This window comes from Serinus canaria, chromosome 20, assembly GCF_022539315.1.
Source record: "Serinus canaria isolate serCan28SL12 chromosome 20, serCan2020, whole genome shotgun sequence".
Lineage (NCBI taxonomy): Eukaryota > Metazoa > Chordata > Aves > Passeriformes > Fringillidae > Serinus > Serinus canaria.
The window spans coordinates 1,564,728-1,706,209 of NC_066333.1; the positions used below are offsets into that span (position 1 = coordinate 1,564,728).

General features: G+C 45.6%; 5 protein-coding genes across 6 annotated transcripts in view; 3 read left to right on the forward strand and 2 right to left on the reverse strand.

Annotated features, from left to right (window-relative positions):
- The first annotated feature begins 14,664 nt into the window (after positions 1–14,664).
- LOC103823654 (ubiquinol-cytochrome-c reductase complex assembly factor 1) lies at positions 14,665–61,230 on the forward strand. Of its 2 annotated transcripts, none has more exons than XM_050982070.1 (10): positions 14,665–14,720; positions 18,839–18,943; positions 20,234–20,338; positions 25,567–25,674; positions 27,966–28,038; positions 33,452–33,509; positions 39,355–39,463; positions 55,485–55,577; positions 56,947–57,060; positions 60,060–61,230. In XM_050982070.1, exons 1-10 carry the CDS (start codon positions 14,697–14,699, stop codon positions 60,192–60,194), a joined length of 924 nt encoding a protein of 307 aa, XP_050838027.1. In that variant the 5' UTR covers positions 14,665–14,696; the 3' UTR covers positions 60,195–61,230. The 2 variants fall into 2 exon arrangements, with proteins under 2 accessions (XP_050838027.1, XP_009097014.1); XM_009098766.4 differs by having other exon boundaries at positions 55,500–55,577.
- A 7,537-nt stretch (positions 61,231–68,767) lies between these two features.
- Positions 68,768–91,843, forward strand: FAM83C (family with sequence similarity 83 member C). The gene is made up of 4 exons (XM_009098767.4): positions 68,768–69,641; positions 76,530–76,697; positions 80,955–81,079; positions 90,486–91,843. The coding sequence occupies exons 1-4, from the start codon at positions 69,087–69,089 to the stop codon at positions 91,414–91,416; spliced, it is 1,779 nt and encodes a 592-aa protein (XP_009097015.2). The 5' UTR covers positions 68,768–69,086; the 3' UTR covers positions 91,417–91,843.
- An 894-nt stretch (positions 91,844–92,737) lies between these two features.
- Positions 92,738–99,371, forward strand: EIF6 (eukaryotic translation initiation factor 6). Its single transcript, XM_009098768.4, has 6 exons — positions 92,738–93,120; positions 93,195–93,280; positions 94,005–94,180; positions 95,406–95,582; positions 96,724–96,905; positions 98,036–99,371. The coding sequence occupies exons 1-6, from the start codon at positions 93,014–93,016 to the stop codon at positions 98,043–98,045; spliced, it is 738 nt and encodes a 245-aa protein (XP_009097016.1). The 5' UTR covers positions 92,738–93,013; the 3' UTR covers positions 98,046–99,371.
- A 143-nt stretch (positions 99,372–99,514) lies between these two features.
- LOC103823657 (matrix metalloproteinase-24) lies at positions 99,515–121,200 on the reverse strand. The gene is made up of 5 exons (XM_030231933.2): positions 120,874–121,200; positions 108,406–108,620; positions 106,944–107,082; positions 105,784–106,050; positions 99,515–104,437 (listed from the first exon to the last, which is right to left on the reverse strand). Exons 1-5 carry the CDS (start codon positions 120,953–120,955, stop codon positions 104,100–104,102), a joined length of 1,041 nt encoding a protein of 346 aa, XP_030087793.2. The 5' UTR covers positions 120,956–121,200; the 3' UTR covers positions 99,515–104,099.
- Positions 121,201–126,846: 5,646 nt separating this feature from the next.
- LOC127060295 (matrix metalloproteinase-24-like) overlaps positions 126,847–141,482 on the reverse strand; it is a 28,208-nt gene continuing 13,572 nt past the window's right edge. Inside the window, exons 4-7 of the mRNA XM_050982069.1 lie at positions 139,877–140,181; positions 129,210–129,761; positions 128,745–128,861; positions 126,847–127,242 (exon numbers count right to left, since the gene is read on the reverse strand). Of these exons, the coding sequence (XP_050838026.1) occupies positions 129,754–129,761; positions 139,877–140,181 (313 nt within the window). The 3' untranslated portion in view covers positions 126,847–127,242; positions 128,745–128,861; positions 129,210–129,753. The remainder of the gene's footprint in view (positions 127,243–128,744; positions 128,862–129,209; positions 129,762–139,876; positions 140,182–141,482) is intronic.

A 141,482-nucleotide genomic window follows, 5' to 3' on the forward strand; every position in this document is an offset into this window, starting at 1 on the left:
GCAGGTTCCTAAATGGCTAAGGGTGATCAGTTTAAAATAGCAAATACTGCCTATTTAAATGCATTTGAAGCAAATCTAAGCTAAGAAAAGTTAACTCCTGGGATTAGGACTGCCTGCACAGGGCAGTTTGCTTCAGTACACCTGGATTCATCAAGTGCTGTAACAACTGTGGTGGACAGGAGCACTGATGTTAGACATGAGGCATGATAGTTTGGAAATCTGAGGAGGAAAATTCCTGTCCAGTTCACACTGCAGAGCTGGTGACCAGCCTGAGAGTCCTGGTGAGGCTGGTCATGATAGAAACTTTCTAAAACCTAATAGGTATAATCCTCTCTGAGGTTCTTTCTTGCTGTCCTTTTCTGAGGTTTTCAATGCATGAATAAAGCAAGATAAAAGCTCAGGTAAATGGTATTTAAATTGACTATGTATCAGCATCTAAATGGGAAAATATGCCATGGTTTTGCAATTATCCCAAAGCATACAGTATGATCTGAGGAAAAAAAGAAAATAAATACTGTCAAACTGAAGTCTTAACAAACACCCTTTGGTAATCATTCAGAAGCCTACATTCTGCTTGGTAGGAGTAATACCTAGAAAGAAAAATAAAAAAACAAACTACCAGTAGGTCTGTAATATCAGTTTAAACAAATTTGAAACTACAGACAGTAAAATGCTGGAATCAGAATGGATTATTTCTGCTTCAAAAATGGCTTTGGCCAAACCAGAAGCAGTTTAAGCCCAAATGTCTGGGTTAGGAGGTTCCATGACATTCAGTTTGTTTGGCTGGTCTCTCACATCTGGTGACATCCAGAAGGGACAGCCCTGGCACTGCTCAAGTTTGGTTCACCTCAAAGTGAGGAGTTTATAATCATAGGCATAGGAATAAGGTGGTTTTTTTCACTTTTAGGTCTTAATTGGAGCATTCTTGGTTGATACCATTAGCTATAAACCAATATTGTGATGTCCAGAGTGTCCTTTTGCATTTCCATTGTGAAATTGTCCGATAAGTCTGGAAATTGCAGTTCTACACTATTTTGTTCTGGAATGCTCGACTGACTTTGCCCATGGTGCAAATGTGTACTAGCCTATAGATGCTTTATTGGTACATTGCTGGAGGCATTGGAATCCCCTGGCACAAACTTCTGCTTTCACACAAATTGTTGCCAATCTGGTCAAGACCTTACATGGCAATCTGCAGTTTCAGTTACCTGGCATGTGGACACAAACAGGCATTGAAACTTCCCAAGGTACATGAATGGCATGGATGAGCACAAAAGAAAGACCCAGGCAGGGTTCACTCAATCTTCATTCCCCTCCAACCCAGGGGTTTAGGAATAAGGCACACCCTGGAGCTGACACTCGGCACAGAAACTGGAGAGAAACAGGGAACCTGACATTGGCCAAGGAAGTGGTAGAGTCATCCATCCCTGGAAGCTCAGCAAACAAACAGATGTGATGTTTGCTGATGTGGTTCAGTGGAAGTCTTTTCCAACCTGAGTGATTCTGTGATTCTATGACTGCAGGCACTACTTTGATTCTGTGATTCTATGAGTTTGGCACTACTTTCTTTAGCCAGGTCATTATATAATGTGCAAAGATAGACACCCTAAATTATTGTTAGGGCTTTCTTCCCATGGGTGAGTTGGTGTGAGCAACTGGATGGCAGAAATCTGAGCTGTAGAGCAATACAGGTTAAAAGTTTAGCTTTCCACCTTTATGATGGCAGGTTTCACTCTCTCACTGAGAATGCCTCATTTGTATTTACTTTTTAGGGTCATTATCTGTCCCACGAGAGTCTTTGTGAAGGTCCAAATTTCAAATAAACAGTACACTATAAGACAGGTATGTGTGGATAATTTTTGTTGTATTTGGCTAAAATATGGGTACTAAGCTCAATAGGTAAACATAAAAGTATGCCATTGAAAACAATGCATTCCCATTAGTGTTTGAATATGTGCCTAAACTCCGTGTACACTTTTACATGGTTATGTCATTTCCTGTGTAAAATGGGCTTGTTTATACAGCAGCCATATGAAAGATGCAGGAACCCACTATGTGGGCTATTTGAAGCTTTCTTTAAGAAACATTAAAACCCCTTGACCCTTGTATAATAAAAGGTGTTAAAAGATACTGCTTTTATAACATCTTAGCCAAGACTAATAAGAATGTACAAAGCAAACAATATTTTTTTTTACTCCATAGTCCTGGTCAATCGTGTTATTTTATGGATTTACTATTGCTGTTGGGTAGTAAAATGATATTTAAAAATAAAATTGCAGGAGATTTCATTGCTTCTCAAGAAATCCAGTAAACAATAATCATAAGATTTTTTGAAAAACAGTAAATACAGAGCAGTAAATGCACTTTGCTCAGTACCCAGAATAGCCCATTTATTCTGTCATTCCGAGTTCATGGATGTCCCTGTTTGCCTGGTTGTTTTTTTTTTTTTTTTCAGAACTAGTTTCAACTTTCTGCAGTGATTTGGCCAGCTGAAGTAATGCAAAAGGATTCAGTTTCCCCTGATGTCATTTTGAAGGGCACAGCTGTCAAGAAAAAATGACTTAGTCAACAATAACAGTGATTAATTGGCTGACCCTCTGCTAGGGGACAGAAAATGTTCTTTTCCCTGTTTTTTTTTGCTCTTAGAATCTATTTGATACAATATCTGAAGCCATAATTCGCCATCCAGGAATCCAGGGTGAGCAGCCTCTGTCCATCATACTGCCAGAGAAATGCCATTAAACTAATTAAATTGAAGTAAAATGAAGGTATTGCTTCTGCACATCCAGTTTCCATCTGCCTGTTTTTACATATTGATTGTGGCATAAAGTCAGAAATAAGGCTTTAACTGATAAAACCAGAGACATTTCAGTTTGTTCCTGCAAATGCCTTGAAAACATTAGTCTTTCTCCAGAAATTTTAGAAGAGAAGCACAACATGGGTCCTCCCCATGCTGAGAAAGGGGGATGGATACCTTCCCTACAGCTCTCTTTTCTGTAAAGGTGAAACAAGGCTCATAAACTTCAGATGGCAAAGAAGTCATTAACTCTAGGGCTGGTGATCGGGTTACAGGAACCCAGCTAGAGAGGATTTAAGGGCTGGAGGCGGTGAGGGGAGAAGCAGGAGGAGGTGCTCTAAGGGAATGTGGCTGGGGGAGAGAACCTGGGGATAAGTGGCTCTGGGGGGATGCAGACAGGCAGCCCCCACAGCAGGGGCTGAGACTGGGTGAAAGACTGAATATTCAGGTGGGCAAACGCAGGAGGAACTGCAGAGTGGATGCACCTCCAAGTGTGCAGGAGCTGGGTGGGTGGCAGTGCTGCTGGGGGAATGTACACATCCAGGTGACAAACACCAGGACAAGAGGATGCAGACTCAAGGTGTGCCAGGGGAGGTTCAGGTTGACCACCAGGAAGAATTCCTTCACAGAAAGAGTTGTCAAAGCATTGGCAGGGGCTGCCCAGGGAGGTGGTGGAGTCACCATCACTGGAGGTGTTGAAGAAACATCTGGATGTGACACTCAGTGCTTTGATTTAGTTGACAAGGTAGGGATCAGTCAAAGATTGGACTCAATGGTCTCAGAGGTCTTTTCCAACCAAAATGATTCTATGATTCTCTCTATGTGCCTACCAGGTAAAAAGCCCCTTATTCTGAGGGCTTGGTGAAAGTAATTCTTTGTTAGCATTTGCCTGTCCTTCCCATGCTAGTGGCTTCTAGAGCTTTCCTGAAAGCTCCAGGCCAGAAGCTGCTGAAGGCTTAGACCAAGAGTGGGCTGCTGGATCATGGAATCACACAATCATTACGGTTGGGGAAAGACCCCCAAGATCATGGAGTCCAACCCCTGACCCAGCGTTGCCAGGTTTACCACTAACCCATGTCTCCAGGTGCCACATCCACACATTTTTGAGCACCTCCAGGGACGGTGACTCCACCACTGCCATGGGCAGCCTGTTCAATGACTGACCACCCCTCCTATGAAAAAACTGACCTCAAAATCCAACCCAAACCTTCCCTGGCATAACTTGAGGATGTTTTCTCTTGTCCTGTCACTTGTTCCATGGGTGAAGAGACCAACCCCCACCTGGCTACAATTTCCTTCCCTCCTGAGTCTCCTTTTCTCCAGGCTGAACCCACCCCAGCTCTCTCAGCTTCTTGTCATCACACATGTGCTCCAGACCCTTCCCCAGCTCCACTGCCCTTCCCTGGACATGCTCCAGGCCCTCAATGTCTTTCTTGTCATGAGGAACCCAGAACTAGTCCCAGGATTTGAGGTGAAGCCTCACCAGTGCCCAGCACTGGAGAATGATCCCTGCCCTGGTCCTGCTGGCCACACCTTTGCTGGTACAATATTGTGGAAGCTCAGCAGAGGCAAATAACTTCTGACAGTGGCATTGAACAGACAGAAACAGCAGTAACTTTCCCACAACACTGACTGTGGCCACGTGTGCTGTGGTGGGAGTTCAAACTCACAGGGGTTAGAAACCTGAGTCTGGAGAATGAGGGACTTTCATTTATGAGACCTCAGGTGGATCACAGATGTCATAGCTGGGCCCCAGGCAGAAGCAGTGTGTCTCCTCCTAGGACATGCAGCCTGGGGTTTAAAGGTAGCTCTGGACTTTACAAAGTGCTTAACTTTGGCATTTTTGTGCTTTTCTCAGCAGCCCTTGGCTCCAGCAGCTGATTCAGAGCACTAAAGTAAGCAGCTTTCCCAAGAGCACGAGGGCAGAGCCAGGCCCTGGGAGAGTGAGCTGAAGTGTCTGTGCCAGGCAGGAGCTGGTGAGTGACACGAGGCACAGTGTCCCAAATGAGCCTCCTGGCTGGGGACAGTGGGTGGTGTTTGGGTCCCTCTGTCCTGCTGGAATTCAGCTGCAGGCACGAGAGGATCATACTGTGCAGGAGAAAAAGGGAGTGGAGAGAGGCTCCTATTAAACACAAGAGTTCCTGGGTTTGTTGGGAGGTTTTTTAACTGCCAAGGTGATGAGAGCTTGGGCCCAGTTCCTTTTCCCTGCTGCATTTCTGCCTACCTGGAGGCACCAGGAGGGGGAACTCTCCATGTCTCCCACTGCTACTGGGAAAGTCACATTCCTGCCTGCGCCCCACAAGCATGAAGCTGTTCAGATTGCAGAGCAGGGCTGAGACAGACACCTACCCCTTACACCCCCTGGAGAATAGCTGATATGATCTCAAAGAAGGAACTAAAGTACATGCTTCCACATTTAACTGATTATTTTACTTCCTGTGTTGTTAGGTAAACAGCTGGTTACAGCAGCCTGGTGGTTCAGGAGCATTGTGAAAACAGCTGCTGGATTAGTCAAGAGACTGGCAACAAACACTGAGTGTGAGGAAGAGAGAGGAGAGAAAGAAAGGACTTGAGCAACTGGCAGGAACATAATAATGTTTGCTCAGTAAGCTCCAGAAAATATAAGATGGAATCTTCCAGTGGCACAGAAACTTTAAACACAAATTGATTCTTTGGAATTCTAGAAAAATAACCTGCTCTTTATCTCAAAACACAGTGGGGCTATCTGTCTCTCAAAACATTATATTTTTGGTAAGAGAAAAAGCCATAAGGAATAATTCATTTCTTGCAACAGTAATGAAATATTCCCCATGCCAGTAAGATAAGAAAGTGATGAGGGGCATGTGCTGGCATTGTCAGAGTTTTAAAACATTTAACCTGCACCAGTAAGCCTACTGATTTTTAATAAATCTTGGGATTTTGAGGAAATTCCAGAGGTTTGGGAGTCTCAAGAGAAAAGGAACTTAGTTCAGTATTTTAAAGGGTGACTGTTCTGAACTGGCAATCATAATCAAATTATGGGGCTGTTGATACTGACTGAATCTAAAAATGTTGCTGAAGAATGGCAATTTAATTTTCAGGTGATAAGGGCAAGAAGAACATTGAGGATCATTTGGCCTGATGAGCTCTGCTTACTCCATGTAAAAAAATACTTCTGAGTCCCTGAAGTGTCAGCTCAGTTTTTACAGCAATCAGGGAAGCAAATACAACTTTAGGAATGACTGAGGGGGAAACAGAGAATAAATGAGAAGACAATATGCAGCCACTGCAAACAACTCTGAAACACTTTGGGATACAAAAGAGCTGGAGAAGGGCAGTAAGAAGGGCAGGAAGTATGGAACAGCTTCTGTGAGAGAAGAAATGAGACTGGAGCCCTTCAGTGAAAGGTATCTGGGGCAAGAAGGAAAAGTGGTGAGGACTAATAATGTGAACTGGGAGCAAGTTTTCTCCCAAAAAAGAACCACAGTACACCAAATGATAGTGGCTCAGGACAGGCTTGAAGCAAGCAGAAAGACACTGATTCCCTCAGCCTAGCCCAGCTGCAGAAGTCCTGAGCACACCCTGGTTGGGATGCTAAATTTTGTATATGTTTGGGAAAAAAAAAAAAAAAGGAAGAAAAATCCATGAAAAGCTGCTGACCATGAGTCCATGGGACTTTCTGAGCCCCTGGAAGCTGAAAATTCAAAAGCTCTGCCAAGAAAACCTTGCTGCTTATTTGTCCTGTCTTCATTTTCTTTGTAGGGATCTGCTGTTCCCTGTAGAAGATGAGCTCCATGGACCCATGGTCTAACTTGGCAAAACCATTCTTCCACATGAAGCCCAAAACTCGGAGTAAACTGGTACAATGGGACATAGTGGCTCAAACCAGTGGGACTTGCCAGGGGCTGGCCACTGTCCTGTTAGAGGAGCATGGCTGTCTGATCTCTCTTTTCCCATCTATTTTTTTAAATACCCTATATTTAGAGTTCCATGGAATGAAATGACGCTATGCAGTAGCTGGGTATTACATATTTGGAAAGAGAGACCCAGGATTGATTTAAAGACCGAAAGTTTTAAAAAGCTCACCACATTCAGCTCTAAGCTAATTCTGGGAATATTAGCACTTCATTTTTTAATAAGCAGCTATTTCTACTTACTGTCCAGTTTCCACTTTGAATTACTGAATTGGCTTCTTTGTCTGCTGTATGAAAAAACTTACTCCCATGGGCATTGTTCTACCTGTGCAGGCTGTGATGAATGTTTTTCTCTTATTTTCTGTGGAAGAGATCGATTGACTTTGTTCTGCTTTTGCTATGCACCTTCGTTAGAGGACTTTTTTTTTTTTTTCTTGGGTTTTTTTCCTTTAGGCTGTCACTTCTCCAAATACTTTTAGTATGTAAACACCAGAACTCATTTAATGTTGCAGTAACAGTCTCATCAACACCACAGAGGCACTACTAACTTTCTACTTTTGCTGGATTTTGACCTTTACAGTCTGGGGTTTAGCTTTCCCTCTCAGTCCCAGCATCACATTAGGAGTTCAGAATCAGCTTTCTATTATGACCAACCCTGCCTTTCCAGAATCACTGCTTTCTAATGAAAAGCTTTCCATTTTATAAGTTCTTGCCTCAGAGTTGAAAATCCTTGTTTACAGCTGAGTTAAAAAACAGTTCAGTGCCACTAAAAAGTCTCTGCTTGACATGATTTATGTAATTCCTATTATTCATTATTAAGTTAAAGTTCCTTTTGCTTTTTAGGGTGAGGTGTTGGGACAAGTGAGCCTGTCAGTGCCAGGCTCCAGAGTAGAGCTCAAGGTCCCAGGCTGGAGGGTTTGCCACCATTCCACGCCTCCAGGAGGAGTGAGCTCCTCAAGAAGCCATAGAAGAAGGATGCAGGCAGCAATCTGTACTTCTGGAATTGTGAGGTGCTGGGCTTCAAGAGCTGGGCAGGGGACTGACAAACCCTCTGCTGCTCACACATATTCACTAAAACACTTTGTCCCAGGACATTCTCCAGACAACCCAAGGATGTGAAAATCAAGATGTGCTCTCTTTGGCATGGATTTAAAGTTGTCTTGAAAGCTGCTCTGGACCAGCTGCCTGATTCCTACACATTTTGTTCTGCCCTCAGCCCTGGGAAGCACACGCTCTCAGATTGCTGGAGGAGGTTTGCACCTCTTGCTGTGAGTCCACAGGGCACCTCTGTAACCTGCTTGTAGCCACTTATTCCTGGCAGAGGGCATGTGCCATGCCAGAGTTCTCACCAATGCCATGTTCCCCCAGCACAGTGCCAGCTGACTTGAGGTTTAAATTCTGGAAACTGGGTGGTAGGTTTGGGTTTTTTTTTTTTCCAGTGGTGCCCAGTGCAGCCAGTACAGACAGCCCCGAGCAGCCTTTGCTCCCCTGGCCCAGGAGGAGCTGTTCAGGCACCCCAAGGGCTCCTGGGCTGCTCTGGCTCACCAGCCTCCAAGAAGCTGTAGGAGTGCACTGCTTGACACAGCCCCTCTAATGAGTCTGGGCTTTTCCTTGTTTTTCTGGGATACAGGCAGTCCACTGGCACCGCACGAGCCATCCTGTAACTCAGTCCCTCAAGATTCTTTGGAGCAGCAGGAGCCTCTCCCTGCCACTGCATGCCCTGTTCACAGCATGGGGCTCTTGTTGAGAGCCATGTGAAGGGAGGGAAGAAGGAAAGACTGCTGGAAGGTGGTGGGATGAGGGATGGTGGAGACATTTCTCAGTTAGAATTGCTCAGTCTTTGCTAGGAAGGACTGACAGTCTCTGGTAAATTATCCCAGATAGCAAGACCTTGCCCTGTATTATATGGTTTTCATCACAAACATAAAAGTACTTGGTATAAAACAGAAGGTCAGGAAGGTTTAAGACATGGTATATGAGAAAACATTTTCCAGATTTCAGCTTCCTCCAAGGTAATATGCAAGTGTAATTAAAACAGAACCTGGAAATATAGAGTACAGTACCCTATTGAAAGTGTGTTGTATGAGCTGAACTCCCTTCATTGATAGTTTTCCAAAACACACAGCTGCAATAATCTTTATCCAGGAGAAGGGAATAAATTAAGTCTGAACACCTCTGCATATAGTACAGTACAGTGTATAGCCCTGCACCCCATATAACCTCGGAGAGGTAATGGAAAGCTGAAGGAGGCGCAAGTGGAAAACCTCTCTGACCAGCAAACACTTTCTTCTGAAAGCAGACAGATGGGAAGAAAAGCTCATGAAACAGAGGCAGCTTAAGTACTGGGATGTCTCATTTCTGCTCAAGTCGTTGAGGCTCTGCAGTGGCAGGGTGCCAAAGCACACTCCAAAGCACACAGATTTGACAGGTGGGGAGGGGAACGTCCTGGGCTTGCCCAGCAAACAGGGAGTATTGATGGCTGGCTAACGTGAACAAATAGGAGTTTATCATATTTAACAGTAGCAGCAGCCATTAGGATATAAAAGCCTGGAAAAAGTAACCAGGTCCTATTTCTACTCCTCCTGAACAGTTCAGCCATGGAATTCAGGTTGTGCTTGCCAGGCTTCACCAAATGCAGTGAGGTGCAGCACTGAGCAGCCTGTTCTGCTTCATGTCTGCTTTTCCTCCTGCAGCACTGGTGCAGAAGAGGGGTAACTCCCTTCTGGAGACCAGAGCAAGGACTGCTTTGCACCTCTAGCCAAGGAATTCCAGATCAGGGAATTGATCTCCATACTTGCCAAACCTTTTAAGGTCCAGAGTGAATTGTAAGCATTGTGTTTTTATTGAAAAATACATCTCAATTTCATATTTTAAATAGCACTTTCCCTGAGAAATGGCAATAGAAAAATGTATGTACAGTGACACCCCAAACTGAGTCTTATGGGGAGGACTAATCACCTTTATGTGGCTAAAATATAATTTTCTTCCATTAAAAGTCCCTTTTCAGCTTTTAACATATTCCTAAGGGTGGACTTGGTGTCAAAGCATTCAGATTTACTCCATATGAAAAGGAGAAAAAAATTGCAAGAGCAAAGTATGACAAATTTGTTTATAAACTACCAGTTCAAGCTTAGAAAAGCCCTTTTCCTTCAGCAACAGCCAGAGACAGAAATCCAGTGAATCCGGGTTTCCCCTGTGGTCAGATGGCCCCTCACCACTGTGCTGGAACTCAGAGTTCTGCTAAGAGCAGACACATCCAGGAAAGCTCTGGAAGAAGTCAATCCACATATACCAGTGCTCCAAGGTGTACGTTATCACTGATCTGCACTTCCAGTCCTAAAGGAGTGCAAGAGACAGGAGGCAGTGCCAGGTGCGCACTGGCTTAGGTGGTACGTACAGAACAACCTTTCAGAACCTGGAGCACCAGGACAGACACTCACGTAGCTGTGGGGGCCAGCTGGCACTCCTGCACTATTGGCACAGAACCAGAGTTAATAAGACCTGCTGGATTTGAACTGAGTTTTTATTGGGTTTCTCTTTATCATGATCTCCAGAGTGTGCTGGAATACCCATATGGTTTATTTTCCTCCTTGTTAGCTAGAATGTCCCAGCCCTGCTTGTCCCAGGCAACATGGACAGATCCTCTTTCCTCACATGACCATGTGATTCCTTTGACTTTACTCCTGCAGAAGCAGGAGCAGGTGGTAAAGAAGGAAAATGAATATAATTTAAAATCTTTACTTAGACAGGAATTTCAGAACGAGCAGAGGAAAGACTAAAGTTGAAAGATTTGTACTTCTGCCCTGATCTAAAGCTCTGTTTGTTTTTCAGAAGGAGGGAGCTCCCCACAGCAAATGTAGGGCTAACAATTACCTTATCAAGTTGATTTTGATTCTTGTGTCCAAGAAGAGAAAAATACAAGATGCTGTTACAGGACTTTATTTCAAGGTGGTCAGTTAACCTGAATATTTAAAATTTTAAAATATAAAAGCACAGGCCTGCATAAAAAGGATCAGTCGGCTTTTCTGTGTGAAAACAGGAAGAGCATATGCTATGTGAACATTAAAAAAAAATGTGCGCCGATGGGGAATGAGGAGGACAGGAAGATCAAATATTTAAATGTCTTTGTTTCAAAGTTATTTATCATTCCTTGTTAATTTGGACAAAAAGGAAAGAGAGTTGTAGTAATAACCACTGAATCAGTGTGGGAGAGGTTAAAGAGAAGACAGGATTGAGGCCAAATCAGGAGGCCCATTAAACAGAATGTATTAATAAAATAATTATTAATATAAATAATAAGAAATTTATTTTATAATTAATTATATACATTAAGCATCATTCTGATGCTTAATGTATATAATTAATGTATATCCTTTCTGATCCTTCTTTCCTGTTTCTAATGTATATCCTTTCTGATCCTTCTTTCCTGTTCAGCCACATGAACACCTGAGGCCATTGATGTTCCCCAACATTTTTCAGGAAACACATAACAAGAAGTTTCTCAGTCTCTTTAGTGGCCTCAGGTGACAATCTCCCAGGAAGAGGGAATCTTTCACATAGAAGATTCATTATCTTGGATGTAAAACCCACACAGCTGTGGAGCTGCCCACTGAGCAGAGCTGAGTGGAGGAGCTTGAGGACAACAAAAATGTGTGTAAAGGGGAATAAATTGCCAGTGTTCTGACTGAGGGAATCCCTTCAGAACTGAAACTCAGGTCCACAGCAAAGTTTTCTGGGTTCATGTCCCATCAGAGGCTGTTCTGTTCCCTCAGGGAGCTGTGTTCAGACAGACTGACAGGGAAAGGGCTTGATGCTACATCAGGCAGTGACAGGCAGAGGAATGTTAGGTGGGACAGTAACTTCCTCCAACTGAAGTGTGTCAGAATCTTTCTGTGCATCATTAGGTCACACTAATACTAACCCAGGTAAGTGTCAATATTTATCAGACACAGCTCCAAGTTGGAAAGTGTCCACTGTGGTGGACAGACCATGTTACATCACTGAGAGACACGGCTGGTGGCAAGAGCCTTTTCTCTGCATGACTACACACTTTAGGGCCTCTTGAGCATCGTCATTTCTAATGGCTGTAACTCATTAATGGCAAAGAGGGTTGAGAAAATGTAATCACTCCTCTCTATTGCCTTCCCACAAAAAAACTGCTGTTAACAATGGTATTTAATATTGAGTCTAATGCACGAAGGGCAGCTAAGCAAATATAAAACAACAAAATGAAATGTAACATTTCCCCTACAGAGATCCCACAATCTCTTGCATTGTTCAACATCCTGCCTTGTGTCAGAACAACTTTTTCACTAAACAGCTTGTCAGACACAGTTAAACCCCCTTCAGCAGATAGCTGTGGGGAGGCAGAACATCTTGGGAAAGACCAGCTAGCTACAAGCACAGGGATCTGGGATGCCTGTGGATAAGAAGTCCAGAGGGGTGATTCCATTGGCCCCCTGAGGCCTGATATTTAAGAACATATGAAAGATTTCTAAGGACTACTGTGAAGTTTCAGGGCCATTAAACAGCTGCTACTGCCCTCTTGAGAAGCTGACATCCCAGTTAACGTGCTGGGAAAGAGAGGAGGAGAATGTTATAGTTCCCTGAGCCCTCCGAGCCAGCGCTGCAGCCGGCCACGCAGCCTCACTCCCTGCCCCAGCTGCTGCTGCTCACATCTGCACCAGCACTGGCGTTTGTGAGGTGATGTGGATATGATCCAGATTCAGCCTAACCTGGCAAAACAAGCCAGCTCGCTTCACCCCGTTGGGTCACTGCTCAGGCTCACTCTGTGTCCTCGTGAAAGCTGGTGCCAGCAGCAGCCAGGAGCAGGGAACACGCGACAGGGATGGCTCTTGGCAGGGAATATGCAGCAGGGACAGGCAGGATGGCTCCTGGCAGCAAGCTGCTGGCTCTGGGGGACTCTGGGTGAGGGACTCTGCCATGTTTTCCTGGTGACACGAGTGCAGGCTTACACTGATACTTGGGGCAGCCAGGATGGCCTCACCAACTTCAGCCACGGGAGGTACCGCTGCTTCCATGCTGCTCTCCCTGCTGCCCCAGGGCAGAGCCACTGTCCCCCAGGACATGGCTGACAGCAGTGGGCAGGCATGGATCTGCCACCTCTGCCCCTTCCAAACCAAACCCCAGCACAGACCTGGAGCCTCCCATGCTGTTGCAAAAATGTGGAATATGTCAAGATTGTCTTAAGTCAGGATATTCTTTGGTGTAAGGTCTTTGTATACTTTCAAGCCTAATGATCAAGGAAGGAGACCCCATCAGTGGAACAGGGAGTAGGAGCATCCCCTGGATGCTCCCATGGACATCCTGTAACTAACAAGCTTTAAGGACATTGTAAATCAAGATGTTGATGTATGTCTATGTCTACATTGCTAACCTGGAAAAATACCCAAGGTCCATGTATCCCATAGGTGAACTATGTTCATTGTAATACCTACATCATGCCTACAGTTCAAAAAGGCTCCTGGGTTATGTAACTGTATGGAAACTACTTACTGTTCCTAATAGAGGGGCTGTACTTGGGAAGTTACTAACTCTGAATTTCCATGTCTAAAAAATGCTGTGCAAATTCTGCTAGGGTGTGCTGGATTTGTTGAATATCACCAAGCTCCCAGGCTTGCACAACTCTGAAATAAATAATTTTGCTGACCTTTATTTCCTTTGGGAAGATGATCATATGCAGCACCAAGAACAGGACTAGGTGCTTCCTTTCTCAAGGAAAGGCGGTGTCATTTGCATGCAGATCCCAGTTTGGCATCAGGAACTCAGCTCCAAGGCTGAACACATCCAGGGATTGCTACATCACAGCAGGTTCCAAGAAAGAAAGGTCTTGCTGGCCTTTACCTCCTGTTGGGCAGCCCATTGTCTGCACCTGGAACACTGGGGCTACTGGCACTCCTTCCCATGGAAAAGCACAGTCATTTTCTATTCAGGGGTCCATCACCAAAATTTACAATACCACCTCCAATACTGAATACATCCAAAGATTGCTCACACACAAAAGGTGCCAAAGACATCAAAGTCTTGCTGGCCTTTACCACCACTAGGCAGATGATGACCTGCAGCACCAAGAGGAGGAACGGGTGTTTCCCTTCCCAAGGAAAGGTGCTTTGATTCACTTTCTGGACCAGACCTCTGCAATTTGGTTGCAAAATTTGCTCCAAAGCTGAATGAATCCAGGGATTGCTCCTACACAAGATGTGAGAGGTCAGAAAGCTGTTGCTAGGCTTTACTGTTGAGAAATCAATCTGGTCCGGGTAACTTGGCCTGCAAACTACAGATTGAAATGTGGATTGAGCTCTGGGTGGGAGCCATGAGCTGCCAGCTCTGGTTAACAAAGGGCACAAAGACAGGTCCGGTTGATGACACTGAGAAATATAGCAGGAGCCAGGGAAGTGGATGGACACAGAGCGGGGGACAGGGACAGGAGCCAAAGACTCACAAGGAAGAGCTGAGACTTTGCTGTGCTCAGACTGTGAAGGCATAACAGCCCAGGGGCTTAAAGTGCCTCCCTGGAGGCACCGCCTCGAGCTGTCTCCATGTTCCTTGGCCACAAATAAATTGTTTTGTGGAATGGTACATGTGAGACTCTGCTTTGGGAAACCTGGTCTGACTGTGAGAGTGGGGAATGCAGGGACACCCTTCGGCTCATTTGAGCCTCCAATTGTGGAGGGGCTTCGGTTCCAGCAGTGAAAGTGTCTGACCTTTGGCAGCGTGACTGCCAGGGCGCTACAGAATGGTCAGAATGGGAAGCTTCCTTAACATTTACCTCCCATAGGTAGCTTATAACCTGTGATTTAAATAGGAGGGAAAGGTGCTCTCCTTCCCAAGGAAACACAATTACATAATTATTCTCTCGAGCGTGCCACCATCGGCTTGTTTCACGCCGGGGAAGGCTCCCGAGTGGCCCGCCTCACGCCGCCACTCGCCCGGCGCTTCCCGCGGAAGGGGCCGGGCCCCGCCGGCGGAAGCGGCGCCGGGCACTCATGGCGGCGCTGGCGCGGGCCCTGGTGAGTGAAGGGAGGAGGGAGGGGAGGAAGGAGGGGAGAGAGCTCTGGTGCTGAGGGGGCGAGCGGCGTGTGGAGCCGGGGCTGTCCCCGCGCCGCCCCTGTGGCGGCCTCCCCCCGCAGCCCGAGGTGTGTCAGCGGGGGCTGCTCCCGCTTCCCGCCCTGTGGCCTCGCACTCGATGTCTGGGGAAGGAGCGGGGCGAGCTTTGCCCGCAGAGTTTGTGTTTGCTGAAGGGCTTGTGAGGGGTTGGAGCGTGTTTAGGGAAGGGAACGGAGCTGGAGAAGGGGCTGGAGCACCAGGAGTGGCTGAGGGAGCTTGGCGGGCTCAGCTGCAGAAAAGGAGGCTCAGGGGGCACCTTCTGGTTCTGCACAGCTCCCTGACAGGAGGGAGCAGACAGGAGCGGTTCGGGCTCTGCTCCCAGGGAACAAGGATGAGAGAAAACGGCTTCAGATTGTACCGGAGGAGGTTCAGCTTGGACATCAGGAGGAATTTCTTCAGTGAAAGGGTGGTCAGGCATTGGAAGGGGCTGCCCAGGCAGGTGGTGGAGTCACCATCCCTGGAGGTGTTTAAGGGACTCTGTGCCATGGTCTAGTTGACATGATGGTGTTGCAGTCATAAGTGGAACTCAATGATCTCAGAGGTCTTTTCCGTCTTAATTGAACCTGTGATTCTGTTGTGTAAGGGTTTGGGCTCCTGGTGGAAGCTGGACACACATGCCCACCAGTGGGACTCCTTGGCTGGGCTCAGCGTGTGCCCTAAGGGGTGGGCGTTGCCCTTATGGGACCTTCCCTCTCATTCTGGAGCTGTCTGATAGCGAGGGTAGTGTAAAGATTCCAATTCTTGTGTTGCTGCTCAGGCACTGGCACCACTACAGGGCAGTGGTGGAGATACCATTCCTGGAAGTGTTCAAACACCATGTGGATATGGCACTTGGTGACATGGTTTAGTAATGGTTGGACTTGATCACCTTAGAGAGTTTTTCCAGCCCTAGTGGTTCTGTGGTTCAGATTGGAAGTGTTTGGGTTCCTGTGGAAGTGTGGGTTTCCGATGACTCCACTTCTTTCTTCTTTCCCATTCATTTGTGTGCATTTTTTCTTTATGTTAGCCTTTGAAGCATCTGTGGCAGAGTTCCTCTTTTTAGCATATTGTTTAGAACACGGAATATTGTACCTGGGTATGATCTTATATCACCACACAGGGTGGCCAGTACTGTTAGGTGGGGACAGATGTCCCAGGAACAGGAAAAGTATGGAGGCAATATCCACTTATGAAACCAGTCCCCCAGGTACTCTGAGTGGATGGCTCAGGGTGTGGTTTCCTCAGTCATGCTCTTTCCAAACTCAAGATGAGAGCAGCCAAGCACAAACCTGCCTGGAGCAGCTCAAATGCAGTGACCTTGGGTTCCTGCTTTCTCTTCCCACCCCTGCCCTTTCTTGGTGCTTTATCCTTGCTCTGTTCCTTGCCTTTTTCTCGGCCCTCCATGATCCAAGTGCTGGAGCAGCAGAACAGTGACAGCAGGTTGTGCAGTTTGAAAGCATTAAAGAGACAATGGTCAGCAGGCAGGGTGGGGGGAGCCAGGCAGGAAGGGAGCAGGGAGAGCAGAAGGGAAGCAGTGAGGCACCAGGAGGGCTCAGCTGTTTGTGGAGCTGCAACACCAGGGCAGGGTTTGCAATGAAAGTTGCTTCCAAGGAGAAGAATTTGCCTCCTGGGCTTACCTGTCCCTGGGCAGCTCCTCAGCCAGCTGGTGCTGGCATTCATGTGGCAAAGTAAGCTGATTTGATTTTTCAGCCAGACCAGATAGGTTTCTCTTTGGACAGGAGATGATGTAGTTAACTGCCATTTTTGTGATCTGAAGTATGCTCAGCTTCAGCTCAAGAACTGCTCATCCCTGGCATTTCTCAGCATGTGTTTCTGCATTAGAATTTATTGGTTTCCTAATTGTATGAAAGCAAGTCTTAAAACTTTCTGTATTTCTTCCTTCTACTGGATATAAGGAAAATTTGGTTTTTGTCTGACTTTGAGCTCCTGGTGTATGATATAGCCCTGACATTTCAGCTCTGCTCCTTAATAGTGGCATTATGATAAATCTGGCTTTTGCCCAAGATACCTTGATAAATAGCTTGCCTACTACCTAAGACTTTCCAAAAGGTTGCCGAGAGGATTTAGAAGACTAGTGATATTCTTTCATCTCTGTCTTGACAAGGCAACTGTCTGCAGACTATTCCTGAGTAATCCTGTTCACTTTAGGCTTGGTACATTTTCTTTCAGCCCAGGGGAGAAGCAAAAGAAGCACTTATAATTTGAAAGGAAAGCTATGTTCTGCAGAGTGATGCTGGCTTAGAGAGAATTCCTTAGCTCCTCATATTCCCTGCTATCTCCTGGTGTCTGTTTTCTTTACTACTGGGTTGTTTATTACATCTCAGCTTTTAAATGTGCTTATGCTTATTTTTTGTTTTCATATGTCTCTGTCCAGTTTTGTTGCATTTGTGCTTTTCAGGAGTTCCAGACCTCTGGATGTTCAAGCTCTAAGCCGTAACGTGAGCATGTTAGTGAGAAAAAGCCTCAAAAAAGTTCTGTCAGATCCTTGGAATCTTGTTGTAATTGTTCACAAAAAAAAAAAAAAAAAGGTTACTTCTTTCTCACTGAAGTGTTTGTTAAACTGTTTGGGTCAGAACACTAGATTATCTCAAGAAGTACTTTGTGGGACTCAGCTGTAATGGTTTTTTGGATAGAAATGTAGCATTTTCATCATTTCACTTGCTGATGGTGATGTTAGTCCAAAGATCAGAAGCCTGAGTAGTATTGCTGCAGTAGAAGTGGGAATGTGTAGTAGCAGTGGACACTAACCACATTTGTCATGGGACAGCATCTCTCCCTTTGCAGTGTTTAAAACCCCAAATCAGTTCCCTTAATGGGTTTGAGGTGCAGCTCTGGAGTTGAGGGGCAGCCTGCGAGGCCCATGGCCACGCCTCGGGGACAGCGGTGGCAGGTCATAGGAAGGGGACAGGAACCCGGGATGCTTTGTGTTGGTTCCTCTTGTTTCTGGGCAGATCTGCTGCTCTTGTGGTTGTCCTTTCACTGAGCACCCCCAGGGACAGGCTGACTGCCCACCCCACCAGATGTTAATACAAATTGATAAGATTTCTCTGAAGTCTTCATTTCTCAAAACTAAATCTCTGCTCATATATTGGGTGCTTCAGTCTCTTAATCATCTTTGTGGCCAACCAAAAATGAAGCCATTTTTGTTAGAAAATGGCATCTCCATACATTATTTCCAGTGTTAATGTAGTGTATGTATGAAGGAGGCAAATATTGTACAAACTTGAATATTGCAGAAGCTGAAAGGTGCAAAGAAGGTACAGGCAAAAAAAGCTCCACCTCTTCTTTGTATTGCTGACATTTCATGACAGAAAATAATGATCTTCACTGAAATTTATGGGGACAATATGTGCTTTTGGAATTCGAAAATTCTTAGCTGTGCCTGAGTAAAGTAAGAGAAAGATGCATAAAAGCTGAGTTGGATGAGGGCTTTTTTAGAGCTTAGTCAGTCAGCTGAAGAATGCTTCTTAAGCATTTCAATTTATTGCATAGACAGAGAAGTTGTGGTGTGGTTTTATGATGTAGACAGCCCACCATTTCCTTCCATTCATCTGTTTCTGCCATCAGACTTGGGTTGGATACTTGTACTGAAAGGTAAAATATTTTCATAATCAAAATTTATATTTTTGTCAAGCACAAGTTGGGAGTTGAGTCTGAGGATTGTTAGAATCATGGAATATCCTGAGATGGAAGGGACCCACAAGGATCACTGAGTCCAATGCCCAGCGCTGCACAGACACCCCAACAGCCCCACCCTGTGTCTGAGAGCGTTGTCCAAATGCTCCTGGAGCTCTGGCAGCCTTGGGGCCTTGCCCATTCTCTGGGAAGCCTGGGCAGTGCCAGCACCCTCTGGGGAAGAACCTTTCCGTGGTACACAAACTAAACCCTTCCCCCTGCTCTCCTGACACAACTCCATGTTGTTTTTGTCATATGAATGAATAAACCTGTGAGAGCAGAGGGACAGTTACACTATTAATGCACATCTGTGTCTTTTCCTTCATTGCTCCTCTCCTCGTTGCAGAGCTGCCAGGCTGCAGTGACCCAGTGGACAGCAGGGTGCCGTGGGTTGCTGCAGACCCCTGCAGTCCCGGGCCCCTGGAGGTGGATGCTCTGCAGTGTTTTTGAGGTAAGAGATGTTCAAGTGTCTGAAAAATGGAATGATCCTAAATTACCAAGAAAAAGTAAGGGTTTTTCAATAAAGAGGCTTCCAAAAGTGATGTCTTCACTGCGTATTGTGGAAATACCAAGGCAACTCCAGAGCTCTCTGCTGCTGCAAGAGTGAGCTCCCACTCTTGTTACATGTCCAGGTGTGTCTTTTAATAGATCCAAATTATCTATCCTGAGAATATTAAATGCAGAAGTCCAAATGGAGGTATTACTTTTTCAAACACTGGCTATTACAAGCCAGTTATGTTTGCATGCTGTTTATTTTAGGGAGCACTTTATTTTATAGAGCATCTCCACTGTACAGTGACCTTGGACTTCCTAGTACTGATGGATGTTTACCTTGCACGGCACATTTAGTGTTGTTCCAGTGGAGGCTTTGCAGTTTGGCTCACTGTTGTGGGACAGCCAGCATAGTGCCAGAGTGTGTCTGTCCAGAGTAAATCAACTAGAGCATCAAGTAATAGCAGTTAATGATAAAGGGATGAAAAATGTGTAGAAAATGGGAATAGATGCTACTATTAAAGCACCAGTTTGCACCAGTAACATGTGATGTTGGGACTAGAGGTGGAAATGAGCAGTTGTGAAATTATTAATGAAGTTGGGCTTACTCTACATTCAGTGAACACTGAATGCTGCTCTGAACAGCATATTAACTCTGTCTGATCTAATTGATAAGTAAGGTACTGCTAAGTTGGGTGTGCTTGGAGACTGTGAGAGTGTTCAGTGTGCAGCTTCTTTCCTGGGGAGCCCACTTGCTCCTACTTGAGAGTTTTCTTTGTTGTGCACTATGTCTGTGATTGAAGTCATCAGGGCTGTAGTGGTAGCTTTTACACTGCAATTTGTATTTCTCAAGTCTTGGCCACAAAGACAATTAAACAGGCTATAAAGTTGTAGATAAAAATAGCTGCTTGTCTGCTAAGTCAGAAAAAACAATTATTCTTTATTAAGAGACAAACTCCATAATTAGAAGTAGTGTGAGAGCCAAAGCAGAGAGGCTGTGGCTTTTGAGTACAATGTTCTGCCAGTCCATTCCATCAGTACATTTATAGAACACTGGAAAATGCGGTTTGGAGCATTAAGCATAGACAGCATTTTGTTTGTAACAGTTGCTATAAGAAATTTGTGCTATTTGTGATGTGGAGTTTTTCAGGATTAGCCAGAATTAATTGACTTGGAAGAAACTACAGGTGCTTGATGCAAAGTCAGTGGTCTCTTAATTCTTTTTCTTTTCTTTTGTTATTTCTGCTAGAGGCACAAGGCTGGCACCTTCCAACTCTCTAAATTCTGCAGTGGATTGATTCAAGCCAATGGAGCCATCACACAGCAGAACAGATCCTTTTACAATACAACTAAGGTGAGAAGAGTTGGGAAGTTTTATTGTTGGAGGACATGTGCTAGGGATTCTACAGAGACACTTCTCAGAACACATAGGAGATGATTGAACCTTTCTCTAAGATGTTTTAGTGTAATGTGAACAGTGGGTCTGGTAATTGGAGAAGGAATTCTGTTCCTTTCCAGAAAATGAAGGCCTGACGTAGGAAGGTGCAGTTACAATTGGGTAATCAGGGTGAAGGTTCACTGACAAAGCTGAGGGCTTCCTTCCAGTCAGGAAAGAAATTAAGTCAAGGTGTTGGGGGCACGTGTTCCTTCCACACATATTAGAAGTGACAAGATGTTTCCTTATTCTTTAGTTTGGGAATAATGTGTGGTGACAATTTTGCTGTCTTCTAAATGCTGAAAATTGTCATGCAGTCTACTAATAACAGCTAATTATTGTGTAATAATTTACTGTTCATGTGTACTGTTTTGTTAATCTGTGGTCTGTGTGTCTTGTACATGCATTGTCTCTTGTGTTGGAGTAGAAGTTTTCTGAGGCATGAATCAACTCCAAAAGATCAGGTCACCACTTAAACTAAGGGTGTTATCATCTCTCAACTAATAAATATCCTGATATCTTGTTAATCCAGTGTGAAGAAAATGGCAACACGGAACACATGCACAAAAGTGAGATGACAGAAGGAAAAAGAGTTAGGGACTTGTGGCAGGCACAGGGCCAGCCACGGTTCCATGGAGGAATATTTAGAGATAAGAATTTGCTGAGTCATAGGAATTGAACCAGAAGTCTTCACTCTGGTCCTCCAGGCCTGCTTATCTTTCTGTGACCCCATAGGCTTGTTTCCCTAACCCTTACAATTGGTCAGTTTCCAAGCCCCCCTAACCCTATAAAAGGGGCTGTCTTGGCCCATTTTGTTAGAAGAGCTGCATTCAGACCCTTCGTGAATCCCTCAGAATAAACCGTCGTGGAAAAGCCGAAGCCTCTTCTCATCTCTCTCGTCTGCTCTTCTAAAAGCCACGACCAGCCAGAGCCCCTTGGCAAGCTAAGAGCTGAAACCATAAAAGAGCTGATATCAGAGCTGACAGTCACTGAGCTTGCTAAGGGGCCACAGCTGTGCGGTAGGGCTGAGGTATCCGGCCTTAAGGCTACTTGCCTGGGGCACTCTGACCTTACAGGGATTCAGCTATCCAGCTAAGAAGCTAGCCCCTGTGGCTTCATTTTTACAGGGACTGATGGGTAAAACTTCCATGAAAATAATAATCTCAGTTTGCTATCTAGCTAATAGTGCATTTTGCTGGTGTGGAGTTAGAGGTGCCTACTAAGAAGGATTTTAAATTGGTTCTTTTGACATGGATAGAAAAAATGAAGTAAAACCAGAAGTGTGCAAGGGAAGAGCCCCTGCCTGGTCTTTGCATTTAGTTCTCAACTAGGGTTTTTTCCTTCTTATAGTCAATTTTTCAGTGTTTTTCAGCTGTTAACATAAACCAAACGTTTTGTAGACAGGGACTGAAGCATATACAAAGGGATTGCACAGTTTATCATGGCCAGAGCTAAAGTTGTTATCCAGACTCCCAAAGATGCAGCATGCCCCTAATCCCCACTCCTGCCTGCACTGCTCTGAGTCCTGCACAGGCAGCCCTTACAGAGCAGATCTGGGAGAGCAGTGGGTGACAAGACAGTACCTCAAGCAAACTAGGAGTGCCATGAAGATCTTCAAGGCAGGACTCAAGATTTGTTTTGATGTATTGGAAAGGGCAAGGGGAGGGGTACAGGGGCTGAAAGATGGATGGGGAAACTTCCCAGTTAAAATAGCTATGGTGTAAGAAGGCAGGCAGGATTTATTACCAGAGAGGAAGCAGTTTACAACACTGTAGGTTTGAGGTGGGTTTTTGGACTGCAACTTCATTATTTTGAATAGAGAAGTACTTACTCATCTTTGAAATGTGAACTTGACTGTGCAGTCCTGGTGGGAAAGTGGTTTGGAATTAATGGTGAGGTCCAGATGTTTCAGTTTATGTTTGGTGTCAAAATTAAAATGATTGTTTGCTTTAAGCACTGCCTTTCAGGTATTGAGCAGGAAAGGCACCCTGAGGTAGCCTTATGTCCTTTGCACAGTGTCTTCATGAACTTGTTTTCAGTGAGTTATAAAACACATTTTTGAAGTTCTCTCTCTCTCTCTCTCTCTGTGTTGTGGTTTTAGCCCAGCTGGCAACTAAGCATCTCACAGTTTCTCTCTTCCTCACCCCAGTATTTCCTAGATGTGATTTTACAGATTGCTTATAGGATTGTTTAATTGCATTTGGCTGCAGTCCTGGCATTGACAGGATGAGCTTCAGGCCTTTGTCCATAGGTTGAACCAAACACTCTCTGCTTAAATCCTTTCACCATCTCTTGAGCTAGTCCAGGCTGCCTTGCAGAAGAAAGAAGCAGGCAACATGGCATTTCCTAGAGGAACCTGTTTGTTGGTTAGCCATTGGTTTAGTAATGAGCTAACAGCAGGTGAATTGAGGTAATTTTGGTTTTTAACTTTCTCTGCATACTGAAAAACCTGTACAGAGGGAGACTTCATATTCTTTATGGATAAGAGGCATGTAGTGAAGTTCTGCCTGGGTTCATGAGAGGGTCAGTGGGATTTGAATTCCTGTGGAGGAGATGAATGTTGATTTAGTGAGCGTGGTAATGGTTATTGGACACAAGCTCTGCCTTGAGGAGTTCCTATCTTTGCCTGGCTGGAGGGGGATTATGGAGTTATGATAGAAGGTTAGGAGCCATTTGCAGTGTGGCAGGGAGTATTGTACTGTGTAATCCTGAAGAGAAGGTACTAAAAACTGGTTTAAATACCCATGTACGTGTCAGGGGAATCACTGGGTCCATCACGTGTGGCACAGGGTGGGATGTGCCTCTGCAGACACTGGTAAGAGAGGACCTGGTGAACAGGTTTAATGACCAGCATTCAGAGGAGGAGCTGAGTATCACAGGAGCTCCTGGGCAGTGTTACACTGCCTGGGAGGTTGACAGATATGAAAATGGTGCTGGGTGTGTTTCTCCCCATTTACCTGAACTCTGGGCATGGCAGGGTTCAAGGCATTGGCTGCCATCCATGGACAGTACACAAGTGCAGAGTGTTTTTTCTCAAATGCTCAGGCTTGTGGGTGGATCTACACAGGGATGGATTCTGTCTCAGAGCTATAATTTTTGTCACCTTTACAGTTAGTTTTTAATTAATTATAGCAATTTGTGCAGGGTATGGATGTGTATTTAAATCTGTATCTTAATGTGTATTTTTTTACCATTCATGCCATTTCAAAAACTACTATATTAGCGCTAGGGAGTTTATAAAGAATGATCAGAAAGGAAAAAAGGTTTCAAAATAAGAATAGCCTGTTTTAGGACCCTTCTAAACTAAGAGATGTATATATGATACTGGCCTATAAAAGTTACTGAAAAGTGGGATAAGAAATGGTTGTTTGCAGGTTCTTATGGGAAAATTTGGAGCATCCAAGGATCATAGAATACTTTGGGTTGGAAGGGACTTTTAAAGGTCAACTAGTCCCAATTACAAGGTTGAATTTTAAAAAGGCACAAGGGATTTTTTTTTAACATGATTAAACTGAAACCCAACATACCACAGCGTTCTGTTACTGAGGTTAAATAGTTTCAAACACTGAGATACTGAAGGTGTAGCCAGTTGGAGCTGACGAAAAAATGATTAGGTACATTTTCTTGTGCAGGATTGTCTGTCAGAAACTGAGCAGGTACATCCCAGAAGGCTGGGGGGGTGCGTGCTGTATTTCTCTGCTTTTGTGTCATCCCCAGGAGTCTGTTCCTGATCCTTGCTGGAGCTGGCATCCTGGTCTCATTACTCAGGTTATAATGGCTCTCAGCTGTATTTCCTCAAATCATATCTAGGAGGTTCATGTGCAATAGATAGGTTAAAAGTAATTTGTTGACAGCAAAAAGTCCATACTGCATACTTAGTTAATGGAAATTATTTGCTGGGGTACCAGTGGTGATTACAGCTGGCTGATGGCTGCTGCTGGGGCAGAATGCCATTAAGTTTTCTTACCAGTTGTGCTGCTTTGGGCTGGGGGAGAGTAAATTTTCTTCCTGGTAGCTGGTATGGGCTGTGGTTTAGATTTATGCTGGACACAGCCCTGATATCCCAGGCATGTTTGAGTTACTGGGCAGGGCTGACACAAGGCTGAGGCCTTTCCTGCTCCTCAACCCACAGTGGAGTAGCTAGGGGTGCCCAAGGAATTGCAGGGACACAGCAGGGACACAGTGGAGACAGCTGATCCCAGCTGACCCCAGGGACAGTCCAGTCTGTCCAGCATCATTGTCACATATAAAGTTTGGGGAGAAGGAGGAAGTGGGGGACATTGGTGTGATGTTACTCTGATGGAGCCCAGCTGCCCTGGGAAAGTGGTGGATGAATTCCTCCTTTGGCTTTGCTTGTGTCCCTGGCTTTTGTTTTACTGCCCTTATCTCAGTTTTCTCACTTTCACCCTCCCAGTTCTCTCCCCTATCCCCACCTGTCCACTGGGCTAAAGCCACAGCATCAGCCCAGGCCTGTTTAAGGTGTGTACTGAGTTTGGAAGAGAATATTTGTCGTCTTGTTTGCAGACACTGCAAATCATTGCTGACTAAGTACTTTGCTGATGTGGATTTTCTGCAAGTACTCTGTAGATTAACTGTAAGGGGAATAAGAGTCTGGGGGAGCTCTTTGGGAAGAATGGTGGGTTCACGTCTCTTCATTGGTTTTAAAACAGAGCTGATTGGTTTGTATAATGTATAATTACTGTAGAATGCCTGTGAGAGGAAGAGAAGGAATGTGAAAGGTTAGCTTTATTACTCTGTTTATGTTATTTGCTCATTTTATCTGCAAAAGACTTAGTAAAGTCTTTTGTAAAGTAAAGACAAGTAAAGACACCTAGAATGAATATGGGAGTTTAGGATAGGAGCCATATTTTGGAAAGCTGCTTTCTGTAAGTGATTGAATGTGAGCTTCCAATGGGATGTTGTTATCACAATGGTTATGGAGTGTTTGTATTCATAAACAGAGGAATGGCACATATGAAAACCAGTAGAATATTTTCAGAGGAGACCTAAACAGTGTTTTGTTTTGTTGAACGAAGAAAGCAGGCAATAAATCTCTAAAATTCTCTGTTAAATTTGTAACTTTGCTAACTAAAATGTGTCAGATTTTAAGTGCTGAGACTGAAATATGTGTTATTTCAATTTTACAGCATCTTTCTGCAAAAGATTACTTGCTGCCATCTGACGAAAAAGTGAGTCCTTTTACAAGGATAATGGAAGCAATGGGGTTCACAGGACCACTCAAGTACAGCAGATGGGTAAGGCAGTAATTTAATAATTCTTTTGTTTGTTTCATAGTTCTAAAAAGCAGGCCAAAAGCACTCCACCTTTTTTTTTTTCTTATGATAGGAACAGTACTTAATGGATACGTTTTAATGTAAATTCCTGTTTTCTGATGTATTAATAATCCAGATCTTGAACCTCCATTATGTATTGCCATCGTTGACATATGCAATAATACTGTATTTGGTAGAGTTTAAATCCTTCTTGAATTTCTTCAGATATTTGATTTTCACTTCATTTGTGCACCAAAGAACAGAGTAAGAGCCTTACCAGGAGGGTCTGCTGAGCAGGCAGTGGTGAGATTGTGGTTGCTGCTCCAATCACTGTTCAGTGGTAGCTTACTGGGGCAGAGTCACAGATAGATAGGTCCTGCTCTTTCTCCTTTTCTTTTTAAATAGCCCTTTCATACAAAAGTTGTTAACATTGACTAAATGAGAGCAGCTCTGTGAGAGATGCTCTTGGTTCCTTATGTAGAAGAAAAAAGATGAAATTTCATAATTTCTTTTCTCTGAACTAAGGAGGAATACAAAAGAAAGAGAGGAGAAGGTGGCTTGAAAGAAGAACTGAGCTCAGTTGTGTTGAAATGAAAACCAGTTATTTGAATAAAAAGATTAAGAATAATGGAAGTTTTAAGGTGCTTTGAATAGCTGCAAGGCAGAGTGCACCTCTTCAGAGACTGATCTGAAACTGTTGCTGATTGCATGCTGCTCCTCAGAAAGTGTAAAGCAAAGATAAATGACTTGTAACAGGCTTAGTTATTATGGTTAAAATCAGTTGCTTTAATCAGGTGATGCTAAACCTCTTGAGAGTGTAGTTTCTCTCCCATGTGCTTGTGTACATATTGTTGTAATAAAGATTCTTGTTAGCTCTAAGTGTTGATTTCAGAGTTCTCCTTAATTGCTGCTCTTTACTGCCTGCTTTTGGCTGGGGATCCTGGGTTGGGAGAGAGTTATTTTGTGGTTAGGGCCCAAGAGACCTGAGTTCATTTTTGGCCTTGCCTGTGCTCTCTAGGAGATCTTTGGGAAGTTTCTTAATATTTCTCTTGCTTTTTTCTGTTTTATTCTCCCTTCCCCCATGCTTCTTCTACACCCTAAAACTTCCATGATTAAATTTCATCAGTTTCTCCTTTGTTACCTGCATTATTTAAGGGCTGGATTGTGGGGACTGTTTTTTACAGTATGTTTTTAATGTCTTGTAATGCCTGCTCTGGGGCAGTGACTTTCACCAGGGAGATTTCTACTCACAGGCCAGGCAGTGTTTCCTTTAAAAGGGAAACTTTCAGAACTCCTGTAAGCAATGCAAATCATTTTACTTCAAGAAGTTTAGATGTATGTTTGATTTTTGACAGAAGCCTGAGATTACTGAATAAGAAAAATAATGAGCTCCTGTGTTTTCTCAGCAATCAGTTGCAACTTCTTTATTTTCCTTTTGGCTGGAGGAGACACAAGTAATTACTTTGGTGATTTGAACTGCCATTTAGCAGGCAGGGTGCTCATCCCTGCAGTATGGTGAATGCTGAGATGATCACTGATATAAGTCATTAGAAAAAAAAAACCAAAAAACCAAGCCAGAGCAATCCAAACCTAATCCCATTTCTCTTTAAGATTTTTGCTATTAGTTGTTGTGCTCTTTGAAGCTTCAGCACATGTGTGTGTTTTGGATGATGCACTGGAGGTGTTTTGAGTGCAGTGGCAGGCTGGGAACAAGCATAAAATACCTCATATTGTCCATCATTTGGGATTCCTTTCTCACTTTTATAATCAGTCAAGTGTCACTTTTCTAGGAAAAAAAAAAAGCTATTTTTAGGACATGTCTGGATGTGACTTCTTTAATATTTAAAACTTAAATTACACAAAACACTCTTAGTGGTATACATCACTTAAATTTATTGGAGGAAACCAGGAGTTCTGAATTGGTATCTTCAGAGACTCTGTAAGGAAAGCCATTCAATTTATATTTTCTGTAATTATATCAAGTATTTTAACACACTAGATTTGGAAGGATATTCAGGAAGACATTTAATAAATTTTTTTCCTTCAAGGCAAAATGAATTATACTCATGCCATTACTGGCAGATCAAATAGTTTAATGTGCTCCTGAAAATCTCAAGTGATGAGATTTGATTCTGATGGTGATTCTCAGAAGAAGTGTTCTCGCAAATGGCACTGTGGGACAAAGGGACAGTGTTCAGTGTTCAGGGACAAAGCCAGCAGTGTTTCCCAGCTCGGTGATGAATGTTCAGGTGTTGTCTCTTCCTTTTGTTCAGAAGCTGAAGGTGGCGGCGCTGCGCATGTACGCGTGCTGCGTGGAGAAAACTGACTTCGAGGAGTTCTTCAACAGTAAGTGCTGCACTGAGCCTGTGTGCCTGCTGCCCTGGGAGGGGAACACACAGTGGAGTCATGTCACTGGCTCTTTTTGTGATGATACATGCAACAAAAAAAAGACTTGGCAGACCTTACCATGCCATAGTCAGCTGAAAGGGGACTGTACTGCGGCATTCCCTTAAGCTCTGGAGTGACAGGGGTACAAGGGCAGACCCTGGAGTCTGGCATTGTTACATTTTCCCTGCTGCAGTGGGGAACAGGAACAGGAGTGGGATGGGAAGAACTCAGAGTATCCTGGACTTCAAGGGATATTGCCATTTTTTATTACCAGGGGTGGGATAAACTAAGAATTCAAATATCCCTTCCCTTTTTATGGTGGTCAGATGGTCTCTGTGTCCTACCCTGTGCCACCCCCAATATAACTGGGATGCAGGTAAGGGAATCACCTCCATCCACTAATGCACAGCTTTTTTACAATACAAGGTCAATGAGATCACAAGGATCCTCCGTCATGGATGGGGCAGGTTTGGGTACAACTTAAGAGACTTTCTACATTTTTTACTGACCCTGACAGCATTAGATCAGGACACAACTCTTGACTGGGTAGAGAGTATGACTAGAACACTCTATATAGTCTATCTGTCTATCTCTATCTCTATATATAAATAAATATAACTAGAGCATACATAGAATAAGTCCCTCCTATAAGTATATAGGTAAATTAGTGGCTTGGATTTGGATGATTTTTTTGATGTTGTACACAGTGTTTTTTAACTATCAGCTAAAAAATCTGTTGCAGCTTTGAATAGTTTCAAATCTGGCTGGTGAAGGGGGAAGATGTACTTTGAGACTTTTGTAAGCTGCAATAGTATTTTTTTCTTAAGTGAATTATTTCCCGTGTCAGTGTGATTTAGCTGGTAGTAAACCCATTAGCTGGATCTGGCCTGGATTCCTGAGCTACCAGATGCTTTCTTATGGCACAGGTTGGGGCTGCTGCCTCATGCTGAAGGGACACCTTCATCCAGTGCAGAGCTTAGTGAGGGTGGTTTGTTACATGGTGTTGCTACTGCAAAATTTTCAAGTGTTTTTCAGAAGATTTTCCAAACCTGTGATGTGGTTTTGGTGGTTGCAGGAGTGAGAGAACTCTGTGAGCAGTAGGATTCATTACTAGGGATCAAAACTTGAGAAGCTCATTTTGCCTGTGCACACCCTCTCCCACCTGAGTGCCCTCCCAGGTTTGCTCAGCTAGGGTCTTCTCTATTTGTGGTATTTACCTCTCAGACAAGGCCTTTGCTGTCTTTAACTGGTGTTTCACTATCCCTGTTTAATTGTACAAAGATCTATAAGTGTTGCCCTAGCTTAAAATTTAAAGGAATTTCTAAATTTGTCTGTGGAAGAAAAACTGGCACAGATTTTCAGGTTCAATACAGAGTAAAATAGCTTCAGTTGTGTTTTTGATATTGTTTTCTGTTTTTTCAAGATAGTAAGACATATTTAAAGAGTAGGATATGTTTGCATGGACTTGGGACAGTTGTTGCCTAAGGAGCAAGGGAGTTTTCTGAGACTGATGGAGTGCATGATGCACCTGTTGGTGGTATAAGAACACCTGTGGTGTGGGGGGGTCAGTGCTTGTGATTCCAAAGAAATCATTGTTTTCATATCACAACGGTAAAAGAAGTTTATTTTCCTTCTGTCACATAGAAATTAAGGTGTTTTGGGGGATTAGCTCAAAAATTTAACAAGCTTGTGATCCATGTTAAAAAGTAGTTCCCCTATAACAAGGGGTGTGGGATGGGCTGGAAGCTTTTAACAGGATTTTGCCATGGAGAAGCTTTAGGCTGTGGTTCCATGGGCAGCTGAGTTGAAGTAGCAGCCAAAGGGCGAAGTCTCACATCTCCATCTTCCTTTGCCCTGTTCTGGACTGCACAGCTGTGTCCTTGATGAATGTTCAGGTCACTGAAGGAGAACAGCCCAGTTTACTGACGTCCTGGTTTGCTGTACTGGTGAGCTAAAGTGGCACATGGAGGGGTCTGGTGAAGAGAAGCTGTGGCACAAAGCAGGTGCTAGGGAGTGCATAATTGAGAGGGGAACACGGCATGGAGCAGGATACCCAACTTTCACTCGAGTTTACCGTGTCTGCATCAAACTGTGTCACTCGGGAACTGGTTTTTTCCTCTTGTGACTAAAGATGGACGTTGCTTAAGCCCATTGCTCACTCCTGAAGGAGCAGCCTGGGGGACTGGTAGGAAGAGAGGCAAGTACCTGTGAACTGTGCTGTGGTGCTGCAGCAGCAGAGCAGTGCCCCAGCCCATGCTCCGTGGGTGCTGTTCCTCTCCCGATGCCCATGGGAAGCCCCAGGGCAGGACGGTGCTGTCTGAGCCATGTGCTGACCTGGGCTGTGTTTGTGCTCTGATGCCCTTATGGCTCTAGCTGGAGGGTGTTGATATCAGGTGAACTGCTCAGAGTCAGCTTTGCTCTCTGGAGAGCTTATTAGCTCCTTCCTGGCCATGTGTGAGCCCTATTAACCTGCTGAGCTGACCTGGGAAACCTGCAGCCTTTCATGTGTGAAACCACTCGTGGGCTCGTTAACCTGAGTGAGCAGAACCAGTTCTGCACAGAGCCCTTCTCAGTGTTTTCTGGATGTGCTTGTGTGGTGTGGTTGTGTTGTAGCATAAGGAACAACTGCACTGCGACCTTCTGGAACTTGGATTGGTGTAGAGAGTTTGTAGGGTAGCTCTCTTACAGAGGTGACAATGTAAAGAGTGGATAGTGTGGTGGAGGGCTAGGACAGTGGTAGCATTTCATGTCTTACAGGCTCTCTTCTATCTCACTGCATTCCTGCTGATGCCCTGTGGCACTGTATGAGAGCCCTGTGAGCTGCCTGTCCCTGTATATGTCTTGGAACAGCAGTTCCCAAAATACAGACTATGGCTATGCAAGTCATGAGGCCACTGTAGGATATAAAGGAGGTGTTATAATTGAGACTCTTGAGTATAAAACTGCAGTTAATTTTAATATGCTTGCAATCCCTTTGTCTCTCAATATTGGGTCACTCATGGACAATACTTTGGGAACTCTGCTTTAGAGCCCATATCCCAGATGTCTCTACTGTCCTGCTTATGGGGGAAGTGGAGCTATTTTAGGATGTCAGCTGTTTCTTGTTTAAAGGAGAAGAGAGAAGCAGCAGAGGGAATAGCAAAGTTGCTGGTGCCGGGTTTGGCACAGAGCTTGGGTAGTTCCCATGCAACAGAGGAGGCAGCCTGTGAGGAGAGTTTCATGCCTGACCTCAGACTTGAAAGGTCAAAAGAACTTTTAGGATCAGGTAGGTAATACTCAGAGCTGAACTGGAGTTTGGCTGATGAATATGGACTGTAGGGTTACCTTGCATTGAACTTGAACTATTAATGCTGTTAATTCTCTGGAGTCAGGCAGCTGCAGCAGTAGAGAGCTCGTCCCACCAAATCAGGCTTTTGGATGGCTCCTAGTGGGGCTCAGTGCAACTCAAAAAGGCTGGAGGTTACAAGAATCTTGGTTCTTGTGTCTCCCATACCCCACTCAGTGCCTTCCAGGCTCCTGTTGCTGCCTGCCACACTCAGGGGAGCACTGACACAGCACACCTGTTCTTTTGCAGGGTGTGTGGATGTTACCCCATTGTGTCCTTCCTAAAGTTGTGGTAGTGGCAAAGATGATCCATCATGAAAAAGTTCTTGTTTTAAAGGAGCCACCCTTCCATTAAATTTACCATGCAGACAGTCCAAATATAGAAGTTAAAAATTATTTATAAAAATAGAATTGCAACTCTTGGAAAGTTAAGAGAAAAAAATCTTGCCTCCTGGGTACTGAATAGGTCTTTAAAAACTTTCTGTGTTTCCAGGAGTAGAGGTGTGAGCTTTGCTTTCCACTGCAGAGTGATTTCTGTGGTGGGGGACTGATCCATGGGAACTCCTACTGGAGAAACCTCTCTCTGAACTGTTTGCCTCTTGCTTGTGGAACCTTCATTTACTGAGATGGTTTGGTTAATGCAGGCATTGTGTGCTCCTGCCCTAGTTAGAGATGCCTTGGTGTGGCTTTAGGTCAAACTAGTCATTTCTAGGCAGAGGAATTCTTTCTAATAGGAATGAGAGAGCCAGAAGGGTAGAAGGGTGAGGGAGACCTGTGTTTAATCCCCAAACATGGACTGTTAGTGTCTTTGTACTGTCTTAGAGGTGATGTATGGGCAGTGGTGCTGAACCTTGGCACTTGCTAGGCCTGATGGAGTCATCTCTCTGGGGAGGGAGGAATAGTGGTGGGTCTGTTTGGTTCTTCTGACCAGAGCTGGCATATAAAAAGAAAGAGGCTGTGAAAGCATTGCTTCATGGTCTGGGTGAATCTCCTTTGTAATCCTTGACATCCAAGAAGTATAGGAGTCAGGAAGGAATCTATTTAGCACAGAAAAGATGAGGTTGACTTCCCTAGGGCACATCTGACTGTAGAGTCACTTTCTGAAGGCTCTCTGGCCTTCTTCCAGCTGGGTTTGAACAGCTCAAAAGAGAACACCAAGTGCTGGGTAGGCCAAGGTGACTGCCTCAGATCCTTCTCGTTAGGGACTTGCCTTAAAAGTTTCTCCAGGAAACACATGCAGAAGTGTGCCTGGGAGGAAGGTTTGAGATTGACAGGAACTAAAGGATTTGGCATGCACAGAACCCACAGGTTCATTTTTTTCAAGCTTGAGGAAGAGGAATATGGTTTTTGTGCCATGTGGCTTAAATCTCCAGCCTCACATCCTAAGAGCACATGAAAATCCATCATGTGAGCACACATATGGACAAGCCATCTCTGGGAAAACAGTGGCTGTGGGAGTAGAGCTGAATCTGGAAACAGATTGTTTCTGTGGTTGGCTGATGGGTTTAATCCTGTGTAGCCTGACTGGAACACTCAGAGTGCTGTGGGCTATGCAGCCATGGACTGAAACCAGCCAGTGGAGTGGGAGCAGAGACTCACACAGGTAACACAGAATTCTGTCCCTGGCAGGAGACAGCAGCACATGGGAAGGAAGAGTGTAAGAATGGAGCAAAGCATCCATTGACTCCTCTGTGTTAGTCACTGCTGCTTTGAGACTCTCCAGGCTAGAAGCCACATGTTTGTCTCATTCTCCATTGTGGAATTTTCCCCCTCTGTAAAAGTTATACAAGTGAGCCCTAAACACCTGAAATCTTTCAGAATCCATAGCATCCTGTGGCTTTTTATTCCAGAGTTTGAGCACAAACATGACACTAAATGTTTGGTTCCAGTATGTATGTACTGTTATTGCTGAAAATAAATTACTAAAGTGCTTTTAGATTTTGGTGCAGTGAATTTCTGTGCAAAATGCATAGAAATGCAAAATGTGATAAATTCATTTTAATGTTTTGATTTGGTTTTGTGTTTTTTTTTTTCCCCTTCCATCAAGAGTGCCAAATGCCTGATACTTTGAATTCATGGTTTCTAGTAGCCCAGCTTCATGTCTGGTAAGTGAAAGAAAAACAGTAATACAGTTATTTTCAGGAAGTGGAGTTATATACAACTTAATGTGAGAAAAAGTACAGCCTTCTATGCATGGTTGATAATAGAGGTTATATTAATTTTACTGATGACTGAATTTAAGCTGTTTTCTGCTGAAGAACAGTAAGTCCTATAGAGAAGCTGACATCTCTTACATCTCAAAATTCCTCACTGGTGCAATGATCTTTGCCATGAGTATTCTAAAAGCCTTGCTCAGGCTATGTGGAAAAATCCTACTTTTAACCTTTTAGGAAAGGTTTAAATTTATTGAAAAGTCATTTAAATTGGGAGAATTTGTGGTGATGAGGAGCATTTAACAAATTATAGCACTGGCATTTATTATTTCACTTCTGAAAGGTACGTGCAGGGTGGTGAATGCCAGCTTGGCTGCATGTAAAAATATTTAACACCTTAAACGTGAAGTTTTTTCCCTTTTTCGTTTGTGAAAAGAGTAGCCAAAAAAATCAGGTTTTCATCTAGCATAACATACTTATAAAGGTCAGAGGATGCACAAGGGAGTACAGTAATTTTTTAAGTGCCAGATCTTTGAGGGGACTGAAGTCCATAGACTTGGGTTCAGCTGCCCAAAGGCTGAAAGGAAGTTTGTACTGAAATAGCTGCACTTAAGGCCCCTTGTTTCCTTGCCTCCTCCTTTTTCCCTTCTCTCCTTTTAATTTCCTGATTCCTCAATAGAGTGAAAGATGGGGCAGCTTATTACACTAAAGAGTGAATAAATGAGCAGAACCATTGAAATTGTAATCAGTTAATGGAATCAGTAGAACAAAGTAAGGATGACCCTTAAAATCTCCAGTTTATTTCCTACTGTTCCCTGTGGGAAAAAGTGAATTTATGAGCTCATAATTAATATAGGTGTTTTGAAAACTAGTGCAATAAATGTTAAAAACCAAACTGTTTGTAAGTATCTGGGAAAACCAAAGAGAGTTAAGATGAATCTGCAGAGAACACACTTTTTTCATCTTGATTTCTCATTGAGGGGACAATGCATCCTGTGATTAATACACAGCATCAAATTCAAGATTAATTATAAAAATCAACGAGAGAACTATGACAGAGATGAAACTAGTATAGGATAGGCACAAGTTTCTAAGATCAAAGCTACACTGGCTTCTTTTGAAGGTGGCCAAGAGTTGCTGCACTTTGAGCTGATGTTATGAGGAAATTTGCTGAGAATTGAAATACTCTTACATGTGAGATATGATGGACAGGTTGACAGCAAAATCCTGCACGAGCAGAAAGAACCAAATCCCTCTGCCACATTGTGGCAGCAGGAAAATTCAGGTGTGGAGGTTAGCACTAGAGGTTAATTTTTCTAGGGTTTATGAGCCTGGCTCCTCTGTGTCCCTGGCAGCACTGTCATTCTGGACCACATATCAGAGATCTGGTTTGGTATTCCAGGACACAGAGAAGCCTGTGACAGGCCTGCTCACTGCCTGGCTCATTGGGAAATGCTGTAGGCTTTGCCTGTGATGAGATCAGTGACCAGCATTCTGCCATGCCATACTTTGCTTTCCCAGGCAGGTTTATTGCTGTTCTCTGGGATTCTCTTTCTTTAGGCAGTTTGACCTCAGTAAAGTGGGAGCAGAAGTGCTTCTGCTAGCTTTGACAAGGTCAAGGACATCCAACTCCTGTATGAAGGCTCCAGTTCTCCTCTTTCTTCCTGGACCATTTGCCTCAGGGGCTAGAAATCTTCCTGATCTGGTGGCCAGCAGCCTGCCAGGAGATTCTGATCACCATCTGCTCCTGCTGCCCCTAGCAGAGCAGTCTGCACAACTTTCTGCACAACTTCTTCCTTCTTATTCAGCAGCTTATTTTCTACTGATTTAGAGTGTCTTCTGGAGCCAGAGAAGTTGAGAATTTTCCCTGCTTTGGTAAACTTTGTCTCCTTTTCTTACTGTTGCCATTGCCTAGCATGTTCTGGTCAATTTTTCCATGCTTTTTGCGTCCCAGCTTATACAGACTTAAGGTGCTTGTCAGGGCACGTTGTTGTGTTACCCATTCTGGTGGGTTCTCCTTGAATATCTGGCTCCTACTTCTTCTTGTCTGTAAATAGAATGTTCCTACTGACCCCACTCAAAAAGAGAGGAATTCAGGCTCTCATGTTTAGCCTCTGCTGTTGCCAGCTACTTTATAAGATAATGTTCCTTTAGAAATGCTCCAGTGCCTTCCAGTGCAGTGCTAAAATCATGCTTTAAAAAGTAAATCCATCAATATTACTTGGAAAAACAACCCACGATTATTCTTTCCTGAATGACACGTTTTCATAGGCACTTTCTGTTCCTTCACACCTCTGATGTCAGGAGGACTCTTGGTTTATATTTAGAAGTCCAGACCTTTAGAAAAGCTCTTTATTTCTTCTGCTGGGTTGCATTTTCCCATGCATCTAAATGGAATGTTGGCTGAATCCAGAGCTGTTACCAAACTGCCAAAGAAATTACTTGGGTGACTGCTGAGGAATGTCTTGATTCAGTATTTGTCATGTAGATACCTAGAGCTCCCTTCATATTTTCACCACACCAAGCGTGGTGACATCTCTGAAGTATTTAGGATCAGATAGAGTGGTGCTACAACTCCTGTTCTGAAAGACTCAGAGACCTGTTGCAGAAATTCATCTGAGCATTGTTTTCTCAAGGAAATCTGCACTTAGGAAAGTTTTGATCAGCCTCAGGAAGTCCAGAGGGGAATGAAGACCACCAAGTATATGTAGAAAACAGTTCCTGCCAGAAAAGATTTCTCTGATGTGCACGGAGATGCCTGAGGACACAGTGCCATTTTGAAATGTGGTGCTTCAGAAGAAAGGGAATAAACTCTATGTTTTGTGTCTTAATTGCATCAGGATAGCCTTGCCTGAGAGAGATTTTAAGAATAAGTTTATTTAGAATGTCTCCAGCATTTAGTTGCTCCTGCCTTAACGTGAGGGAATAGGACACAGCAGCCTAAGCAAAGGCTCCAGGGCAGAGAAGGCTGTACAGCCAGGCTGGGCTCTGTCTGCTGGATAGAGCAGTGCTGGGGAGCTGGCCAGGCTGGAGCACAGGAGAACATGCAAACCTAATTAGGACCTGTTCAGAATTCTGCTGATAGTCATCATTCCCTGAAGTGCAATGTCATAACAGAGCTGATGGAAAAGTCAGTTCAGGAGTTTCCTGCCATCCCTCAAGCTGGCAGCTGTTCATGAGTGGGTTAAACAGAATAAAGCCTTCCAAAAATGCTGTTGGTATTTGTAGTGTTAAGGCAGAGTAATTTCTCTGAGGAACTATAGCAGAGCTGCAGAAATAGTTGCTCTGGAGCAACTGAGGGAGCAGGAATGAGTGGCCAGGTACAGAAAGGTTCGAGTGGGTTTTACCCTTAATGGCTCATCACACCTTGATGCATGGCACAGGACACGTGACAGCAGTGATCAGGGGGTGTCAACCACCACTTCTGCTGTTTAGGCCAGTCTGGCACTCTGGGAACTCTGCCAGAAGCTGGCTGAGGCTGTTGTGAGAAACTACAACATCTCAGCTGACACGTGCTGAGTTACAGATGCTCCTGATCCTTTTCAGCTATCCTTTCTTCTTGGAGTCCAAGATTTTCTTCCAAGATAATCTCTCTGCATTACTTAAATACGGCAAAAATTATCCAACCCAACTAATGAGAGGTAGACAGCTTTCTAAAGACAGTTTGGAGTCATTTTCCTTTCAGGGTTTGATGGAGATGAGTCAGTATTTGACTAAACTACAGAACAGATTGTGCAGTGAAATGATGAAATGTTTCAGGCCATGGTGATCTGGTTAGGAGGTTTACAGGCTTTAAAGAGTCTGTGTTGCCTCAGACAGCAGGTGTAGTAACAAACTACCAAACTGCCAAATAAGCTGCAAAATTCCATGACCTCACTCATGGTGCTGCAGAGCAGCTCTGTGACAGCACTGTGCATCCAAACACAAGTGCTCCCTTTCAGGCTCCATGAGTAGCAGGTTTTTCCCTACACACCAGTCCAGTCCTGCTCATCACTGACCAGTTGTTGGTCTCTGCACTGCTCTCTCCTCCTGCTTCTCCATCACCCAAGGCACACAGGATAGGAAACACTACTTATGCTCAGGAGGAGCTTTTCTTGCCCCTGAGTTTTTCATCCCCCGAGTTCAGCTGTTCAGCAAGAGAAGTATAAAAATGCGTTTCTTAGCACAAAATTAGTCTTTTCAACTGAGTCTTTTTCTCTTTGACTTGTTAAGAGTGAGTAAGAATTTTCAATTCAGTAATTCACTTCTTTGTACAGTTCAATTATGTAAATGCACAAGAGGAACAAAGGTTTTGAAACTGGTAGAAGTAAACTGAATGTTTTAAGCTCTTTGTGTATTTGTTTTGTGGAAGGTCTGATACCTGGACAGCTGTTCTTTGTCAGCTGTTCTCTGACCACTTTCTGGTTGAACAGAAAGCTTTGTCCTCCTTCTGTGAGAAAATGAGGGTTTGGTTTGGTACCATCTTAATTGCATTTGTGTGGTGGGACAGTGATTCTGACTAGCAGGAGGAATATAGGACTGCTGCCGCAATTTTGCTACCTTCAGCTTTTGTCTCTGACTGTCCCTGGCAGTAACTTTTACTTCTTTAACAGGTTAAAAAATATGTTTCCTTTGCTAATCTGTACACAAGATAGAACCCATCATAAAGATGGACATCTGTCCCTTTACAGGTCATCTCAGCACACTTCAGGTGTTTGTGATTTTCCCTGAGGAGCTGGAATTCATGGGTCACCAAATACTTTTAATGCCTGCAGATCTTATATTTACTAAAGAAATGAACCTATTAACAAATAAATCATCATGTTTTCCCTTTAGCTCTTGTGGCATATTCACCATTGTTGGTGTGCACCAGCTCCACAGTGGCCTCCAGCAGCTCTGCTCTCTTGGTTTTACAGGGAGCAGTTTCCTTCCTAGCATGTCTGTGAAAAGCAGTGGATTCTCTCAGCTCCAGTGTTTGAGCATCACCTCCTCTGCAGTCACTCAGTCAGTCCTGGACAGGCACTTCTGTCTTTCAGCACAGGAGTTGCTGAATGAGGTAGAGAAGATGGGACAGGTGACAGGACTGGTCCCAGCCCACTGAGGAATCAGCCTGGGCTTCAGTTTGTGCTCTTTACAGATGTTTTATATGAGGCAAAATAAAATGATTCTTTTATTTTGTAGACAGAACTGCAGCAATTAAGTTTCAAGTGGCTTTAATGCTTAAAAAAAAGTAAAACAATGCAACCTGATGTTCTCATTAAGATCTCACAGTGCACTTACAAATCTCTGAGCTGGTCTTGCATGTGGAGGTTTTGCCAGGTGGCTGGACATGTATCCTAATACCCCTGTAGCTGAAGTAATTTAGGACATTGCTAATGTGGATTGGTTGAAGTCTGTAACTTGCTTAAGCTTTCCCAGCTTGGCTAGTTGGGCTCTTACAGCACTTGAGTGCACCAACTGAGCTACAGCTGGCTCGGAGCCTGGGATTAGACAAGCCATGTGTTCCTGCTCCAGAGGGTGAGGTGTTCTTAAGGCTGAGGAATTTAGGTTGCAGTAGTGTTTAACTAGATTACAATACTGTCAGCAAGAATAGAGTCCACTGTCACTCTTCCATGGCTGGATTGGCCAAAATCCAGCTCCTGAGTACAGAATAGAAATGTTTGTAGTGGTTTATTTAAAAAAAAAAAAATCTGTGTGTGTTTTCCTCCTGATCACAAACATATACTGTAAGAAAAAATCTTAGATGAGCTGGAATGTATTGAATTTACTCTGTCTCTTTGAAAAAAGCCCAGGAGCTGAGTGGTGTGTGCTCTTGCAGGATGTGCCTGGTGCGGCTGAAGCAGGAGGGCCGCACGGGGAAGTACATGTGCCGCTACATCGTGCACTGCCTCTGGGAGGATGTTGAACAGCGTGGGAAGGTGATGGGGGTAAGTCCTCTCTGCTGCTCTTAATCCTGATGATTCCCATCTTTCAATGCTCTTTTGGATTTAAATATCTTAGGAAAATGCCTGAGAATCCAGCTGGTTGATTCCTTTTCTAGCTTAAGCTGGTATCTGCAGCCCTCACTCCTGACTGTTCATCCCCTCAGCTGCTGTATTGAGCCACTGTCCTTGTTTTGAAAGTGCATTGTGGCCTGGATAAAGGTATTGATTTGTCTGAAATTGATTCATTTCCTACATGATTTGCCATGTGATTGCAGGAATGGATGCTGCTACAGCAGAATGGGGATAGGAATAAGCCACTGTGGTAGGGAGGAATGTGACTGGTGCCAAATCTATAGATACAACTTCAGTAATTCCAGCAGAGCTCTGAGTGTTCTCCCTATCTAAAGTGGTAAATGGGAAGTTAATCAACAAGGGGTTTTTGTCAAAACACATGACTATATGCAGTCCTTAGTGTATTTTTCAAAAAAAAAAAAAAAAAGAAAAGAAAATTCGAAAGAGAGGGTAGTTCCAAGGAGAGTTCATTTGCAAGTTGGAAGGAAGAGGAAGGTTGGATCATTCTGGCCTGTTCTAAGGAAGGTTATGGTAGTTGGTTGTAAAGGTAATTTCTGTACTTAAAATATGAAAATGTGTTTCTCCAGCCCTGTGTTGGTGATTGCCTGAAGAGGAGGCGTTGCAGAGGCAGTAGAAGTAGGTGACAGCAGACCTGATGCAGGTGAGGCTGCCTGTGTTCAGGGCACTTTTGTGGGAGAACAGGGCTGGCCACATCTGTGTTGTCAAAAAGGAAGAGAGGTGTTCAGTGATTAGATAGAGGTTTGTCTATGAGTAAAATAAATTATGCTGTTAGAGAAGTGACAGTTTTCATATAGCAGTAATTAATTCCTTATTTGTTAAGCTTTAGCTGTCAGTTCCATTGGAGAAGCTGCCAGGATGTTCCTGGTGGTGCCAGACAAGGGAATTAACCAGTGAGGTAGGATTTGGGACTCAATCACATTAGAAATTCAAGAAGTTTCTCTCTGATTCTTTATTTTGTATGTGGTTTTAGAAGATTTTGGTTCTGTTATAACTTCAGTTATTCCTTTAGCAATAGAGTTTGTTCCTAGTTGTTGGGACTTCCATAGCTTTACTTTGTTACATGTTGCTCTTAAAGACAAGACATCCTGTTAATCTTCTTTTGAATTAAATCTAAATTCATATGTCTGAGGATTTGTTGCTATATTAATGTGCTTAGATAAATTCCAGTGTGGGGATCTCCTCTTTCTGGTAGGGCAGTGTGAGTGAGCTTAACAAATCAGATGTACTGGAGAAAAAGACTGGTTGAAAGAGCTTCTGCATTTTTGTCCTTATTCAGTGCCTACCATATCATACCTCTGGTTCTTTCTGCTTTCTCTAGGAGCTATACACAGCTCAGATCTTTACTCTGGGTGTAAATGTAAGGCTCTTCTTCTTGAAAAGCAATAAACCTCTCCAAAGCCAAAACAAACCCCAGCCAAACATGTCACCTTCCAAAGCACCTGAAAGTATCTGTCTGATTCCATGGAGAAAATGACCTTTGGAACAGCAAATGATTTGTCTGTTTCTTTTGACCCTAATTTTGTCTTATATGTACAAAGTGCTGGCTTATAGTTTTCTGTGCAGGGTTGGAAGCAGCAGTCAGAAGAGAGGAGCAGAGCTGGCTGTTTGCTGCCCTTCCAAGCCATGCAAGGCTCCAAAGTGAAGAATGCTGCAGGTTAGGCCTCTATTGAGAGATTTACAGTAAACCTTAGGGGAAAAAAGATAGTGTTTGCAGTCAGTTATTTTTAAAGGAATGCACAGGGTTTCCATTTATGCAAACGAAACTATTGAATTTCTCCACAAAATTCCTTAAAGTATAAAAAACCCATCAGTGTCTTTATTTTTTCATCCAGTCTATACCCTGAAATGTTTATACATGCATTTTGCAGTAGCATGGTTGCTGTGTGATGCAACTGCAAGGAACTCTGAAGTTGCTGGAATGCCATTCATTCTTTGCCTTGTCAGGTCAGGCAGCTGGTCAGTTTACCCTTGGATTTAAATTGTGCAATCTTTGTAGGAATGACCCTGCAGTGAATCTCCAGTGAGCTTAGCTTGCATACTGTGATTCCTGTAATACACCAGACTGTGGCCTGGAGGTAACACAGCCTTTATGTGGCCATAGCAGATGCTCAGAGGAAGAACCTGCACATTTCAGGGATTAATCTACAAGGCAGTTACACCTAGGTGTGTATTTAGTACAGCTGAGCTGCACAGGGGCCCCTTGGTTTAATGAGCCTCCTTGGGTGAGAAGGGAACTCCTGAGCAGGCACTGGGTGAGGGGGGATGAGAAAGGAGAGTGGGGTAGATTTGGAAATCAGGACTGTTCTCTTCACTGTAGTCTTAGCGAGGGCTTTCATTATCTGCAGTGGTTTGGTTTGGTTTGTTTTGGTTTGGTTTTTTAAACCTTTTATTTATTCCTGATCTTTCAGTCATTATTCGTAGTCAGTCCCTATGGAGATGGGCTGAGAAGTTTGGGGCTGTTGAGGCTGGAGGAGAGAAGGTTGTGTGGAGACCTCCCAGCAACTGTCCAGAATCTGAAGGGGCTCCTGGGAAGCCAGAGGGGGACCCTTCCTTAGGATCTGCAGTGACTGGACAAGGGGGATGGCTTCACATTGAAAGGGAGGGAATTTAGGCTAGACAGATGGAAGGAATGCCAGGGCCTCCCCACCCTCACCCTGTGAGGGTGCTGAAGCCCTGGCACAGATGTCCAGAGAAGCTGTGGCTACCCCTGGATCCCTGGAAGTGTCCAAGGCCCGGTTGGGTGGGGTTTGGAGCAACGTGGAATAGTGGAAGGTGTCCCTGCCCATGGCAGGAGGTGGAATGGGATGAGCCTTGAGGTACCTTCAACCCAAAAGTTTTGGGATTTTGTTGAGATGAACAAACTTCTTGGTCTCTCCTGGTAATGCTTATTGTATGTTAGATGAAAATTATCCATGCCCTAATGTTTGAAGATGTTACTAGTTCCCTTGCTCCTTGTCACCGCCTCATTTTCCTTCATCATTGCCAGGGATTCTGGCTTCATATCCCACTTCACTCATGCTCCTGCATGGGCATCTCCTGTTTTTCCATGCTTGTTCACTCTTCTCCACTCACTTTCCTTCCCTTCATAAAGGTGTACCCTGACTGAAATCTTTCTCACTTCTCACCTTTGGCAATTGCAAGGAGTTTTGAGTGACCAATAAAGGGCAGTTTCCCAAGTGCTGCATTATTTTTATTCATCTTGACCTCTTTATCCCTAATGATTTTTTTAAACTAAAGCTGAGGTAATGACAGAGGTTTTGTGACACGATGGAAGGATATGTGTACCAGCAATTTATTTTCAAGTGATGTAGTCCTGCAATCAGTGTATTCTGTCTCCAAAAGAAGGTGGTCAAATGCATCAAGAATAGCAGATGAAAAGAAGATGACATGTTCCTGTGTCGATGCTTTTAAATTTCAGAATCTCAGTCTTTCTCAGAAATAAGTGGAAAGAAAGTTTACATTCAGAGAACTAAATAATCATCTGCATCGATCCTAGGAGGTTAGGAGATTCCATTCCTTGCCTTTTCTCTCCTGCAGTGTATCAAAGGTAAAGATTTAACTCTGATTCCTGAATTGTGGTACAAGTGACAGAGCATCTGGATGGAATTGCTGCCTGCATGCAATTAGTTTAACTTGCTGACATACAAAGTTGCAGTTCTTTAGCTTGCTTCCAATCTAGCAACAATGCCAGCACTTGCTGCAGAAAATGGACACTGTATTCCTGAGGTGATCCTGATGGTTTATTGAAATGTGCCATCTGCTCTCAACTGGTTCATTGGAGCCGAAAGGGGTAGAATGTAAAAGCATTTTAACTGCAAATTTACTTCAGCTCCAGCTCCAAATTGAGTTTGTATTATTTCAAAACCTGGTTGTTAAAACTGCTGAGATCTAAATCTCTGCTACAAAGTTTTGAGACCTGTTAGCCTGAGCTCCTTCAGCACTCCTGAATGTCGGCAAGAGTCAGAAACCCAAACTTGACACAGCTGTAAAAACACACAGAGTCTGTGGCCTCAGCAAATTCTACTGGTGCAGGCATATTTCAGATATAAATTTTACTCTGCTGTCCCTAGTACTAATGAAGTCAGTCTCTTTTGGTGGGTTTGCAGCCAGGTGTGTCCAGTTCTGTGGCTAACCAGTGCTCTTTACTTAATTTTTCCACTAGTGACATTTCTATCAAACTTTAAAAACAAACAGAAAAATTGGCTTGATGCAATGGCTCCAAGTGTTAATAGTAACATTAGGCTGGGTAAAAGACTTCCTTTGGATCCTGCTTTGCCAGAGATCTCCACCTCGTGGCTTGCAGGGAATAGATTTATACTCTGCAAGCTGGCAGCTGCCTCATCAGTTTGGAAAAGGAATTCTCTCAAGAAGACTGGACATTGCTGCTGTTTTCTCCCTAAGGGAGTTCTGGAGCCACCTGAGAGTTAATGGGTGATCTCAGTATTGTGAGATCTTTAGTAACAGTGTGGAATTAAAACTTGTTATAAAAGTTTAAGTGTGTTTTAATACCCTTAGATGAAGCTGCAGAGTTGATAGGGAGGACATGCAGGTATTCCCTGGAGGAGGATTTCAGCTGATAACAGGAGAGGAGATATGAGGGTTAAATAAATAAATAAATAAACTAATTAATTTATTAAGAACAGACTTTTAACCACTCAAAAAATCCCAACCTAAAAAAACCTCCACACCCCTTCTCCCTCCTCCAAGCACCCCACACTGATAATTCTGGGTGCAAATCCTGTGGTGTCTCAGGAAGATCCACCAGGCTTTATTCCAACACTTGTAACTGGCTGCAGGCTGACTTTACCTGCCTTGGTTGTGTTTGTGGTGGTGGCATTCTGCTGCTGAAATGAATTAAAGTTGTTTTCAGTGCAAAATGACAATCCATTTTATAATTAATAAATTATCTAAAAGCTGCCAATTCATTTTTATAATCAATAAATGTTCTAAAAGAGATAAGGCTAGGATGGGCTGTCCAGCCCAGTGTGCCAAACCTGTTTTAATTTGTCATAATCTCACTTTCCTGTTTTCCCTCCAGACCACTTAGACTCCTACCCCCTTTTTTTTCCAGGAACACATCTAGGTGTCTTTTGAATTCGTTTATTGGCTCTGCTGTGTGTAGCACAATACAGCCTTTGTTACACTTTTAGCTGGAGCTGTTTATACCCGGTGACCCATAATTTGCTCTCAGTTACACTCATGTAAATCTGAAGTAACAGCATCAGAATCAATACATGTAACTGAGAGGTGAAATTGGCTCTGGGAACTTGAGCACCGTTTTCTGTCTCGATACTCTTTTCATAATTAAAAAATTTCAGTTAATAAAAAAGGTTATTTACCTTACAGGAGCTACAGAATTTCCTAAACTCAGTTTCATTCTGTTTAAGTTATTCTTACTGTGGAGAACAAAAAGTTTGAGCCTTGTGACTAAAGACTCAGAAGGTTTGGTCAGGGTGAGGCCAGCAAGTTGTAGAATGGCTTTAGAGGGTGAGAGGACAGGGTGTAAAATAGATACAATTTTGAAATAGAACTTGATCTTTGTATGAATTGAAGTGGGAAACTGCTGTCCTGGGATGTTCAGGGGTCCTCTCCAGGCCTGCCTCTAAAGTCTGATGGGAAGTCATGGAGTCAGTTTTGGATGCACAGGAGTGAAACTACATTTTTGAGAGAGAATGGGGCAGGAGGAAAGTGGGTGCAGTATTTTGGGGCTGGAGTGGGGAGTTGGGATGAAGGGAATGTACTGAAGCAAAACATTGCAGAGAAGGTGCTGATTTTGTTTGAGGAAATGGACTGGGATATGAGACAGAGGATAGTGTTCAGTACAGCTGAAAAAGGTTTTTAAAAACCAGTAAAACTGAAGAAGAGAAGCTTGAGTTTTAAATTATCTATGTATATTTTGAAATGCTTTACTGGGACATTTTAAGGAGAAAAATGTTACGATTTTTGATGACCACTTGGAATATATAAAATTTCACCAGTTTCTAGTTCCCTTTAAAAACAACAAAGAAACTAAACCCTTGCCAAAGTAGTGAGATAGAAAATTGTTCTGTATAGTTTTTGTGGCTTTTTAAAAATAGGATATAAGACATTGTATGATTGGTTTTACCTGAAGTTATTGTTTCAAGAACATCACAAAAAAAAGTTCATCAACCTTTGATCTTTTCTCAAGGAGCTTGAAAGGTCACACTGAGTTTCCAGTACTTTGTAATTTCATGGATGAATAAAAGTAGGTACTTTCCCAGAGGAAATTCAGTAAATTTGATTCTGGAAATCTTAATAACTTAAATATGTAGGATAGTGCCTGTGCATGGAATGTTACCGTGAATTATCTCGGCAGTGATGATGTCTGGAACAAACTGTAGTGATGCAAATGTAGCTTTACCAGCACATGGAGCTTTGAAATATGGAGCTCTTTCTCAAGCTGTTTGTTATGTACTTGTTCTAGAGACAGCATCTGTGGAACCAACACACCTGGGTGAAATGTTTGGGCCATGCTGAGGATACCTGGTATTGAAATCAAGATATAATAAATGCTTGGGCTCTCTTCAGACAGCCTGCCCCAGTTTTCTGGCATAAAAAAATCAATTCTGGCACAAAAAAAAAAAAATCAATTTAAATTTCCCAGATGTGTTGGATCCTGTTACTGTAAGGTGGTGTTGTTGGCTTGTTCTGTGCCCTTCTTGAGTGCCTGCAGGAATTAACTGGAAGCTGCCTTGTACCTTTTCTAGAGATACCTTTTTGTCAGAATTATCTATTTTTCAGTGTTATATTACTCTATGTTCATTGTATACGAAAAGGGTCTTCCCCCAGAATGTGCTTTCGAGCTCCTCCATGAAAACAGAAATAATACCAAGACCAGAGTCTGTTCTAAATCAAACCAAACAAATCACTGAGAGCTTCTCTGTTGTTCCCATACATTTTAATCACATTGTTGCTTGTGCTTTTCTCTGCAGATAGAAAGTCACTGACTTCTTCTGCTTCCACTTCGGGAGTGAGTCTTTTACGTTATTGCTAGAGCTTTGTTTATTTTTTGCTTCCATTTTCTGAGTTCTCTGGCCCATTTTATCCATTTACAGAACTGACAGCCCTTTGAAACTTTTTTTTTTTTTTGACTGCCCTTGCTAACTGCTCCCACAGGAGAAGAAAAGATAATGATCAGGAAGTGCAAGTGCAATCCCTGCAGTAATCCCAGTGCCTGCTTCCACACTTGCTGACTCCTCTGCTTTCTTTTACAACCCTAGTAAAGTAGCAGCATAGGATACTTCTGTACACATCTAGGGAAACTGAGGTGCTTTTCTCTTTTCCAGTCTGGTCTGGGAACCTCAGTGGATTCTGTTCCTTTTTCTGTACTCAGTCTTCCTCTTCTCTTTCAGGTCTTACACAGCACTTGCTTTATCTCTAATTAGTTAATTCCAACTAACTTACACTTCTGTAAGAGCTTGAATGTTTTTATTTCATTCAAAGGTCAGGAAATAGTGCCAAAGCTTAAAATACCAGCAAATCTAATCTTGGAGATCTCTCTTCGTTGGTAGCAAAGTGTTCATCATGTTGATTTTCAAGTTAGTCAGGAGGCCTTGAGGTCAGGAGAGAAAGTGCACACAAAAGAGACAAGTTTATGGTTGGGCTGTCATGGATGGGAGATGGGGTCACTGCAGTCTTGGTCTGTAATGTGAAATGAACAACCCTGGTCTGAGTGGGTTTTCACAGGGCTTGGGCATGCAGAAGGATCTGGCAGGGAACAGAAGGCAGGCCTGTGGGTGAGCAGGGCTTTTAGGGGGTGTCCCCTGAGTTTTGGAGTCACTTGTCTCATTGATGCTGAGAACCAGCAATTCTGTTTGGAGGTGCTGTTTGAAGACTGTAGAGCCCCTGTAATTGGTAGAAATACAAGACTAAAGCCCCAGAGGACAAGGCCAGGCACCAAGAGCTTATAGAGGATGTGTCTCCTTGAAAGCATCCTAGATTTACCCTTTTGTATTTCCTGTTTTATCATGTCCTTGCAGGAGGGAAGATAACCCATATATAGGTTTAATGTATGTTATTCAGGAAACTGTGTAGGGAAAAATCCTTGCCTGTGTTTTTAGGATCTTCTGGAAGTTTATTTATTCACAGCAGCATTGAATCTGAATGAACTGCAGAAGTAAGTGGAAAACTCACAATATCTTACCATGCAGCCTTTTCATGGTTCGCTTTCCTCCTTTGCCTTTTACTTGAGGGCAGAACTAGGGTAGAGAAATAATTTTTGTTCTCTTCTGAAAGGTTACAGTAATAAAGAAACTCTTGTTAACATCAGAGTATATGGCAGGCAGGAGTTTTCACAGTCTGGCATTGTTTATTTTACCAGCAATTTGGAACCTTCTGCACTCTTAAAATATTGGCAAGAAAATATTTAACTGTTAACTGTTCTGTGGCCTGCGTGTGTTTGAAGCCCTGGGGAGGAGGAATGCTTGGGGAAATCGGGTTTTTCTCAGCTTATGATTGAAACCAGAAGGTGCAGAATATTGGTAGAAGGTGAAAGCAATGTGACTTCAAATTAGAATTTTACCCAAATGTGGAACTGATGGGAGAATGTCAAACAGGTCACGTATGAGCAGGGCCCTGCCAGGAAAGAGTGGGGAGGCTGATGGAGCAAACACAAATCAGCCAGTCTGCCAGGCACACAGAAATTACTTTGAAAAGGTGATTAGTAATTGTGAGTATTTGCATTTATCCTGGCCTCTGTCACTGGATAAAGGTTGTAGCTGTAAGGATTAGGCTGGTTAATTGTTGACTAATTGTATGGACTCTAGCAATTGTCACTCCATTTGAAATGAAATATTTTTTTGGGCAGTTTTTTTAGGAGAGGAGATGGGTGCCTTGCTCTTCCCCTCCAACAGAAGCTTGTCCTGATCCCAGATTCTGGAGAAAAAATGGTTTTTTGTGTTCTTAACTATTTTTCCCCTAGGGAAGGATGACTTATTCGGTATGAGCAGGATCATTCTTCCTCATGTTGCTATATAAAATGTAGCCTCTTCCCATGAGGGTATTAAAGGCTATGGTAAAGGGGCAGGTTTTTTAATAGCACTAGCACTTTTCAGGTGAAATTCCTGCCAAGTCAGCAAAGTGACCTGATGTCTGGTGTCCAGGATCATCTAGTGAGCTATGCCTGTCCTGCTGGAAGTCAGGGCAGGAAAGAGCAGAGACCCAGAGAGGAGAGATACCAGCAATATCTGCAAAGGTCAGCAAAAAATGGACAAAGCTGAACATGCTCAGAGCTCCAGCTGCTGTCAGATGAAGATCTAGTGTGTGCTGTGGCTGCCAATGACCAGATATTTGGGATAAAGGATAAGAACAGAACTGTGTGTCAGTTCCTTCTGGTACATTCTCCTGGCATTCACTGAGGAGTAACCCGAGAGCTGCACAGGGAGCACTGACAGGAATCCTCCAGGAATGTGCAGCCCTTTGTTGCCTCTTCCAAAATTTTTGCTCTTTAATGCCCTGTGGCAGTGACTTCTGCCACTTAAATATGTTGCATGAGAAAACTCCTATATTTTAAAATATTATTTGGTCATTTCATTAGATTCTTTTCTACATCTTTTTTAATGAGAAACAGTGGACAATAATTCCTTGTTTATCTGCTTGATACCAGTCATGATTTTGCCTCTCCATCATCTCTTCTTCTTCACTTCATCCTGAAAAGTTTCCTGAGTGTCTGCTCATATGTGTCATCATGTCATCGTGGTCTTTTCTGTGTGTTTTCTACTACTTTTACATTTGTTCAGAGATTAAAAGGTAACAATTATGCACAACCATTTTATATGCAGTACATTATGGATTTATGCAGAATAAGGTTCCTCTTTTGTTTTATATTCCTTTCATAATAATTCCTAAAATTTATATATCTTTTTCAGCACTATTGAATTGTTCAACTTCATTTTTTTCTCTTAAAGATCCGTTTCAAAACTGTAGCTGCCAAATGTGTGCGTGTTTCTAAATAGGTTTTATGGATTTTTTAAAAATGCCTACTACAAGTACCTTAATCAGCATTGAGTATCACTGGTCATAATTATCTGTGATTTTTATTTTCATTTATTGTATTTTCTACCAATTTGTACTTACCTGTTTCTGCTGAAAGACTTTTCAGAATGGATGCCACCTTTCCTGTCTCTGCAGCCCTGGTAATGTTAGCTAAGATGTTTCATGCAGTTTAGTACTTTATGATCCCTGGAATTTTGTTGCTCTTGACTTTTTATTAAGTTTTATATACACCTTGGAGGGAGCATATATCAGCTTTTCTGGGGTTTGGACTTTTCTCAGGGATTCTGGCTGCTGTTGAAGGCAGGATACCCTGGTAGGTGGCCCCTTGGTCTGGTCAGTGTTCGTGGTGTGTGACACTTTCTAACAGTCCCTGAGGTTTGTCTCAGTGAGGAGAGAAGCTTCACAGGAACTTTGTGAGTGCTCATGGCACATATTTACCTTAATGATTTATCCACCTATACTACTGTCTTCTCCAAGTGCTTCTTTCAAACTTGGTTCTGAAATTTCCCTTATCAGTTCATCAGGCTGAATTCCTGATTCTGGTGTGTTCAAAACACATTGGTTAGCTTTAGCAACTAGGTTTTCCAAGAGGCATTACAGGAAAATCCCTTGACAACTGCTCACCTTACAGAGAATCAGCACAACTTGACAGAGCCCAGCAATTTGACATCTTCTCCCTTCTCCTTCTCTTGAGAGGTTGTCAGTGAGCTCTGCCAGCCACGTTCTGCAGGGAAGCAGGAATTTGGAGGAAGCCATTGAACTCAGTTCAGATTGTACTGTGGTCTTCTCTGCATCTGTAACTCTTACCATGGCAGAGCTTCCAAATTAAAAAACTGCAAAATGGGAACAAACCTCATTTTCTGGGTAGCAGAAAGCTAGGGGTGAGCATCTGCTTTTGCTGAAAGGTGAAGGTAATGTTGTATAACTTGATTTTCTGTGTCTTTCTTGGAATAAACTGGCTCTGAGGAGCCTTACTGATGATTGCACAATTGTTGTGAAGGTAGAGCACGCACAACTTTTTCCATTAACATGTTGTTTTTATGGATTGAGGATTTTGGCAGGAGCTGGTTCTGCTACAACCCAATATTTACCTTTTGTCTAGGTTAAAAGAATATTGGAGTAGGTTATCACTGAAAATTGAAGAAGGCTTTAAAGATTGTTCTCTGAAGTTAATGATTATGGAAGTGTATTACAAAATTACTTTAATTTAAAAATAGAGAATTTATCAGAAGAGTTAATATTTAAAATATACAGGACTCAAGCTATGGCTAATTACAAGCAGTGATCTGCTTTGCAGACAAAGTAGCAGAGCAGTTAATAAAAGGCTCAAAAATTGAAGATTGGAAAAATAATTTCTTCGATATCTTTGTCATTTCACAAGTATGTGCCTGAAGAAACTGGCTGTTATGGCCCCTTGCTACAGGAATCTTCCTAATCTTTTTTATTAATTTAATCTTCTTGATTCTAGCTATAGTCTCAATTATGTTAAAATTACTGTCCTGCAAGCACTAGTGATATTATAGGATGAAATAAAAGGGCTGTGTTTGCCCATTTAATGTCATGTGTGTTTTAACACAGTGTTTTGAGCAAACACTCAAAAAGCCCACATGTAACTGCAAGTGCTTATATGTTATTTATAAATAAACCATATTACAAGTCATTCTGTCCTACTCCAACTTGAGAGAGGGGGCATAAAAAAGTCTAAACATTTGTGGAGTGGCTTTTTTTACCATGAAAGTTCAGTCCTGTATCCTCTTGAGGAACTCTTGCTGATATTCCTGCTCCAGCAGTCAGAAGTGTCAGTGAGAGTGGCTGATGTTTATGGCAGTGGGGCTGCAGAAGTCCCCAGAGTGGACTCAGCCATGACAAGATGAGTGTGCTCAGACCTGTGGAACGTGTTTTACACAAGGGATGGATTAATTTGTACTGTATCAGCATAAACCACTGCTTTGCTGTTGCAACTTTGACCACTCCAGGAGTGTGCTGTTGCTGTGGTGTGACACCTGGAAGAGCCCAGTCTGGGTTTTAAGAGATGACTCTGCTGGCACATCCATCCTGTACAGGTACAGAAGCAAACACATTGTAGAGAAGAGGCTATTTATTCTAGCAGGATTGGTATAATGAGAATGAGGGGGTGGAAACCCAAGCCAGAAAATTCAAATATGAAATGAGATACACATGTTCAACTGTGAGGGTGATATGCTTTAGCCAAACACAACTTAGTGAGCTTAGTACAGGGGGAACTCAGTGAAATGTAATGGTCTGTGATATGCAGAAGGTCAGGTTCTATGATCTAATAATTTCTTCTGGCTGAAATCTCTTCATAAAAAAAGTCTAGTTCAAGCATAACTTACAGCCTAAAGAGAGGAATTGCTGCCTGGAATTCAATGACTAGTGCTTGTACAAGGCAGTTAGAAGTGCCCCTTCTGGCTTTTTAGTCTATGGAAGGATTAATGTGTTAAAGTAGCTCAAGGGGTGCAACACATGCTGGCAAAAGCTGAAGCTGAAAGAAACTCCTGTTGCAGTGCTCAAAGCAGTGCAGCCCATGGCCATCCCAGCTGGGCAGTGCTGGCAGGACACAGGTGTGCAGTGACACTGCCAGGGATCCCCTGTCTCCTGCTCTCCTGTCTCCTGCCAGGGATCCCCTGTCTCCTGCACCTCAGCCCATGGGCTGATGGCTCTGAGCAGGCAGGGCACATCAGAGCCCATGGAATTGTTAAGATTGGGAAACACCATTCAGATCATCCAGTCCCCATCAGTCAGTGTAAAAGCACCATTAAACCATGTCCTCAACTGCCACATCCACAGGTTTTTTGAACCAGGGATGGTGACTCCACCATTGCCCTGGGCAGCCTGTACCAGTGTTTTAAAAGTCTTTCTGTTTTTTCTTTTCCCTCATGTCTAGTCTTAACCTCTCCTGGCACAGCTTGAGGCTGTTCCTCTTGCCCTGTCCTTTGTTACCTTCCAGTCTGTGCACACTGATCCTACTCTGCACCGTGAGCCAAAGCAAGTGGGGAGGAGGAGGAGATTCATTTCCAGAGGAAGCTCGTAGTCCTTCACAGGACACTGACAGGGACTAATTCCAGAGCAGCATTCACTTAACACTATGGCCATGTGTTAGGACTTCTGCTGTGTGTCCAGCAGAACAGCAGAGCACTGTGCTCTTACTTCCCTAGAAATCTTCTTAGAATACAAAACCTTCTGTGAGACTTTACTGCAGAGTCACCCTCAGCACGTGGCTGTTGGATGATGCACATGAACTCCCTGAGGCTGAAGATGGTTTTTTTACTGTGACATGGAAAATCCAGCAGCTGCTTGCTTCAGTTGTCCCACAGGCAGAACAGAAAGGCTCCCACAGAAAGGTTCATGGAGCCTTTCAGAGAACACTTGTGACCTGTAGCAGGGAGATAATGTTAGCTGTACATTTCCTTCTTTCAGAGGTCTTGTAAAGGTGAGATGTGTACCAAAAATGGGTTCCTTGTTTTGAACTAACACAGTCCTGTGTCACTCAGCACATAAATCTGTCCAGTGACAGCTCTGCACTGGGCTGCTCCAAGGAAGGCAAAGGGGCAAAGTCCCAAGAAGAGCTCCAGATGTTACTGATTTTTTCCTTGTTATTAGCAATTACTCACTTGGAATTCTCTAGCAGTTTTTCTTCTTAATAACAAACTGTGGAAGAGTCAGCAGAATCACGACCAACCAGATCCTGAAACTTGCCATGGGCGAGAACTTGTACAAGCTTTGAAAGACGAAGCACTTCCAGCAAACACTGCTTTGGATGTGCTCATTTTTCTTGATTTATAAAGAAGGATATTTTCCTTCAGTGTTTGTACTTGATTAATGCCAGTTGCATTCTTCAGAAACTGCAATATTTCTTTGAATATCATTTCATTGCATAAGATACAGCTCCATCCCCAAACTCAGATTTTTTTTATCTGAAACTGTCTTTTTAAGATGTATTTATTGCCATGTTTGTTTAACTTGCTTATCTCCTTCTTCAATCTGTTTCTTGCTAACCTAAAGCTGCTGCTCTTTGGTTTTAGTAGGGAAAGCTGCTTCCCCAGGGATGTATAGTCCAGGACTTGTCTCTGTATTGGGACTATTTGTTTTCTTTGCCCCTTGCAGTTGCCTGCTGCAACATTTGTAGTATGTGTTAAGTAATCCTTGAGGTAACATTTTTATTATGTCATAAAAAGTGCGTGGCAAATATATAATAACTCATGGAATTTGTTTGTTTAAAATGGAAGGATAATTTATTGAGTGTGTTACATGAGACCTGCTCCCCCTTATTAGAGCTGTAGAAGTGCAGCTTATTTAGAAGTATGTTCTATTGAGAAAAACCACGATCTCTGACATGCATAGAAGGTTTGAGCATGGTTGGGTTGAAATGACATCATAGTTTATGTACTCAATAAAAATTTAATTAAGTCATTACAAAAGTTGCAGTCATCATTTAACCCTCTGATTTCTTATGTTTAGTTCTTTTTTTAAACATTCACTAATAACCAGTCTCCAAATCTTGATAGCCTATAAAATATCTGCATGAATTTTAATAGTTTATATTAATGGAAAAATGTGAGTAACTGACATAAAAGGAATTTTCCTTGTGTTTGCACTATGTGCATTGCTATAAAAATGAACAGATGAAAAAAGACAGTGGTTTAAGGGAAGAGTATATGAACTGGAAATTTGTTCATTTGGCAGAAACTAACTCATATTTTGATACAAAAGCTGTTGTGTAATTGCCAAGGTGAATACTCGTAAGGATACTGAGAGAGAATTCAGGACAAGGGCTCCCAGTGTGGTGGGTGTGATGGGCTGGTGTCTCTTGTGTGTGAATCCTGTCTCTGCAAAGTGCAGTGTGTCACACCTGAGTGTCCTGCTGGTGTGCAGGGCTTATTGGCCCTGTCTTTTGTACTTCTGGAGCATGTGAAAGCTGTAGAAAAGAAATGCTTTGTGTCTCTTGGATTCCTCATGGGAGTCAGAACAAGGAAGAAGCTTTGTATTGGCAAAGCTTAAAGCCCAAAGTGTAGCTGGGCCCTTGGGAGAGGAACTGCATCACTTTGTTGGCAGAGGTAAGGAGTAGAGGCAAGAGGGACAGGCAGTGTGGGTGAGGGAGATGCACAGGAGGCATTTCAGCCATCCCTCTGCACCCAGCAGTTGGTCCTGTCCCATTTTAAGCTCACATGGGGTCAGTTCTCACACCAATGGGTAGCTTAGGCCAACCCAGCAAATACTTCAGCAATTACTAAATTTAGTTAAAGGTCAGTGTGGAACTTGGACTGAGTCACACTTAGAGCATGGAGGAAGTTGCTGTGTCATCACAGACTCTGAAAGAAGTTTAATCATAGTCAAAAACTTGTGAGACTGAGCTGCTAGAGATGCTGGAGAGGCAGAATTCATGTTCTTGCCGGCTGAGAGTCAGTCTGGACAGTACAGGAGGAGCAGTGGCAAGGTGGTGTCTCTGACTTTAGCATTCTTGTACTTCTACTGTAGTAGCACATCCATCCCTGCAGTCTGTGCTTTGGGGACACAGAAACATTGAAAAACCTTTGAGTTTCTACAGATGGATGAAGGTCTGGAATAGCTGCTCAATAGCTGATTACAGAGGGATCTCCATGTTCTTGAGCTGTGCTGCCACTGCAAGGACAGCCTTGCTTCACACTCTCCCAGCAGCATTTTCTCTCCCCTCCTGCAGCTGGTGGCAGAGCTGTTGGCTGGGATGCTCCTGCCAGTTGTGAGCTGAGTAACACCCACCTCAGCTGTGTCAGAATTAATGGAGCTGTGTCCCAGGAGGTTCCAGAGGGACTGACTCCTGCTTGCAGCCAAAGCTCAGTCAGGTGGGCTGGGGCACTGGTGCTTCTTTGTCCACTCACAGTGAAACTGGGAATATTTTCTCCTCACGTCTTCCTTAAAGAAGTTTGTTTTTCAGATTAATTCTACTATTCTAAAAGAAGACTTGAAAAGGATGGCAGAAAATTTCTATGCCGCTCTCTTTGGATATGATGAGGTGAGAAGGCTGTTTTCTGGGAATGTACAACAAGTAGACCATCTAATTCCTGAACACAGAGTAGTCCAGGTGGGGAAAACATTCACTGCCCATTTCTTTGGTGAAATATTACATTAGGGAGGCAGCCTTGGATGAAAGTTCTTAGAAGAAAACTGCACAGAGCATATGGATTTAAACCATGGGTGTGGAAGGTAGGGTGTTCTTTCTGCTGCTTCACCATCCCTTACTGGGCACCACTAAGTCATTTCCTCCCTTTGGATCCTGCTGTACTCAGCTGTACTTTGAAAGCAGAGAGAGAATTTATAGAGTATTTACAGGGAGTCTGTGCAAGAATATTTATAGGCAGTACCTAATAAGACAGGGAGGCAAAAGCACCACTCTGCACAAGTGTCTGCAGGACCTTCAAGAGGAAAATACAATTACATTGGTTTTTTTGCTTTAGTGAGTGTTGCTCTTCAGAAGCTCTTATTCACATAATGATATTGTTTTTCTGCACAGTGATTTGCATTATTATATTGTAAATGTAACCTCATAGAGTTGTGGGCAGTGTTACACATGCAAGGTTTAATCTAGTTTTAAATATAGCCATGATGTGTCTGCTTGTGCTTTGTTGACAATCTTTTTGGAAACAAAATGTTTGCTTTGATTAAAGACAAATGTTGACTTTTTAAAAATTTTAACTGAATATTTTAAAGTCTTTTGCCTTTGGTAAACGTGTCAGCAGAAGACAGGAGTTAGGAGCCTGTGGTGACAGAACTACATAATCTAAAAAGATAATAAAATTTCAAGAGAATTTGGACAAAAACCATTAATGTACGTGGTTCTTGTATAAACTAAAGCTAATATTTGATTTAACGAGAAAAATCTAGGTAGTTCTTGATGAGCAGGATTTCTCTCTCATTTAGAAAAAAAAGTAAAAAACCAAAGAAAAATAGCCAACTCCAGAATACAGTTCTGCAACATTGGATTAAATATCCTTTAATTTTTCTTTTTAAAGTGTCATAGGCTTCACGCATTCCCATGAGGTGGTGCTGCCTTCTCTGTAAGATCACCATTTTTACGGTAAAGATTTCATAACACAGAAATGCAGTTATCAACTCTGATGTTTGGAATACCCTGACCCAGGTTTTTTCCAAATTAACTTGCCAGAAAATTGGTTACAGGCTGCTCTGTAAATTAATTTAAGGCCAGGGCTGTTTTTCCATTCTGGGAAAGAGTGATGTTGCTGCCTTTCCATGTGCAGAGCCCACGGCAGCTGTGGGCTCTGGGACAGGTGCCGTGGCCAGGGGCCAAGTACACCAGTGGGGGTGTCTCATGTTCAGGCCTTCTTCACGTGCAGTTTTTAATCCCCCTCTGTCCTTCCCTTTAGGGAATCCTGTGTGATGATCGTGTTTTGGCATCAGCTCTTTGGAGAAACCTCCTTAACAGGAACTGTGATGACCCTCGGCACCTGGAGCTGCTCGTGGAGTACGTGCGCAAACAGGTGCGGCCCCGCTCTGCCCAGCACGGGGCTGCTCCCGCTGCCTGCCTGTGCAGCTCATTCTCATCACTAAACCTGGTTGTCATATCAGTGATCATTTCTAAGGAGAAGAAAGGAAAAATCTGAAAACTGGATGATATTTATTATAGAGTCATGGAATGTCTTGGGCTGGATGGGACCCACAGGATCACCCAGGCCAGCCTCAGCCCTGCCCAGACTCTCCAACAACCCCACCCTGGAGCTCTGGCAGCCTCGGGGCCGTGCCCATTCCCTGGGCAGCCTGGACAGTGCCAGCACCCTCTGGGGAAGAACCTTTCCTGATCTCCAGCCTGACCCTGCCCTAACACAGCTCCAGCCATTCCCTGGGTGCTATCCCTGGTCACCAGAGAGAACAGATCATTACTGCAGTTTGATGATAAATGGCTGTAGAGAAATTAATGGAATATTGAAAGCAATCCTGCTCACCTATTTCTGGACCTGTGCCATGGAGTGGCTTGACAAAATGTGCCAGAAATAGGCTGCAAACTTGTTGTAGAATTGTTATCAATGTTAGAGAGCTGGGGTTCACCTCACAGTGAAGTAGCTTGAAAGTCTCTTGGTGACCTTTGAGGAAAAGAAACAAACGGGTTTGTTTTCCAGAACTATTTCTTATTCTTTCAGTTATTACCTGGAGGAGACAGCACTGAGTAGTGCTTGTCCTCTCAGCCCTGAGGAGTTTTGTGAACCGGATCTCTAGGAAATGTCGGTGGGATAAAGTCCATGTGGGCACCAAAGAAAAGAGTGAGAGAGGTTATGGAATAAAAATGGAGGGTGTCGGACAGGAAATTGAAGACCAGAACTTTCACAACATCATTCTCTGTAATGTTTCCTATACCATTTTCAGGATCAGATAGAGGTTTGGAGAGACAGTATGCAAGTGAGTGTCTGAGAAAATGGGAAATAAAGGGCTGAGCTTTCTAAGGGGCTGAGGACACTTTGGGAATGCCAGAGACTTCTCAGGAGGGACTGGCTTAATTAAATGCTGAAGGTTGATGATGCTCAGTGGTGAAGCTGCAGGAAAGTTTGCTGGGGACAAGCACATATTAAAAGTATGTAATTTGGGATAATTTCTTGACAGATGGGGAATTTGTTGCACCTCTAGATATTCAAGCAAAGGATAGGTCTGAAGCAATCAGCAGTTGAATAGGAAAGAGTGATCAGGCAGGAAAATGTGGCACATTGGAGAGGAATGAGGTTCTGTGCAGACAGATCATTCCTGCAGACAGATGGTGCACTTGAGGAAAACATTCCCAGCTTTACATAGGTACCAATGAGCTCTGAACTGTTACCACACAGGAATGAGGCCTTGAGATTACATTTCTATTATAAAAAAGGCAGTTCAGCACTCCATAGTGTTTAAAAAAGTGTAAAATAAATCCTCAGAACTACTAGGGAAGAAATAGAGGATAAAATACTGCTGTGGTGCCAGTTTTACATGTCTTGTACCGTTGTGAGCTGGAATAATGTGTCTGGTTTGGGTGCTGACCACCAGAACAGATAAAATATTACCTGAAGAAGGGTCAGAGAGGAGCACTAAGGGTGACAGTGAAACTGCTCCTTTTTTAGCAATAAGTAGAATCCCCTGCCCAAAAAAAGAATGGGAGAAAAAATGGGAGCGATCTCTGGGAAAACTGAAGGCATGTGAAAGGTGAGGAAGGAAAGGGACACAGGAGTGTGGGGACAGAACATTGGCACAGTTGGTTGGGATGCTGCAATTGCACATGGGGTTCCAAAGCCATTGGCAAGATTTATGGAAGAAAAGTTTGCGCAGGCTATGAAATCCACAGCCACTTCAGACTCAAAATCAGTCAGTGAACAGATTTTGAGAGGGAGGGAAAATGAACAAGGAAAAGAGCATTGTGTGCTGTTTTTAACTCCTCCTGGGGAGGCTGCTGGTGCTGACTGTCAGGAACAGAACATTGTGCTTAGGTGGCTTTCCAGTGTGACCCTCTGTGGCCATGGGTGCATTCATTCCCCTGTTGAGAAACTCCTTGTCCAATTATCCTTGTTTCTAGTAACATTGTGTACCAGGTTGTCCCCAGCTTCTTGTGGATCCTGTCTTGAACAGTGGGTATTAGTGGATGCCAGAGGAGAACATACTGACAGCACAGCATGTATTGTACCCCTGGTCAGCTCTCCCAGCCTTCCTGAGTTAATGGTGGTGGGTTTGTCTTTGACTCATCCTTGAATGACTTTTTTTTTTTCCATTTCCCATATTTAGGGTGACCAGTGGCAGCAAGTTGATCCTCTGCTATATGATAAGAGGGGCTTTTTTAAAATTTTGCTTACATTACACCTTAAAATTACAATAGATCCCAACTATCTTGCCCAGAGAGGTTGTGGATGCCCCATCCTTGGAAGTGTTCAAGGCCAGGTTGGACAGGGCTTGGAGCAACCTGGCATAGTGGAAGGTGTTCCTGCCCATGGCAGGGGGCGATACTGGATGGGCTTTAAGGTTCCTTCCAACCCAAACCATTCAGGGATTTCTTTTGTTGTGAGAATGAGCGTTCATTGCATGTTCACCTCTTCCAGCTCAGGTGCTTTGATGGGATAAATCCCAGCTGTTCCCTGCTGTCAGGCCATCTTTCTGTAGCTGAAGCCTCAGTTGTGTGCAGGATGGGAGCTCTCCATGGGGCTCTGGCCCAGGCAGTGTTCCCTGCAATAACCACCAGGAGGATGAAGTGACTCATGGCAGCTTTGCTGGCTCCTCTTTGCCCTGTTGCCAAACCTTCAGAGGAGGCATCAGTGACGCAGGTGGCTCCAGAGGATCTGCAGATCCTTATCCCAGCCTTCCCGTGACGCTTCACAGTCGGAAGGGACCGTTTTAGGTCCACCTTACACAAAAGGCAGAGTAGGCTGAAATGTCCCTGTTGTGCTTGCTTTTTGGAAAGAGGTGTTTGTGTAGCTGCTGAGGGAGCTGCCTGGGCCGTGGGGCACATGGCAGTGACTTGCTGTGCTTGCAGGTGCAGCATCTGGACGCGCTGAGCGGGGAGGACCTGCTGCTGACGGGCGAGGTGAGCTGGCGGCCGCTGGTGGAGAGCAACGCCCGCAGCATCCTCAAGCCCCTGGGCCCCGTTTACAACGACGAAGGACTCTGAGATCCACGTGCCAGAACAGCTTGGGAAGCATGCCTGCAATGGGACTGGGCTGAGGCTCTTTGGTTGGGAAGAACAGTTTGCTGTTGGAAGGAAAACATTTCATTAGCTCTCCCATCCGTGGTGCCTCGGTAGCCTCCCGACAGCCGCCCTCCTGAATCTTCACCTGCAAATAAATGCTCATTGTTTTAAGAACCTCTGTCCTTTTTATGGACCCAAGTGGCCCTTGCTGACAAATGGACAGAGCTGCCTTCTGCCTTTAGGAAACCAGGTATTCACAATGATGTAGAGTTCTCTCAGAAAGACGTTTCTGTCCCTTGCCTTGTTTAAAGAGCTGCTGCTCAGAGACACAGTAGTGCCTCTGCTCCCTAAATGGTTGTAATTGTAAATCTGAGCTTTGCATATTTAGATATTAAGTATATATTTTAAATGTCAGATACCAAGATGGAATGGTCCATCTTTGCTTTAGTGGAGTTAAGAATTGCTTTAACATTCTGAAGGGTTTTCTGTGAAAATCCCTTTTAGGAACTCTCCGCTTTGTTGCACAAGGGTGAGAGAATGCAAAGAAAAATGCACAGTCCCCAGCAACCCTCTGTGACGTTGGCTGTCTGAGGGAAATTAAAGGCCCAGTTGTGGCTGGGCTGGCACTAAAAGCTGCCCCAGAACCTGATGTTCAGTCTGCCTTGCTGATTCTTCCACATTCTTTGTAGAATTGTCTTTTCGGAACTCCTTTATGAAAAGAACATCCCTGTTGTGTCCCTGGGACAGGACTCTGCCATCCTCCATCCCCCAAAGCAGTGGTCCAGGGGTTTTAGCAAGATCCTTCAACACCAGTGAAAACTTTCTATGGCTGTGCAGGCAAATGGTGCCAAGACAGTAATTAGGGGAGCAGGAGCTGCACTGATGAGATCAGCAGAGGCCGAGGTGCTCTGTGTGGGTGGATGGTTCACCAGGCTGTTTCCAGGTCAGTGGCAAAAAGAGTTTTTATTTCTCTCCTGTCCAAAATCTGAGTCAATAATAAATGTCAGTCTGGGTTAAATTGCTGTGTGTTTGTTTTCTGTGCCATGTGTGCTTTTGATAAGTATAAGCCCTATAAAATCAGGACTAATTCCTAATAAAAGTATTAAGCAAAAGTAGAAGGTGATAATACTTAATTTATTAATTTAATCCTTAATTTGTGACTCCTTAGTCTGGTGAAAGTGAAACTGCCTGCTTGTGACTATTCTTCCATGTCAAGTTGCTTTCCTTGTAAGTGTGTCTGTTGGGGAATATTTGCCATCCCTTCCCTGTGTAAAAAGCAGTGGGATGCAGCATAGAGGCTCCCAAACACTGACTTGTGTATTTTTAATATTCTTTTAGGGAGCCTTCTGTGTATAAAAAAGGCTTTTTTTTTTTTCCCAGAATGAGCTTCCTCAGTTTAACTTGTTATAAAATGAGGCATGTAAAGAGTCCTTCTTTCTGTGTGAGGTGTATCCCTTCTCTATGAAAACATTACAGCCCAAACAACTTGCTTGCAGTTTATTTAAGATGCTTTTGTTGAAAGCTGAGCTAAGCAGAGAAACCTCTTATGTGTGAAGTATTATACAGTGTGTGTGAGATAATAACACCTTGTAATTCATTACAGCTGGCTTATATTTACATAAAAGAAGGCTGAGCTGTGTAGGAATCTGCTGATTAATTTATTTTTAATGAGAGTGAAGTATACCAAGTACCAAAATAAACTTTACTTTGTGTATCTTACTGCTCCTGAAATAGGTGGAAAAATTAATGGTAGATATTTTGGCTCAAAGCTACATACACTAATTCATATACAAAACAGTTATTTAAACTTTAACCCCTTTCCTGCTGTGTAATTTAAACCTGAGCTCACATTCTCCATGCCATGGGAACAGGCTGGGAGCACAGCACCATCGAGGCTGGAGAGCTGCTGGAATCCTTGGACTGGCTGGCCTGGAGGGGAGAACACTTCTGTGCTCTGAATGTGGGACAGCATGTGGTCAAACTGAGCCCTCCCCTGTGTTTACGGGCAGGAGGCTCCACAAGTGATGGTGCCAGATTGGAGTCACTGGCATCTGCCCTTGCACCTTTTATTAGGGTGAGGATAAGGCCTGTAATCACAGCTCTGCCTGGCCATGAAATGCCTTCACCACCCGCTGGAAGGGCTGAGCCAGCAGTGGGCTGTGCTTGGGTGTGTGGGGCCTGCTGAGAAAACAAGGCAGATACTGTCTCTGAGTTAAAAGGGCAATTTGTTTGAGCGGCAAAATCCACTGGAGGCTACACAGGACCAGGGAAGACTTTGCTTCATTAGTCATTAGTTACCCAGAAACAGGATCCTACAGTATTAGATTGGATATCAGGAAGAAATCCTTCCCTGGCAGGGTGGGCAGGCCCTGGCACAGGGTGCCCAGAGCAGCTGTGGCCGCCCCTGGATCCCTGGCAGTGCCCAAGGCCAGGCTGGACATTGGGGCTTGGAGCAGCCTGGGACAGTGGAAGGTGTCCCTGCCCATGGTAGGGGGTGAAATGGGATGAACTTCAAAGTTCCTTCCAACCCAAACCATTCTAGGATTTTAATGTGACCCCTGTTGCTCTCAAGAGGTGAAGAAAGATGAGCTGGAAAGCTGCCATTGCCAGGATCTTACATAAGACAGAAGGAAAGAAAATATTCCCAGCAGCAAAATCTGCCCTCTGCAAGTGTTCCAGCAGCAGAGATTGGCAGGTGAGTGATTCCTGTGCACACCTGTGCTTCAAGGGCAGCAGAACAGAGGGGGTTTAACCAAACATTGTAAAACCCATCTTCTCCTATTTTCAAAGTTTTCCAGAGGGAATGATTGAAGGTATTTCACTTATGAACAGTTCTTTGTTTATGCTGTTGGGTTTTCGGAAAGTGATCTCAGACCATCAGCTTAGAGGCACTTAATGTATCTAAATGAACATATCCATGTGAATTTCTTCTGGAGGGAACCACTTCATCATCCAGCCTGATCTCCTGTCTCATAGACAGCATTTGGACATCACTTAGGATTCCAAAGGACTCACTCTTCAACTTTTCCAGGTATCTTAAGACGAAGAGACATGAGCCCCTAGGAAGCATTCATGATTTCAGTTGGATCCTGGGTTGCTCTCTGTGGGTAGAAGGATCAGCACTCACTGTCTTCCTTCTTTTCTGTTTTGCACCATGGGCGAGTAGGAGCATGTTTTGCCTCTTAGGGTCAAACTTGGGAAGTCTCTTGCTTTAGGCTGGTATTCTTGAGATGTTTTGGAGAAGGGGGGAAGTCATGTGATACTCTTCAATGCTCACTCTCTGTTCTAGGTGGTTAAATGTTTTCCTGTGTCACCTTGGCTGCTGTGCTCACATCACCTTTGGGTGTTGCACTGTTTTCTCCTGCATCTTCAAAGTGCAGCAGTGCTGAGAGCACAGGCATCCTCCATGATCTCCACATTCCTGTGCTAGCCAGTGCTTAAGTGCAGTTACCACTTCCCAGATTTGGGACTCCCATCCTCACCTTGCACAAGGTGATGTTTTCAGTCATGTCTCTGCCCCACCAAGCCCTCAGGTCAGAACTGCTGCTCCTGGCCTGGCAGTTGGAATTAACCACTCTCCTGTCTCCCTGCCCGTGCCTCGGCAAATGTGGGAAGCAGAAACTGGACCCTGAGAACAAGAACCAGAGCTAAGAACCAGAACTGTAAATGAGATGAATGTAGAGTAGGTGAAGAGTAGCAAAGCTAGGGTGGTGAGCATCATGTGCAAGCTTGGTCCCTGTGAAATCTGCCACTGCCACTGCCTGGCACCTCTCTGAGGAGCAGTGGGAGCCATGCCCTACCCTGTGACCCACTCGTATTTTCCACATTCTCCTACTTGTTGGAGAATGGTTTAATCCTGATGGTTGCCTGCATCCCAGGGATGTGCTGAAGTACTGCTTGAGCATTTGGAGAGGTTTGCTGATCCCCTCTCCAGGGGTGCTGAATGAGGCCTTGAGCTCCAAAGCTGCACTGGGTGCTTCCTTCCTTCCAGGAAGAGAAAAGTCCCACTGGAGGGAATTGTAAGTGTTTAAGTTAATCCATACCTAGAATTGCTGTGTCTTCCTAATTCTTCTGCAAAGAGAGCTGTGCCACAAATGCAGTGGTTATTTCAGGCCCCAGTGTGGGGTTTGGTCCTGGACCCAGCCTTGTACACAAGCATTTTTCTTGGCTGATGCTGGTGGCAGCTAATTTAGAATCATAGAATCATGGAACATCCTGATCTGGAAGGGACCCATCAGGATCACTGAGTCCAGCTCCTGGCTGTGCACAGGACCCCAGGAATCCCACCCTGTGCCTGAGAGCATTGTCCAGGGTTCCTAGTGGAGACCTCCCTGTATGGGCTCCTCCCCATCTGCCCTGCTTTGACTGTTGTCTCCTTGATTAATGAACTCTAATCAAGGCTTCTCTGCAAGAGGCTGTGATGAACTTGTGTCCTGTCCTTCCCAGTGACCTGCACTGTGTCCAGCTCTCCCAGGCTAGAGGGACACCTCTCCCAGCTCTCTGAGTGATGATGTTCCTGTGCCACTGGAACAGGATCTGCATCTTTGGGCATTGTGTGTCTGCACAGCCTGGCCCTCAGCATGCTCCATGTTCTCCTGAAAGTCTGAGAAGGCAAGGAGAGGGCAGCAGCTTATGTGAGAACCTGGGAAAGTTGGCAAGGACATAGGAAAGACCCCGAGCCTCAGCACAGGTGACCAGTAAGCTCTGCTGCTTTTACAGTACCTGTCCTTCCTCTTCCTGCAGAGGGACTGTCAGCTGTGGGTGCCATGGGCTGCCCAGCTTCCTGCACCCTGCTGGGGCAGTTGTGTATTAACAACCCTGTGATCCTTCCCAGACTCCTCTGGTGAGGGTTTTTTTGACCACTGCCCCTTCTTCAGGCGTTCAGGGCTGCCCTGTGCATCCTCTGTGTGTTCTTCCTGAAGTTGCTGAACATGTTGAGGGAGTGCTTGTTTTGCTTACAGTCATTCAACCTGCTGGGCAGCTTGCTCTGCTCATTTGTGGGACAGAAGAGATGGCTGGGCCTCATCCTTCCACTGGGAATGCAGAGCTCACACGAGAGTGATCCCACCTTCTGTGTTACATCTCAGTGGCTGTTCAGATGTGATATGCTGGGAGCAGCCAGGGAGTTCAGGTCAAATGGCAATAGATCTGCCAGAGGGACCTGGGCCAGGTTAGTGGGAACACTCCCAAACAATGCCTTGATTTTTTAAATCTTTTAGTGAGCCTTCTGTGTATTAAAAAAAAAGGCTTTTTTTTTCTTATTTCTTTTTTTTTTCCAAGGCAAACTTCCTCAGTTTAACTTGTCTTGTAAAGAGCAACATCTGTAACCAGCAACATCCTCTGTCCTGTTGTTGCTGTCTTGTGCAGGTGTGTTCATCTGGGGGGGCCCTGCACAAGCTGCTGAGCCTGGATCCTGGTGGGAGCTGCTGCAGCCCTTCCAGAGGTGAGAGCTCCCTCGTGCTCATTGTAGAAGTGAGGAGTCCTGCACACTCAGAGCCTTCAGTAATAACTACATCACAATGAGCTGGGCTCCTTCATGCCTCATCCCACCTGCCTGCTCCTGGGCTGCTCCACATCCTGTCAAAACCAGGCATCTTACACAGATTTACTCAGTGTCCCACATCCTTCCCTGTGCACCCTCTTCCTGCTGGTAGCCAGACCCAGTTACAACACCCAGTTCTGGCTCTGTGGATTCCCTTTGGAAGGAGACACAGAAGGGATGTCTGGAAGTGCTTTTTCCCATGTTCAGTACAGGGCAGCAGCTGAAGGAAGCAGCACACTGTGGTCCCTCTCCTGCCAGCTGTGCATCAGCCCCCTGAGCAGCTCAGGGCTGCAGCTCAGAGGGTCCCACAGCAGCTCCATGGACTCCCTGCATGGCTTCCCATTGGCTTCCTTGCATGGCACAGGGGTGGCTGAGACCTTGGAGCTGCAACAGGACAGAACCTCTGTGCTGGGCACACCACTGGGCAGGGTCAGCAGGGCTGGGGGGCCCTGCCTCCCCTGATATCCTTTGTGGTTGGATCATTTGGCCTGTGGCTGGCAACTGGTGTCCAGTGCCCTCCTTCAGCTGTGCAGGTGTGAGGCTGCCTCTCCTCTGACTTGAGAGGGTCCTAAGAATGGTAAAGATGAAACATGGATTTCATTTGCTGCCACTGTGCTTGGAATCTGTAACACCATGGCTGGGAATCTTGGACAAAAAATGGGGAGATTTGACTTTGCTCTGTGGGTTTGGTGCTGACAGAGCTCAGTGCAGGAACTAAAATTGGAACTTTTCTCATCCAGCTCTGCTGGCTGAGTGCACCTGGCCAGTGAATTCTGCAGTGGAGCACTGCTGTGCAGCGCCTTCCAGAAATGCTGGTACAGCACTGAGGAGCACCCTGATGTTTTGAGATGGAAGATTGGGTTTCAGCCTGAAATAGAGGGGAGAAAAAAGCAAATCTGGCTTCTCGTGTTCCCGGGTGAGTGCTCTCCAAGATCTATCAGGAAACAGGCTGGCAGGCTGCCTCCATGTGTGCGTGAAGAGGAAGCAGCAGGTACATTCTGTGGAGAGCCCAGGCAAGGTGTTTGTGTTTGCTGAGCTCCAAGAACATCTGTGGGATGGAAGAACGAAGTATTGCCTAATGTTTGGCTGAGCTCAGTTATCAGCCAGAGCAGAGCTGCCCAGGGACATTGACTTGGAAGTGGCACTTGGGGAGTGCGTTCAGCCAGAGGGAATTTTCCCCTTGTCTTTCTCTGTGGATTGCAGAAGGTGTGTAGACAAGACTTACAGATAAGATCCCAGCTTTTAGCTGGCAAAAATAGGCTGATGAGATTCCCACATCCTGTGTTGGCCAATCAGCCTCTGGAGTGCCAATTAGAGCCCTTTTGCCAGACAGCAGGGACAGGACTCCTCTCATCTAATTTTAGATGTCTGAGTGGCAAACCTCTGTCACTGAGTTGGGCAGCCCGAGCTCCTGCTGTCAGTGGGGGCAGATAAGAGCTTCCCAGGCACATTTCATCCAACCTGTTCCAGGTGTCTGCTGCAGGGTGAGGTAACTGACTCCTGGAAGTCTCTGCCTCTCCCCACCAACCCTGAATGAGCCCAGCCTGACAAGATGGAGATGTTTACATCATGTGTGCTTTCATGTGCTGAGGACCATGAGAAATTACTGGAGGGAGAGTAGATCATTACCAAGCAGTGCAAATCCCTTTACAAATCCCCTTTACAAAATCAGCAGCAGAAAATATGCATTGGATTACTTCTTTTAAAACTCACACTCTTTTCAGCTCTTTAGGAAGGCAACAAGAAGGGTGATGGTACACTTCTTTTTTGTTATGACCCTGGCAAAGCAGCTCCAGAAAAACACCACCATGTTACAGCTCCTTCCCTTTGTTACTCCCCCAAACTTCCTTACACTGGGTTGGCTGTTCACATTTTAAGCTATTCTTTAAGCTGTTCTAACATTTACTTTCACCTGTCACACTTCTGTGCCAGCAGCTTTGTTACAGTTTTGTCCCATCCCTACTTTGCCCTTGCTCAATGCATCACAGCCAAGTGGCAGCCAACTTCTGTTTTCTGATTCAATCAATGCAATGTTCTTGCCATTTGCAGTCCTGCTGGGGCTTCATCCTGACTTCAGGCACCCAGAGCCCAGACAGCTAATCCAAACTAATCATCCCACTCAGATGTTGTCCACGGAGAGTGACAGTCCCTTGGGGACATGATTCATCCCAGCTGTCTTAGAGCCTGGTGTCTGGATGTGCTGGTTCACACTCGGGCATGGCCGCCCCTACACCACTGACCATTGCCCCTTGATTATTCCAGGGCACACATTTAGCTTTTACTTTACTTAATTTAATCCCAGGAGATTTTGTAGATAAAAGTTTAATTGATTACATCAACACTCCAGCCAGTTTTTCATTCTCTGGTGTGTGTTCAGTAGCTCCAAGGTGAGCTGATCTCTGCTTCTCTGCAGCCCTTCACAGGTTGTGTTCTCCTGGTGTTCCCACATAGTGCCTGAATTCACATAGCAATGTCTGCCTGTACTGTTCCTCCAAAAATAACTCCATGATGCTTTTGGGAAGCTGGAATTAACTAATCCCCAATAAGCAGCATTTGGGCAGTATCACCATTCACACAGCACCAGACTCCTAAGGCTGAACGTCCTTGAAGGATTTCCTGGGAGATCCTAAATGAGCATGTGAAATATTACTTTTCTCGCCTGCAGTATCTAATGACCAAGATTCCTGCTGTGATTCCTACAAACACCATGACTCTGTGTGTCAAGAAATAGACTGTTCTGGGGTAGCAGAGTCAAGCTCCCAAGAAATGCTAAGGAGGAGCATTATCCGTGGCTCAGGGATGAGTAAGTTTCTCTGCTGAGTCTGATTACCCACTTGGGATATTTGTGTTTCATTATAACTGACACTAAGCAGCGTGTTTGATTTGGAACAAATTTCAAGCAGGAACAAGTTCCAGCATCTGCATTTCCACTGCAAGCACAAGTGAGGGACAAAACAGGTTAGAGCCTGCTAGGCCAAGGGTGGGGACCTCTCTAGGAATGGGAAGGGAAGGGGAGAACAGCACATTAATCAGTTACAAGGAAAAGGAAGGAGCAGCTTGAAGAGCTGATATTCTTCCTCTTGCAAAAGGGACACTCTGGGCACCGAGTGTCGGGTGCGTGTCCGGGGAAGCCGGGTGAGGGAGCTGGGAAAGGCGGCTCCTCCCCTGGAGTGGGAGGCTGTACCTGGTGATTAAGGAGTTGAGCTTATGCTGAGTCCTGGAGGAACCTGTTGGGAGGAGCTGAGGAGTGCAGGAGGGGCAGAAAAGACGTGAAGACGGACACAGGACTAATCCAGCAGGAGAGACACCTCTCGGCATCAGCAGCTCCAGTCATGTTCAACTACATGGCAGTCGAGGTGAGGCCCCAGCTCCACCGCAGCTATGGGAGCCAGCAAGGGGTGTCTGGGCCACTGAAGAGCCGCCTGGAGCAGCTGAAGAAGCCGTGGTGGAGGGAGCCCACCCCGCTGGTGCTCCAGCACAGTGAGACAGCCAGGCTGGCCATCGACGCCTTCCTCGAGCAGGGGGAGCGTGGCTACCTGAGCGCCATTGCCGAGGAGAGGGAGCTGCCATTTCTTTCCACCTTGGACATGGAATACATCAGCCATCAGAGGAACCAAAGCTTCCCAGACCCCGGTGCAATGAAAGACAAAGAAGCTGACCCTGGTGATGCGGACACAGGAGACAGGTTCTCCCTCAACTCTGAACTGACATCGGGCACCTATTTCCCCCTCATGTCAGATGTGCTCCCTCCGGAGCTGGAGCTGGGGTGGCCAGGGACACCTCTCCTCACGCTGTCTGGCCAGACTCAGGCCACTGTGATTTTCCAAAGGAACAAAGCAAACAGCATTAAGGATTTGGTCCGGTCTCTGATCAGCCGGGCGCGGACGGTACGTACAGAGCTGTGTCCCTCGAGGGGAGCCTTGTGCCACAGTGCCCGGGGCTGGTGGCTGCTCCCACACCTGTAACCACACGCTGTCGCTGCTCTCTCCATGTCTGGCATGATGTGATTGCTTTTCCTGCAGCAGACCTGTAGCTGCTCCTGCTCCTTTCCTTCCTTGTAATTTCTTTCTGCCTGGGATTTCACATCATCCAGGCAGTGCCCTTGTGGGCTCTCTGTGTCCATCCCTGCAGGGATGAAGAGTCCCAGAGCCCAGTGGGGTGCGTGGCAGAGCCTGCAGTGTCCCTGTCTCTGTGTGTCCCTCGCCCTGCAGTGTCCCTGGCTCTGTGTGTCCCAGCCAGCCCTCCTTCCTCTGCATGGCCAGGGCTCTTCTCCAGGGCTAGAAGAATTGTCCATTTTAAGCTGGACAAGACAATTCCACTGGTGAGCTGCTGTCACAGAGAAAATCTCAGAATGGCTTGTGTTGGAAGGAACCTTAAGGACCATCTCATTCCATGCCCTGCCATGGGCAGGGGCACCTTCCACTCTCCCAGGTTGCTCCAAGCCCTGTCCAGCCTGGCCTTGGATATTTACAGGGATGGAGCAGCCACAGCTTCTCTGAGCAGCCTGGGCCAGGACCTCACCACATATGGCCTGAGTAAATTTGTGGGACTGAAAATCCCTGCCAGTGGTTTGAATTAGAATCCTGTCTCCTAGGTTTGATGTCTGTGCCTCCCCAGGGATGAGTAAGATCAGCCCCTTTTGCCCCATTGCCCAGTTTCTGGTGTGTTATTACAACCCTCAGATATAATAAAAACTGGATGATTACAGTGCCTGCCTACCAAGCACAATGCTGGCATGAATTTATTCACTCAATTATGCTGTTTGTTGTTTCTTTCACTTTGCCACTGTGCTCTCTGTGAAAGCAGCAGCTCAGACACTATCTCAGACACATTTTCAGCTTTTTGTCCTCTTCATGGTTCTTTTCAGCTGTTTCACAGCAATCTTCTTTCGTTTGTGTTGAGATATTGAGGAAACATTTAGAGCAAAGTTCACTTTAACCAGTCTGCTTTTGGCAGTTTCTCTTATCACTCCAGTAGTTTCCTATTTAACTTCAGTCACTCCTTATATTCATTGTTGCTTGTGTAAAAGCTGGAGATAAGGAATCACCTGGTTCTCTGCAGCTCAAGTGTGATCTTCTATAACCCTCAGAAGAGCTGAGCAAATGAATTTATGTATTCCCAGGAGCTCAGATTGCTGCACAGTATTAAAACATATCCTCCAAGAGCCACATATCAGTGAAGTTTGGGTGTGATATGAGGTGAATGGGGATCTTTTTTCTTTTGCCCAAAAGACCATTTTGCCACATGAGCTGCTGCTCAGTTGTAAACAACCCTTGCTTAATGCCTGAACTTCCACTGCATCTTAGAGGCAATTACAGGAAGTTTTGGTCCAGGAAATAAGTGACAAAAAGCTTTGTTTGTCCTTGCAGGCAGCTGATTTATGGTAGTTTAAATGATCTGAAAAGTTCTGTGATTTTGACCCCATTCTTGTCAGCAGTGGGGATTAAGGCACAGTCATGGTAGAATGCACAGAGTAAATGACTACCAAGAAGTGTCCTCCCCTCACTCAGCATGTGTCCCGGATCTTCAGTGATATAATGATCCTTTAAGCCACTGGAAAAACATCTTGCTGCTTCCTCAGTTCACAGGAACTTCTCTGTTGCTATGGGCAAGTTGCCTGGGCAGTGGCTGCTTTATTGTACTTTCAGTATATTCTGAGTTTTTGCTTTCTTTGCTGGGGTTGACAAAGCCCTGGCAATCTTCTGCCCTTCATGTTTGAGTTGGGGGTTTCCCACAGTGTTTTTTACTGTTGTGAAAAATGTGAGAATGAGTTTTTAAGTATCTTACTGAATTATTACTGGTGTTCTACTGGCTTCTGGGTTAGCAGCTCTGGCCAGTGCTTCCCATGATTAACTCTATGATTGATGGAACTCCAGCTCATTCACAATCTCAGTTATACATATTGAAGTACTTACTGATCATTTTGCTCAACAAACCATCCAAAAGGATGTTACTTATATGTCTTAATGACAAAAGAGCAACCAGAGTTAAAAACTTCCCTTGCTTCAGGTGCCAGTATGAACCATTTGGAGAGCCACCTGTTTTTTTGTTTGCAGCTGCTGTTTCTACGTTTCCAATATTTTTGCCATTAGATTTTTAGCTGCTGTCATAGATCCCTCTTTCAGAGAGTGTGTTCCCATGGGGGACACAGTGCTGGTGTGATGTGGGAAAGATGTTGAGATCCCCAAGTGCTTTTCCCAGGTCCTGCAGACAGGGAGATGTGTGTCTTGAAATGCTGTTTGCTTCTTCCCGGTAGAGTCACACACAACAGCATCAGCTGACATCTCGTGCAACAGCATATTTGTGCTGACAAATTAGCAAAAGGAGCAGTTGTTTCATGGGTATCTTTGGCTGGTGAGGTTGGTCTTTCACCTTCGCTGCATTTAACCAGCTCTCTTTGAAGACTGATGTTCAGATTTGAGCTTTTCTCTTTGCAGACATGAGAAGATGCAGCACAGCCACACCTTTGCCTTCATTTGTTAATACTGTTAAAATTTTGCTCTAGCTGAATGAGCTCCAATCTGGTTTGAACTGTTCAGGCTGCTTCTTTTACCCCTCTTGTGCCCCTTGGACTCTGGCTACGCACTTGTGTCTGTGCCTGCTGGGAGAAGGGTCCCTGATGGTGCCCAGGGAAGCAAGAGATCAAATGGCAGCGCTACAGTAATGACCCAAACCACACTGCTATTGGCAAATACCAGTAAAACCAGCTGTGCTGGTTAGACACCAGACAGATGGCAAACCCCAGTGGGGATCTGGTAAGTGCTGTAATTCCTAAAGTGATGACTCCAGTAATTGCTGAATTGTGAGTTTCCAGAAGTGGGTTTGGAAATGTCATGGTTTAACCCTACAGTGGCAAGGTGTGAATTTTTTTAAAGCCTGTGGGGCAGCTGTGTCTCTAACATCCTGACCTGCCAAGGCCAAGCCATGGGCTCAGAAGTCATGGTGAGCATGGTGAGGAGCAGGGATGCCCCGAGCCAGCCTTGCAGCCCCCACCACTGGGGCTGGAGGGGCTGGAGGCACTGACACAGGTTTAGGTTTGTATGGCCCAACTACTTGAATGCCCACAAAGCTTTAAGTGTGAGACATGAGCTGTTTGGAGCCTGAATTGCAGATGGTACTTGGATACTCAACTCCCACTGCTTTAGGGAGTTTGAGGGGAAAAAACTTCCTGGGTCGTCTTCCCCCAAAATTTCTTGGCTTCAGGGATGATCTGATGTTATTGTAAGAGCTGCCTGCTTTGATTTCCAAAAGGCTGGGCTGATCTCAGGGCCCTTATGGATACCCACAGTTACAAAGACCAGCCTCACTTGGGCATCTCCCCCTGCAGGGAGGGCGCAGCCTCCCTTCTGTGCCCACTGCAGCACACACAGGGTCTGTCCTTCCTGCTCAGCACCGGCTGTGCCGCACACCGGGAGCGCTGGGAAGGAAGGTGTGAGCAGAGCTGCAGCCTGCTCCACCTCCAGACCAAGCCAAGACCCGCTTTGGAAAGCCTGAGTGTGACTATCAGGGCTCCACCCAGCTTACACAAGCTGGCCCTGCTGCCTGGGGCTCTCGCTGATGCCACAGCCTGGCCACCTGCATCCAGCCTGGCATCGGCTTCCACGGGTGACTCTGTGCCCTGTGCTGCTGCTGGCTCAGTCCCGTCCCTCTCACAGGACCTAGCAAGGCTGGTTTGGGGCAAGGACCAGCCTGAATTGTGGCAACCAGCCCTGCCAAAGCTGCCAAGCACTGGTAGAGGAAAGCAAGTGGTATGGACCTCCTGTGCACCCTGGGTACAGACCTTGCCCCTCAGCATGTGGGATCTGGGGAAAAAGGAACTTCGGTCTTCCTTAACTCCATCACACTGACTTCTCAAGCAGACAGACCTCCCCAAGACAAACCTGCCTCAAACCTAAGCTTGAGATGATCTTGAATATCATAAGGTGAAGTCTGGCTGAGAGGACTTGCCTGAGGCTTTACACAAGGTCTGGGATATCGTTTTTTTATGGTGCTTCATCATCAGAGGATGTGTGACCCATCAAAGAAATTTGGCTAAATTGCAGCTGGCCTTTGCCTGGAGGACAGTGTGGAGAAATGTGGCAAAGTCCTTTTATACTGTGGGTCCCAGTGGTACCTTGCGCTGATAGACTAGCAGCATCATTAATTTGGGAACTTGAAGATGCTTCTCAGTGCTTGCAGAGCTCCTCCAGGGCTGACTCTGCTCTCCATGAGAGATGGGCACATTTCAAGAGGGGAAAAGTTTGCCAAACCTTTGTAAGGCTTCTGGGAAGACAACACTGACAAGGGCTGCAGAAGAAGTCAGGTTCTAGAGCCTGTATCTCCCAGGGCCAGGGTGAGAGGGTGGAGATGTGGTTTTGGCCTGGAATGATTTTTAGCTCTTGACAGCTGCCTTGTGTCCCACATGGATGTCTGGGATCACACCATCCTCTGGGGAGGTTCTTACCCAAACCCTGCTGTAGTAAGCTGGGCCTGGGCCCTCCTGCAAGATGTTGAGGTCCAATGACAGTCTGTTGGGCACCATCACAGAGATGGGTTTTGGGGACAAAACAGAGCCACGGTATCTTTGTCCTTCTGCAAAAGGGCTCAGTCCCCAAGGGAGCAGGAATCAGCCTTCTGACATTGTTGTCCTCTCCACTGTGGCTCCATGGAAAGGTCTCTCCATGGCCTGTACAGGCTGAGAGCAGCCAGCTCCCCAAGCAGAAGACAGGGCTGGAGGGCACAGGGAAGCTCAGGGGCCCTGCTCTGCCTGTGACTGCTCTGAGGCCATGAGTGTGAGCCTGGAAAGAGGCAGTTTATTAATGAAAACAGAGCAGAGGAGCTACTGGGCAGTGAGCAACCTGGGCCAGTGTGGCAGTCTGGAGCACAAATCCAAGGACAGTGAAACATGGAGCTACTCTCCTCTTTTCCGAAGCTATTCCTGATCAGCCTCATGCCGCGTTCCTCTGTTCCTATTTAAAACTTGAATCAGTGCACATGTAAAATCTGACCTCACTACCATCCTCTGCTTTTAACTCTTGGTTTGAAGAGGAGCAGGTGAGCAGCAGTGGCAGAGGAAGGCTCACCCTGCAGGGGTGAGATCCATGGGGTGATTTGGACCATGGAGAGTTGCACTTGTGGCCATGCATGTAACACAGGCGGCGGAGGTGGTGGAACACAAGCTCCCTCCTCGTGGGGGGCACGATGGCAGCAGGGCTGACTGGGTTTTCTGTGCCAGGTGTGATGCAGGGAATGAACACTGAGAAGCTGAATAGGTTATTGGAGCTTCACTCCCAAATTTAGTGGGTTTTGAGTCATCTTTATTTGGGCATTGTCTGGCAGGTGCAGAAACAAAAATCAGGGTTATACACCCAACTTACCAGCACCAGTTACCTTATTCACTATGATATGGTAAAGAGTACTTGGGCAGTATTTTCACTGATGGTATTTTGGCTGATGGTAAATCCTCCCCTACCCTTTTCCATCCTGGAAGATGTGTGTTCCCATCTTCCATGAGTTCTCAGCATTAACTGCTGATGCTTTAAGGTCTGAGTCAGCAGGTGCTCTGCACCCTCAGGTGCTGAGGTGAAGTATCCTGCTCAGCAAGTGCTCTCCTGTCTGTTCCTTCCTTCTCCAAGGTGTCCCCCTGACCCTGACAGTGACAGCCAACAGATAAATCCCAAGAGTCACCTCCTCATCCAAATAAGGGCCCCCTCAGTGTTGTCTGCTGGAAACTTTATTCCATGAGGAACAGAGCAACAGGGTCTCCAGTCCCATCTGAATCTATATATGGCTCATTTCCCTTGATGCATTGTTCTTGTTGCAGGTCATTCTGTGCTTTGATTTGTCTGGTCCTGGTACAACTCACTTGTAGTAGCTATTTGTCATGACTTACCTTCTGTTGTTTGTATTCATTCCAGTTTTTAGAGAATTCATGTAGCCATGACAGTCTGCTGCCTCCCACTCCATCTCCACAGTGGGATGGATTGCCATGGTCTTTTTCAACCTCATTCTTTAAAGAACTAGTAGTTCTCTTTAAAATTCTTTTCCTATTTAAAACCCCTTTCTTGAAGACCTTATCTTCACTTTATTGAGATACATATATATTTTTTTAATAACCTTAGCATTATTCTTTCTTCCTCCTGTCAGGTTCATACCCATCACTTGAATCCCTGGCTGTATGAGCAGGAGTTCTGCCAGCAGGGAAAGGGAAGGGATCCTTTCCACACACATTATTCTCTGATTTTGTCTAGGCACCCTAGGATCTAATCTGGACATGAGGTTTTGCAGATACTTTATCATGATACCTTCTCCCTCACCTGGCAGTGTGTCCGTCCTGAAAAAAATTTGTACTTTTTTTTGAATTAATCTGCCAGACATGTAGAGTCACTCTTGCTGATTGAACAATGATTTTGCTCATTTTCAGATCTTGTTTGTATACTTTATTCTTGGCATATTTTCTTAAGGCAACACATACTTGTTGCAACACTGAAATTTAGATTTTGTGCATGTGTTACCCTTTCAGCTACTCCTTTCTGCAAATAGCAGATGAGACAGGAGTTACCCAGGTGGGAACTGTCTTCGCAGTTATTAAAATTTTATTTTGGCTGCCACAGGGGTGTACGGGCTGTTGAACACAAAGGTCCAGAATCATCTCCATTTAGGCGGCTACGGGGTCTCAGTAACTCAGGAGGTTTGAATAGTTTGTAGCAAATAGTTTAAAGCACAATTCACTTGGGCATGAGATTTCAACAGTCTCTTGTGTTTCTTTCCCCCCACACCTCTTTTCTCTTGGCCAGGTGATAGCAATTGTGATGGATCTGTTTACAGATATGGAAATTCTGTGTGACCTGCTGGAGGCCTCAAGCAGACGACACATCCCCGTTTACCTGATCCTGGATGAGGAGTACTTGAAGCATTTTGTGGAAATGTGCAATAAAATGGCTCTTACTCAGGACAGCTTCCCAGTAAGTTTTGTCACACACTGGATATGATAAACAGGTCTTGGAATTGATAAAAACTATGTAACCTGTGTTCTGTTCCCCCTGCCTGGTCCCTAGGACTCATCCCCTCTCCCAGAATCTATTCCTTCTCTCCCTGTCCCAGGCTAAGGAACCAAGGCTGTTTGCTCTAGGAAATTGAGATCTGTCTGGAAGCACAGAGGAAGGCATGCAGGAGCCTCCTAGTCCCATATATTGATGTTTTATGGTCCTCATTTCAGTTTTCCATGCAGGGAGTGTGAAACTGGGGCCAGTGAGATGCAGTGAGTTGCTGAACACTTTGCTGGGCTGGTGCAGAGTTGCAGGGGGAGGCCTGGAAATTTAGTTTATGTGAACCTGTATCATCTGGACATGGGGGGAAAAGAACACAGCCCCTGCTCTAGGACATAGAATTGCAAGACTTAAATTGCTCATAGTTCAGACCTCTGAGCTCAGGGATTTAAATTCTGCCCAGAGCTGCTGCAGGGCAATATCTGGGAGGGCAAGGGAAGCAGTGAGTCCCCTCAGATGTCCTGCTGCAAACCCCATCACTTCCTTCTGCTGAACCCACAGGTTAAAAATCTCACTTTAAGATCTGCTTTTAGGCTTTGCAATTCAGTTGTGGGTCCATGATTTGGATTTGTGAAAAGCCCAATTCCTGCCTAGCATGTGGTGCCCAGAGAAGATAAACAGTAAAAATGAATGTGACAGTGCCACAAGCTCTCTTGGGAACTTGCAAACTCAGAGATGCACCCCAGTATCCTGCTGATCCCCATTTCTGGCCACCATCTATCAATCATTTGTTGTTCCTGTAAGGCCAGCAGTGCTGGCTGTGCTTCTTCCCTAGGTGTGCAGGATTCCCTGGAGCACTAACTCTTCTCCAGCCACCAGTTTCATGGGTTTTCCCTTCATTTTTGTGGGGAACATTTGGAAATTTTCCAGTTAGCTCAAAAGTATTCCTAGATAAAAACAAGCTAGGGACAATGGAAAAACAATGTTTTACAGGATATTCTAAATAGATGCAATTAAGATGTCTTAATTTCCCCTGATTTTTAACCTGTCTACACAAAGGTTAATTTACAGAGGCTTCTTTAGAGAAGCACTCAGTGCTCTGGTCCAGTTGACAAGGTTGGACTTGATGACCTTGGACGTATTTTCCAATCTAAATGATTCTGTGATTCTTCCACCCTGCTGGTGAAGCTCTGTCCTGTCTTGCTTCTTACAAGCCAGACCCATTTCATCCTCACTCTTGAGATGGCAGCTCTTGGGGAAAACTCCTCCATGCTGGAGCATGTTTGCTTCCATAAATAGCTTCGACACTGAAGTGACAGGGTGCATTCAGATTAATTCCATTACTACAAAATATATTTTATTGCTTCTTGTCCAAGAGGTGGCCATCTTAAAAATTAAAATGAGAATGAGTTTATATCCTTGGAGATGTCTGTGTCTCTTTGTTATGCCTGATGTCATGTTGTGTGCTTGAATGGGTAATTAACACTTGCCTCCCCATTCCATGACTCACTAACCCCTCTCCATCTGAAGTCTCTTACGCTGATGCACCTGTGCAGTCCAGTACCTGCAGGCTGAATACACATCTGAGTGGAATGAGGGTACATATTTTATTCCTGCCTCCAAGTTGGGACAGGATGTGGCAGTAAATCTCCATTTGGAATAATTGGTGACAATTTGGGCTTGAATGGGGAATTTGAGGTAATTGCTCCTCCAGCATCTTACTTCTGAAAACAACATGTGAGTCTGCTGGTGGCAAATTCCAGTGCTGAGCATCAGAAAATCCTGTGTGGAGCATTGGCAGCAGAGACAGTAGAAGCCTTAACTTGGAGTTTTCAAACATCTGTCTGCTGAACCTGGAGCTACTGTCTGGATGGAGCAAGAGTAGTACCAGGGTGTCTTTCCTGCAAGACTGCAGGATTCTCATCTTGTTGGGATTATTCAGGGTCTGGATTGACAAGAGGAAGATGATGATGATGATGAAAATGAACCAGATATCAGAAACTCACCCAGCCTTGGAAAGGATAGAGTGAAGAAATACTGTGCTGACATATTTATGGAATTTACCTGAAGTTGTTTTAATTTCCCCAGGAAGGAGGTGGGAAGAGGAAGCTCCTCCCAGTGAAAACTAGTGTTATTAAAACTTCACCACTGGAAGAAAAAATCCCTGTGTTGACTGGCCACAGGATAAGGTGAAGACCTCACCAAGTGTCCAGCGTTATCTTGGTCTGAATCAACAATTTGTGGTGTCACTTCAGAGGATCACAGTTAATGCAAGTTGGCAGGGACCTTAGGATGTCATCAAGCCCAGCCTCCCACTCAAAACAGTGTCACCTGTGAGGTCACTTCTCCTTCTCTCAGCTGGCAGATCTCCAAGTGAGGAGACTACACAGTCTCTCTGGGTAACTTGTTCCAATGCACGACTGTCATTATGGGGAAAAGGTTTCTCCATTCTCATAAGTGGCAGATGAGGCTATGTTCTGGGACATAAAAAGCCAACAAGTGAAAGCCACAGTGTCAAAATTGTGAAGCTTCAGCTCTGTACTTGCTAGAGGTTTCCATGAACTCAAGAGAAGACTGGACCAGCTCTCGGAGAAGAGATCATGGTGGGCTTCCCACTGAGACAAACCACAAGAAGCTCAGGAAATCCCCTGAGCAGAAAACAGGGCCCGCAGCAATATTAGGGGCAGCATCAGAAATTATTGCCCTCTCCCTGCTGTCCTCAGCTGCTATTGCCCACTGCAAGAGAGAGCCTGGATGGGCTCTGGTCAGGAGCAGATCTGCTGCTGCTGCTGTGCAGCCCTGAGGGCGGTGGTGCACCCGGGTGGGCTGAGACCCTCTCTGCAGAGTGAGAGCCGAGCCTTTCCCACCCGGCGGCTGTTCCCGGAGGGAAGCTCAGCTCCTGCCCGCGGAGACTCTGGCAGCAGAGGAAGGCACAGGGTCCCTGCCTCGCTCCTCACCCCGAGGGGCGACTGCCCTGAGCCCCGTGGGGGGAAGGCGAAGGGGGCACTTGGGTGCCCAGGGACAGCTCCGGAGGGCTGGAAGGGGTGTGGGACGCACTCTGCGGGGAACACCTGCAGGGAATCCCCAGCTGATGGTGCTTGTCCCTTGCCTGGCCTGGCCAGAAATCTGCTGGGTGGTGGAGGGGCAGCACCACATTCCCTGAGCACCCAGCTCTGCTCTAGCTCTTTGCTAGGAGCAAATCGGTCCCCCCAGCTGCTCTAGGGCTTTGTCTGTAGCTGGGCTGGTGCTCGGCAGGAATGAGCTGCCCACAGAGGAGTCTGCCCGGTCAGGTGCAGGTAGTGACAGCTTGTGACAGCTGCTGCTGTATCAGAGGTGTGACAGGTGTCAGGGGAGCTGGCCTGGGGGGCAGGAAGGGATGACCTGGCAGCCCCGAGGAGGTGTAGCCTTAGGGATGTTTATTTACACACCAGATGTTTTGTTTGGCACTGTATCACACAGAGTAGGTCACTAACAATTTCCAGTGACTGTTCTGCTCTTCTGACTTTCTCACCTGAGGTGCAAATAACTTCTATTATGGGCAAACGCCTTGCATTATGAAAGAGGCTCCCAATGGATACCAAGAGCCATATTATCCAGTTTATTCTGGGCAGCTGGTTTTACAGGTCAAGGTTGTATCAGAGAAGTATTTGCAGTGGAGCATCAGGTCTGCTTCAACTGAGTATAGCAGCTGAAAATGTTAATCTAATTTTAAAATTTATAGATAAAAGGAATTCCTTAAAATGTAGATATTCCCCTCTCTACATCTTTTTTCATTGAGTGATGTTTTAGTTTTAAGCCTGTAATTGTATAAAATCAGATCGGCACACTCTATTGATTAGAAACTAGCTAGTTGTTATGCATCAAAATTTACTTCATGCAGAGCCATCAGCTCGTGGGGTGCTAAATATCATTAATAATCTGAAAGAAATTGGATTGTTTTACATACGTCAGAAATTATCCGTAGGCTCATAGGATTCTCCAAAGTTTTTTTTCAAACTAGAATTTGCACTCAAGTGCAACTTGTTAATTTTTGCTGGTTTTTTTATCCTGTAGAAGCAGGCAGTGTGACAAAATATTTGGTATGCAAGAGACAAGAAATACTTAATGCCTTGCTGAGTTCTACCTCTCAGAGCAGAGCATGAGCTTGAGGGAGTCCAGCAGTGATGCACAAGGGAAAATCTCAGTTTAGCTCAGTACATGGCCCCTTACCAACTCTCCCTGCTTTGGTTTCAGAACATGCGCATAAGATGCCTGAGTGGAGACACATACTACAGCAAAGCAGGCAAGAAATTTGCAGGCCAGGTTCTGGAGAAGTTTGTCCTGGTTGATTGTGACCAAGTTCTTGCTGGTACATACAGGTAAGAAAATACAGCAACTACTGTGGCAGAGACTGGTGACACTGAGGAAATATTCCTTACCAAAATACTGAACAATGTAACTCCTGGTGCTGCATGGTGCTTCAACAGCTGCCCTGCATTCACCTCAGTCAGTTTTCCAAGCCTCCATCTTATCCACCCTCCCTGCCCTTTTCTTACCTGAAGTGAAGACCTCAAACTTTTCAGAAGTCTCTCCTCCTACAGTGGCTGCTGCATCCCTCAGCCTCTTAAATTTTGTTTTTCTGCACCCTCTGTGACCTCACTACCTCCTTCTTGAGGTGCAGAGACAAGAATTGCATGTGGCCCCTCTGATACGCTGCACCAAGGTGTTCAAGAGGGGTCAAAGATGCCCAGACTCTGGTTTGTGATTGTGGCCCTTGCTGGCAGGGGCAACACTCACTGCAAATTTTAGTTGCCATGGCACTCTGAGCTGATGATGTCAGACAACTTCCTGAACTGTTCCAGGTTCAGCATCATACAGATAATTTTCCCCTATGGATACACAACATTTTCTTTTACTGAAGTTCATCTGCCACATGTTTGTCCACTTGCTCAGTTCTGTGAGACTCTTCTGGATTTGCTCACCTTCAGTGAGGTATCCAACCACTTGAAGGACCTGAGGATCACCTGCAAACCTGGGAATTTCACTGCACCCTCCATGCCTGAGGGCTTTCATGTGCTCATTGGCTCCCTCACCAAACTCCAGCAGGCTGGTGAGCTGGGCTTGCCTTTGCCCTGTTGTCCTTTTCCAAGGGGCTATGCTTCTCCATGCTAGCAGGAATCTTGTTCTTCTCAGCACGCTCTACATGCCCCAGGGTAGAGGGCAGCTCCAGGGGTGTGTGGGCCTTAAGACCGCACTGAGAGCCCTCTCTGTAGGTGGGATCATAGGGGAAACCTCTCAGCCCTTGGCCTTTCTGGTGGTGCTGATACACAGGAGTGAAGCACATCTCGGTGTCACCAGCACCAGCCATGGATGCAGGAAGTTCATTGAGGTTCTCAGCTATGGCCTTGCCATCGCCCTTGTGACACACAGGCCTCAAATGAGCCCACTGATTCCTTGACTGCCAGTACAGCATTTGTGAACAACCTACAGCCCCAGTCATCCTGGGGATTTTTGGTCTGCTCCCTTTCAGCTCTTTTTGACTGATTCCTGAATTTTTACATAGTTACCTTTCTTGAAATTGAACCTCCACATGCTGCATTTATTTAGTTTGCTCTCCACTAAAGAGTTAAAATTGTGTTGTGATCATTCTTACAAACGGGTTCTTCCACTTCTGCCTCTGGAACCACCAAGTCTTATGCCCCATTCCAGACCACATCCTGAACCACATCTTTTCTTCTGGGTCAAACAATTTACACTAGTTAATACTGGCATGTAATCATTTCTTGCTTCCAAAAAGTTTTTCACCATGGTTCATCCCAGGGAAGCATTAATGTGTATGGGTACGAATGGATGAAATCTCCCCCTGTTGCTGCCCATCCTAATTTTGCAGCCTCTGTGATCTCAGTTTACATTGTTCTTGTCCTATATTTTTATTAATAGACTCTACCTAGTTACTTTTCCACCAGCAGATCCTTCCCACAGTATTTTCACACTGTTGATCATTATATTATCCTTCACAAACAGTGCAGCTCCTCAGGACAGCCTGCTCTGTGAATTTGTTGTCCTGGCAACACTTTTGTTCTTTTTCCACCAGATCTCCTTGAACATTGCTCTCCCTCTCCCTTTCTCTCAATTTCCATCTCTCTGTGAACACATGCTGGACCCTCAGTCTACCAGTGTCCTCATCAGTGCTGTAGCTTCAAGCTGCACCTTCTCCTCTGGTGTTGACTTCATCTCCAAGAGTGGAGATGATGGAGTCTCACCTCATCAAACTCAAACAAAATGAATGAAAAATGGGAGTACATGGCTGAAACTGGTTGTGTCAAATCTCTAAACAACATGGAGAGCAGTGTCTGGTGGCATTTTTACCCTCCTAAGACACTGAAAAACAATGGAGTGAATCACTGCCTGGAAACACAGGATGCCAGAATCATGGAATTGGTTAGGTGGAAATGCCCTTTAAGAGCCTTGAGTCCGACTGTTCCCTCAGCACTGCTGAGCCCCCAGCTAACCCATGTCACATATACTTGTCTTTTAAATCCCTCTATCCATCTCCATTGGCTGCAGGGGCAGGGATTACATAACTCATCAGGATCACTCATTTTTGGATGACTAAAGCTGAGCATGTGTCAGCTGGATTGAACTGCACAACTGGAGGAACATCTGATTTCCCTGTGGCCCAGAGTCAGGGTATTGCTTAAAATGCAGGTGCAGCTCTCTGGTCAGTTGCTCCCTGTGCTGTTAAGGGCAGGGACTGGGGGCTCTCATGTGCTCCCTTTCTACACAGCTCTGCAGAGCTGAAACTTCTGGAATTCTGGAAGATAGTATTTCAGTTGAATAGTGTTTTACATCTGATTCTGTGCTGTGTCTGCAAGCACAGGATGTTCTGGACTAACAGAAACAGTCTCTTCTTGAGGAATTTGTTCAAGTTCTTGTTCAATTTGTTCAAGTCTCTTTTTGAGGAGTTTGTTCACTTGTCAGAAGCACTTTCACAGCAGAAAATCGGGATGTCTGCTTCTGGGTGTAGTGCAACCTGTATAGGAGATACTTAGATTACTGTCCCTGCAGATGGGAAAGCCAGATGCAGAGGATGAGAACAGTCACTGAGTAAAGCCAAAGATCCAGAGTGGAACCAGGGGTGTCTCAGGATGATACAGGGACAAGGGTAAGAGTGTTCTTACCCAGCAGCAGGTTTTGCAGTTCAGCAATGCTGTGTGCAAGGATAAGAGATTTCAGAACTCTGCGGTTTTATGTTGTACATGCTTCTCTATGTTCAGTTTGCTATAGGACTCTTTCCTACCATGTCTGGCCTCCATGATACCCTCTGGCAATGGGTTGTACAGTTTCATTTATGTTTTGTGTGAAGAAGTGGTCTGTGGTGTTTACAGTAGACCTACTGCCAGATAATTATATTTGATGTCCCCAAATTCCCACAACCTGGGTACAGAAAATCAGTGTTTCCTATTTACTTTCTTGACTGCATCCATGGTTTGTCTTCCTCCATTATAATACCTCATGTGAACCATCTCTTCTCCAGGTAGTATCTCCAAGTATCCTTGGCTTTTCAGTCATTTCTTGTATCCAGAGTTTGAATTTCTTGACATTTAATTGTTCATCATTTTGTCATGTATTCCTTCTCTTACCATAAAATCCTCTTGCAGCTTCAGTTTATCCAGTTTTCTTTTGATCCACAATAATTTTGTCATGAGGCCTGACATGGACAGTTTCTACAGTTTTTTAGTACTTTCCTCAACATGTTGAACAGGATTGATCCCAGCACAAAACTTGTGGGTTTCCAGTGGGTAAATGAAACCCACTGCTAGTGTTTGTATCTTTAATCAACTGCTGCATGTTGGGAAGACCTTCCTTTGTATGTACTTCATGATCACTCTATTTTTCCAACAACAAAAATTGCATTTGCTGAAGGACCATGTCAAAATCTCTTTGAATGTTCAATTTGATACATCAAGCACATCTGTGTGCTTGCTGCCTCCCTCAAAGACCTGCAAGAGGCTTTTGAGGCATGGCTTCCTTCCACAAAAACATGCTGAGTCTTCAGCATTATGATTATAGTTATTTATGCATCTAATCCTTTTACTCTCTATTTGCTTCTACCAGTTTGTTCAGTATGGAAATAGGACTGGCTGGTTTGTAGTTTTCCAGGAGCTCTTTAAAAGGTTCACATTTTAAAACTTTCCATTCCTCTGCTACTAGGTTCAATATTAAATGACAGGTTATTCTCTGGTCTATAATTGGAAAATTTCTGACTTCCAGTTTATGAAGGCTTTTTGCTTTAATATTTTCATTTAATGCACCTTTTAACTATGGTGAGATTTTCTGATGATTTAAAATGTCTTTATTTTGATAGGTACATTTTCTCTGGGACTCTAACATAGCATCTTTAAACAATCTTCTTGCTGCCTCAAGCATTTAACCTTTTTGATTGCTCTTTTAAATTTCTTTTTAATAGAATTACTCAATTTTTCTTTGAAGTTAAGCATTACTGTTGTGGATTATTTTGGTCCTGAAAGAATATGTGATATGGCTAGGTCATGGTTATTTTTTGCTGAGTGGCCTTCCCAGAGAAACTCTCTGAACTGGTAATGCTATTTCTCCTTTTGTTGGCTTTCTGGTTAGTTTTTCCAACAAGTGGTCATTTATAGTGTCTAAAATGCAGTTTTGGCAACTCTCCTTGCTGTGGCCCCCATTCAACCTGGCAGGTTTATCCTCCTCCCTTTATCCCTCTGCTTTCTGCCTTCTTGGACTCGCAGCACTCCCTCAACATGGCTTATTTACCACCAGCACTCTTCTCAGAAAGTTCCCAGTACAGTCACCATGAACTTTTCTAAACACAGCTTTATTTGTTCAGATGTTCCCCAGTGACTCTATTTCCTTACCCAGGTGTCACTGATTTCCATCCTATCCTTTTATCAGGATTCCATTTTCTTGCATTTGTTTTTGAAGTGAAGTGCATGATCCCCAACTGTGTGACCTTCTACACATCCCAGCTTTGGTCTGTAGCAATCCACTGCACCCTGCTGTCCACTAGGTCACTGCAGCCTGGCAGCTCTGCAATGAGGAGATGAGCAATGAAGAAAAGGATCCAAATATGCAGAAATAGTGTAACTGTCCCTCTGCTGTCACAGGTTTTATACATTCATACAATAAGAACCACACAGCTGTGTCAGGAGCATTTAGGCTGGAGATCAGGAAAGGTTCTTCCCCAGAGGGTGCTGGCACTGCCCAGGCTGCCCAGGGAATGGGCACGGCCCCGAGGCTGCCAGAGCTCCAGAAGCATTGGGACAGCACTGCCAGGGATGCCCAGGGTGGGGCTGTTGGGGGGTCTGGGCAGGGCCAGGGTTGGATTGCATGATCCCCGTGGGTCCCTTTCCACTCAGGATATTCTGTGATTCCATTATTCTTTAATTTATTCTGATAAATATATGAGGATAAATTAAAGAATGCTGCCTGTTGGTACAGATTGAGCACATTTCTGCAGCATTCTCTAAATAAGGAACCAAGATCACAGCTCTTATCTTAAACAAATGTAGGCAAATTAGTTAAGATCCTTCAACTCTTATGTGTACAATGACTGTTTAACATTATATTTCTTCTAAATGAAGGAAAAAAAAACTAGAGTGAGGTATATAGGCAAAGCAATAATCAAAAATCTTAAATGTAATTAAATATATAGCTATTTGGGTTTATTCTGGGTAACAGAAGAAATAGGGTGTTTATTTGAACACTTAAGATGTTTACTGTTTCAGCAGGTGAGAAGAACCCAAGGCCAATAGGGGCTAGAGCTAAACAGGATCTTGAACAGGAAATAGAGACTAGAACCAGAGAAAAGAGCTGGTATTGTCAGCCTGAAAGGGAGTTGTGTGGCTGAGTTGCCTTAGAGGAGATTAAATTTCTCTGCTGAAAATGACATTGTCACGCTATCATTGTGTCATGCCATGGGCACAGAGAGGAAGGAGCCCAGTGTTTGCTGTAGGGAGAAATTCAAGATCTGGGGTTGAAGTTGACACAGCAGCTGAAACTGAAAAATGAGAGGCAAAACTTTACAAGAGTGCAAAAACTTCTACACATGGCTTCAGGAGAAATACAACTGAAGTACAGAAGTGTTTGGCAGTGGACAGATAAAGTTACATGGGTTTGAAGCTAAAGGAAGCCTGGAATTTTTTTCAAAGAAGGGTGCTTGTACTCACAGGTATCCATGGCCCAAGCAAGAGGAAAGAGCTTTGAAGAGAGATTTCCAGATCTAGTTTGATGAGGACTCACCTCAAGAAAGAAATTGTAATTAAGCAGGAAGGGAGTTTGCAAGGAGTGGGAAGCACAGTGCATCAGCAAGGGAACCCCAGGTCACACAAGCAGCAATGCAGTGACACTGCCAGGAGGTGAGTGATGTACAGCCTTGCTGGGCACACTGAAGCAGGGAAGAGCAAGCCCTCAGGTGTGTAAATAAAAAGTGAATCCAGGAGAAAGAGACAAGGTCTGCTGCTGGAAGGATGAATAAGAAATAAGCGATAACAGACATGGGTGCCCAAATTAGTTGAATACATCGCACTGGTTTGGATCAAAATGAAGATGAAAATCAAGGAATGGAAATCATATCAAGTGTGTTGGGAGCAAGCTAAAAGAGGTTGCTGCAATAAAGGCAGGTTGTTTTTACCTTATCAAAGAAAATGTCACTTGAAAGGAAAGGTCTAGTAATGAGCTTTATGTGGTGCATGCATTTAACCACGAGCAAAAACAAAACACAAGTTTGTGTTGGCATATGAAAAGAAAAGAATGGTTTTGTGACAGCTCAAGTAACAGAAGAGCAATAAAAATGAGTTTGAGAAACTACTGAAAGAAGCAAAAAATCTTCTGCTGCACATTGGTATCCTGTCTGTTGGAAAGAGCTGAAGCAGAGAGGCTGAGTGTGGAGATGTGGAGCCACCTGTTCAAACAGCTGAGGAAAGGCAAAGCCCAACGTGACCCCAAAGCTGAGCAGGGCTGTACAGGGGGGCACGCAGGGAACTAATCCGGGTGTCGAAAATGCTGCTGAGACGGAGACTTGTGGAATACCGCCGGTGCCCTTGCCGCTCCTGCCCGGCGCACGCCAGAGCCCCGGGGCAGGGGCTGCTGCGAGGAGCGGCCGCTGTCCCCCAGCGCCCGGCGGTGATGCTGCACCTCCATCTCCCGGCCACGGCCTGAGCTGCACCCTACCGGAGAGTCGGAAAGCAGGGCAGGGAGGGGATCCTATCCTACAGCCATCCACTCCCAGAGTCCTTTGTGTCCCAGGGTGATCTAGAACGGCTGTGAGCAGCAGTTTGTTATAGGGAAAAAATAATGTCAGGAAAATCCTACCGCTCTTAAATCTGCTATGATCTTTTAGCATCCAGGGTCGCCTGCAGCAGGAGGAGCTCCAAAGCCAACATGGGTGTTGTGTTGTGCAAAGCAGTACCTCTTCCTGTCTGTATTAGATTTTTAACTTCTGAACTTCATCCAGTGCCTCATTTTTGTAGCAGAAATCATTCCCTAGCTATGCCAGTCAGGGGAGAAAAGATCTTTATCAGTTTGTAGTGATGGGAATAGCCACGGCTGGCAAGACCACATTGGCCCATCCTGGAAACCATCCTGTGCTGTGGCAAGGAGGGCTGTACCACCAGGGGACTTGGATGATTTCTTCCACATCCTGTCATGACACAGAGTGAGCAGGACCCCATTGGGTCGGCATGAGAAACTGGGACACAGGAATGTCCAAACTGGGGCAAGAGGCATCAGTGGAGCCAGGAAGTGCCCTGGGACAGACGCCTTTGACAGTGTTGAACCATGAAATCTCCCCTGTCTGGACTCCTGGGTTTCTTCAAAGAACTCTCGGGGCTTTCTGAGAGATAACATTCCTTTGCCAAAGCTGCCTTTCTTATTATCTCATATTTCCTTTATGGCCATTAATTGTATTCTTTAGAAGAGTCTCTACTAATTTGTGTATCTACACAACTTATGTCTATCTAATTTGTGAGACTTAATTGTTTAGAACATTAAAAACCTTATATCACATTAACAGCCTGCCACTCTCCTGATAGCCAGAGCCCTTTCAAGTGGGAGATAGCACAGCCTGGTTAGGCACTATGTCGTCCTGGCATTCCCTGGGTGCTCTTATGTTGATGATCCCTGCTCCTGCCCATGTGCTGATATCTGCTCTGTTGATGTTTTCTAATCTCTTCTACAGAGATCTCAACAGGAGACTGATCCTCTCTTGTGTTCTGTGCAAAGGGGGCTCAGGGCAGCCCAAGCTCCTGTACAATAAAGGGATGCAGAGGAATTATCTGAACACTCCTGTTGCACGTGGACCATGTGCCTCAAAAGGAGCTGAATATTTCTTCTTTCCCCTTTTGCAATATGTGACCCAACCTTTTTCAAAGATGGTCTCTCTGGGCTTAGGAGCTTCTCCTCTGTCATTTAGCAATTCCAGGTAGTTTCTGGTTTGCTTTTTTCACCCTAATATCTCTGTGAAGGAATGCATTTGCTTTGAGCCTCCAGGATGGTATTTCTGAGTACTCTTCATACCACCCACAAAGATCTTTTCATTCTTTTACTACTTTCATATTCTTACCTAATTTACCTGGTTTGATAGGAAGCAGCAGAGTATTTTTTCCATATTATGTTTCCTTTTTGCGGTGTGATTGCTGAGTGCAAACATACCAAACACCAGCCTCACTTAAAACAACAGCAGAGTGCTCAGGGACCAGCCAGGAGCTGTGTTTCCTTCTAGAAATTCCCAAACAGCTTTCTTGTGAGCTAAACATTGACAAGGTCCCAAAACACAGTGCCAGTATCTTGTCCTGAAATGACATTTATTTGAGAATGTAATCTCTCATGACAATTGCTCTCCTGGAGCTCCTGTCATTTTACCCTGCTCCTCAGAATCAGTGTCTTGCTTTAGCAGCCGATAATGCAGCCCTCAGCTGGACTGCCACCTCTGAAAATTCTGGTTTATTTGACACATTTAGTGTGCTGGTCTGGTTTGACTACAGCAAGAATAAAAAATCAGCTATGACTTGGATGACCAGGAGCCTGGGGATCCCACTCTGGAGAGGAACCTCCCTGCTTAATCAGGAAGAGGAAGATGAGGAGAATGTGGTTACAATCTGTAGCTATATTGGGGAAGAGCTAATTAGGTTACAGTTTGGGCACAAACAAGAGGTAGGGTTAAACAGATAAAGAATATTTGCAGAGTTGCAATTAATGGAAGTTTTTCCCCAGCTAGGGAAAAACCAGTTTGATTTTAGGGTAGAATATGACGAGCTCCCAGAAAAGATCCCAAAACACTTAACCGTGAGGGCAGGGACTGGACTTGTGGAGCCAAGAATTAACTTCTGTTGCATTTGGGAATCCCACAGCAATACTTATAGCAAACATCATCATCCTTCCTGTCCTAAGGTATTCCTGTGGTCTCTGGAGACCTCCACTCCTCAAGGCAGTTCCTCATTTCCTGCCTGCCCAAGCAGCTCCTACAAGCTCATCATGGATGTCAGGACATGAGAACACAGCTCCTGCCAAGGCAAGGGAAGAGCAGGGGACCCCGAGCAGATATCAAACAACCACTTTAGGGTTGTTCTTTTGTAGTTATTGATGAGCACATTCATCTCCATGAGCAATCTCACACCTGCCTACTTAGAGAAAGATGTAACAACACAAATCAGGTAGGAATCCATCACTGGAATGTGAAAATCCATGCTAGGCATTTTGGCACTCTGTGAACTGAAGTTAACTTGTGTTTTGTTTCTTTTCCTGCAGTTTCACCTGGCTTTGCAGCCAAGTCCACACTGGCCTGATGACCCACTTCCGCGGGCAAATTGTTGCAGAGTTTGAAAAGGAATTCCGGTACTTGTACGCAGAGTCCAGAGCAGTGACCAGCTTCTGTGTGCCAGATCCCGGGACGTGTCTCTCTTCTTGGAATACCTCAAAAGCTGACAACTGTCTTCTAAAACCCACTCAGGGGAATGACACTGAGACCCTGAGCCCCTCCAGCAGCCTTTCCAATGTGAGCATCAGGAGCATAAAAGTGTCTCCCTTTATGAAAAACTCCAGCTGCAGTGCACACCAGGAAAAGCAAGATTCCAGCTCTGATTCTGGCAATAAGAAGGGGAAGGAGGACACAATCCTGAAGCCCACTTGCCCTAAACAGCAAGAAGAACCACCAGACTCAGTGAACAGTCCTCCAAATAAACACACCCCAGCCTTGTATCCCAAATCAAACCTCATAACAGCAAGGACATTCCTGCAGCCGGAGCCTTCCTCCAATAAACCTGGTAACCAGGGGGACACTAAGGCCAACAGCAGCCACTGCTCCCCACCAAGAGCGGGGCAGCCGCTGCAGTCCCTGTCGGAGGGCACCGGCAGCAATGGGACCACCCTGAAGCAGAGAGCACTTGTGGCCACTGCTGGGGAGCTGCCAGCTGAAAATGAGAATGTGTTTTATGGGGTAGAAAAGAGACAGAGCCCTGGACATGGCCATTTTGACCTTTTCTCCCCATACAACCACCTCAAACGGGATAAAAAGTCCGTAGTGCCTTGCTATGACAAGTTCCCAGAGGATGTGCTGCTGGAAAAGAACAGCGCGTACGGGGCGGAGAAGAGAATGACTCTGGGGCACAGCAAGCTGGACCTGATCACCAAGTACAACAAACTAAAATCCAAACACATACACAGTCGGTTCGAACTCTGACCTGGGCCTCCAGCTGGCCTCTGCTCCGATTTTCCAGGGGTTGCTTTTCCCCACCAATCATCATGCCTGGGGCTTGGAATCAAAACATTAGTCTTGTTCCTGTTAAAAGGTGTCTAATCTATGTAGATGACTGATTCAGACAAGATTAGCAACTGCAGCTCAAATTCTCAATTTCATGATTGTGGCAGGAGGGAGAAAAGCATATAAATCTAATCCACATTCTTTTTACCCATTTCAGAAAGAACCATTTCCCCTCAAACTTACAGCAAAGCCATTGCTACACCTGGAAACTGGCCACTGAGGTCTTCAGGGTGAGCCCTGGTTCTCTCCATGCTGAGCAATTCCTCTCCCTGTACCCATATGGTGAAAATGAAATGGCCAAAAGCAGGGGAATGTGAAAAATAAAGGAGTTGTTCTGCTGGAAAAAGCCGTGTTGGGTCCTGGTGGAGGGCGTGAGCACTGAGTGTGGCCAGCGCCCCACCGTGCTGAGCTGTGCCAGGCCAGGAGGGGACAGGGACTTGTCTGGGCACGTCTGGCATCTGCACGCGGCTGGCACTGGCACTTCAGTGGTGTCAGGACACAGATGGGGGCTGCTCTGGGGGCACACCTGAACACTGGTGGCAGCTGACACAGGTAGCCCCTATACACGAGTGAGGCACTCAAGTGGCAGATGGGTCGCGGGTGGTCTGTCAGCTCACAGGTGACACATCTGCTGTCCTACACCACAGGCGTTAGCATGGAGGGGCTGCCCAGGCGTGGCTCCTGTTGGGACAGGAACAGTGCCAGCACCTGGGGAGCACCAGGGCATGGGCCGGGGCTGTACACAGAGGGGGTGGCCCACAGCGGCCATGGCGCACCTGGTACAGGGACAGAGACAAGCACAGCACACCTGGCAGAGGCACAAGGACAGGGACAGCCATGGCACACCTGGTAGGGCACAGGGACAGTGATGGACACCAGGGACAAGGACAGCGATGCCGCCCCTGGACCCGTGGCGGCCTCTCCAGACTGTGGGGACACACGGGCCGGCTCGGCCCCAGGAGGGATCCGGGCACACGGGAACGGGTTGTGTCCCACAGGGCCGTGGCGGGGTCGAGCTGGCAAGCAGTGCCTGGGGCGGTGCTGCCGCCAGGGGCCGGTCCCTCCAGGGCCGGGGGCCGGTCCCGCTCGGTCCCTCAGCGGGTCCCGGGCAGGTCCCGACCCCGCTCCCTCCCATGGCGGCGTGCCCTGATCGCTCTCACCTCCTGGCCGCTCGGGGGCGCTGTCCCCAACAAGGGCAGCTGGCGCCGCTCGGCCCCGCGTGCGCCCCGCCGGAAGCGGAAGCGGCGGCGCCTCGTGGTTCCGGCGGAGGCGCTCGGAGCCGCCGCGGCCCGTTCCAGTTCCCGTTCCCGTTCCCATTCCCACTTCAGCTCCTTCCCGGCCCCGCCCAGTTCCCGCTCTTGGCCCAATCTTGATCCCGTTCCGACTTCCTTCCCGGACGCAGCTCCGTTCCCACTCCCGTTCTCGGCCCTCTTCTTAGTCCCGCTCCCGGCCCATTCCCGTTCCCATTTCCGGCCCCCTGCCGATTCTCTGCCCCGCTCGCATTCCCGTTCCTGCCATGGCGGTCCGCGCCAGCTTCGAGAACAACAACGAGCTGGGCTGCTTCGCCAAGCTCACCAACGCCTATTGCCTCGTGGCCATCGGCGGCTCCGAGAACTTCTACAGGTGAGGGGGGCCCGGCCCGGCCCTGCTCGGCCCGCGGCCCCGCGGGGCCCTGACGCGGAGCTTTCTCCTTGCAGCGTGTTCGAGGGGGAGCTCTTCGGGACCATCCCGGTGGTTCACGCGTCCATCGCTGGCTGTCGCATCATCGGCAGGATGTGTGTGGGTACGTGAGGCGGAGGGAGCCTCGGGGGGGACGGGAAGGGGTCTCGGTTCGATCGGAGCCGCACCGGGGACAGTGCCGGGGGACAGAGCCGTGGGGCAGCGCCCCTCGCCCTCGAGGGTTGTTTTAACGCGTCGAGTGTGCGAGGAGAGGGAAGGATGATCTCAAAGGTCATTTCCATCCTGGCTGGTTCTGTGAAGAGACTCGCCCGGAGCCGGGGTGGGGGAGTGTTGGCTCTCGGGGCCCGGGAAGCTCGGCTGCTCCTCGGTGCCCAGGGAGGGGGAGGTATTACCGAGTGTGAGTCAGGGAAAAGCCTTTCACGTGTCTCTGCCTGGTGAGACCCCTTTAGGTCTGACCAGGTTCTTGCTTGTGGCAGTTGTGCTGCCACAGTCACACAAACAGTAGCACTGGGCCTTTTGTAGGGCAGGTGGCATCTGCACAGAGAGTTCCTTGTTAAGTGTCTCAGTGAGAGCCTCGGGGCTCCATTTGTCCTGTTGGAAGAGAGAGCGGGGTAAAGATGGTGCCATTCACCCACACTCTGTCCTTCAGCCTTGTTTTTCATTTCCTGAGGTGCTGCTTATTTTCACATCTCCTGGGCTGAATTCTGGGCTTGGAAGAAATGCACAGAGCAAGAGCAGCTCACGCCGTGTGTGAACAGCAGGGAAGTGCTAACGCACCCTGTGGGAACGTTATTTTCATTCTGTCCAATTTCCTGTTGTCACGTTAGGGAACAGGCACGGGTTGCTGGTGCCGAGCAGCACAACAGACCAGGAGCTGCAGCACATCCGGAACAGCCTCCCCGACTCCGTGCGCATCCAGCGCGTGGAGGAGCGGCTCTCGGCCCTGGGCAACGTCACCACCTGCAATGACTACGTGGCTCTGGTGCACCCGGACCTGGACAGGGTACAGGGCTCTGGGACGCTCCCACGTTCAGAGTGGGGCTGGGAAATGCTGCCCAGGCTGAGGCTGGACTTGTTCCCTGCGGTGCAGAGGTGGTGGATGTGCTTTGGAGAAGGGAGGGAGTGGGGGGTCCTGTGTGTCATGGGGCAGGGCAAGGGGGAACAGCTCCTCACTGACTGAGGGCAGGGTTAGATGGGATGGTAGGAAGAAGTTCTTCCCTGACAGGGTTGTGAGGCTCTGGCACAGGTTGCCCAGAGGAGCTCCAAGCCCCATCCCTGGAAGTGCCCAAGGCCAGGTTGGACAGGGCTTGGAGCAAACGGGTGTGGTGGAAGGTGTACCTGCCCATGGCAGGGGATGGAATGAGATGAATTTTAAGGTCCCTCCAACCCAAAGCACTCTGTGAATCAGTGATCATTGGGTGCAGTTTGCTTTAGGTGCATAAAATTGGGTGAAGTGTATATGGGTCTAATCAGTAGCATAAGGAGGAGTGCAGTGAGGAACACAGAAGGAGTTACAAGCTACAGCTGAGTGAGCCAGAGCATGTCATAGCTCAAAGAGACCATGGATGTGCATCATTACAGGGGTCTGAAAGAAAAATAGAAGGTTCTTGTATGAGAGTTTAAAATAAGGGAAGAGGAGACAACATCATTCTATTTTATGCCTGAGAACAGGTGCCTTAACACTATTGAGAGACGTGCTGTGTGACTGCAGGTCCTGATAGTGTTTGCTTCCAGCTTGTGCTAAGGAATGGGACTTAGTGGCAGGAGTGCAAAGGGAAAAATAAGGGAATGGGAGAAGGCTTTGCACTATATGTTTTTAAAAAGTGCAAAAAGTAATGTAAGATGTCCAGAGAAAGAGAAATCAAAATAATTCACAGTGAAATTTGGAGAGGAAGAAAGTTGTTAGAGTTATGAGAAGCATAAGACCATTTTGTCCCAGTGGTTTGGGAGCAAAGAGGACTGGTTTGCTGAGAATTGATACAAGTGATGTACTGCCAACAGAGGGGGTGGGATTTGAGCACTTCCCAGCAAAGCCACGAGGTTGTGTTTACAGTGACACAGGAAGCTGGGAACGTGTGGAGTGTGGAGCTTGGCTGTGTGTGTTACTGTGACTGGGTTGCACTGGTCTGTGCAGTGTGGGAGGCTCCCACCTGAGGGCTGTGTGCAGGAATAGCTTGACTTCCCACTCCATAATTTGGCTGAAGGCTTTATCCTCCTTCCATTTGCAGGAGACAGAAGAGATCCTGGCAGATGTGCTGAAGGTGGAAGTGTTCAGACAAACAGTAGCAGACCAGGTGCTGGTTGGGAGTTACTGTGTTTTCAGTAACCAGGGAGGAATAGTACACCCCAAGACTTCAATCGATGACCAGGATGAGCTGTCTTCTCTGCTGCAGGTCCCACTCGTGGTAAGGCCTTTGTGGAGTGTTTGCTCCTCCCATTCCCTCCCAACTCAGGTGCAATGTTTCTCCAGCTCAGGGGCTCCCAGATACTGTTTTTCTGTGAAGTGATTTTGAGTGGGAGGTGAGGAGAAGACTTAAACCAAGTCTTCCAGACAGTTTCCTGTCCTTCCTGAGTCTGAATAAGCTGCTCAGGGCTTTTAGCTGCCCTCTGAAATGTTGCTGTGCTGGGATTGTGCACATTGTGCAGATACAGAACGTGAGACTGTTTGTGGTTTGGCTGAAGCCAGTTGCAGCATCCCATGAACTCTCTCCCTTTGGTCAGTCCCCAAGCCCTCAGCCCTGGAAAGATCCTTAACTACTTACCATAGAGTTAGCCATCCCAAAGGGAAAAACACTCCCCCACGGACTTGTTGTCGCAACTTCCTCTGGTTTCTCCTTCCCCTGTTACTGGCTCAGCATCCCTAGTGGCCACCTCCCTACCCCTGGGGACCAGTCTCCTCTGCCCAGCCCTTAGCTCTGCCCCCCACCCCTTCCCCTTTATGAGCTGCCTGCTCCACATGGTTCATCCTCTTTTCCCGGGGTTTGCTCTTCAGCATGCTGTTATCCTGCTGGAATAAAACCTTGCAAAAGAGCCTTTCTTGCCTCTGTTGCTGAGCCATCTGTGGTGAGTGTTGAGTGGAGGTTTGACTGCGTTGCCTGAATGTTAACTCAGCTTGCCTTTCGACAGGAGAGGCTCGCTGGGGATAAAAATAGGCAGCAGCATCTACCATTCTAACACCTGCATTTTTAGCCAGTGTTTGAAAAGATGAAGTAAGAAACTCCTTTGCCTGCTCAGTTGGATGTGTGAATGCTGTTATTCTTCCTGCTCCTTGGATTCTCTGTCACTGAATGCCACCCCAGTTTCTCACAGGAGGGTAAAGGCTGTTCATTAGTCATTTCATCTGACACCTTCAGAGCTTTGCTGGTGGCAGAGTTGCTCTCTCAAGCAGTGTGGGCTGAGCCCCCCAGCAAAGAGCAGTGCCAGGGCGGTGTGAGGAGGGGCTGTGCCAGGGCAGTGTGAGGAGCTGTGCCAGGGCAGTGTGAGGAGCTGTGCCAGGCAGTGTGAGGGGCTGTTCCAGCTCTGTCTCACGGCTGCTCTGTCCGGCAGGCAGGGACAGTGAACCGCGGCAGCGAGGTGATCGCAGCGGGGATGGTGGTCAACGACTGGTGCGCCTTCTGCGGGCTGGACACCACCAGCACCGAGCTCTCTGTCATCGAGAGCATCTTCAGGCTCAACGAGGCTCAGCCGAGCACCATCGCCACCAACATGAGGGATTCCCTGATTGACAGGTAGGGAGGATCCACCTCCAGGCAGAGTCGTGGTCAGAACAGACAAGATTTTGTTATAAAAGCAGCTGGTTCCACAGTTAATCTATCTGCTTTAATGATAATTTCTTCACTTCCTCTCCCCTTTTGTTGGTTACTGGCAGCAATTACTCATTGGGTTATGGAATATGCTGTTGTAATGAGAATCCTTTTTGTGAGAACTAACATCTGTTTCAGCTGGCAGATTTTCTTTCCTAACTGTTCAATGCTCAGCTATGGCATGAATGGGGTTTTTTTAAAACAAATCTTATTTTAAAAGTTTAAATACCAGTGACTTCGCTTGTCATCTTGGCTTTTGATCACTGTAGTTATTTGACTGTTATTTCAAATGCTAGCTGTAACCATTTCTGGAGCCAGAAAGATTGTGGAACTTGTCAGCTGCTGCTGCCATAAACCTCTTGCATTTAAAACTGCTAACTTGAATTTTGCTTAAGCCTTTTTGTTAAAGGCTTTGTTCAAGTTACTTTTTAATGTGAGGCAGACGTTGTTTTCCATCTGGAGTGATAATGATATGAGACCTTCCCCATTAATTAATATATGGAAATATTTTTCATAAGCAAATGTTTTTACATTTAGGCAGAAGCATAGACAAATGTCCTGTGGGAACTTATTTTGGGCCCTGAGTTGCAGCCCTGAGCACCACTGATGTGGTGCTGGAAGTGTGTTCCTGAACTTCCTGAGCATTGTAACTTGGTTGCTGAGTTCTCAGCCACAATCTGGGAATTGTTTATGGCATAAGGAGTTCCTTCAGTGGAAAACCCTTTAAATTATTCTTTGCCCTGTTACACTTTGGGTACAAAGTCTTGATGTCTCTGAGCATATCAGAGCTGTAATTAAACCTGCTCTGAGCTGTAGATCTTTACCTGGGCCAGGCTGAATGTGCATTTTGCCTTTGCCAGCCTGAGAGGTCTGATCCTGTGCCTGGCTGTTAGCAGCCACAACATCTTGCTTCCCTCTTTCATAGGTCCTTTCCTAGGAAGGGAAATTTCTTCTGGGCCTTTGTAGTGGGAAGGTGAGAGCTGACTGAAGCTGTTATTTTGAAATGCCTTCTGCATTCTGGCACAACTAAACCTTCTTTCTGTTTTGTCTTTTAGCCTGACATGAGCAGTGTTGGTTCCTACGTCCCAGAAAGCTCCTAAGGAGTGAAGTTTTGAGCTGCACTTTGGATCACAGACATCCAGACCTTCTGATGATGTTTCTGCAGGCCTGGCCCAAAGGAGAGGCTACAAAACCAAATTTTTGTCATCTTTTTTAAACTGTTACCACAAAAACTGACAAATAACATGCATAAGATACAAATAAGGAATGCTCTCTATCCCTTCGCTCAGTTCTTCAGCTCTGCTTTCTGGTTCTGTGATGCCAACTGAGCCCCTCAAATTACCCCACAGTATTTACTCTTGTGGCTCTTGGATGTTGATCACTAGAGATTATTTTGCCTTAAGTCTTGCACCAGTGTCCTGCTGCACAGAGTTTGTTTTGGCACTACATGTGCTGCCCTCTCTTTCCACACTCCTGCTTGAGTGGTGTTTCTGCTCTAGGTACGTGTAAGACCCCTTTGTATGTCCAGTACCAAAAATACAGTAGTTTACTTGCCACAAAATAATTCAGAAATCATCACCTGCTCATATGCCCTGACTTCCAGCTGTTCCCATGGGATGGTGATTCTGAAATTATCAGCTTGGATAAAAACTGGAGTTTTTCAGTGTCAATCCAAGGGCTTTTAACAATAACAGCCTGGGAGTCCCTGGACCAGTGTTTGATCTGGTGTCACCTGTGCTGCTTCTGAGACACCTGCAGGAGAGGGCCCAAAAGGCACATTTGCCAATAGGCTAAATTTGTCCTGCAGGAGTTCACCTCCTACAATGGGAAACTCTTGGAAATCAGCAAATCCCAATAGATTTGGACCACCTTATCTGGAGTTACCTTGGAGACAAAGGTTAAATGGCATGGTTCTTTCTGAGCAGTCAATCAGTCAAAGGCTACAGATTTGGGAGCTTCCTCATGAAGAGCTCTGCCTGAGCCAGATGAAAGCAGCTGTAGGTGCTACTTTCAGGCAGAAGATTGTAATCTCTCTACACAGCTGTTGCTCAGTGATACCTCATTTCAGTTGCTTTCCTGCTTGTCCATTAAGGGTACACTGAAGGCATAGAAGTGCCTCCATTTCTCATCCTGAGGGTAAGAGGAAGCTCTTACTTGTCTCCACACTGGAGCAAGCTGCCTTGTTCTCAGCTGAGTTCTCTTGGGGAATGATGACCTGTGGGCTGTATGGACAGAGCTCTTTTCAGCCCAGGTGCTTTGGGCTTTGTAGAAAATTGAGTAAATTTCCATTTTTGTTTTACTGTCTGGATGTTCAGGAAAGGCTTTGTAAGATTTGGCTGATAAAAGGTTACTCCTTCAAAATAAAGATTGCCATGATCATCTGTGATCAGATACCAGCCCTTTAATATGCACCACCTGTCTTGGCCCTGACTCCAGGTCTCCTCTCAGCCTGTCTCAGTATTTAGTGAGGAGCTGCTGCCCTTTGGCCACCTCACAGGGCTCAGCTCTTGGGTGAAATACATGTGATACCTGTTCTAAATGTGGGTCTGTGAGTATCCTGAGCTAGTGAGATGGACCTGTGTACGAGGAAAACAAATTATAATAAAGAATGGGTTTAGAAACACAGACCATGAGAGAGGATAAATGTGGTGTTTCAATGGCAAGTTGTGTCCCAGAAGACCTCTGCAGCTCTTTAGAAGAGTCCACAGGGATAGGGAGAAGTACTCTTACACTATTTTATTTCCAAAAGGCATTCGGGGACCTTGGGTGAGTGATCCCATGGAATGAGGGAAGCCCTCTTACTTGTCTGGTTTAGGAAAGTCAGTGGATTAGGGGCAGGAATTTTGGCTGTACTGACTGACCAGTGAAGATGAGGACTGGATAGAAAAGGAAACTCAGTACAGCTGAGTGTGAAGTGAAGCATGTTGTGGTTAAGAATCCACATTTCACCCAGTAGTGGTGAACTCTGAGCGGTGCAAGAGCACATTCCTGACTGAAGGTCCATATTTGAACAGACCTGCTCTGGCTTCAGTAATGGTCAAGAAAGCAAACAATGTCTGGAGCTGATTAGGAAAGCAAAGCCCAAACAGCCCAAAGCGGCATCAGCTGGAAATCCACGATACATCTTTATCCTGAGCTCTACGTGTAGATGAGATGCAAGTATTGCACAGTGGTTGCCAAGTGTTTCTGCAAATAAAACACTTGGAGTATTTTGGAGTAATGTTCATCTACATTCAATTTTGGGTCTCAAAACTTCAAGAGAGGCTAGGGAAAGGAGGGATGACATTCTCATGCTGCTTCCCATTGCTTGCCCTGAGATCTGCCCTGCAGTGCCACAGCTGGCAGGAGAAGGGTGCTGAGGAGGAGGCTGAGTGCAGCACTGTGTCACAGCAAGGGTGAAATGAGAGCCCAGGTGAGGGGTTCCAGAATGGCAGGATTCCAGGTGACAGGCCCTTGGCATGACAGCCTGGGGCACAAGCACAGTGCAGCCCCTGCCTGCCCCTTTTCCATGTGCTTTCATCTCCAAGGCAGCACAGCATGTGTGCTGATGATGCCAAGAGGTGTTAAGGAATAGTCAATAAAATCAAATTGTATGTTCCCAGAGCTGGGTTCCTATGGGTTCTTGGGATTCTTAAATTGAGCTACAAAGGTGTGAGTTACACAGCATGACTAAAGCTACCTGGCACCTTTGCCATCAGGCAGTCGAAGGCAACCTGTGATTTCAGGTGCTGGGAAGGGTTGCAGGAATGATCAGAGGAACTAAAGGAGTGCTGGATAAATAGGTGATGCTATGAGAAGGGCTGGAATCTAGCTCTGGGGTGAATGTGACAGGAGGGAGAAATAAAAGTCTCGTAACTCTGGGTTCAGGGCCAAGGTCTTGGAGTGTGTAGCTGTGTGTGCTTTAAGGGCCAAAAACTTGTCAGGATTCTTTACAGAGGTTTCTAAACCTCTGAGTCCTCACAGTATAAGTGCAGATCTTGAGGCTTAATGAATCGTTATAAATTAGGAATAATTAATCTATCTTAGAGGAGGACCAACTTTTGTGAATGTAGTGATCATGTATCCCAGCAAATGTCTAAATTTCCTGTGACAATGCGTCTGAAAGGTGATGAAATTATTTAAAGTAGTCAGAAACTGTACTGAGTGCAGTACAGTGAGTGTGACAGGCTGGCAGCTTGTCCAGGGTGTTCCAAGGTCCCTGGACTGTCCAAATCCCCGTGCTGCAGAGCAGGATCACAGGAACACACAACAGCCTTTTGCTCGTTAGAGTTGAATTAGCACTGCTGATCCCTGCTCCCGTGTGGGAACAATGTGTCCTGCATTTCTGGACAGGAGCTGGAACGCAGCCCCTGCCCCCAGAGAGCTTTGGCCAGGCTCATGGGCAGTGAGTCCAGTGCTTCTGTGGCACAGCACAGGATCCCAGCAAAGAGCTCAGGGGTGGGAACTGTCCCTCACACAAAAAAACCTGTTTGTGCCCAGATCCAAGTTACCCCAGCACTGCCCATGGGCTGATCTCGGCAAAACAGAGGTGATAATGAATGGGAATGTGCTGGAGGAAAGCTGCCTCCCGTCCTGCAGCCCGCTGTGGCTGCAGAGGGCTGTTCTCACCCCTTGAACACCTTCTGGAATACCTCACCCCCTGGAAGCTCCCATATGTAACACCTGCCCCAGGAGCCAGGCACAGGGCAGGTAGAAAAAGCCCTGGGGTATTTCTGTGGCTCTGTGGAGCAGCAGCTGAGGGTGGGTTTTGGCAGCCCAGGGCAGCAGCTCACCTTGCTGCAGCCACCCTGGGCACAGGGCTCAGCCTCCTGCCCACCCGGGCACTGTGCTGCCTGATCAGCTTGATCCTCGGGCAGGCCAAAAGCCTGACTTTGGGGCCAGGGGGAGGAAATACAAACAAACCCAGACACTGCTCTCCGTTGTAAATTTTTTTTTTTTTCATAATTTTTTTTTTTTTTAATGATGGCTGTTGGAAGTTGCTCAAAGGTTTGGGCTGTCGCAGTCCCAGCGAGATGGCAGCGTACAGATGAGACCAAGGTGCCAGGTGGCCGTGGTGGCCGTGGTGTGTCCCACCACACCTCTGGTACACAGAGCAACGCGGAGTAGCGTGGGGCTGTCTGATCAGGAGCTCTGATTTCCTTTGGTCCTTCGCACTCCTTCACTCACCATGAGACGTTAGCACGTTTTGTCACTACAGTTCGAAGTTTCGCATCTACGAGCTTCTCACTTACTTTGTAATATGTTGGTAGTAGTTTATGTTTAAACACAATAAACAGCTTGGCTATGGAAATCAGTTATGAAGGACAAAATACAGTTTGAGACCACATGTTAATGCAGTCCTTGTGGGCTTCACCAGACGAATCTAAGTGTCTATCCTGCTTCACCAGAGCAATATTTGAGCACTAATTACCAATCCAGAATGCTAACGATCTCTCTGCTGCTTTGTTCCTCATTGTAATTAGGACTACTTTTAGCGTGTTTGTTGTCCTTGGGGTTTTTTTCAGAGCTGACATTACAAAGCTGTACTTTTTCTATACTAAGTGGACATTCTGTGCATTGCACTTCATTGCACTCAATAAAATTCAGTTATAGGCAGAGGGTTTAGGTTAATCACCTGTTCCCCATGGTGAGCGGGCAAAGCAATTACTGTGCTGTCATGGGTGGCACTTCTGTACAGTGCTGGGCTTCACCATTACACTGCACTGCAAAAGGCTCTTCCATTCTTATTCAACATGGAAAAAAAATCACCATCAACATGAAAATCAAAAGTTTGTGGCTAGGGCACAATGTCCTGAACCACTCACAACTGTAAGAGGGACAAGCAGAAGTACTGTTGTAGGAAGAGATCTGTGGAAAGTCACTAGCTGAAAGTTAAGGTATTTTTTTGCCTTTACCTGATTTTTATGGCTCTGTCAAACATGGTAAACTCATTCTACTGTGTGTCATGCTTCCTTTGGTCCTTGCCAAATATTTGCCTGTGAAGAAGTGGGCAAAACAAGCCCCCAGATTCTGAAGGCATACAATGTTTGTAACATCTACAGGGGTTGGATTTAGTTTTATAAACAAGCCTAATTCTTACCAAACCTTGATTATTTCAGCAAAATATAATGATGACCTCACTCTAAACAAACATCTCCATCTCCTGAAACCCAACACACAAATTCCACAATCTAATTACACATGCCACGGAACAACAACTCATCTTTTCCCAGCATCTGAACGGGCAGAGTGCAGTCTGTCCATACTCATTCCCCGTATTTTGGTAACCATTGGTTCCTGGGTTCTTGCTGGTGGGAGCTTAAACCAACTTACATGACACTTAAATATTTCTTTCATGAGTGGCTCCCAAAACAAAAACCATTATTGGTTTGGTTGTTGTTTTTTTTTTTAAGACCCAATTACTTTGTCTTCAGATTGTCCCAGTCTAGGGCTTGACGTTGCCAGGTGTCTGGTTTGGTGCTTTAGTTTCTGCTCCGCACTCCGGTACCTCTTTGAGTGCTCGGTGGTTCCTCGTGCATTGTGCTGAGTGGCAGCATTGATTAGTTATGAATGTACAAAACATCTGACCAGCAGGTATTGGAAAACCGTATCCAGGTAGATCCCTGGATTTTTTAATAAACTAAGAAGATTTTTTAGAATGATTCAGCATCAGAATGTCTTCTGCTTATGACACTGAAATTGTTCTTGTTCATAGATTTCATGATCTTAATTCATTTATGAGACAGCTATTAAAAAAATGGTTCTGTTCAGAGGTGGTTTAGCTACACTGGAGAATGCTGGGTTTAACAGGGAGCACTGGTGCAGGGAACTGAAGGAAGTTTCCCAGATCAGTTGAAACCTGTCTCGAAGACTCTGGTGCTGGTAGAGTGAGCCGGTGAATGGCACCGTGACTGGCAGGTGACCAAAGCAGTACAAAGGAAAGAAGCTTCACACTGCAAGGCTACCTGCCTTTTTTTTTTTTTCCCAGTTTTCCTGCTTATTTCTATCCCAGAGTGTCCAAAACTTGTAGGTCACTGAAGTAGTTTTGTTTGGTAGGCTTTTCAATGCATTTTTTCCTCTTTTTTGTGTGTGTCCATAGTCCTCATCAGCTCAATGAGTTGAAATGTGTAGCAGGCTGTGTCATACCCATTCCTGGACAGGTCTTTTGTAGTACACAACATTTTGCTGCACTTCTTTGTTTTTAAACTGGAAGATTGTGTATACCAGGACAAGGATACACAGAGACAGGATGCAGGGGATCACCACCGCGATGGCATTGACAGTGCTGGGCATGTCATTTATTGTCACCATGATATCCACATCGTCGTGCGGGAGGCGCCGGTCCTTGCTCCGCTCAACTTCTTTCTGGTTACAGCCCATCCAGTCCTTGAGGATCGACCTGGGGTAGCCTGGCTCCACACTCAGCCTCTGGTTATCAAACTTCCAGTACTCCTTCCCTTTGTAAAAGTAGGTGTAAACTAGGAGACAAAACAGAGAGTATTTCTCACTATTTCCCATTAGTGAGCTGTGCTTGTGGGAGGACATTAAGGGAGACTGGACAACCTGAACACTACCTAGACACTACCTAAGTCAATAAAACACATTTTTCCAGAACATTTCCAAGCCATTGGAATGTGAAGGTGGTTTTGGAGCTGGGATTTAAAGGAGAAGCTGTAACCCTGGCTAGCATGTTCAACATTGCCCACGGAGCACCATTCCCCTTGGCCAAGACAAGCTGGGAATTAAAAGAAGAAAACACTACTATCTTTAAAGGAAGGGTTTTGCAGTGAGGTATTTTTTACTAAGGCATCTGTAAATATGTGCTGATCATTGCTAAGGGATTAAGATCATGTGGAGCATGCCAGCATGTGCCTGGGTATGACAGTGTTTGGAAGAACACCCTGTTTCTGTTCATTCAGCCTGAGGGAGCAAATGCTGAGTAAGATGAATCCTTTTGCCACAGAATCCCAAAGATTTGGCCTGTGTTAAGGAGCAGTGTTGTCCTGCTGCTAATAAAAGGGTGATGCTTTATGCTTCATGTTGTTTGAAGCACCTCCCTCTCCCCAGATGACCCATTTTCTAACGACTCTCAAGTTATTAGGTAAAAAGAGAACAGGAAAAGGGAGCTGTGGTGAAAGTATTGGTCTCTGTCACTGTTCCCCAGCTTAGCTGGCTCTCACTGCCATCCCTCCAGCCTGGTCCAGCTGGAGGTGAACACTGCACCCCAGCTAGAGGTGAACACTGGCCCTGGACAAGGCTCATCCTACAGCCCTCCTCCCACACCACAGCTCCAAATTTGAACACATCCTTAATGGCACAAGCCCCTTCTGTTGGCTCTTTCCTTAACTGGAGGAGGAGGAAATCTTCAAATCAGAGAAATAAATGTTTTAGAAGGAGCCTCTGGAGCTCCAAGCCTCCTTCTTAGAGCATACCTTCAAGGCTAACTACTAACATCCGGCAGGCTGGAGCCTTTAGCAGAGAGCCAGAGCTCACTACAGGTAGATTAGGAGGAAATATAAGTTCCAGCACCCCAAGAACCAGGGCCCAGGAAAAGTTGGGTAGGGTCTGTTGCTGCAGAAAAAGTCCCATTCCCACCAAGCTGGATTGTCACCACGGTCAGCAGCTGAGGAGGTGTGGGGGTTGGGATGAGGGTCAGAAAAGATCTCAGACTGCTGCTGCTCACAAAGCCCAGGTGGACCCCAGGGCTTCTGAGGCTTGATTCCTGGATCAGAAAATACTCAAAGCACTCCACACCCAACTGCCCAGCTCCCAGCACAGACCAGCTCTTCCCGATCTAAGAGGTGCAACTCCTGCAGACACATACAGCCTTCCTTGCTGATGAAAGCCCCCTGAGGAGCCTGAGGGATTCCTCTCCACACGGTGATGGGCTTTGGGTAGCCTGGGTCCGTTGCTCTCTTGTCCTCGTTGTACCTCCAGTACCTGTCCCCTTTGAAGAAGTAAGTTTTGCCCACGGGCTCCCAGCGCAGTGCCGTGTCGATGCCCTCCCGGGGCAGGCAGCTCCCCAGCTCCACCAGGCTGTGAGGGTAGCCTGGCTCTGCCGTCACTTCCTTAAAAACCCAGTACTTATCTCCTAGAGGTGAGTGGGGACACAACAACAAACAGATTGGCCTGTTAGGAGTCGGATCCATATGAACCTAACACACTGCAGTGGACCGCAGCATCTTGAGGGCTTCCAGGTTTAACTGCAATCTGTGAAAAGGCTGCTCCTCCACCTCATTCTGAATCTGAAACCTCATTTCATCTGCTGCTCCTCAGCTCTTGTTTTGGGAGAGCTGTTGAACAGCCCTTTCCCATTTACCTTCTCAAGCCAGTCATGATTTCAGACTTGTCTCATCCCCTGTCTGCCATCCTTTGCTCAGGCTGAGGTGTTGATCAGCCCAAGTTTTTCAGACATTTCTGTTGCCTTTCCCTGGGCCTCTCAAGTTTTAGTACAGTTTAGAAAGCCGAGGTACTGGAGCTGCAGACACAAATGCAGAAGCCCAGGTACTGTGGTTTTGTACTGGCCATGCTTTCCAGCCACCCTTCCTTACTCACAACTTGCTCTCAAGTTACAGGATCCTGTTCAGGCACTGCCACCATACAAGGAGGTAAAGTGGGCCCCAGCACAAGGTTGGCCACTTTGTCTCTTAGGAGACAATTGTCCAGAAATGAGGTTTGGGAGGGAGGATGCCCTGGCAAAAAGTGTTCATGGAGATAAGCAGGGCACTGCCACTCCCTGGGAAATAGGAGCTGTTTCTTGTTATGATATTAAAGCCAACTTCCCCTAATTGACATTAACTCTATACAAAGATGGTCCTGGCAAGGCCAGCCCACACTGAACTGTATTTTAAGGATCAGTGGCTGCTGGAAGTGCCCCCTCAGAAAAGGGCAAGGGTGCAGCGTACCTGTTTTCACCATTTTCATGCCACAAAAGCAGCCTGAGCTGAGGCAGGAGTAGCTGGCTCGTGCTGAACTGTACTGTACCTTTGAAGAAAACGAATTTGCCATCAGAGCGCTCATAGGCTGCGTCGATCTTTGCGGGGAGGCCCTTCCAGAACTGCTCAATCTGCATGGGGTACCCCTCCTGCACACGGTTGTTGCGCAGACGCCAGAACCAGCGATCCTGAGGAAACCAGAAGCCTCCTGAGACTAAGCACTCTTGGCTCGCAGTCAGACCTGGCTGGGTCCAGCATTCAGCACTGCTAATGCATGCCTAGGCCCCGCAACCATTACAGAAATAAGTCCTGCTTCAGGTGACAGCTCCAACCCAGCCCAACGCTGTCTCCAGTGTGGGAAGTGATGCGTGGGGGTTAGATGGCAGCACAAAGGGGGAGATGTTGATTGATGGGGCTATGAAAAAGGGTGGAAAGAAGGAGAGGGAAAAGGAGTAGGGGGGAAGTGAGTCCACAGCTGTAAGCATTGTGACCTCTCCGTGTCTTGTCACTGAGGTGTCATGCTTGTCCTGGTTCAGTTGAAGCTTAGCTCCTGGAGCCCAGGAGAGCCAGACAGCCTGAACATCACCTGGTGACTGTGTGAAACACACAAGGTTTAAAGGCACAAAGGAAGTATGAAATATCCCTTTAGATATTCTATCATTACTTAAAACTGCAGTGGATGCTCAGGGATGAGCATGAGCAGGACAGAACCTCTGACACTTCTCCGAGATACCATCCCAACCTTCAACTAGTTTCATTTCAGGAATCTTCTGCAGCTGATGTGGTTTGTCCATTTAATAACCTTCAATATGTCCCTTTCTACACTTCACACCCATTGGGCAGAGGGAAAACTGCTGGTATTTTGGGAATGGGATCATGGATGTCCATACTCTGTGTGTACTCTAATGAGCTATTGAGCAAAGAGCTGTAGTTTACAAGAACAGTTGACTCAAACTCCCCAGGTAGGTTGAGCGCTCCCGGAGCCGCAGTTCCACGCATCTCACCTCTGAGACAATGAGGCCTGTTCCCAGAGAAGCTCTGGCTGCCCCATCCCTGAAAGTGTTTCAGGCCAGCTTGGACAGGGCTTAGTCTAGTGGAAGGTGTCCCTGTCCATGGCAGGGGGTAACAAGGTGGTGTTTAAGGTCCCTCCCAATCCAACCCAACCCAACCCACTCTAGTATTCTGTGATTACCCATGGTACTGGTATTGCTTCCTGGCTTTACAGATGGCTCCTCTCAGGCTTGGTGGCATCTGAATTCTCTGCCAATGCGCCCAGTTCAAATTTTGGAGCTCAGGATGTCTGAGCATTTTGTAAATCCCATCAGGCATTGTTTTCAAATATTACAGAACCAATATGCTCAAACTTCCTTCCAATATTGCTCAGTCATCACCCTCAGAGGAACAGAGCTATTTTTACAGACATTTCAAATCTCACTACCAAATACATCTATTAACCTTTTCCAGCAATAAAATCAAGGGAAGACTCATGGGTAAGTAGGAATTCTCAGTACCTTGAAAACAAACATTTCTCCTCTAAAGAGAGCCACAGTGTTAAAGTTGCCATCACAGATGTTTGGTTTGGAGCCAGGGAGGGCTGGCCTATCGCCCAGGGGAGGACTGGGGGGTCGTGGCTGTCTCTCGTGTTTTCTTTCCGAAGTGGAGTGAATTCTGCGAACAGGAAGAGTTGGTAAAGGCCTGGTTGGCTCCAGGGGCTCTATAGGAGGACCTAGAAGTGAAAAGGAATATATTTAGCAAAGTGGACAAGCTTGTTTTTTCTGTAAGCTTTAAAAGGCTCCAGGCTGGATGGACAGCACTGCCAGGGATTTACGTACTCGTGATGCAGAGCTCATTCCCTAGAAATTGGGAGCAGACAAGATGCATCCAGATGTAAAAGCTATCCCAAAACAGACAAGTGATAAGAACTGAAGAAGAGCCAGAATGTTTTTGTAGGTCTTCCCAAGGAGGCTGGAGCTAAAAGGAAGGAAGAGCCACACCAGTCACGTTCCCAACTGAAATGAAAGGTGGTAACCCTTGAATAGAAATGTTTAGTAGACCATAAAAAAAGGCAACAAAACACCCTGGAAACCAAAGCAAAACAAAGAAACAAACAAAAATAGGGTGTGAAAAGCAATGCTACATTGTAAGGGGAACTGCAGGGAGCACTTCATTACACAGCAGTGACCAATCTGTGCTGTCCCTGGTGGACAGCTGTGACAAGGGACCTTATCCCACTCAACTGACAACCTCCCAGCACAGCTCTCCCTTTCCATCCTTCCCCAGCTCAGCTCTGGGATCTGACAAGGCCAGAGAAATAAAACCACAAGTGAGCTAGACTGCAGCAGAGGTCTTAAAGAGCCTCTCGCCATAGGATGTTTTCATTAACTGTTAGTGGTAAATCTGGACCAAATCTCACTCAGAGTCACATTTCTTGTTGCTTCTCAGAGAAGGCCATGAGTTAAGATGGCAATAAACAGAAGGCCACTAGAGGAAGGGATTTTAATGGGCTTGAGATGTGAAGATGGTTTATTTGCAGGGATCATGGTTTCAATTTCATTCTGAGCCTGCAGGATAAACGCCCACCTGTGGGGGCTGGTGTCATGGGTGTCATTCAGTGTCACAGACTGGGGCCAAGGTGCTGCACCCCAGCTAGAGGTGAACACTGGCCCTGGACAAGGCTCATCCTCACAGCCTGGAAGAGTCACCCCGAGCTGGGCACCTGCCCAAAGCCAGGGAAGGGATTTATGAAGAAGGATTGAGGTATTCATGGAGTCCACACACCTGTGAGGTTAGAAGAGGGCTTCTGCAGATAAACATTTTGAACTGTGCAATCTGATATAATGGTTTGGTGCCTGAGTCCCCATGGCAGCTTTACTCTTAAATGCTCCATTTTCAGAGGGTTCCTAAAATGGATGAGTGCCTAACATGCCTGGGAAGGGTGACCAGATCAGGAACATCCTCACAGCTTATGACAAAGAAGCCATCAGAGAAAGCCACCTCAGTAATTGTTAATAAGGATGTAACAGTAAGAATATCGTGTGCAGGTGTCATGGATATGATGTTCAGAAAGCACCACTTGGATGGTTAAGTCCAATTTCCTGCAGTACCAGGCAGAAACCTCCACCAGCAAGTCCTGTAATGAGCACAGTGTTTCCAGGGCAGATACAGATTTCAAGCATAGAATATCCTCCATAATGCACAGCAAACTGCTCTAATGATTAAGCCCTATTGCAGCTGAAGTCTGCCTTACCTATTGCCTGAGTTTGTGCAAATTCAGTGCTGTGAAAATTGTGTAAATTCAGTGCTTTCTTTCTTATGTCCAGTGTCTCAATATTTAATCATTTACAGATCTTGATTGGAATGCTTTTAAAATTCTTCTTAATTAACTAAATAGAGCAGTTCCTTTGGTCTGTTGTTGCAATGCCTTTTGGTTTTCAGATCTTGAGACTAACATCTCTTTCCTAAAGCTTTTCAAGTGGATAACTGTATTTCTTCAGGGCAATCTGTCCTCAGAATGTGATACTTTGTGCCATGTGCAGTTATTAACAACTATTTCCATTTACTTTATTCCAGAGCTTTAATGAAAGACATCAAATATTGCTTACAGAAATACTTCATGAGGATTCTCTGATGATGATTATCCTTGGACAGCTGTCTACATGACATGGACACAAATACTACAGTGATACTGTGTATTTCTCATCCCCTCCAATCTTAGCGGGGCAGTGCCCAGTATTTTAGCTGACCATAAAATTTCCAAACTATGATACTGCTACTGCTAGAGACCCGTGGGTTTTCCCCAGATGGGATGCAGATGAGGTCTCCAGACTGTGCCTGAGACAGGAGCAGCAGGGCTGGACCAGGCAGGGTGGGCCCATGCCCAGCAGTGCTGCAGGGCAGCTCAGGAGGTGCCTTTGGAGACATGCCCGGGCCCCTGCAGTTGCTGTGCTTTTAGTCACATTCATGAAATACATCCCTTTTGGACCAAGCTAAACTTGAAGATACGTTTCTGGAGAATATCCAGGATGCCCCAGCTGCAAACAGGCACCAAAGGGCATGGCAAGAGCTGACCCACAAAACCACCTCCTTCCTCCGAAAATACACAACATGGGTGTCTCAGTCCTCAGGATCTTATTTATTGCACACCACTACGTGTGGCTGATCCCCAGACGTGCTGCTGTTCCAGCTGGCAGCCACTGACACTGTCAGCTCTCACCCCCAGGACCTGCCTGTGCTGGGAAGCAAAGGCACCTCCCAGGGGCAGCAGGTCAGCTGCACGTCTGGCACGGGCTGGAAAGCTCCTGCAGGCAGCACTGGCTACAGGGGGACCTGCACAGGAAGGGCTGGGAGTGGAAAGAGGCCCCAGACAGACCCTGCACAAGGACAGCCAGGGCTCTGGTCTGTCCATGCGGCAGCAGGGTTCAGCTCCTGCCTGGGACAACTACAGAGCAGGAAATCCACAACCAGCTCTGGATGTCAAAAATGGCTCTTGGTGCCAGTGACAGAACCCAAGTAAATGAAGCCTGAAAACCAACAATTCATATGCTCACTGAAGGTGAACATGCCTGCACCAGGAAAGAGGAGTCTTGACTGGGACCCAAGCAAGAGGACAATAATCAGTGATTTACTGAGCACTGCAGACACTCATTAAACAGCAGCATGACCCCTTCTCTCCTGTGCTGCTTTCCCCATGGATTTCAGTGGATGTGGCTGGTAAATAACACCGGAAAACCTCTAATGCCTGTCCTACCTGAGAGGATTCCCCTGCCAACAGCCTGGCACAAGGGTCAGCTGTAGCCAAACACAAAGGAGGTGCAGTTTGCTGTTCCCCACCCCCCCACTTTGCAAGGGGCAAATGCTGCCATACCAAACCAGAGATGACCACAAGCGGTTAGGATGAGGACATGACATTAATTTTCTTCTCCTCTCTTTAAACAGAAAAAAAGGGTGAGACGGGAGTAGCATCCAAATAAAAAAAAAGATGAACATGTCTGACAAAGACCCATGGAACACAGAGAATCTGACACACAGAGAATCTGACCATGAGGTGCAGAATGGGGACTGTAGTGTTGTGCTTATAGGATGGAAATTTAACACCTCCATGACTGGAGTTACTAATTCACTCTCTCTGCACAAGTGAGGACCACCGGTGTACCCAGCCACAGCCTGCCCTGCCCTGTGCCAGCAGTCCTGTACAGCTCCCCTGCTCACCTTCAGTGCCCAGGGCCTGTCACAGTCATCTGTGGAGAAGAGGAAAGCTCAAACAGCACATGCAACCCAGGGCACCAATATAAAGTTTTAATTAGCCCTAAAATGCCAGTGAAGAACCGGCATGGCAGAAGCAGTTTGTCCTGGTTTGAGAGGAAGTGAGTTTTTTGGGATGCTGTGGTCAAACCAATCAGTGCTCAGATTTGAATATTGGCACCTGGTGCGGCCACGGAGGACATGGAAACGCCCCTGAGAACACAGGGGGTTAAAAGCTGAGCACTCCCAGGGGAAGCTCCCTTGGGGGAGATCAGAGCTCCCTTGGGATCCCTCAGTGAAGGAGAGATCAGAGCTCCCTTGGGTTCCCTCAGTGAAGGAGAGATCAGAGCTCCCTTGGGTTCCCTCAGTGAAGGAGAGATCAGAGCTCCCTTGGGATCCTCAGTGAAGGAGAGATCAGAGCTCCCTTGGGTTCCCTCAGTGAAGGAGAGATCAGAGCTCCCTTGGGTTCCTCAGTGAAGGAGAGATCAGAGCTCCCTTGGGTTCCTCAGTGAAGGAGAGATCAGAGCTCCCTTGGGTTCCCTCAGTGAAGGAGAGATCAGAGCTCCCTGCCCGGCTCCGAGCTGGGCGGGGAGGCCACAAGGCCTGAGTGAGGTAGGCCGGGCCTGGGACAGAGAAGGGAGGGGAAGGGCCCTGCAGGATGGAAGGGTGGAGGAGCACTGAGAAGCTTCAAGCAGCCCCCCCAGGAGAGAGAGAGAGAGAGAGAGAGAGAGAGAGAGAGAGAGAGAGAGAGAGAGAGAGAGAAAGAGCTGGTGTCTGTGCCTGTGCCACCTTGAGATTTGATAGCACATGAAGGAAAAGTGGGGCGGTGGATGTGGTGAGAAGGTGCCCAGCTGGGCAGCCATGGGAGTTCTGGACAGGCAGAGCCTGAGTTTTTAACCCTTTTCTTGGATGATGGGAACCTTAAAAATGATGGAGTTGAATGAGAAGAGAGACAGAGATGAGATAAGAGAAATGGGCCATGAGAGAAGTTGAGAAGAATCTTAGGTGGGAGGAGGTGATGGAGTGGCCTTTGGCTGGACTTTTCTTGTATGGCCATGGACAGAACCATTTTTCCTGGGACACAGAGACTGCATTTAGGGGGAGGCAATGGCTTGGAGCCAAGAGAGTGCAGTGATGTGATGTGAAGGAGTGCGTGAACAGAGACGACGGGTGAGGAGGGTGGTGGTGGTGCCCTCCCTCTTCAGGGAAGAAGAAGAAGATCTCTGTTCTCTCGAGACCCCTCTGCCCCAGGGGGTGAATTTGGGGGGGACAGATGTCCCAAAGGAGAGAGACTGTGCTCTTTTTGGAACTGGGCAAAGCACCCTTTAAAAAGGAAAACCCTAGAAGCAGCTCTGGTCCATGTGCAGTGGTGAGAGCACTGAGCATGGAAGGAAGATGTCCCAATGGCAAAATGATCTTCCACGTGTGACATGGAAACACAAAAGGTTTCAACTGTGTTTCCTGGGGAAACCTATAGTACAAGAGGGACTCCTCTCTCCTTGATGAACTGAGAATTGATAATCTGAAGGGTGGTGACGGACTGAGAATGGGTGATCTGAGGGATGAATGCATTGGAAATTTGGTGGGGGGGGAGGAGGAATGTTTTTGGAAGGTTTTCATCCTGAGTTTTGTGTGTTTCTTTATAGCTGTAGGTTAATAAAGTTTTTCTCCTTTTATTTCTAAGCTGGAGCCTGCTTTGCTCTATTTCTGATCACATCTCACAGCAGACACCAGGGAGAAGGTATTTTCATGGGGGCACTGGCATTGCGCCAGGCTCAAACCCTGACACAGTTGTACACCCCGTGGTCAGGATGATGCCAAGCAGCAAGGAATCAGATGAACTAGGGATTTGCTTTAAGGAAAACATTTGCTAGATCAGTGGAGGGAGATCTCAAGTCAGGCCCAACAAGGGAAGCTGGCCCTGTATGTACTCACTGCTGGCCATGGCCAAACCAGTCCTGGCAAGGCTTCCCACACATGCTGCAGGTGGTCTGCAACCTGCTTGGATGCAGGCTTTGTCATTTCACTTCAAATGAAGGACCTAGCAGAGAAGGACCTCTTACTGTCCTTCTCTGCTAGCCACAGATGTTTCCTTGTTACCTTTCACTCATTTTTGTTTTTATAACCTAGGCCTTCTAATTTATTCTGATTGAAGATTCCTCTCTCTAGGCTGCCTTTTCATTTTTAGCTGCTGCCTCCACTTAGTCCCTGAGTGTGGCTTAAGGTGGGAGGTGATCCTTCAGCTGTGCACATTTAAAGAGCAGAGGAGTACACTGAAAACATGGAAATCCTCAGGTCCAAGTGCTACTCAGGCAGAATTTGGTGTACAGCTATGGGGATGGGAAACAGAAGCACAGCCTGTCAATTGGTGAAGAAAGTGCTCCCTCATAAGACCTAAGGCACTGCAGAGTCCAACCTGGCACAAAAGCAGAATGAGCAGACCCCATCCATTAGGAAAGGTCACTGGTGATTCCTGTTTCCGGACTCCCATCACAGTTACCTGCCTCCAGAACAGCTCAAGGCAGGATGGAACAGGTTCACCATGAGTGTGTGAACAAAGAGTCACTTAAGGCATGCTGGCACTTGGTAATTAATACAGAGACTGATCACACCCACCCATGTGAGCAGGCAGCAGAGCACACAAACCAAATCCTCTGCCACTGCGCTTCTGAGCAGCTTCAGAGAATCAGCCACGGGAAAAGTATCTAATTAGAAAAATCTAAGTGAGAGAGGTTATTGCATGGGTTTGCAAATGGGCTTGAACACAGTCACCTAGTTATCCTGTGTGATCCCAGCACCAGAGCCAAGTCCATCCATGGGACTGATCCTGCAGCCACTTCCTCATTGGAAGCAGGTAAGAAATCTCCTGGAGCTGAAAACTCTCCATTCTGGAGGGAAGCAACTTGCTGGGATTCTACAGACACTGTGTGGAGAAGAGTTTCTTCCTCTCTATCAGAAGCAAGGCAAAGAATGTCAGAAAGATTTTGGGTCACAGCAGATCACCTTTAGAGTGTGACTTCCACCACTGGCACTTAGCCTCCTCCCTTCATGCTTCCACAGTCGCAGACCATCTGAATACCAAGGTGACCTGTGAAGATAACACAGAGAGAGGAGGCATTTAGGAGCCACTGTGTCGATAGTTGAGGACAAAATATAATTGTACTGTCCTCCTGGCTATTGACAGAGTGTTCCCTCAACTGCACAGCACCTGCCTGGAGGCTCAGCACCTTCCTGGCTCAGCCAGTCCAGCCAGTGGCTCCCCAAGCCTGCCAGCACAGAGGAGGCTTTGGGTCAGCTCAGGGGACAGAACCATCCACTTGCAAACAAAGGCCTGTCCTTATCTTCTTAATCTTCACTCTGAGAAGAAAATTATCCTCCAGACTACTGTTATGGTTTGAATGACTGAAGGGAGGTTTTGGTTTGAAAAAGCTGAGCTGCCACCACGTTTCTGCAGCGCTGAGGCAGCTGTCCAGGGACACAGGCAAGGCTCCTCAGCCTTCTTCCAATCAAAGCCTATGGCTCCAAGGGAGCCAGGGAGAGCAAGAGAAACCACCTGGCTGCTCTGCAGGCTCCAGGGCAGTGCAGAGAGGCCCCTGTTCACACTACAGGATGTAGCTGCCAACAAGCCACCTCAGAGGCCAGAGATTGTCCCCAGAACTCCAAGGGCAGGAAGGGCTCCTTTCCCTCACTCACTTGACAAACTCACCCACAGAGCACTTTGCACTTCTGGGCTCAGCCTTCAGGGCTGAAGCAAGTTAAGATGTCCCAGTTGCCCTGGGACCTTGTCACAGAGCAGAACAAGCCCCAGCACTCACAGAACAATGGGTGGACAGCCAAGGCCCCCATGATCATCACCGGGTGGCAGGAAGGGTTTCTTGAGCCCTTCTCACACAGACATTCTCCTCTGAATGACAACTGCCACCCAGGTGACAGAGCATTCACCTGGGAGCCATGTGTCCAGAGCAGACATCCTTGCTCTAAGCCAAAGGAATGCTTTCCTGGGCTCTGGAACGAGGTGATTTACCTTGCACTTGGGTTCTCTGCTTTGGGTCAGAATTCCCAGGCTTAGGCAGGCAAATGATGAAAGGTTAGGGCTCTGCAAGATGCTCCAGTTTCCTTCTGGAAAAACTTTCAGAAGCCTGACATCTGCTCCACAGAAAAACAGAACATTTTTCTATACTCAGAAGAATCTGTAGGATGAGAAAAGTATTTTCTGCCCAGCCACAACACACTCGGGTGTTTTTCCATCAGCTGAGAAACCTCCCAAGAGAGATGGGCTCCCTCTCAGCCTCCCCTCTGGCAGAGTTCTCCAGGTGGAGGCCAAGGACAGCACTGGGAACAAGGCAGTTGCTCCCTGTGTTTCAGAGGAGTGGGAATGAAGACCTGGCATTTGGCAGGTGAGGCTCTGTGGATGCACCAGAGGTGGAGTCTGGTGTTTTCTGCTGAGTCCAACAGAGTCTGTGGACAGGAGGAAAGGTGCAAATGAAGTGATGCAACATAGAGAGGGTGTCTGGTATCTATGCAATGTGCCAGAGATGTGGCACCAGGGCACATCCCTCCAGATTCCTGACTGCCAAGCATCTTCCTTCTTTTCTCCTCCTATGAGCACAGGGCCATGGGGCACAGATCCACAAGCCCCAGATCTTGCAGCTTCTACAGATGAGGTCTTGGATGCCACTCTGTTTCCTCCCCATGTCCAAAAGGACATTTTCAGAGAACATTTCCAGGTCCCACATGACAGCAAAGCTTGCTCTGATGGTCCCACTCACAGTGCAGTGTCACCACATGGAAATTCTCCACCAGGTCCTTGTGCTGTTCCCTCACAAGCCATCTCACACCTGGGTGCAGCTTACAGTGCCCTGGGATGGTCACAAGGGTCTGTAGCTTACAAGAGTCTCTATGGCTGCCACGGGAAAAGGGGGAGGTGATGGAAGTGCTGCCCTGAGGGGCTGAGGCTGGCAGAAGGCCCTGGTCACTCATGGACGCTGTGCCCTGCTGATCCCCTGTTCCAGGATGTCAGAGCTGGTGCTGTCCAGTTCCTCTGCCAGGGGCTGGAGTGGTTTCATGTCCACTCTGGACCTCAGGCCTTAGGGGTGCAGCATGTGCCATGACTGGGATCTCTTCTCTTGAAGATGTGTGAGGCTGAGAGTTCCTCACTGAGGTTTGGGATGACCCAGATCTTTGAGGATCCAGGGTTGATGCCCTGGTCTACCTCTGAGTGATTAGGAGACCTCCCTTTGTGACCTCAGGCTTTGAAAGGCCCTGGAAGGTAATGGCCTGGTTAAGCAGCCCTGTGCACATGAACTTTCCCTGGACTTCACGTCAAGCCCTCTGCTGCACAGACAGTGCCACAGGAGCCACTCCCATGAGAGGATGCCTCATCACCCACTGCAGACCAGCACAGAGAGCAGGATGTGAAAATCAGGGAATCACAGAATGACTCAGGTTGGAAAAGCCCTCTGAGATGATCAAGTCCAGCCCTTAACCCAGCACTGCCAAACCAACCACCAAACCATGTCACCAAGTGCCACATCCACACATTTTTTGACTGGGATGTGGCTCTGCCACTGCCCTGGGCAGCTGTTCCAATGCCTGACTGCCCTCCCAGTGAAGAAATTCTCCCTAATACCCAGCCTAAAACTCCCCTGACACAACTTGAGGCTGTTTCCTTTTGTCCTGTCAGTTGTTACCAGGGAGAACCCTGACCCCTCCTGCCAGGACAGGGTGGCCAGGGCTGCAGAGTGCCCAGCTCAGGCTCTGTGACACAGCCACAGCTGAGCAGCTCTCCTCTCTCCACCTGCAGCTCTGGCTTCAGCACTAGCAAAGGGAAGAGGCAACTCAGCAGGACATCCAGGGCACCTGCAAACTGGTGTCACTTCCAGTTTAATTCCTTCCTGGGCATGTCACTTGTGACAAAGGCACATGAATACAGAGTGGGATACCCTTCTGAAAAACACACACAAGTACAGCCCTGCTGTTTCCTTGTTTTGTCAAGGAATATGCTAGCGGAAGCAGCTCTCAGGAGACAGAAATATTGCTGACTGGTGTTCCAGCTCTGTCACACAGGGAGCTGCTGGCCTTGCTCTCAGTAGCTCAAAATGGAAGTGACATTTTAAACATTGACCTTTTATCAGCACAAAGCACAAACAAGAGTTCACATCACCTACTGTCTCTGAGGGTGAGTTTTGAAATGAATTCAGCAGAAAATAAATTAAAAATTCAACAAGCCATTATATGACAGATCTGGACATGTTTCTTTTCTAATGGATAAACACAGATACAATATAAACCACATTTGAAATGCATCATTCTCAAAAGGCAACAAAATGAACTTCACCTTTAGCAGAATCTCTGTTCTTTGTTCTAGCAACTTCAGTGGCATTAAAAATTGGAAGTTTTGATTATAACTATTTTTTAAAAAGGACACTACAGGCAAGACAGTGGCTCAGAGTCTGATTTTGCAGAGTAGGTTACTAAATAAGACATATTGAGCACATGCTGCTGTTGTGGAGAACGTCAAAGCAGCAGGAAAGCAGGAGAGTTTGGGTTTTGGAGAGGTTCTCTGCTAGATGGGCTTTTGGTATTCCCAAGGCACAACAAAGCAGAGTGACACTGTGGAAATAAAATACATTAGCTGAATGTTCCTGCTAAGGCTACGAGAAGGATATTTCAGCAGTTTTGAGATCAGATGAAGGGTTCTGTTCTTTCACCATTAGTTCCAGAGAGAAACATCACCTGCATTTTCCACAATTTCTTTGTGAAACATAAGCATAAAACCTAATTTTAAATTGAACTTTGTTTTTTGGACAGTAACTCTGAACTGAGGGCTGAAATCTCTGCCTGGGGAAGGAAATTTCCTGCTGCAGAAGCTGCTCCTTCTCCCCACTGGATGAGTTATCTCTACAACCCCTAACACCATCCCCAGCCCATTCCAGCTCAAAGGCCTCAGAGCCCCATTCTGGGCAGTGCTGGTCCCAGCTCAGTCCCTGCTGATCTTGGTTTGAATCCCAAAAGTGAAGCAGGAAGGCTGTCAGCTCCTTATCTGCTCCCTTTCCAAAAACATGTCTGAAAACAGAGAAACCAGTCATTTTTTCTTGATTGTACTTCCACTGTCTGCAATAAATTGCAGCATTTTTTCTTTCTGATTAATCGAAGTTCACAGGAACTAAATCAACATTTCAAAATAGAAACAGCATAATGGCATTTTGGCAGCTTTCAGAAATGAAAACTTAGATCTATTACTTAATGAAAGTTTAACACTGAATACCCCAGCACTTTATTTCAAAACCCTCCAGAGTCTCTGCTATCCTGAGCACCAGAACATGCACTGTGTTAAAGTATTCATAATTAAACAATACCATAGGACAATTAATAGCAACTTCACTTGCTAATGACTGCTAAGAAGATGCACCAATGAGATGAGATAGTTCCCCTGGGTGTACTTTAAGCCATCTTATTTTACATGTTGGACCTTTATTGGATATCTGCCTCACACTGAGGCTGGACTGCTCTCTACAAATGCCTGGTTTTTCCCACTGCCCTCACAAGTCAGAGAAATTAGCCCAGAAAAAGACTTTTCCAGGCATCTGCACTGAAACAATGAATCTCAATCCTATCACAGAATCTCAATCTATCACAGAAAACAAACACCAAATCTGACTCAAACAGCTGAGATGCAATTTAGGTGTCTAAAGGCTTGCTACACTGCTTTAGAGTCTTACAGGTCTTGGCACACATTTTATTAGCAGCAGTTTCAAATTCACTGGCAGACCATTGATGGAAAAATTGAGTATCAGGCCTGCCACCAACCTCTGCAGCAAGTCCTGAGAAACACCAGCTTTCCCAGTGACCACCATCTTACAAGTATTTTTTTCACCTTTAATTCATACCACATCTGCTCTGCTGCTTCTGGGAGCTTATGTTTGACTCCAGCTGCACAGTTCCATAGCACAACTGCTCTGTGCTGCATTTATTAAGTAACCTCTCCGTCAAAGAATTAACCTCTCTTTCCACAAAGAATGAAATCAGGGATGTTTGATGAAACAGGTTATTTATCATAGGTTGCCACAGACTGTGGCCATTAGTGTCAGTCTCCCCTTGTGTTCCTAAAACCTGGATTTGTCTTTGCTCTCAGAGTCTCCTTCAGCCAATAATTCTGTGAATTCCTGTCCTCAGGCCCTGGTATCCATGATCCCATCACATGGCACTACATCATATGCAGCCTCTAGGTCTCCTCCCATAATAATCTCTCTGCCCCTTTTCTATTTTCCTGGAGCCAAATATCTTTGTGGCCCATACTGTATAACATGGTCAGCTGGAGACTGAAAGAAGCAAAGTGTTCCCTAAGCAGATCCAGACTTTCTTTCCTTCACTTTATAAATAATGAGGGGGAAAAAAAGAGTAAAAATACTTTTTACCTTTCTTTGATGTTCCAGGCTCTTTGCATTCTTTTCCTTTATTTGCACTGGTTGTTCCTAATGGACAAACCTTGGGTACAGCAAAACCTGTTTTTCCCTTGGCAGTACTCCTTGATTTGGGGACACAGTGAGGGATGGAGCAGCAGTGGGATCACAGAGGTTTGGTTATCCTGACTTGTGCAGTCATCTGGCACTTAGTCCTTGATGAAGGGCTTTAAGCAGCTCCCCACTCAGCTCTGGCAGGAAATGCAGCCCAGGCACGTGGGGGCACTCCCTAGGCTCAAAGCTGGCCTAAGCAAAGAAGTAGGTAGGGTTGCTCACCATAGATTTTCTGAATTCCTTGGAGGTCATCCTGGGGCAGTTTAAAGTTGTGTGTTTCCATGTACTGGTAGAAAGGAGCCATGATGGCACTGGGATCATTGGAGTGTTCCAGGCCCAGCGCGTGCCCCAGCTCGTGGACGGCCACCAGGAAGAGATCATTCCCTGTGGGGGGAAGGCACAGCCAGGTCAGCACACACAGCCCAGGTCAGCACACACAGCCACGGCCCCAGGCCATCCCAAGCCCCTCTTGCCCATAAAGCCAGAAGCAAAGGCTTTGCTGTCCTACTGCCAGCAGGTCACAGTGCCAGGGTCAGCTCCTGGAGATGCTTTTAGTCCCAAAAGCCTGCACAGCCTTTAGCCATTGTCAGAGAACAGGACAGAGGCTGCCAGCCCCAGAGCAGGTAAAACAGGCAGTGCCTGGAGTGAAAGGTTATTGACTGTAGACTCCTTTGTAGAGAATTTACAGAAAATAGCCAACAAAATGGTCACTCTGATACCACTGGCTCCTTATCTGAGTGCTGCAAGAAGTGAGAGCATGGACAGTCTGCTAATCAGTGGTGGGGTGAGTGCTTTGTGCCCCTTCTGGGTCCTCTGGTTCCATTCTCTGATCAGCCCTGGACCAACAAACAGTAGGGGAGGTCTGCAGGCACCTGGCAAGGCAGGAGGAAGGACAGAGAAGAGCAGGGTAACACCCACTGTCCCACGTGGGCAGCCCCATCTCCTCCAGCAAGGGCTTTTACTCTGCTGGACCCCTGGCACTGCCATGTGAGCAGGAGCTGAGCACAGGTAGCTCCATCCTGCCCCACTCCCACACAGGGAAAAGGTTGGGTTGGATCCCAGTGGCAGAAGACAGAAGGAAGAAGGAGGAAAGAAGGGTCAGGACTCTTCCTGGCAGGAGGAAGAAGGGTGAGGAGCCCTGTCTGGGGCAGAAGCTGGGAACAGTGCCAAGCAGGGGTACCTTCAACTCTACAGGCACACATTCCTCTTCAGTCCCACGGGCCTGGAACCCACATCCCTTTGATCTAGAGTGGTCCTTGGATGTCCTACTCCATAAGGGCACTGGAAAGTGGCCCAGGCAGTGCTATGTAGGGATGAAGACACAGCCAGCAAGGACTGATGTAAGGGTCTCCTCTGGCAGGAAAATGTCTGAGCTCTCAATGCTGCCTGAATCTGGGCTCCTCTGGTTTTGGTTTTTTATGGCAAGGGAGAAAGCAAGAGCACTTGCAAAGAGACATTTGCAATCAGTTGTCAGTGGCAGTTCAGTGGCTGCTCTGCAGCCTCTCCAAAGAGCTTCCTCACACCTCCAGTTGAACAAAGCTCACTTCTGTGCTGAGCTCTACCTGAGACAGGAGTTTGCAACTGACTCCTGTCAGTGACTCACACAGAACCATCCCCACTTTTTAAATAGTTACTGCTTCACTCTTACCCTTAAGAACATGACAAAGCAGTTTCAGGGGTCTGTGAGCCTAATCAGCAGGGAGCTTTGCCAGCATCTGAAGATACCTGAAGTCGATACCAAACCAAAGTGCTCCCCAGCCACACTTACCACCCAAAATGGCTAAATGCTCTAAACATTTGAGTTGGATGGTGAAAGCATCTGAATGTGCAAGACATGTTAAAATATACAAATGCATTTCAAATAAATTTTCAAATACAATTGTCCAAAACCACACATAGCCTAAAATTTAGCCACATATTTATGGAAAATTTTAGAACTTCTGTATTTGGGAAATTCAAATAAAGACCTACTTAGTATTTTTTCTCATCTGTTGCTGAAAACTCTGGTGAGTGCAGAACAGGTTAATACAATGTCCAAAAGCACAGCATAAAATCCATGAAGCAGTTTTGTGGTAAAGTTCGGAGGACTGATCATTCTTCACAGGTTTTCAAAAACACTCAAGCTTAGAAGATGCACCCAGGTTCCAAATGGGATTCAGAGAATCAATGTCCTTTTGTAAAATTGAATGGACTTAGTCTCCTATATCAGCTAAATGCTCATGAAAGCACCATTTTCACTGCTACCACAACTTCTCACAGGTGGAAGTCCACAGTAAAGGTCACTCAGGACAGAGCTGACCTCATAAGACTCTGCCCACCACAGGCTCACTGTCTGTGCTCAGGGACATCTTTCCTCACCTTCCCTTGGTGGCATTTTCCTCCTTGCTAAAGTACCTGCAGTATTTGTGCTGCCAGCAGATCTAGAACTTGTGTCTATGTAACTCTACATATGGAAGTGACTTGCCTCTCTGTGCTAATCCTTTACCAGGAGCATAAAATCAGGCACTATCTTAAGTTAAATTAATTTCAAATAGCTTTCAACTATTTGCTTCTGCCCAAAATAAATGCCGGCCCACTTTACAGGTAGAAAACAAATCCCACAGACTCACAGGATGGCTGAGGCTGGAAGGCACCTCTGGAGATTGTCTGGTCCAATGCTCAGCTGAAGCAAGGTCAGGTAAAGCCAGTGGTCTGGTCAGGTTTTGAATGTCAAATGTCAAAACCTGACATCTGGTCAGGTTTTGACATTTGACATTCAAAACCTGACCAGATGTCAAATGTCAGTTTCTCATACTGGGGAGCTGTGCACAGGGCACTCCAGATGTACCAGGTGGAAAGGAAGGATCATCTCCTTGCTGGCACTGCTCACCTTCCCTAGGTTCCTGTCAGCCTGTTCCTCCAGCCTCTCATGGTGTCTGAATAACAGCATCACTGCGCAGTGTTATCAAACACTGGCCAAATTTCCTGTCATCTTCTGTGGTATTTTCTGGGGTCCTCCATGGCAAGAAGGAAATTATGAATCTGATTCCATGTTCTTAGAAGGCTAATTTATTATTATATTATATTATATTATTATATTATATTATATTATATTATATTATATTATATTATATTATACTAAAGAATAGAGAAAGGATACTTATAGAAGGCTTAACAAGATAGTAATAAAAATCTCATGACTGACTCCTCAGAGCCCCGACACAGCTGGCTGTGATTGGTCATTAAGTCAAAACAATTCACCTGCTGGATAAACAATTTCCAGCCACATTCCGAAGCAGCAAAACACAGGAGAAGCAAATGAGTTGATATTGTTTTCCTTTTTCTTTGAGGCTTCTCAGCTTCCCAGGAGAAGAAATCCTGGAGAAGGGATTTTTCAGAAAATATGACAGTGACAATCTGCTGCGTCACTGATGTCATTTCATGAAGGTATTAGTCAGTACTGATCTCATCCAACTCCTCTGACACAAATCCTGAACTTCTCCATCTTGCGGTTACCGCAGCCGAGGATGCCACTGATCTTCACACTACCAAGATTTCTTCAGCTGTCAGGTCCAGCAAATCATGGCTGTTGGTTCTTTGATCACCAGAGAGATAACCAGCAAGAGTCCTGTGATGATCAGCAAGATGAAGGCTCATTCCTGAAGAAGTACCTCACCCACCACAGTGGTCAGGCCAGCCAGCTCTTCCCCTGTGGAACAGATACACACCTTTTCCTGCTGTGCTTAGGAAATACTTGTTCCTGGAAAACCAGTGCTGGAAAACAGCTGCTGTCCAGATTTAAACCACCATTCTGGCTGGCAGTTGTGTGTGAGGATGTCACAGAGCACAAAAGATGTTGGCTGGGAAGCTTTGTTGCAACTAGAGGTAAGAAACTCAAATAAATGAACTATCCCAGTTCCAGCACAGCCACAGCAGGCAGGACAGCAGTGGAGTGGACAAGTTCTCCTCGTCCATGGCCAGGAGACCACCTGAACCAAAGCAGGGATAAACCCGGGGCAACGGCTGGAGCAGATGAAGTAGAGCTCAAAAGAATTCCTAGGAAGTGAACTGACCTCCACAGAAAGCAGGACAAGAAGCTCCTCTTAGTTCTCCCCAAGTACCCTGATTCTCAGTGCTGTGGTTGCTTCTCATCTACTTTTGCTGAAGGCAGTCATGGCAGAAGCACACACAGAGCTCCCTCTCCTTCTGCTCCCTGCCCTGGCCAAAAATTTTTCACCACTGTTTAATCCCCTCATCTTTCTATTCCAGCCTCCTCCCAGACACATCTGTCGATCTTTTCCTTGCAGAATGCCCCTGTTATCTCCTTTCTCCATCCTGCTGCACACTCTAAAGGGGTTCCAGGTCTGAAACAACTACATCGTTCTCAGAGAACAAGTGAGACAGCATTCCACGGGAGGAGATGGGAGGAAGAAGTCTTAAGACCATTTCAGAAGCCCAGAGTTCTCAATAATCCAGCTCTGGATTCACCATCCTGTTTTCTCTTGGAGGGTCACTCAATCAATAATATTGTTAAGCAACAAGTTCCCTTTAATTTGCTAATTCACTATGGTAGCGAATTCCATAGTATGGAAGAGAACACATTGCTCCTTTTGAAGAGGTAGGCTAGGATGTGCTCTAAAAAGAAAATATTGAGGTATAAAATCACCAGTGTGGTTCTCTCTTTCCACAGCACTCAGCCTGGGGCTCTGAGGGCTCTCTGTGTTCTCACCCACTGCTGAGCTGGAGAAGTCTGGAAAGGAGTTTGTACCTCCCACATTGTTTCTGTTGGTTCTTGAACATACAGGAAGGTCTCTGACTTCCCAGTTCTCCATCCTCTTGGAGAAAGAGGATGGAGAATAGCATAGCTTGATGCCTTCTTTGCTATGGAAACAAGGTCAAGCAATGGGATATAGCTCTTTAATTTGCTGCTCAACCCACCCCCAAGACCAAGTAACAAGAAAAACTGGCACTCAGAGTATCCCAAGACCTGGGTAAAACAGTAGGGTTAAGAAGGATGTGCACTTGGAGGAAACAGTCCCAAGAGGAACACAACAATTTTTGCTCATTTGCACCATCTGTACATCACAAATGGGTCTGGTCAGAGACCTGCCTGAGCTTCCTCTTTCCCAGTTCTCAGGAGGCAACCAAAAGTCCACCAGTGAGCACCAGAAAGAGGACCCTGTAAAACTGGTGGGAGCAAGTCAGCTCATTGAGTGAAATAGTTTGAACTGCTATACTAAACACAAAGAATCAGAGTTAATTTAGTTTTGAAGTTGCTGATGTGTTTTCCTTACCAGCACAATGTCATCACCACAGAAAATGACAACCGAGGACACACCAATAGCACTATAAAAGCATCCTCCATTATCATGACGACACACCAGGTGAATACACTACTTACCTTACATCCAGCTCAATGGCTCTATACCACTTGAAACATAGGTATAAGTTTAATTTTCTTAATTAAAAACAATCTGTGTTCAGGACAAATCTCATTAGCTGGTGTGCTCCCAGATGAGCTACCTTACTTTGGATAAACTGCAATACAATCCCACATTAAACCCACTTCTTTGGTGAAAGGACTCTCAAATTTTTTTAACATTCTACTTTTCCCTGCAGAATAAAGAAACACACGGTTTTGTTGCAACAGAGAACACTGAAGTCATAGATACACTGTTTATGTATGAACTTCCTGCAACTCTCAAACTCCACCCCTCCTGATTCTTTGATTTTAATCTTCCTCTGGAAAAACCAATCAATAGGTAAGAGACACCTTGAGACAGCTTTGCTTTGTGAAGTTGCCAGCACATGCCTTCCTGTACAGTGTCATTCCTTTTAACTATGGAAATCCATACCAAAACACTGTATTTGGCTATGTACCTAAGTAATTCCTGCAGGTGGCTGAAATGCCTGTGAGCACACAGCAGCAGGTCACAGACTCCATCAGGGCAGTGCTATCAGTCACTGCCATCAGTGTTTATCCCTCAGCACAGCTGTGCCTGTGGGTAGGCCCTGGAGAGCACACAGCACTGGGGACTGTAACTGCAGGACACAGCTTCTAAGACAACAGAAGCTCAAGTAATGTTGCATATCTGATTAAGAGCAGAAAAGAGACTGAATCTCTGCTCTTTGTCATGTTAGTTTTATCCTTTATGAACTGTATCACTCTGCCAACAAATCTACAGATTGCAGTGTACTCAGACACAAAAAGACATATGAGGGTTACATTTTGAAATTTTATTAAAGTAAGAATGGTCCTTAAGAAGTCAGATGATTGATTGTGTGTGACAATAGCATGCCTCAGGTAGTTACAGAGGAGATGGCGTGAACTAAACATGCTTCTGTTCCTTCTATCCCAACAGCCACGTAGAGACAACTGTTGCCCAAGCACAACTTAAAGAAGCTTTAGGGCTACTCTAAGCTATGCCTTGGTTCTTGCATCGTTAGACCTGGTAGGTCTGAGCTGTCCAGCAGAAGAAAATGTGATTTGTCTGTGCTCCTCCATTCACCTCCACCACACGCTCTGCTCAAGGAAAGCTTTCCAATCTTCTGAAGACCCTGAAGAAGGGGTTATACTGCTCTGTGGAATTCTGTGGAAAACAGCTTTTCTATCTAGAAAGGAAGAAAATACATGTTAAAAAGAAATACAGGTGTTCCTTTGTTCAGAAGCAATTACTGTTATGTGTTGCTTCTTAAGGAACTACTGAAAACTCTGAAAAGTGTCTGAAAGCTTCCCTGCAGAAAGGAGTGACCTGCAGTTGGAACAGCAACTGCACCACAGCCATGTTAAACTGATCCCCACGAGACCAAGGGACTGCAGAAGGACGAAGAACACATCATGTTACCCACATGAAAGGTAATTTGCCTTTATTGCCCAAAAAGCAGTGTGCAAATCAGGGCTGGCAGCTGTTCTATATACCTTACCAATGGTGCAAGCTGGGCTTTATTTGACATGCCAGAAGGGACTATGAGGACAACCTCCAGTAGAAACTCAGAGGAAAAATACAAACTAATGGTCTGGAATGTAAGACCAAAACTGACAGAGTGGCAGCCAGAGAGAGGGGCAGTTGTGCCATTTCAGCTGCTCAGCAGCCTGACAGTCAGTGGAGCAAGCATGTTCTGCTTAAAAATTAAACCCATCTTTCACAAATGTAGGTTGTAATTCCATAAACAATTCAATATCAAAGAATTACTAAACCCAAAATGAAAATTCCTCTTTGCCTATACCAGCAGAGAATTTGGTAGAACAGATGGTAAAACAGTAAAGAAAAAAAAAATCATAGAAACACAAAGAAATGTAGGTATGACCTTCATTCAATCAGTCTTGAAAATGAGCTATGGTTTGTATTTTAGAAGTATTTAAACCCAGAAGAGTCTATGGACAGAATTCAGTCCTGAGCCAGCTGTGGAAACACTGTAAGGTAACTAAAACACCCCAGGACTTGGCATAGGCAGTGTGGACAATCCAGTCTGTGACATTTGGAATACTTTTTTGCCCATCAGGTTGAAATAATATTTAATTCCTGATGCTGGCAACAGAGCAAGTGGTGCTCTGGAAGCTGTAAGAGCAGCTCTGTGCCACAGCCAGGCTGTTCTCTAGAGCAGGAGACTTTCTGTCTTTGTCCTCCCCTAACACAGAAGTTCCTGATGGGGCTGTAAAGACTGAGCAGGACTGAGACACAAGAGAGCTGGGATGGAAAAGATCTCCTCCTCAGAGTCATATTCTTGGTGGATTTGGGTGGAGAAGGCAATACTAGTCAAACTGTTTTCAAACTGTGAGCTCTTCTTCAGAAACAGCAGAGAAAAGAAAGAAGAAATTTAAGCACCTCCCAAGTTTGCTGCTTGCGTGTGATGTCAAAATTCAAAGTACTGGGTGCCATTTCCCTGCCTGATGCTACAATCTACCTCTGCCTGTGATGACCTGCAAACTCCTTTCAAGAATTCCTCTATTTTTATTTTTTTTTCTTCCTGATGGCCTGTTGTTTTTCTCCTCTGCCCTTCAGCAAGTGGAATGCCACAACTTTATTAAAGACATGGCTCAGTTTTGGCTCATTTCACATCATCAGTTTCTGCTTTATAAAAGGAAAGTGATAAAAAGAGACTTTTTGGCTCACCTTGATTCTTGTGACCTGTTTTTTTTCCACACTTTTTTTTCCTTCCTTTTTAAGGGAATGACACACCATTTTGGTTCTTACTGGCTCTTTCCTGTGAACCCCAGAGTATTTCATTCTCTGTTAAAAGAAGTAAAATACTTTATTTTGATTATACATAAATCAATAGGACTCCAAATATCTACATAACTATATTCATACTCTGTATATTGAATGACTACTAACAAATGCAATGGGATAATATTTTTCTTTAAAGAACACTGGGAACTTCAGGTATTGACAAGTACCATCAGGTGTATTTACAAGTACAATGTTTAGAAAATTTGGAATTTGGAGGTGACCCTTATTAATGAATCCCACTGTAATCAGTAACTAGCACTGCCAAGCTTTAAAATCCAGCCTGCATTGTGAAGCCACTGCCACATCTGTAGAATGACAGCAAACACACCAAAAGAAATCACTACTTACAGAGAGGCTGTCCAGGGGTGGAGAGGAGAATCTGAAGACAGAAATCTTCCCCATGTGTTGATGGGCTTCCTCTCTTCTCCTTCAGGTTGACAGGACAGGGGTGTAATCTCAAACTGCTGCTGATTTAAGGTGCCTGATTTGATTTCTTTTTACTGTGGCTGGCTGTCTTGAAATCATGTGTCTATATCCTTGCTCAAATCTGTTCAACATTAGCACAGGATGTGAGAGAGCTCTGGCTTATGGGAAGGAGTCTCTCTCCAAGCAGCTACAGGATGAAACCAGCATTAAGTAGGTATTTCCTGGAGATTAAACACAGAACTAGTCTTCAATGAACAAAGTACCAAGCAACAACATGACCTTGTGATGTATCATCAAAAGGCCTGAGACAATAAATTGAAATTTTAATACAATTTATGCCCAACTTGACTTCCAACATGTACATGAAAATCTTCCAGGTCTTCTGTGTTAAGGGACACGTGAGTAACTTCAAAGCAGCTCTGGATTTTGCTCTGGAAAACGCTGATGCTCATTTTCAACAACACTGTCAAAAGCCTGAAAAATAATGATGGATTCAAAATGCCATTTGTTAGAACAAAACTCTTTAGATGTGGAGATGTTCTGTATCTGAGAAATTAAAGAAAAAAACTTTAAAATCTACTTAGCAGCCAAAGAGCACAAAAAATTACACATGTTCTCTATTGTGAGTTACTCATTGTATTCACACTCTGTAGATTGCCAGTGTCAGTACCTCCATAGAAAATGAACATGAGAAAAAGTGGTAAAATAAGAAAGAAATGAGACAAAGCGAGGCAAGACGCAGAGGAAACAGGAATTAATCAAGGAGAAAAGAGTACCAAGTTCTGGCAATTTGCTGGCTGAAGGCACAGGGGTTAAGGTGCATTTTCTTTTCCAAGCAGGCACTGCACTTGCACAAGTCAGGTAAGTGGGGAGCAAGCAGAGAGTAGAGAGTCAGCCTAGGAAAATGGATGCCAATGCAAATCTCCAACACAAAAAGAAAGCTACAGCTGGATACTCTGCATTCCTCTCAGTTCCCTTGCCCCACATAAAGTATCACAAGTGTAATCAAACAAAACAAATAGGATAAATAATGTATAGCCAGCAATGTTTCCAAAGTGACTGGAAACACCTGGAAGTCTTTGATAATGAAAAATTGTATGACTAGTTTTTACCTAGAAAAAGCCAAACCTACTGATACATCCCCTTTAATCCAGGGAATCTGCTGGATATTCTAACATATATTCTATGTTTATAGGATTAGTCTAGTCAATGCTCGAGAAACCTTGGACATTCAGGTGTGAAAAAAAAGGAACAGTCAGAGGTGCTTCTTCAAAAGGATCAAGTAACTGGCTACCTTTTCATGCACCTGTGAGCATCACCAGTCCTCCCTCATGAAAGATTTCAATGTTAAACAGTCCTGGTTTTAGAAGGACACTAGCTGACAGAAACAGAGGATTTTATGAGCTGAATACCTTGTTATGGCTCAGAGCTGCCATGAGAAGTAACTACAATTTGCTTTCAAGTTCTAGGAACTCAAATTCTGTCTATGGCAGTGCTAAAGAATTATGGAAAAATATAGACTGAAAGGCATGGCTGGAAGCCACCAAGTTTAACTTTTTGCTTCAAGCGGGGCTAATTTCAGAACTACATCAGGTTGCTCAGGACATCATCCAGCCATGTTCCAAAAGTCTCAAAGGATGGAGTCCCCACAACCTTTCCAGGTGCAGCCTCTGAGTTCGACCACTCTGCAGTTGAAGAAGTTTTTACCTGACACCGCAGGTGGAGTTTTTCTTGTTGCAGCTAGTGCCCCTTGCCTTTTGTTCCTTTTTCTGTTCCTCCACCTCCAAGAGAGTGTGCCTGCCTCCTCTCTCTAGTACCTCCTCAGGTGGAAGACTTTTATTAGATGCTTCCTCCCCATCCTCCTTCTCCTCACTGGACTGACAAAGCCCAGCTCCCCTGGTTTCATCTCATTTACAGGGATACAAATGTCCAAAGAATCAAGAAGGTTTGTGATGTTAATGCTGCCAGGACAGAAAACAGTAAACCTCTAGTGAAGCCAGTGCTTTGAACACACTGATCAGCAAATGAAATGTTGGCTTAAAGCTCTGCATTCCCCCAAACAGGCACGTCATGATCACTGGCTGTCAGTAAGCTCCAAAATTAGCTACCCTAATCAAAATTTTCTCCTTCAGATCCTTGCTGAATATTCACATTCGTCAGCCTAGACAATATTTGGCTGTCCTGAAAAACCTGGTCAGGTTCCTGAGCATATGCCATGGCCAGATGGTGACTCCAGGAGTGCTCACTCTGCTGTTCAGGTAGATGTCCACTGAAACAATGCTACTCCTTGAGGTAGAATCACAGGCAAAAAGCTGTCCAGTTCCTCTGCCCTGTGGCTGACAGGACCTTTCCAAAGGTGGTGCAGGCCCTTTTCCTCCAGAGCTTCTGCAGAAGCTCCAGCACTGAATTAGCACTGAATTGACTGAACGTGACCTGTGAAATCTCATCTCCCATACGGCTTTTTGCAAACTCTGGCAGTATTTTTGGTTGGCTTTCTCTCAGAAGCCATGAACAGGAAGCTTTCCAAAGAAGCCTCTGCAGAAACCCACTGATATCTGTGGGGGACACAATCAGTTGGAACAATTATAAGATTTGTTCACTTGATGTTAGCAAAGCTCAGCATTTCTTGCCAACATCTAAAAAGCTGCCACAGTGGTCATCCAACACTTACAGAGAAAACTTGCTACAGGTGTGTGTCATGGTTTGAGAGGAAATGAAGTTTTTTGTGATGGTGTGGGCAAGCTAATCGGTGTTCAGATTTAATATTGGCACCTGGTTTGTCTACTGAAGGCATGGATACGCCTCTGAGAACACAGGGGGTTAAAAGCTGTAATCTCTCAGGGGAACTTCCTCTTTGAGTTCTGACTTGGGACTGAGCAGACCCCCCTGCCCAGCCAAAGCTGGGCAGGGGGGGGAGCCATGTGGCCGGAGAGAGGTAGGCCAGGCCTGGGCCGAAGGGTGGAAGAGAACATTGCAAGGGCTTCGGGCAGCCATCCTCCATTCCCCCCCCTCCCCGGAGAGAGGGAGAGAGAGACAGAGCCGGTGCCTGTGATAGCACAGCCGGCGTGAAGGAGAAGTGGGGGGTGCCCAGCAGGGCAGCCAGGCGTGGGAGTTGATGAAGTAAACCGACAGAGCCTGGGACTTTTAACCCTTCTGAAGAAGATGAGAACTTTGCTAATGCTGATTTTTCTTGAAGTTGATCGGACTGAGAGATGTTGAGAAAAATTCTAGGTAAGAGGAGATGATGGAGTGGCTTTAGGCTGGACTTTTCTTGTATAGCCACAGCAGAACCACTGGTGTTCCCGTGACACAGAGACTGCATTCTAGGGGGAGGTGATAGCTCAGAGCCAGGAGAGTGTGGTGATGTAGAAGTGTGTGAACAGAGACGACGAGTGAAGAGGGTAGTGGTGGTGCCCTTCGTCTTCGAAGAAGAAGAAGAAGAAGATGATCTCTGTTCAAGAGACCCCTCGGCCCCAGGGGCTGAAATTTGGGGGGGACAGGTGTCCCAAAATGAGAGAGACTGTGCTCTTTTTAGAACTAGACAAAGTATCTTTAAAAAGAAAAACCCTAGAAGCAGCTCTAGTCCATGTGCAGTGGTGAGAGCACTAGACATGGAAAGAAGAAGTCATGATAGCAAAATGTTCTCCGGGCGGTGCCACACGTGACATGGAAACACGAGAAGTTTCTACTGTTTCCTAGAGAAGTCTGTAGTGCAAGAGAGACTTCTCTCTTCTCGAGGAATTGAGAACTGATTATTTAAAGGGTGGCAATGGAATTGGAAATTCGGTGGGAGGAGGAAGAAGAATTTAGAAGGTTTTCATCTTGTGTTCTATGTGTTTTGTGTGTCTTCCTTTGTAGTTTTAAGTTAATAAAAGTCTTTTCCCTTTTAACCTTAAGTTAGAGCCTGCTTTGCTCTGTCTCTAATCACATCTCACAGTAAGTGCTAAGGAAAGAGGTGATCTCGTGGGGGCACTGGCATTGCGCCAGGCTCAAACGATGATATTTTTGGTTCCCTGACCGGGAAACGATTTTTGGGTGAGTGATAAAGTAAACTGTGAGATGTGATCAAGAAGAATAAGAGCAAAGCATGTATTAGGTTAAGATGATAGATTAATAGAGGTTTTTTTGTTTAAGTAGAGTTTGTCTATTGTAATTTTGATAATATTTTTAGAAATATGTGTTCTTAGAGGCAAAGGGTGGAATGTCGTGGTTTAAGAAGAAATGAAGTTTTTTGTGATGGTGTGGGCAAGCTAATCGGTGTTCAGATTTAATATTGGCACCTGGTTTGTCTACTGAAGGCATGGATGCGCCTCTGAGAACACAGGGGGTTAAAAGCTGTGATCTCCCACGGGAACTTCCTCTTTGAGTTCCGACTTGGGACTGAGCAGACCCTCAACCCTCCCTGCCCGGCCGAGCTGGGCAGGGGGGGAGGGGAGCCATGCAGCCGGAGAGAGAGGTAGGCCAGGCCTGGGCCCAAGGGTGGAGGAGAACATTGCAAGGGCTTTCAGGCAGCCATCCCCCATTTCTCCCCGCCCCGGAGAGAGGGAGAGAGAGACAGAGCCGGTGCCTGTGATAGCACAGCGGCGTGAAGGAGAAGTGGGGGGTGCCCAGCAGGGCAGCCAGGCGTGGGAGTTGATGAAGTAAACCGACAGAGAGCCTGGGACTTTTAACCCTTCTGAAGAAGATGAGAACTTTGCTAATGCTGATTCCTCCTGAAGTTGATCAGACTGAGAGATGTTGAGAAAAATTCTAGGTAAGAGGAGATGATGGAGTGGCTTTAGGCTGGACTTTTCTTGTATAGCCACAGCAGAACCACTGGTGTTCCCGTGACACAGAGACTGCATTCTAGGGGGAGGCAATGGCTCAGAGCCAGGAGAGTGCGGCGATGTGGAGGTGTGTGAACAGAGACAACGGGTGAGGAGGGTGGTGGTGGTGCCCTTCGTCTTCGAAGAAGAAGAAGATGATCTCTGTTCAAGAGACCCCTCGGCCCCAGGGGCTGAAATTTGGGGGGGACAGGTGTCCCAAAATGAGAGAGACTGTGCTCTTTTTAGAACTAGACAAAGTATCTTTAAAAAGAAAAACCCTAGAAGCAGCTCTAGTCCATGTGCAGTGGTGAGAGCACTAGACATGGAAAGAAGAAGTCATGATAGCAAAATGTTCTCCGGGCGGTGCCACACGTGACATAGAAACACGAGAAGTTTCGACTGTTTCCTAGAGAAGTCTGTAGTGCAAGAGAGACTTCTCTCTTCTCGAGGAATTGAGAACTGATTATCTAAAGGGTGGCAATGGAATTGGAAATTTGGTGGGAGGAGGAAGAAGAATTTAGAAGGTTTTCATCTTGTGTTCTATGTGTTTTGTGTGTCTTCCTTTGTAGTTTTAAGTTAATAAAAGTCTTTTCCCTTTTAACCTTAAGTTAGAGCCTGCTTTGCTCTGTCTCTAATCACATCTCACAGTAAGTGCTAAGGAAAGAGGTGATCTCGTGGGGGCACTGGCATTGCGCCAGATTCAAACGATGACAGTGTGGAAGAGAGAAACTGAAAGATGAACCCTGTGGTCTGTACAGTGACCACACAATGTTAAGCTGAGCCACACTGGAGCTGGTACAGAAATAATTCATCAGCTGCTGGTGTTTCCTGAAGGAGCTGCAGTGGCTGCCCTGGGCACACTCCCACCTACAATGCCACATGACAACAGGTGATAGGGACGGTCTTGGAGGCCAACTCCGGGCATGGTGAAAGAAATAAAATCTAGTGATCTCTGGCAGAGCATGGATACCCCAGGTCTTACCTCACTTTAGTATTAAAAAGATTCTCTAATCTACCTGCAGGGGGTTGACAGACACCACAGATTTAGTGGTATGGTGTTGGTGACATGCATAACAGCAATGTATTTTTGCTTTTAAAACACCAGAAGGGAGATTTGCCTGGGATTATTATAAGTACTATTTGTAATGTTAAACTGGAGATAAAAAATTACTTTCTGTAATTAATCTGGATTAAAATAATGTTTGAGTTGTCAGAGGTGTTATGTGCCACGTGGATATTGAAACTGACAGAACTTTCAGTCACTCAGGATTCCTTTTCAACTTGTCTTTGGAGTTACACTTATCTATAATGATTATTTCCACAAAAAGGCTACTAAGTACTTAATTGGGCCAGTTAATAATGTATTTCATGCATCTCCTCTGTGCCTGAGCCAAGTCAGGAGCCAAGGGAGAGAGACCCCAGCACTGCCAAGTCTGTTCACTCCTTTCAGGCTTTTGCTGCCTGAGCAATGTGTTGGTGTTATGAGTCTTGAGGTGGGCACTTCAAAGCCTGCTTGGCTCTTGCTACAGCACATTTCAAGTAAAAAATGCCCAAAACCTCAAGAAAGGAGAGGAAAGTCTGGTGTTCTTTCTGACAAAACCAGCACTTGGGAACTGAGCCTGTGCTGACACGCGCAGGTGTCCAAAGGCTGTGTATGAGCAGCCCAGAGGGGCCCATGGTCAGGGAGCAGCCACAGCCCAGCTCCTGCTGAAGGACAGGGACTCCAAACACAGCTTCACCTGCCTCCATGTGCCAGGCACCAAAGCCTAACAAGCCTGGGACCAGCTAAGCAGCCAAGAGCTGCTTTCATTCCTATTGAAGAGCACCTTCCAGGAAAACCACGAGGTCAGTCCCCACCACTGTGACCATGCCAGCTCCTCGTGTGTGGTTGTGTAGATGATTTATCTCTAAATGTGCCCCCTCTTTGCCAGTTGTATCTTGTTTGCTGCATCACTCCTCTGATTTCCCTTGTTTCCCCAAAATTCCAATGTTCTGCTCCATGCTTCCAACTGCTCTCATCAACATTATCACGGGAAAACAAATGAATTCTTTATCCCATGGTCCCAGTTAATAAGAGCTGCTCCAGGAGTTCAGCTTCCTACCTGGTTTTGTCCATCTTCATCATAAGATTATCTAAATTAATCTTCCAGAGCTTACTTAGGAGAATGCCAGAGAAGGCAGTACAATTATGAAGATAAATCAGCAACCATAAATTGAAAGTACAGTTTTCCTCTGCTAAAGAAACTGAATGCCTGAGTGGAACTGTAACTAATATCCATGGGGAAGGAAACTTTGCATTCACTTTGCAAGCCTGTGCAGGGGTCATTCTTCACAGCAGAAGAAAACAGAAGGCTTGGTGCACGTGCCCCTGTTACCAAGGGCTCAAGGGGACAACCAACAGCATCACAGCTATTATGATTACACCAATAAGGGACATGGCAGTGGCCATGCTGTCCAAAAGGGCAAAATCAGTATAATAATAACAATGCAAAATGATAATGAGTATGTAAATCACAACTAACTATATCCTAGCTGGGATGATAAAGTTGTCAATAACCCCAGTGGATTACGACAAGGCCTCTTGACAAGACAGAAGCTTTCATCAACAGGATACACTACATTCTCCATGTACAAACTGGACATGGCTGTTTGCATAGAAAGAGCTGCTTAAATGATTCTTATTTTCCCTGACTGGATGAAATTTCATGTGAAACATTTCACTTTTACCCATGTAATTTGTACTGATAGTGAAGACAGCAAAGCAGCTCTTCTGGGGGGTGACAGCTGCTTCCAAGCACAGATGGACTGGACTCTGCAGGTGCCACAATACAGTGTAACAGATGCAGACCCACAAAAGCAAGGATCCAGACTGGAATAACTGTCAAAAAACTACATGGTGAGAGGTCAGCAAAATGTTCTAAGGATCTGTGGCACCAGTTTCAGCACCCTGCTCTGCTGACCAGAGATTTACCTTCACAACTCCAAGGCTAAGAGCTCCAAGGTAGATGGCTGAATTTTCCCCTTCAACCAATACACATTCTTGTCAGGAGTGGAATATTTTCCACTGAGGTATTTTGTGGGTTGATGAAAAGATACCATTGTTACTTCAATCTTATTTCAAGACTCTTATAATAATTGAACAGACACTGAATGGCCAAACCAGTTCCTTTTTTGCAGGTGAATAAATGAGAGCTTTGCTAATGATTTTCTGGTAGGGCTTTTTTTATTCTTTCACTGAGGCTTCTTCAATTCCAGACTGATTAACCCTGTTGCCACAAAATACATATCTTAAGGACAAGCAAGACCACGTTTGAAGAAACACTTCCTGTTAAACAGATGATATTGTCCCCTCTAATAACTTATTTTCAACGAAAATTGGCAGTGAACTGAGCAGGAAACCTGTGACAAGAAGAAACTCTTCAAAGCCCTCCTAAAAGCATTTCAAGTAGAACACATCAGAGGTGAGAACCTGAAGCAAGTGAGTGCTCCAGTGACAAGGAATAGTGAAACAGAAGGAAACCCCTCCATAAAGAGGTCTGGATCACCCAGTGGGGAAGCAGAACACCTTCACAACTGCACACCAAAGAAAAGGATGCAGGCAAAACCAAATTCCTCACACAACATGTCTATAATGCTTTGACTACAGCCTTTCCCCTATCCCCCTCAAAACATCAAATTCCCTTTTTCTACCACCAACACTGCTCCCAGATGGAAGGGTCAAATACAACCCCACCATTCTCAACATCCTCAGTGGAGACTTTTCAAAAGAGCCTGTGCAGCCCAGTCTGTGCAGCACAGTAATCTGAAAGCAAAAGCACAGGTGACAGCCTCTGAAAAGGAAATCTCAATTCCTTTATCAATTCTTACACAAAGAGCACACCAGCCCCTCAAACATCAATTCATGAACTTGGAGGACACCACTCATGACAGTCACTCAGAACAGCAGAGAAATACATCATGTTTTTGAAAGAGCCACATGGATAAGAATAGCATTAAAAAAGCTCTTATAAAAGAGAGGCACTCTACTCATTGTATGCATTGCACTCAAACACCATCCTAAAATATGCATTCAAAAAAATCCTGGAAGAAGTGATCACCTGTGGTGGAACCAAAGGATGGAATATTTTCTGCAGAGCCATCCCTGCCAGTCTTTAAGCAGCCTCCCAACCTTGCAAAGCTTATCTCAGAAGGAAGCCTTTTGTGCAGAAAATGAGGATAGAAGAAAGCAAGTACAACTCATCAAAACCTTCCCTTCCACCTTCCTGCAAGGACCTTCTACCCCAGACACCAGCACGCCCAGGTCTCATACATGAGCTTTCCTGGGAAGTCATATCCAACACCTGGGCCTCCCACACTCCCACAGCTGAGCTCAAACAACTGCTGAGCCCAGACTGAAGTGGCACAGAGCCCTGACACAAACAAATACTCCTCACTGCTGCAGCTCTCACATGGTAACCACTCAGTCTCTGTCTGTCACTCCTGATCCTGGAGGGAGCCCTCCAGCCAGAAACCTAGGAATAAAAATTCCTAACATTTCAAGGCAGCAAAACACTGCTTCTCAGTCACATTATGATTTCCCACAGTCTCCACACCCCACCTCCCTTTCTCAGCCTACACCTCCTCTAGTCATTTGTACATGCCAGGAAGCATTGCTCCTCTTTCCCTACCAAGACAAGGATTGTCTCATCTCTGCTTTCCTACAAGTCAGCACTTCCTGGTGAACCTGGCAGCTCCATTTCCTGTCAGAGATCATCTGATACCAACTCACAACTCTGAGGGATTTTCCCCATTTGCAATCCACTCTGAAAGCAAGCTGTCACCTTTAAGCCAGCTCTGAAGGTGGCTTGTGTGCCTGAAAGTTTTTCTTCTTTTAAAACAACACTGTTTGGTCTAATGAAAGACATCATCTCTGCACAGTCCTTAGGCATCATGGGCACAACAACACTGCTGCTTTTATATAGTTTAAAAATCAAGACATATTTACAATCCAAGTAAACTTTTAGTCCTTATCAAAAACATGATTTAGTCCTTACTAAAACATGATTTTGAATCCCTAAAGGTTAAAGACACTTTGTTCTTCCCAAACCACTAGGACTGTGGAAATTGGAGAAATATTTTGTGAGGCCACCGTGAAATTCTGATTATCAGCCTAAACTTTTTACAAGGCTTCATTATCCTCAATCAAAGGTTTGAAAACAGAACAGAAAGGGCTCATTGCCTTTAGAGAGTAAGATAAAGCTAGAAAGATGCAGAAACTCTTCATGCTTAGTAAGATAAAAAGAGTTGTCCCAATCATCAGTCTCCCTTAACTAATCAGCCAGTCCCAAACTCTGACAGGAAAAGGATTCCAGAGTGTGAGAAAACAAAAATGGATCAAAACAAATTGGCAATTCAAATGTCTTCACTCTCAACTTTCTATTCAGATTTACAACTAACTTTAATTGCCCTTGGAAAGTATTCCATTTGATACAATTTCAACACTATTTTATTCATCTTTTCCCTCCCAGAATTGTGGGTTTTGTAGCAATTAAGGCCCAAACCTTGAGAGATATAAGAAGTCAGAAGACACACTGTTCTGTTTCACTCCTAAAATTCACACCATGCACAGCCACAAACAAATTAATACTATTATTTTCCCATTTAAGATAGAATATGTATTTGAAAGCATGTGAACCACTGTATTGGAGGTGAAAGCTCCACCAAGCAAATACTTTCTAGCTGAAAGCCTGTCAGTGAGTCTGCAACCAACTTATCCTTGTTGGGAAAGATGACCTGCACTCTTACCATCATGATTAGAATTTCCCAGGGTCCATGGCTCATCTGAGTCAAAGTGAGTGTCTCCTCCAATTCCTGGTCCAGGAAAGTAAGCATGAGCCAGGAATCCACCTTCTCCATCAAATGGAGAACTGTCTCCGTGGAAACCAGAAGCAAAAAAGATCATAATATCTGCCTCCTTTCTGTCATTCTTAATTTCATGGTAAGGAACCTCTTCAAAGGTAAGTGGTGTCACTCTCTGCCAAACATCAAAGGCCTGACGAATGGCTCTCCTGGTATCAATCTCGCCAACCTTGGGGGTGTAGTTGTGGACACTGTGGGAATGAGAAAGAAGGGATGTTTCAATTTGCAGAATACATTTGAGACTTATCAATACACAATCACACAGTTTCAACTTCCAGTAGGAAGTCTCTTGCAAAGTTTTGCTGTTACAAAGAAAGTTACCAACAGAACTACCACCCTGATCTGAATTCTACATTCATTAACAAGAACCTTCATCATTCTTTGTTTGATTTTGGATCACTTCCTAAAAACCTTTCAAATCTGGGTGCAGACAGTTGAGTAAATTTTCTTTAAAATGTAAATTACTTCAGATTTTGTCTGAAGTTATGCTAAGATGGAATCTAGTACATGAAAAAAAATGGACCACTAAAATTCGTTTTGAGAAACAAACTTCCAGTAAACTACACAACCTTATTTATATGACCTGCTTCCTTCTCCAAACTACTTAAAATATTCTAGAGCTCATAAGGGTGATGGATCTGCCAGTTTTGTACAGCCCAGTCCATGAGAGCTAAAGATACAGAGTTTGGGGAGAGTAAGGGGCATTTAACTGCACATCAATGTCCCATAAGTCTAAACCTTATGTTAAAAATGCTGTTCATGAGATGTTTTGTGCATGTGCACATAATAGCCTCATGATCTATTAAGCTTGACTCAGGGAATATAAAGTATCTATGTCATGGGAGCAATTTTCAGTCTTTAATGAAGCTGGCTCAATTTAACATAAACACACTGTAACACACTCAGCAGTGAATCAAGACACCCATCACTTGAATGCACACAACAAATACTGAAATTGGAAAGCTAAACACTACTGGTTTGACAAGGGCAGCAGTGCAGTCATCTGCCAAGCTGCTTCTCTTGCTCATGCATATGCTTAAGATCTATTTTATTTATATGACTCCACACCCCTCTCCACTATGGTCCAGAAAAAGGTTAGAAGAAGGATCTGATTCTCAGACCTTTGCATACAGAAGGTGTCCCTTCACAATTTCAGTTAAAACAATTATTATTATTGGTGGAAGCTTTGAACTAGCCCCTCTTCCCAGTCTCTGCAACCCTTCACTGTTACTTGAAGCATCCTCCTCCCTTCTCAGAATTCTTGGCAGAAAACAGAGGACCCCAGTTTCTGATCCTCTTTTCCTTCACTCCATCATGTTCTTTCCTACACATTTTTGGTACTTTTCCCATGCTGGTCACTCACATTTCTACCTCTTCACCACACACATTCCTTCAGTCTTAGTCTAACCCAGATCTTCTCCTTAATGACTACATCTCTAATTTTCACTCCTTTGCAATCTCCTTTGCCCCTCCAAAAATTTAAAAGGCTGAA

Bases quoted from the DNA above. Each gene is read 5' to 3' on its own strand.
- LOC103823657 (XM_030231933.2), bottom strand. From the start codon at position 120,955: ATGGCTCCTTTCTACCAGTACATGGAAACACACAACTTTAAACTGCCC. The intron at 108,621-120,873 runs GTGAGCAACCCT...TTTCACTTCTAG, and splicing joins AGGAATTCAGAAAATCTATG to GTCCTCCTATAGAGCCCCTG. The intron at 107,083-108,405 runs GTACTGAGAATT...TGGTTTCCTCAG, and splicing joins GAGAAATGTTTGTTTTCAAG to GATCGCTGGTTCTGGCGTCT.
- LOC103823654 (XM_050982070.1), top strand. From the start codon at position 14,697: ATGGCGGCGCTGGCGCGGGCCCTG. The intron at 20,339-25,566 runs GTGAGAAGAGTT...TCAATTTTACAG, and splicing joins CCTTTTACAATACAACTAAG to CATCTTTCTGCAAAAGATTA. The intron at 33,510-39,354 runs GTAAGTGAAAGA...GTGCTCTTGCAG, and splicing joins GTAGCCCAGCTTCATGTCTG to GATGTGCCTGGTGCGGCTGA.
- FAM83C (XM_009098767.4), top strand. From the start codon at position 69,087: ATGTTCAACTACATGGCAGTCGAGGTGAGGCCCCAGCTCCACCGCAGC. The intron at 69,642-76,529 runs GTACGTACAGAG...TCTCTTGGCCAG, and splicing joins TGATCAGCCGGGCGCGGACG to GTGATAGCAATTGTGATGGA. The intron at 81,080-90,485 runs GTAAGAAAATAC...CTTTTCCTGCAG, and splicing joins GTTCTTGCTGGTACATACAG to TTTCACCTGGCTTTGCAGCC.
- EIF6 (XM_009098768.4), top strand. From the start codon at position 93,014: ATGGCGGTCCGCGCCAGCTTCGAGAACAACAACGAGCTGGGCTGCTTC. The intron at 93,281-94,004 runs GTACGTGAGGCG...TTGTCACGTTAG, and splicing joins CATCGGCAGGATGTGTGTGG to GGAACAGGCACGGGTTGCTG. The intron at 95,583-96,723 runs GTAAGGCCTTTG...TCTGTCCGGCAG, and splicing joins TGCTGCAGGTCCCACTCGTG to GCAGGGACAGTGAACCGCGG.